The sequence below is a fragment of the Corvus kubaryi genome, unplaced genomic scaffold (genome assembly GCF_017639235.1).
Source record: "Corvus kubaryi isolate FWS band 111438036 unplaced genomic scaffold, C.kubaryi_AGA036_p1.0 37391, whole genome shotgun sequence".
Classification (NCBI taxonomy): Eukaryota; Metazoa; Chordata; class Aves; order Passeriformes; family Corvidae; genus Corvus; species Corvus kubaryi.
Window position 1 is genome coordinate 6,308,857 of NW_024581130.1, and position 144,179 is coordinate 6,453,035.

Consider the following 144,179-nt stretch of genomic DNA (forward strand, 5'->3'; position numbering starts at 1 on the left):
TGAGCCTGGGAAGGACTTACACGTGTTTGCTCTTTTATTCTTCTCATCAGGTCTAAAGTGAATTATTTGAAGTTTTTTTGGTTTTGTTTTTTTGGGTTTTTTTTCACAAAATTTGTTTTGAAGTTTACCTACATTTAATAGCAGCCAGGAATTGAAGCCTTCAATCAAAAATTCTAAATTTATACTCTCTCCCTCTCTTTGTATATATATACACACACAATCACACACACACATCTCCTTGGCCAGAACAGTTAGATGAATACACAAGGTTAAAATAGCTCTGTCTGACCCCAGTAGGATTCCGTGTTTGTAGAAAGCATTTGTCCAAAACATTCAATCCAGTACTTTGAACAAAGATCCAATTTCCTGCAGACACCTTTAGTTTCTTTTTTTTGTTTTGTTTTGTGCATACAGATTTTAAGGTAGCTATATACTTTTTAAGTAGCACTCTGATAACCTGTTCCTGTTGTATTTTGGATATCTGTGTCAATGGATTTCCAGCTGAAGCACTCACCTTTGCAGTCACTCCGAAGCTTCTGCAAGGGTACAACGCACTTGCATATACCAAGTGCGTGGGCTCCTGACCGGTTTCTTTGTCAAAACAGAAAATCCAAGTGCTGATTGCTATCTACAAATCTCTGCTCGATCTGGGCCCTATTAATTTGAGAAACCTCTTTCCCCTCATTACCTACTGCAGCAAGCCTAAGGCAGGACACCACCCCGCCAGCGGCGCTTACAGGAGCCGGAGGCCGCAGGCTGGCAACACCAAGCACCACCTTCTGAAGTTCGCTGTTCCTGGCCACGAGCCTGCTCCTGACCTGGAGGGTTTCACCGCAAGCACATGGCCAGGCTGCCTCCAGGCATTCCTCTGGCCGCCCTGTCTCCTGGCTCCCGGCCTCCTCGCCTCTGGACGACTGGCTGCTATCCACCCTCGCAGATCCTCCCCGGGAAGCTTGTGCCGCTTGCCGCAGAGGATTGTGAAACATGTTTCCTGGTTTAGGGGAGGTGTTGTTTAGCGCCGTTCTCTCTGAGGTGAAACACTTTCAGATGCAATGACAACAAGGCCTGGTGCTGGTTTATAAAAAACGACATCCGAAAAACCCAAAAGAAAAGCCTCCTACGCTTAATAACAGTAAGAAAACAAGCCTGTAAAGTCACAAATAGAAACAAATTCTTTCAATGCCGATTGATCATTTCTAGGAGAAAATCCAGTATCGGTCCTTAAAGCAGAACAGACCGAAATAGAAAATGATTTATCGTTTATTATGTTAATGTGACACATTGAAGTGGGAGTACATTAGTGATCATTTTTCACCCAAGTACATGAGGCATTTGCAAGAGATTTATAAATGCACTAACACAGAGATCACTGTTTTCCACAAAATGCCAAAATTCTCCAATACTAGCACACGTTTCTTGTTCCCAGATCCCGACAGAATTCCTATCAGATGCCTTCGGGCATGGTACAGTGGCATGATGCATCATGTCAAAAAGCAGATCAGGACCATTATCAGGCAGATGTTTGACATGATGCATCATATTACTCAGCCAGTGGCACACTGCCATTGCTCAAAAGGATTTTGACATGATACAGTGTGCCAATGCTGTAGCACAAAACCAGCATGTTCCAAAAATAGGGACAAATTCACCTCTGGCATAAGTAGAAGTAACTGCAGTGACTTCATTAGATTTGCATCTGCTTATGTCAACAGTGAGTTTGGCTCGTAATCTCAAATTTATATAAAAGAGTGGTAGGTGGCTGCATTTTCAGGTATTTGTTATACTGTTTTCTACTCCCAGCATTCAACTATCATGAGACAGCTGGGGGGAAACCGCCACCTTTCTCAATTCCTTCCCCTCCACCCCACAAGAAGCAGCATCAAATTTCCATTTTTAACAGTGTAACAATACCTCCGAGTATGTAGAGGGCCACTCTTCTCAGAAACTTGGGAGGTTGTGAGTTTGGGAATTTCACAAGCAATAGGAATTTACAAAAAGGGAGAGAGAGGATCTCTGCTTTCTGCCTCCATACTATTTCTCAACAGTAGCTGCAAGTGCTGGGTGCACAGCAGCAGCAAAATAAATTTTGAGTGGCAATTAGAGTAATAGTAAAAGAATGACATAAAAGAGCAGCGAGGATGAAATGTGAGATCTGATAAGATTTGGAGACTTCTTAAAAGGCATTGTAATTTATTGTTTTCCCCTTTCATCACTTTGGAATGAAAAGCACAGCTTGCTAATGCAGATGCATCACACTGACAAAAGGAGAGGAGGGGAACCAGCTAAGGTAGGGCTGGTGCGAGATCTTTACAGAAGAGAAACATCCTGGCTGTCTGCCACAGTCTGTTTCTTTAGTGAGGAAAAGAACTGGCTGGTTCTGTTTTAAATAAAGTTCATTCATCTTTGCTGTATGTTCTAGCTTCTTAAATCCATCAGGGTTTCTTGGATTCTTGGACCAGCTGAACTTCAGTGATGCTAAGAGTAATCAAAAGGAATAAAGACCAGAAGATCCTCAGAGAGCACTAAGTAAATACCACCACCAAACATGACTTGGTACAGCAGCTGTGTGGGTTGTAACATCAAGGGAAAATGGCTTGTCTGGTACACTGGAGATCTGGAGGAGAGAAGAAGAGCATAGCAACGTGGTAAAGCAATCTGCACAGGCTCTTCAAGCATTCATTTACTTGTCTGCTTTGAGATGAGCTTTACTGTTGGATTTAGAGGTGCTCACCGCTTCCACAGATCAGAAGACTTATCTAGAGGCCTAAATAAGTTGTGGAAACAGCTGCAAGCATCTCAAACGTTTTGAACAATATTAGCAAGAAGTAAGGGTCTTTCCCCTCCCTTCTCACTGCCATACAATTATTCCCAAATCTTTCTTTGAGGAGACAGCTCTGTACGGTGAGCATTCCCCCAGAGATTACAGCCACCAAAACAACCACTCCACTGCTGTATCCCCATTCCTCCTGGTTTCACCCTCCGCTGGCATTCTATAAATATTTAAGTCACTGGAAACCACACTCTAGCTAGCTGTGGCTGGTGCTTACAGGCAAAGCCCCTTGGCTTTGCTGTTATGGCCCATTCGACAGCCAAAAACTGTAACACGTTGGTTTTTCCTAAAGGAGACCAAATTGGAAGATACACATGGCATCCCAAGGAAATACACACCAGGCATTACCTATGCCTTATGTATAAAGGAATAGGAAGGCTAAAAACAATATTTGTTCACAGCTTGCTGGGAATTCTCTGACGAGATGGACAGTGTTTTGGTTTTTTTTTTTCAAGAAGTCAACTTTGATGAAATAGCTTATTTTTGTGGGGAACAATCAATCTTGGAAAAAGCACACTGCAAAGCAAGTTAAGTTTCTGGTGAAATCTGCCACCACAAAAATGTCTAAAGATTTCCCACCAAACTACATTGTACTGAGTATCCCAGCTGGGAAGTTTATCATGACCTCAAGACTCAGGGAGTGCTAGGCACGTTCCTGTAAAGCTATAATGCCATCACCACTGGGATCTACACTTCCAGCTGATCCACTGCAAATCCCAGAAGAGCAGAAGGCAACAGAGAGCTCAAACACTCCTGGGCTGAGCTCTGTCTTTCCCCATTCCCTGGGGAGGAAGCACAAGCTGGAAGCAGGCAGGCACTTGCTTTCATTTCTGAAGGAAAGGAATGGAAACAGCCTGCCCCAAACACTTGAGGAGGAGAGAAGGATGAGAGTTACCTCCATTCTGGAGGACAATGCTTCTCTCTGTACATATTTATATTTCTCCAATTTGAAGCAATACAGAAATTGAAGGGTTGAGTGTTTAAAGCAAAGTGTTCCATTCACACAATGCAATTTTAATTCATACAGTGCCTTGTGAGTACAGGAAACAGGCTTAACATTTTCCTTAGACTTGCAGCCATACACCCTCACCACTAAGGTTTTGACCCCACTGGAATAGGAGGCAGCATCTCATGTGTGGCAAATACATTACCCTGAGATTTTTAAGACCTCTTGGTTCAAAAAGCAGCAAACCACTGGCCAAAGCTATGGTCACGAGATGCACCATAGTCTCTCCACAGAATGTGAGGATCTGGACACCTCTCTGGTCATCTCTTTCATATTTTGTAATAAAACCAAAGCTGCAGTGCCAATTACAGCAAATATCTTTCTTCAAACCACTAACAGCTTTCACATCTCATGCCTGTAATCTTCAGCAAATAGATCAAGGACTGTTATTCATTTTAATGCCTGAATGCATTATATTTATTCTTGTTATAATATGTTCTGTTACCACAGAAAATGTTTGGCTCCCAAAGAAAAAGAGGGAATTGTGTCAAAAGTCCAAATTCTTCCTTGAAATGCAAACATTTTTAATGGCTTTAATGGAAGATATGCATTGGAATCCCAGGGCACAATCTGGCACTGAAATCCTCCATCTAAACTGGAATTTTTCACCATGTCTTTTTCATAATCTATTATTAAGCATGTTTCCATCTCAGCAGTTGAAATTTGGGGCCCTGTTGCATCTGAGAGGGAAGTGCAAAGCAGCTGGGAAGTAACTGTAAAGGAGAAGCAGAAAACATATTGAAGCCCTCATATGCTGGACAATGCTGTTCTCTTCCATCCTTCTCCTCACAGGAACAAAAAGCACATTGGGGTGATCCCACAAACTTCCAGCTGGAACAGTAGCAGCATCTGACCCAGTGCAGGGCGGCTTCAGTGCTGTTCCCAGTCACCCCAAGGGTTTCTTTGGTCCCTAACTGGCCACAGATTGAGCACAGATTCCCTCCCTGCTTCCCCTGTGAAGCTCTCAGGCTGCAGCAAAAGTGGTGAATGTGGAGCGACAGAGGGTGAAGCCCAGCAGCTCCTGGCAAGTGAAAAGCCTGGGAGAACTGGTTTTCTTGTTCTGTAGCCCTGGTGACCAGTTCATGAGCACTGACTGACACCTGGCTCTGACATCAGTCCTGTTGTCAGTGTAGCCACTCACAGAATATCCTAGCAAATCCTCCAGGCTTTGGCACAGCCCCTGTAACTGCGGAATGATGTGTATGGACACTTTTTGAATGACTTAGCCAGAATATGATACAGAGTGTCTGCCAGTTTTATGCATGTGTGTCTAAATGGCTAACAGTACAGAGACACCAGTACAAACTAAGACTAATGCAGTGATATAATGATCACTTTGATCTTGGATTAATTATTAGTTTGAAAAAAAATCCCACAGTCTTACAATCTTGCTCCCCTCTGCTCAAACAATGCCTAAATGTCCTACAACCATCCCTGCTGGCACAGCTCACATCCTGTCTTGCGTTCAGACATTGCAATCTACAGGAGAACAGGAGTGATTTGCCATTCCTGCTTCACCCTCAGACTGATATCACACTCCAACAGTTTTGTCACCAAACATTGAAAGTCCGTCTTTCCCAGGAAACTTCTCATGAAACAAAGGAATTGCAGTACTGTGGCCAGTTGAACTGCATTCACTTTACTTCCTCCTTCTCTCGCTTTGCTTGACATAAGTGGTTTCAATAATATTTCAGCTAATAACACTCCTTATACTTTATTGGGTGTGAATTGTGACTATAGGAACATTTGATGAACACTCTGGTTTGCAGAAACAGGGCAGTGTGAACCCTTTCTTTGGCTCACAGGACAGAAAGCATTTACTACAAGGAATACTGCCATGTTTTTAATACTACATACCATTTCCCAACTCTAAATAAATATATGTTAAATGGAAGTGAAAAGTTGTTTTGCTGCAGTTTCATAAATGCCTTTAAAAATTTAACAACTGCTTGGGTTTGGTTTTTTTTTTGGTGCAGTTTTTTCACTCCTTTTGCCAAGAGTTTGTATTAGAGTAATAATATAATTTGCTTCTATACTAGATTATTATAATAATCAAAACTGCCAGCACTTCCCAATTTCTTTTCATACTGCTCTTGTGATCTCGTTATCATAGGCTTTTCATTAGTTTTTCTTTGCTCATCAAAAGAAATTGTGTGTCTGGTGAAGGAAATGACTAAAAAAATACTTCTAGAGCATTACCAATCTCTTGGTAAATAAAAAGCAGCCATTAATAACACTTAGCCAGCTCTTCTCAGTTCTCTGTGACTTTGTTCCTTTCCCATCACAGTGGGAAAGCAAGTAATTAATTCCTAGTGAAATAATATGTGGCATAGTAAAATGTGTAAAATATTTATATATGATTGCACTAATTCTCACAATGACCACACTGAGCTATCACCACTATTTCTCTTAGAGCTGGAGATACAGAAGCTGTGGGTTTAATCAGCTCAAGTCATGGCCAGAACTTTTGTCATTCAGGCATGGGCTTCAGTCATGCAACTTGTTTCGTCTCTTGTAGGGAGCAAGATTCATTGTCATGCTTATTTCCCACTCTCTGGGTATCTCTGTGCTTAGGATGTGACTGCTTTAACAAAAAAAGAAAAAAGGAGGTCTTTAAGTGAGCAAAACCAGCGTCCTGAAACTAGAAAAATGAGCTTAAAAAGGAAGATATTGCTCACAGTGATGATTTGTTCCTTCCCAGAAAGCCAGAGGAGGTGGGAAATGAAGGAGAATTTTGCTTGCACAAAAGCCAAAGCGTACTACTGAATAGACATAATATTCCCAAAATCAGGGGTAAGAGAGCTGAATATTAAGCTCCATCATCTTTTTCCACAATGGAATTTTCCAACCAGTTAAACAGTCCTTACCTCTTACACACATGCATTATCTCTAACATCTGGAAGAAACACTGTGCCTCTGTCTTAAAAGTACAGACAACAGTGTTCTGGAGGAGATGGGTCCAATGCAACAGTACTCAGTGTTTTACTTCATTAATATAAACTTGTATAAAAGAAAAATACATTAAGTGCTTTCTTCTAAATTCATCTTTGATATTTCTAAGTGAGACAGGGAATTATCACCTCTGGAAAGGTACATTTGAGCTAACATAACAAGCAGGCTAAGAGCTCTGGAATAGCTCCTGTAGCTCAGTATGAATAAAATACGTAATTCTCCAAGTGTATCAGTACCACAGCTCACATAAACACCATCAGTTTTTGGTGAAAGATTGAGGGTTTGGGGGTTTTTTTAAGCCTGCTGCAATAGAGAAATAGGAAGTGGTTAACAACACAAAGACTAAACCCAGGCATTTGACAGTCCATTACAATTTTAGAGATATCTCCACAATTTTGGTAGAGCTTACTGGGGAGTCTCTTTGCAGCCTCAATTCACTTAATTTAAAGAAGTACTAATTGCTTTCCAAATTAGAGAAGGCTGCACCACTGGAGAATCGTAGCATGGCTGGGGTTGGAAGGGACCTTGAAGATCTTCTTTTTCCACCCCTCTGCCATGGGAGGGAAACTCCCCCTAGATTAGGTTGCTCAAGGCCTCACCCAAACTGGCCTTGAACACTGGCACGTTCTTTTACTGTAAGCAGCTTATTCTTTGCAGGCCTCTCCCAGAGATACCAAACACAAACTTATTTGCTTCCTATTGCTCTCAATCCCAGCCCAAAAAGCAAGCAGTAAAGAGAGGTTGCTCATCTGTTCTTGAAATTCTTGCAGAGAAGAGCCATGTGGGAAGGATACACAGGCAGCAATGGAGGAGAATTTCCTCTCCCGGGACAGGGAGCACAGCAACACCCCTTCCTAAAGCATTTTCCTTGGAAGGAGAATAGGAGCCTGTTTGTCTCCTCCGTCCTTACACCTAAGCCCTGGGGTCCAAGTGTGCTGCTGTAACTCCAAGCTAGAGGTGGCAAAGTCCTTTCACTCTGACTAAAGGCAGCTATTTCTTCCACCAATGGCATCTGCATATTCCCAATCACGGAACGCTTTAATAAGCTGCAGCATCTGAGAAAGGTGGGCTGCAGGGTCCTAATTAAATAGCGACTGACATATCGCTTTTCAAACTAAACATCCAGCTGGGATGCTCAGGGTAGCACTCTTGGTTTGTAAACAACAGCACAGAGCACTCCACAGAGCAGCCCTGTGCCCTTCTGCCACAAAACACTGCAGAGGCTCCCTGCGCCCTTGTAACAAATGATCTAATGATCCTCAGGAGCAGGGAACAAGGCTAATTTGTAGCTCTCTTCAAGAGGCTAAGCCAGTTAAGCAAGACTTCTTAATTGCCTGCTCTTTATTATTTAATGCATAAGCTAGAAAAAAATAAAACCCTTAGGGCCAGATCCCAAAAAGTTATTGAGGTATCCAAGCCAGGCAGAAGTCAGCTGCAATTACGAACAGTGATACTAAAAACTTCTGCTCAGCTGCTGCCCAGCTCAGAAGGCTCTTAAACCTAAGTAGGTACCTATTTCAATTTTAAAGTTCTCCAGGTGCCCAGCATTCAGCTCCTGCACATGCCAAGAAACACTTCGCTCCTGACAGTGCCGAGGAAGCTCGTGCCAGCCCAGTGCTGAACCTCTTGAGAGCCAGGAGAAGCCCAAGAGGTTTCAGTCCCAATGAATGTTCACCTGGTGGACAGAAACACCTGAAAACCTACCTGTATCTCTTGAATGGGTTATAAATAATGTCAGCCTAATTATAAGTTACAACGTGGCCAGCAGACAGGCCTGCTCAAAGGCACGTCACAGGTCCAGCAAGTACATGAAGGAAAGCAAAGCAGCAGGGAGGCAATCCCAGTGTTCTCAGAAACACTCAGAGCTGCAACTTATTAAGGACAAATGAGCCAGGTACCTCACCCACAGCAAGGCAAGAAACATGCTTTTAAAACACTGCAGCTTCTCTCTTCAGACTGAACTGTGGGAAAAATGATCCTTTAAATGAGTTGGACTCAAGTCAGACTAACACTGAAGTTCACCAGCTGTGGGGTCTGAAAACAGTGGAGCAGCCCCTGTAGCCTTGGCCCACTCAGACTCCTGCCAGGAGCGTAGAGGGAGAGACAGGAATGAGAGCAGGAGCACTTTTTCCCCTCTTCTCACATTTCCCATCAGTGGTCCTATGCACAGATCACTTGAAAAATCTCGCTTTCCCAAAGAGCGGCATTTGTGCTGTGCAGTTTAGATATCACCATTTTGAAAAAAGTTTGTTGTTCTCTTTTGTTGCACATAATCTTATTCTCTTTGGTATCTGCTCGAGAGGGATGTGGCTCGCTCAGGAGAGCCTTTGGGCCTGTGTTCCACACACAGCAACATCTAATAAGATTTATTGCCATATTTCCTTGCTTTGCTGCAAATTCAGGTACTGCACTAATGGAACATTGAGATAGGCACTTGACTTGGTAAATACAGAATAAAAAAAGGCTTATGTAAGAGCCTATAAAAACAAGACAGTTCAGAATTCAGGCAGCTGCTCTATTCTTGATTCCTTCCATTGTGCCTCAGGATGGACAGACGTCAGCCAGCCAGATCTCTTATATGCATTATTGTATTCTGTGAAGTTTGGGCATAACAGAAACAAAGATGAAATAGTAATGTTAACTTTTCTGTTCATCTTCTGACACACTTTAAATCACTTCATGTGGCATTGCACTCCTAGAAGATTTGATTACTTTTAAAATTAATACTGTGTAAGGAAAAAAATGTCCCTTAGGCCTGTTGCAGTATTTATACAGGTAACTTCTCTGTTTGCAGAATATTTAACCTCAGCAGAGATATTCCCCTTGTTGTGAATGGCATCTATAGAGCTAAACAATACAAAAATCAGTCTTTGGTTCCAGGAGTCATTTTGATTTATGTCTCACTTGTTGTCATGGTCAGTGCCAGGAGATGACTCCAGGACAATGGAAATGGTAATGCTCCATACTGAAAACTGGTTGGAAGCAAAGCCTGTGTGGCATGAGGCTTCTGCCTCCTCAGAGTGAGGGTAGAGCTCCCACAGCTCTAGAATGAAGAGGACACAAATTGCTACAGAAGACAGAATTTTCTGCAGATAAAAAGGTGAAAGGCTCCACCAGAGTCCCGGCAAATGTCAATAATGATTCCATCAGATATGAGAAATTGTTGAAAACATTCACAGAGACAATTATGGCTATTTTAGTAATTGAACCAACTCTTTCCCTTCCCACCTTCATCTCTTTAAGGACAATATAAACATCACTGTGCACAGCTGGAAGTTGCTCAGACATTATTGTCATTTTTTATATTTCTGTATACAAGGAATAAAATTGATGATCTATGAATACTAGTGTGAACTTCAATAATTTATATTTTTAATGTGCTAAAGGGAATGAAGTTGTTGCATTCATTTGTGGTGTCGTCTCTCAGAAAAATAAGAAAGCTGAGTGCACACAGTGAATTTAGTCAAATTAGAAAGTTAATCCATTGCATGGAGTTAAGCACCGACACATGACATGTCACTAATCAATTGTCTCACTATTAGGCTTTTGAAAAGTCCAAATGACAACTTGAGTAGGGTTTTATGGAATTTCTCTGGTTTTAGACCAGCCTTAGAAGGTTGTTAGAATTGAAATTTTTTGAGAGCAGTAAGCATTTTTCATACAGAATTGCCAAGTTGGAAACCCTGAAGTTTCTGGGTAGACATTCCCATTTCAGAGGAAGGTCCTTGCTCTAGTGAGAGTGCAAGATACCACAAGAGGAAGAGGTCTTGTCTAATGGCAAACATCAATTTTTAAGAGAAGCGAATGGTTGGGAATGCTCCTCTACTCATTCTGCAGAGCATTAGGGACAGCACAGCTCACTGGGTATGCAATTAGCCTGATGCGGGCACTTGAAGGAGAAAACACACACAGCAGGACACTCAGGGCTCAGAGGCCATCCAAGCAGGACTTACACTCTCCAGTTACACTGTGGTTGCTGCTCTTGTGTTAAACAGCTGAAGGGAGTGATCACTGTGTTGGCTGGAATTCAGAAACATGGATCGGTTCAGTCAGACAGCACCAGCGAAGGGATGCTCCAGGGAGAAGAGATGACTGCAGCATATAGGCATCAACAGTGCAACCTTTCCATGCTGACATGAGGGGAGGATGTGAAATGCAGCAGGATTCCCATTTCTGGCAGTCCAACACTTGGTTTGGTACTGCAATACATACACTTTTGGATGATTTTGAATAGATGGTCTCAAAACCATGTGGCAGGTTCGAGAGGGTTTTGTAATTTGTTTCTTGTTCTCTGAGCCATGCTTAATTCCATGCAATATTGTAGCCAACCTGATGAGGGACTTGGGATGCTGTGAGTTATTCATCAGAAATAAAATTGATATAGAGCTGTCTGTTAATAATGCTGATTCAAGGTTTTACCTCTCTGTTTCACAGGACTCCTATTTTTAAATACAGCTCAGGTACACTGCAATTACACATGCCAGTTGTGCATCTCCTAGGCAGCAAGATCTAGTGCACACAAGTAAGAGGATTCATTTCAGTCTCTCAAGAGTCTTTTGTGGTGTGATGTCTTCTAAAAGAAATGGAGAGGGAATGCAGAACTGTGCCTTTAATTCATTTATTTGGTTTAGGTCTCCCAGGCAGTGATCAATCACTCTTCTCCAGAATTTGCACTCATTTTCTGGTGGTAAATTTATCAGCAGGGAACCACCTATAGTCCAGATTTTGAACTTGAAGAACTCGTAGTCCAGATTTTGAACTTGAAAGATGTAGGTAAGAATCTGTGGGAAAAAAGTGAGAATATGAGTCTGTCAATAACAGACAGGCTTACTGAGAATAGCAGTCCATCCAAGAAATTCTCTTGCAGTCTTCAAGAATTCACAGATAAACCCCCGTCCTTTAAGAGAAGTAAATCCCATTTATGCTCACAGACAGTACATATTGGGTTTGGCTGCTGTGATATCAGTTTGTGTCCTGCAGATGGACATCACAGGCAAGAAGCTGAAAGGTTTGGGTCTGCACAGGACTCTGGGCAGAATAAAAACACCAAACAGGGCACCTTCCCTTTTGGGTAACCTAAAAGAGACTTGAGTAGTGACAGCTGGATATGATCATCCCCACTGATGGCCAGGCATGTCCATTCCCAGTGCCTCAGCAAACACAAGCATGGACTGGACTGTTTCTGGGAGGTTACCCACAAGGAAAGAGCTGTTGGTTATTTTCTCGACTTTAATACAGTAAGGCACTACTTTTGGTCTATTGTAACCAGAGCTCACAAGTGGGTGGGCTCCTAAATCATAACTTCAAATCAACCTTAAGCAATTTTAAGATTGAGCCCGCCAGAATTCTTTATCAGATTTCTGAGGGCTTCTGAGCCTTTGGGTTAATTCTGGTTTGAGCTTTATTTGGGTTGGATTATTTGAAAAACACCATTCTTATGTTTTCTCAGTAACTGTGAGAACAAAATTTCATTTACATTTTAAAAGAAAAGTAAGGAATGTAAAAAAACCAATCATCACATGACTCAAAGAATAGATGTGTAAACACAGCAAATACTGTGTGATTTGAAACAAGAATAAACTTTTTTGGTAAAACTGGTAGGAGCAAATTTTCTTCTCTTAATGTTTGAGGTTCATATTTGGAATTATACACTCAGGCTCTTTGGTAAATACAAGGGAATGCAGAGCCCTGCTTGAATTATATTTCTAAACTAAGGGTTGAGCTATAAAAGCCCCTTTTGCATAACATACAAGATAAGCTTAGATTTGTCCAAATCTGAATGCCACCTGATTTCAAAAACAGAACTAAACTCACTAGAGGATTTCTCCAAGAAATCCTGGAATACTCTAAACCTCTGAAAGTGGCATTTGGCAACAGCAGCATGGAAATGCAGGCCAGGCTCAAGGTAAGAATGAATTAATACAGTAACACGTAGAAAACCGCAGGATCAGAGAGGTGATAAATTCACTTTATGAGATCAACCAGCGGTTTCTTACACGTCTGCTACTTCCACTTCCAGGGTTAGGTTCTGGTTTGAACACCCTGTTAGTGAACACCACAGAGCATCACTGGCTGGAGAAGTCATTGTTTCTAGCACGGCTGGTGCTTTCTAAGCAGCTGCTCAGCCCACCTCTGTCTCAGCCAGCAGGCTGGAAAAAGAACATAATGCCTGTGGGGACACTTGTTGGTTTTTGTGGGACAAATTTCATAATCCTGAGGATCATGGGACAATTCATTAGTGAACCAATCTGCATTTAGCATGCTTTTCAAAAAAAGCAAACAAGGAGCTTTAATAAAAGGCCATTTTTGTTTCTTGAAGAGGAAATAGAAATACTGTGCATGCAAATTAATGTTTCTAGACCACAGTCATGCAACCTACTGCTTAACTCAATAATACTCTGAAAGACAAACAGACATTAAAAAATGAATTAACCTCCAGGCTGCAAAATTTTAATTAAAATAGATCTTAAATAGATAAAGGGCAAGCCTTCCAAAACCCATGGAATTAAATTGCTTTTATATTTCCTTTTTCTTCCTATAGCTTTACCTCAGAATAGTATTTTCATTATAATTGCATCAGCAGTTTTGTATTGTTCTTCAAAGTCAATCTTCCATAACTCAAGCTAGCCATGAATAATTTTGTTTCTAAAATGAAAAATCAAAACCTGGGCTATTTTAAGTGGATTATATGACCACTGTTCCTCAAGGGAAATAGAAATACCACTTCTCATTGTGGTCCAGAGTCATACTGAATATGCTTTTCCATGCTTGCTGATAAGAAGTTGCTCATCATGGGAGGAGAAATTCAGATGGTGACCTTAACCCCTAGAGTTCAGTAGAGTTGTGGAGTAATTGATCCTGACTCCTCAGTCTCCCCAGGCAAACCTGCCTTTTTCTGGGAGCACAGGAACTACAAGAAACAGAAAGGGAGACTAGTGAAATATTCCTCTCTGAACAACTGCAGGAAACACCTGAAAATTATCTGATTTCAGTCTTGATAAGACAGCCTGAATTGCAGGAGGAGGCAGAATTCAAAAATGAGTCTCTGTCTTCTTTGACATAGGTAGATAAAGCCACTTCAGTTGAAATAGATCTGAATTCCTGATGGATCCTATCAAATGTGATCATAAAAACGTCTCTTAAATATTGAAACTATGAGTAACTTTTATTGTACATTGCACTAATTTTTTGTTTTATTTAAGGGGACACCTCTATTACCACACTGGGCCTTAATCAGTTGGCAGAAACATTCATGCAAGTTTAAGAAAGCCTACTGAGGATGAGAGCAGGCACTGCAGAAAATATCTTATCTGATTAAAAGTGAGTAATAAGGACAGGCCAAATTGCTGGGGAGTAGTTGCCACAGGACAGTCAGTGATATGATGTCAATCAGGGGCGTAGCAGAGAAATCCACAGTGATGACTTAGTGATGGAAAGCCCAAAGAAAATGCCAACTCTCTGCTAGGCATCTATAATGTGGATTTATAAGGACAAAATGAAATGCAAAGTACCCAAGTTAGCTGAATTTTATTCAATCATGCCTTCTGTCTATTTATCTACTTTTCTTTTAAGCATATTAATCTATCATTTTCATATTCATTCTGTAACTGGAAGCAAGGTTTCCTTTGAATGATGATTTCATTAGGATATGTTCTGCCAGATAGCGATGCCTCCAGAGTTATGTACTACATTAATTCTGTCACTTCTTTTACCTTCTATTTTTGTTTCACACAAATTATGAAAAAAAAACCCTACATGCTGATAAGGAGAGGATGCTATTTTCATGCATTTGGCATAATTTAGATGAAATTTGAACCTTCAAATAATACAGAGTTCACAAAGTAGGAGTGCTTACTATGCTAACTGAATGAGGCTGTAGCTTATCAGAAAATTATTACAAAAGACAAGAATCACATTATTTAAAGTCAAAGACAAGTAAGTCCTCACCATTATTAGGAGCTCTTGGAAAAGTCAACTCTTTCAAAATAGCCTTTGGTGCAAGCTCTACGTGCTCCTTACCACAATCCAGTCATTCCTGCAGTTATATTAAACAGCTCTCTCCATACGAGAAAAACTATGAGACAAAGCTCGTGATAAATCATGGAGTCACTAGAAAACTATGTAGTAGCAACAAGCTCAGTTCATCTGCCCTGATGTAGTATCCTCCCATATGAAAGATGGAAGAGGACACACTCAGTATAAGGACTGAGCACTCAAAACATGCAAGAGCATTTAGGTTGCCCCAGCATGAAGAGGCACTCGCTGTCCAAAACCAAAAGTGAGTTAGACCCTACTTGTATCTCTCTCTGTTCCAGCAAAGAAATTCTGCCGGTTCAGTCAAAGCAAGAATATCTGGATAACTTTCATGCAAGGACCGTTTGGACCTTGCCAACAGAGCCTGTCAAATAAAATGTAGTGAATTAACCTATTTCTTCCTGCACTACAGCCTTTCCCCCACCAAGAATCCTGGGAAAAAGGCATAGTATGGGAGGGAACAGAACAATTCATCACACTTCTCAATTTTTTTAGGCACAGAACAATTCATCACAGACAATTCATCACACTTCTCAATCTTTTTAGGCTTTCACCAGCATCATCTGCTGTCACGAGCCTCCTCCAGAGAAGAGGGTTTTGACCACCAGGCTAAAGCAGCACCCATCAGGGTACCACAGTGCTGAGCTAAACCCAGCTGTCCAAAAGAACCATTTCCCATTCCTGCATCAAGGACACTGAAGCCAGCTCTATACAGAAAAATAATTGGTTTTATTAAGAAGAAAAATGAGTTTGCTTTTAAATTTTATTACCTATGGTATATTAGCTCAAATTTGAAGTAGGAAACCGAGATGATGGAATAACTAAAATTTGTTGAAGACAGGTAAAGCATTTGTGGTTTTCCTAGTAGTAGGCAGGATAACTTAGGCACTCCTAATCATCATTTAAGGAAGTGTTTCCTCAGACTTATGGAAACAGAACTGGTATTTCTTTATATTTTTCATGTTCTCTGGCAAAATAAGGTAAGATGATAAGACTACTGCCATGAATAATAAATGTATAGGAAATAAATATATAACAAATTCAAATCAGCATCTGATGTGCCCTCTCCTTTTCTAGGATATTACACTGAGTGCAATATGAAAAACAAAGTCTATGAAAGAGACACCTCTTTAATAAGAATATTGTGTCAAGCCTTACTGACCAAGCCTAGATAGGGGAAAAAAAATCCTATTGAAATCATCTTTCAGTGCTCCAGTGGAGACTAGTCAGCAATCCCAGACAGTTCTCACCAGATTTTTGCTGATGGATAGGTTGTTTGCAGGGTGGCATTAGTATTTATTTAGTGAGGCAGAAGTCAGGTAAGATAAATACTGAGGTGTGAGAATGAGAGATGGAACACCTTGAGTACCTTTTGTCTTTTTCACTCTAGTCACGTGAGAACACTGGCATAAAGTCCTTAACACAGATGGGAACACATCAGCATGCTGATGACAGAGAGAGTCGAAAAGGGGGAAGGAAAAGCCAGCGAGAAATACAATGCAAGGGAGGTGAGACAGTGCTCAGCTAAGCCCTGACTGTGCCAAACCCTTCCAGGCAGTCTGAAGGTGGGCTAAGGAAGCATCAAAGATGAAGGATCTTGTGCATGATACTGAGGGAACTTCTGGTTGTGCAGCAGAGCCTTGCAAAGAACATCAGGTGAAGATCTGGGTCCTGCAGCATTCAGAACCAGAAGTTTAACTTTTAAGTTAGCCCAGCACTGTGAGATTTGAGGAGGGCAGTCTGCACTTGAAGGAGTGGCAGAGCTGGAGCCTTGTTTTTACCTTGTATGTGAAGGCTGCATTGAGGCCAATTAACTAAACTGAGGGCAGGCTGTGCGTCCCTGTTAATGAGAGTTCACTGGGACTTATGTTCTCAACCAAACCAAAGCACCAGTAGTAACCAAATAAGAATACAGGTCAGTGTTGGTTCTTTTAAGTCACTCCTCAGGATGAAAACAACCTTCTGCTTAAAAATACTGGAAGTTTTCAATTCAGTCCTTGCAAGACAGCAAAATGAGTAACAGTGCTGTTATACCCCCATAACATGGTAAAAAAGAGTACCCTGCCAAAAAACAGTGCCATGTGGAAGAACCCTGACCACTAGAAACACTAAGTTTGCAGGCCCTCATAGGAAAATTTTAGAAATGCTGAATGTTTAAAACCAGGATAGCTGATGTGAGGTTCTTTAAAGAGCTTCAGTACAAGAGCTCACAGTCTTGACTCCCTTCAGTGGAGGGGAGAAATGGTTGGTTGTAGGATGTAGCTACTCACATCCCATGGTAGGTGGCTAAAAAAGATTAGATACAATTGAACACTGCTGGGACACGAAGATACAGGTATGAATAGAAAAGAAAACTTACTCCTGTAAGTTTCAAAATAAACCCTCTTTCATTCAAAGTACTCAACCTTAGCACAGCTGGGAAAAAGCCTCAAACTTTTATCCAATATAGCATTTCTTTAAGAACAAAAAAAGGCACTAAATTGATGCAGGTCTACAAATTGCTGCATTAAGTCTGCTATACACAACCCACGCACAATAACATAAGGGTAATGTAGAAACATGCATTAGGGGTGAAGATCCCTCTCTCCCCCTATGAAAGCATGAGCTGAGAGTCGATGGTGGGTGAGTACTGCTAGCAAAGCAAACACTTCACTATCTGTGGGTGAACATTTCATGCATGCTCTTTATTGTAAAGCCCACTGAAAACTTGAAGCCGCTTTCCTGAAGGAGCTGTTGCGTAACCCTGACATCTGGGGTTTTCAGTTGCTGCCCTGTTTGAACAGGTTATGGAACACATTAAACCCAGAAGGCTCCACTTCAGCTGTTTACAAACCTTCCCCACTCCTCCACCAGCCCAGCTTTTCCAACAGGCTCCAGTTCAGTTCTGGGGCTGAAGGCTGAGGCCTGGCTTTCTTACATAAGCCATACTGCCAAGCCTGCAGCAGGAAGCAGGCCTTGTTTAAAACACCACGTTTTTAAGAGTCCAGCAGAATCAGGACTGTGTTTTTCAGAAGTTTAGTGCACTACTATACCTTTGGATCCACCCAAACAAGCTGCTCTGACTATAAAAATGATCTTTGATTCCACATATATGTGTAACTCCATAAGCCCATAACTTACATAACTTCCCTGGTTACATACACCATTCATTCTTTTGTTTGTGTTTCACTATTATAGTCAGGAATCAGGCAGTAGGTCCATACCAATAGCACTAATAAAAAATTCAAATGAATAAATCAAAACAAATCAATCCCTCTTTTCTGTTCACAGCTCACAAACACACTTTGAATTTGTTGCTCAAAATAGCTGTGCATTTATCTGTGCAGTTCTTCACATGCACACAAGGTGCTCACAGCAACTCCATGCAAATATCAGAACTTCAGAAATTCAGAACAGGCTATCACAAAGTGTTTTGGAAGCTGAGACTGTAGGGGTTCAAAAAGCAGCTAGATAATTTTGAGAAGGAAAAACACAGCAAGTTTCTATTAAACCCAAAGACTTTTGGATCTTTGAACTCCAAATCACTGAAACCTTGGGAAAAGTGCTGGAAAATAAGTACTATAGGTGTTGCCTCTGCTTATCATCTACCTCAAGCAGCAAGGTGAGCATTGGAAAGAGGTGACTGGGTGAAACTCATGACTGGCCATACCTTTACCTGGCCCACCTTTGCCTTTCTTGGGTCTCTGTGTCTTATGACAGAGAAGTATCACTCTGCTTTTCTTGCTTTTCATGGTTTGTGCAGATATCTGCTACACTAAAAAGTCAAAATATTGACATATATTTATGGTAGAAATTCCCTTTTATAAAACATTCAAAAAGCTTGCTTATCTCTGTGTAACCATGGTATTTAAGCTGATTTTTTCCATTCCAGACTCACCATGGGAGTTTGTGATAACAAAGAGTATCAATAGGCTCAAAAAGCAGCTGCACATAATCATGGACTACAGGTCCATAAATGGATAATAAGAGGAACAGACAGGAATGTTCCCTTGATATCCCTGACCCAAAAGTTTTGACTCTGGGACAGCAGGAAGAGAATGAATCTCAGGATGTGAGCAGACTTATATCAAAAGCTATGTCAGACTTTATGTTCAAAACCCTCATGGCTGTGTTATTTGCTCCTTCCGATGAGGTTTACAAGATTCCATGAAGTGTAAAGTGGGTACCCAAAATGGATAATACAATGGATTAACCAAGACAAAGGAGGAACAGTACATTAAAAACTTACTATATAAAACATCACTATTCTTTACAAAATTTATGTTCAGGGAAGCAAGCTTTTATATTTCTGAAAAAAGTTAATACCTATTTACAGCTGCCAATGTGTAATCATCTCATTAAGTACGACTTAACACTAGCCATACTATTGACAGGAAATTATGAAAATAATTGCATAGAAATTTATGAGCATATGGACAACATTGTGGTTTTCACAGCAATGGTAGACACTCGGACCTGCGACTTCATCTACCCTAAACAAAAAGGGTTGACTGCAGCTTAAGTAACTCTGTCCAAACTGACTTTAAGTAGGTCAGGTGGTAACAGTTGAGTAGCTGCAGTGACACGGATCTCAGCTGGAGAGGGACCAAACCTCCTTGGCAGCTGCACTAGGTTCTGTGCAGTAGCAGCTATTTTCTTAGAGGGACCCACCAATTAGTCAAAAGCTAATTTGGGAAAAGCTACGTGAGCAGCAGCAAGATCATGAAAGCAGCAGGGTGGTGTTTGGTACTGTGCTACTTGTTACTTTCCTGGTACTGGGTAAGAGGACACTTGGAACCAAACAACTCTGTCAGACAAAAAACTTCAGGCCTACAAACACATTTACGGACAAGGAAGATGAACTACAATTTACCGGCAGATTTAAGAATGTTTATAGCTCCCAATGAAGTCCAGAATGTTTTGAGTCATTAACCATTAATAGTCCAGTCTCTCACAGTTTCTGCTTTGCCCACCAGCTCATCTCTGCAACTCTACTGGACCTGACTCTGATTTCACTTCTGCCCCTTTGGAGCAATGGAGTTATTCCAGCACAAAGTCAGAGCAAAGTCAGAATTGTGTGCTTCTCACTGCAGTGCCTACATGCTGACAGGATGTTATGAAACCACAATACCATTCCAAAAAGCACACAGCACATTTCTCAGTATATGGAATATGTTCTACAGTAAGCTAATAGTTGATAAAAGCCTCTATCATGTTGCTAATTTTATCTGTAGAAAAGCTACTAAGAAGAATGACAATCCTGACAGGTAGATTCTTCAGTGAAGTACTGAAGTATGTACAGGATGCTGTGCTTTTATTACCTAACCACTAATGGCAATTTCAGAAAAGGAATTCAGGCAAAGTGGCACATAAGAGGAGATCAGTCAGAAGAGTAATAAGTTATGTTATAAGTCAGGCAAGTGACTAACACTGACAGGAATACAACCAGTCAGCTGGCTGTGGTTTTAAAGAAGCTAGGTAGTATATTTACTGCATAAAACAAGGAAGATATTAAACGATTTGGTGGAACAAAAAGCATTTAAATCTGCAAGATCAAAGTCTATCACATGCTATCACTCTCTGTTTTATGGAATCCAGGAGCTGTGAGGAAGCTTCTAAAAAGTCAAGCAGAGTATCAGCTGCAGATTCCAGATTAGCTCAGGAATCTTGCCTCCCTGTGGTGTGTGTGTGTGCCTTACATAGCCGATGACACTGACAGAAGTTGTCTGTTTGTGAGAAAGAGCACAATTTTCTACCTTGCCTGACATATCACAAGCTGTGTTTTCATACAGCTGATCATAACCTAGTCAATGTCATAAGAACACATTCCTTTAAAGAAGTGAAAGGTTCCCTTCAACAACAGAATTCCTCGTCAAAATGCAACTCTGCTGCTGGTTCCATGCAGCAGGAGGAAGGCCTGGAAAGTGCTGGATTCAGTCAATCTATAAGCACACCGTACAAGCCCACTTCTATTTTTGCCTTTGGGAAACGCCACAAAGTTTTTCTCAGTCATTTTGCAGCTGATTTTTCCAATGCATAAGAACTCGGTTGTCCTTGGGGAACACAACACCACAGCTGCCTTTTTATATGGGGAGAAGTATAAAGTAACCAACACCTCTCACATGCAGCCCTCTGCGGACTGGCTTTTGCAAACACAGGGCCACTTAGGCCCTAAGTGCCTTCTTTCATGAGGTATGTCCGTGCCTGCTGTGCACACACAGCAGCTCCTGATTTTCCATGGATTTTCCCAATGCACCTAATGCCTCCGTGGGTCTGCTGGAGCATGCCTGCCTTGTGAGGGAAGCAGGGATTTGGTGCACATGCACAGCTCGCTTGCTCCCTGCCTGCGTGAACAGCACCTGAAAAGACGCTGGGAAGGGGCTACTTTGACCAAACATCCTCCAGCCTGAGGCCTCCTAGAGCACAGGCCCTGTAAATATTTGTGTGTTTAATGCTCTCCAGAGCTAAGACATTCAGTGCTGCCCTGCCATGGGCATCTGTTTCAGCATCACACGTTTCCAAAGAGCTCCTGTCCAGCTTACTGCTGTTCAGGGCTTGGGGTCACCCTCCCTGTAGGATCCAGGACATAATGACAAAGCATTCACTCCCTGTCCTTTATTCTCTACTCTCTGCTGTACTTTCTAAGCATCAATGTTTTTACCAAATTGAAATCATCCAAGCCTAAAATTAAAATGACATACTTTAAACTATGTGTAGCAGTTTCCTATTCACTTTCACAAATCTAAGCATTATAATAATTGTTGTTTATACAGTCAAACAAATTCCAACCAAAGCAACAGATTTCAGTCAATCCAAACCCAGAATGTTTACAAAAAAATTTATAATTCACAGAGATTACCCAGAAACATCTTTTCCCCTCCTTACCTCTGTCCCTGCTCAGGTTAGGAACCAGAGAATTTCATTGCTGCAGGCAGTCTGGTCTCCAGCTTTGAAAGGGAAACCTGCAAGACAAGGGCTCTATAAAGGAGTGGTACATGATAAAGAAGACACAGGAGCATAACAAATACAGATTTCTAGAAACATGCTGGAAGCTGAATTTCTTTCCCTGAATTTACTTTGGAACAGTGAGAGCCTTTGAGCAAACAGAAACCTTCTTCACTGAAGCAGTAAATGCCATTTCCCACATAGATTGCATACAAATCATGAGAGAAGTTTTGAGCCATTCAAATCGTTGCCATATCATTTCAAGCATTCATTTATTATACAACTTATTTATCAAGTCAGTCTTCACACTTTGCAAATAAAAAGCTTCTATGTAGGAATGGATGAGTAGGAATTACTTGACGAATTTAAGAGAAACAAAACCTGTACAGTGACCACTAAAAACCAGTTTGCAGGGCATGAGACCTCAGTCAGGGGCACAAGGAATTATGATGGGAGAGGCAGCTTCCAGAGCATTTACCATGGAGCAAGTCTGGAGCCTGCAGGATGCCAGGTCATGATACAGGGGACAAGATGATTTTTGGCAAGTGTCATCTGGTGCATAGTATCTATGGTGATGGTTGTACAGGTATTAATGAGAAAGTATGTAACCACTTAAAGGAAATTACACTTTTGAATTTTAACCAGCTAATAAATCATCCCAGAGACCCTGGCTAAGTACTTGAGCAAATCATAAAAGCTTCTGAAATGGAAGCATAGAACATATTACATGCAGATTTCATTAAAGCACCTGGTACAGAGAATCATACCTTTACATATGAAAACATATTTTTCAGTTAATGATAGAGGCTAGCACAGTGAAGCTTTATGGGTATAATTATTATTGCCAGATTGATCATTTTCAAAAATAACTGGATTGCCCATAGCAGACAGTCCCCCCAGCAGAAAAAATGAAAGGCAAAAAGCCAAGTTAGAAGATAAAATTTCACTTGACAAGGATATGTAGCTCTACTTGCCTGGAAAAAACTGTAGGATGTACATCTGGGCTGCACCACTGATAGCTCTACCCCTTCATGACCACTGTGGTGGGAAGAGATGCTGCCTCCTTGAAAAGTAGAGTGTCATCAGGTGGGATGACAGTGGGATAAAAGACATGGTCCACCATTTTTTAAGGTCTCAGTACATTAATTGAGATATGAGTAACTCAGTAATGATGTATTAAAGAAGTGAAAATTGATGATCCTTTCAAGGACAGGCCATGCAAGCAGTGACTGAGAGCTATTCTCATCTGTTAGCTCTGTACATGATTACATGAAATAAATTGTTCTCTTGCCAAAGATGGGATGTTGCCATCAAGAAATCCTCACAGCTGGCAATTCGGTAGAGTTTAAAAAGTAACTGTATCCAGGCCCCACATTTATCTGCACAGAGGTACTTGTTTGGGGTCAAGTCCCATGTGGGACATCAGAAAGGTAGCACAGGGAAATATCTCTCAATTGTGTTCGCTGGGATTGTGTGGATAGAAAGTCATGGTTCAAAGCTGGTGTTTATTAAAGCTTCTAGAATTAGAGAATACAGATGTTTTCTTTATGTGCATAATGTAAACTCTACATTGTGTAAATATAGTTACAGTGAAGTGAAAGTTTCCAGCACATAATTTTTCTGTGTGACTATTCTGAACTATTTTAACTGTTATTTTCAAAAACCATCTATGAAGATAGCTTAGCAAAGTGTCTACAAGGAAATTTGATTGACTATGGTGCAGTGTATCTCATTTTTTTCATGCTGAAAAGATGAAAACATTAGAGGATTTCTGTAAAAGCACTGCACAAATGCTAAGAAGCCACCTGTATAATTTTTGTAACTCAGCGTGTTGACAGAGAATTCTTGATCTCAAAGGATATGATTAATTGTGGGCTGGGGGGAGGTTTCCTTGGTTTTATCGGTCCTGCAGAACACATTGGAGCAGATTTGGCCCCATAATAAGTTCACTGAGTTCCCAGAGGCAGGTTCCATCCAAGCTGCTCGAACTGATTGTGCCCATACGGATGGGCTGTAAGGACTCAGCCACGGGGCCAGAGGGAGTCAGGAGGAGAACAGGACAGTCTAACCCACCTGCAGTTGAAGCTGGTAACATAAACATCTGTATTGTGCTGGACTGTTCCTGCCTTGGTATGATTTGAACTCACAAAAGGAGGACCACTGCTGCCTGTAGGCACTGAGGTGTGGCACAGAGGTGTCCAAATTATCTCTCAGCATAGCAGCTTGGGCATCCTAGTGGAGACATTACAATGCAGAGACCCCAGCTTCTCAGCAGGGTGATTTAATCTGCAAGAGCTCTGTGCTCCTGTCACTGTCAAAGAGGCACTCCTGAACTATTTTTCTTGAACTTCGCCTGTTTTATATTAATGGGTTTCCCTGCTTGAGGTATTTTAATTGTGTTCTATTGCCAAAGGCTTTATAATACCTTGATGATATTTTATGTAGAAACAGAAGTTTCTGGTTGCTTGAAGACTGAGATGACACCCTGAGTAATTGCACAGCTTAGGAAGATGATATCTGAGCATATGCCTGACAATTTCACATTCGCATTTGATAACCTCATAATTTATATGAATAATCTAAAACCACAACAGAAATGCCCCAGTGGCTCTGATGCATTTATTTTTAAAGGCAATTAGCATACAGGCTTCCCGACACTCCCAGCTATCTAGCCAGCTTTTGATACAAATTAACTGGGTGCTGATAAAGAATAAAAGAGCTTGATGTGGCTGGTCTCTCCTGAATTGTCCTTTACTGGTACTCTTTGGCTAAATGAGATTCCCACATCCATTGAAGCATGGTCAGTTTGTGGCAGGGCAGTATTTGGTGAGGTGACAATTTCAAATCATCTTTCTGCTTTGTTTTAATGCATTTAATTTTACTTTAATTTTTATTTTACTTTAATTCAGCTCACAGGATTGTCCCACAAACAGATTGGAAGGCAGGGACAAGATCTGTGCCACAGCAGGGGAAACAATTTGGGAAGCTGGCTGCCTAACATTGTCTAACATGTTGTCCTGAAAATTATGGTATATTAGCACAGTTCCTAAGGAAGGAATATATTCAAAAGAAAGACTTAGTGTAGAGTATATTTTCCTGCCTTTCTTTTTTTTTTCAATTTTGGGAGAAAGCTGTACTAATGCCATCTTAAAGTCTGAAATGGAAGATAAACCATGAATAAAGTTAAGTGGAAAATATTACTTATAGATGAATGAAGATGCTTTAATTCTCCCTTCCAGCCTTACTAGCACTGTTGAGTGAAATACACTTTTCCCTCACATCTGACATGGTAACTCCTATGCAGCTGAGCAGCATTCCTGTTTAGATGAAGACTTCATCCAGTCCTGATAAAACTACTGTTACTTCATGCAATACAGATACTGCTCTCATTGAAACCCATCTTATAAGCTCGTTATATTTATAATATATGTACAAAGTCGACCACAAAAGCCAAAGGAATGCTGCATGGAAAGCTTGAAATTTTATTATTTACAGAGATTCCACCACTATGTAATCTCAGTTTTCACCTCTCAATGGTTTTTGCAGACCTTTATGGGAAGATGCATACACAGATAAGATGCTCAGATAGTGGCAACCTGAACGTCGGGCTCCAGTCAGAACTGAATCAGTTTACACTACCTCAAGGTTTGATCCAGGCTTCACATTGCTCAAAAGCTTCTTGTTGCTCACTGAAGTCAGTGTTCAGAGTTTGCAGTGTTACCATGTGCTGCTGTAAAGATAGTCTGGTTGCCAGAAACAGGGAAGGATGTCTGTGTGAAAGAAAGAAGCAGCAGGAGCAGAGGAACCTTCAACTCACAAAGGTTGGTAATTTTCAGGAAAATGTACTTAGTAATTAAAAACAAATGGAAATATATGATGAAAACTATGTATTAACAGAATTGGCTGTTTAGAAATAAAATGTTTTCTTTGAGATTTTTTTCCCACTATTTATCAGCAATTTTAAACAAAAGTGAAAATTTAAAAATTATTTAGATGACTGCATGAATTTATCAACATGAAAAGAGATGACATAGCTGAGGTAAAAATGTATGATTGCTTAGTGAAGAGTAAGAGTCCAAAAAATGGAACAAACCACAACATAAACTGACATGATATTATTAATTGACATTTGTAGAGTCTATTATTCTATATTCAGCTAAATATGACTTTGATTTTCTATTTTTTCCAACATTCACCATATTACACTACTGTGCATTTCCCTTTTTTTTGGCACAAAAAAGCCCCAAACACCATTAAAATGCACACGCAAATGAGTCAAAGCTCCCATGGAGCTTTACTACATCAATAAATTTTAAAGAATTCCCTTTATTTTTGCATTTTAAATAAAGTTGATGTTTTGCTCTGCTTAGAGATTGGGATGGCTTTTCAAGATTCCAAAACTTCTTACCTTTGTTTGAACTGTTCCACCAGTACTAATCCTTCCTCTCTGGCTTTTAAATATTCAGGATCTCATTAGCAGATTAAAAATGCTGATGATTTTTAAGCAGTTGTGAAAACCATGGCATACATTTTCCTTCATCTTTTCTAATTTGATATGGAAGTTTCTCTTTATGAAAAAAATACTGGGAAAGCTGTGAATTATCCTGTACTGAATCTCACAGCCACCTTGGTAAAGAGGGATTTGAAACAAAGTCCACTTCTATACACTTATTCTAGTCCTTGGATGAACAGATTTATTTTGCTAAAGCAAAGCAGGGCAACAAAAGGTAACAAGTAATTTAAAAAAATACATTTAGTAATCAAAAAAATTAATTCTCCTTGATGTAAAGTGGCCATCATCCAGTGAAGCCACAAATAAGCTTCAGGATTTATAAATGCAAGTCCACTTACTGACCAGAATTTCAGTTTTTAAGGTCTGTCTCTAGCAAGGAAATGTACTATATTTGAAACAGCACATGCTTCAGATATATATATATATCCTCATGCCACATGTTTTACTGTATTATAGAACTAGAGAAAGGGGGGAAATTAAAAAAGAAATAGTTACTGCTGGTCATACACAAAAGACTGCACAATACTACTGATTAGACACCACTAAAATATGTAATTAGGAACAACTTCCGTAACACATTGAGAGGCTTAAGTTTACAGAATTGTCCCAATTAAAACATATTTTTCCATATGTGAGCAATCCTTTGAATTTCAATAGTCTATAAACCCCTCCTCACCTTGCCAAAGAATGAAAAAAGGAAAGAGAACTGCATTCTATCTCCTGTTTTGATTTATTACTGGTTTATTTGACATTTCTTGTCAGAGTTAATGGCCTTCAGCAATACACACAACAGTTAAACAAATGCCAAGTAAAATCAGATAATTTTGCCATAGGTCCTTAGCTTTCAGTTGTGTCCTTGGCTGAAAAACTCTTCCTTGTAACTTGGAAAGCAATACTGTGGTCTTATTAGCCCCATTAAAAACCTGAAAATAATTTCCTCCTTTTAACAAGGACTTTATCTGTATTTTCATAGATACAAACATTCACTGAAAAGTCTGTTTTAGGGGATACACAAGGCCCAGTCTAATGCCATTTGAAATCCACAGACATAATGAAGTGCAAAGCCAGATAAGTCAGCATTCCAAAACCTGTATAAATTAATTTAAAAAAAACACAATGTTCTTTTATATTTCTTATAGAACAAGTCTATTTCAAATTAAATTTAAAGCAGGACAATGTACATTAAGCTCTAACTTTACAACAACTTATTAAAATTCTCAAAACATGACTTAAATTTAATGTCTTGAGCAGTTTATTTTTGTGTAATAGGCCAAACCACAGCATCAATGGGAAAAGCTATTAAGCAGATTGAAAGTTTATTGAAGGGATATTTTTGAGGTTTTGGCAGCAGTTGCTTCACTTGCAGGTGTAAAGAACATTCCTTCAACGCAATTATTTCAAGACCCATCTCATACAACTTTATGAGCTAATTGGTAAATTAGTTCAGCAGGATTCACTTTTCTTTTTTACTCTGAAAACTGTAGTAAGAGGTTGTCAATTCAAAAAATGGACAAATACAGTAACCACAATATGTCTGTTTACTAATCATATGTAATGTTTCCTCTGGTGTAGAAGCAGAGCAAAAAAGTTGCAATTCAAGAACACTTTTTAAAGTTTTAGAAATCTGATGTTATTTTTTAATGTTTTTTCTACATTTGCATGGAATTCTCTTTTGCATGAGGATGTAACCGGGTGGAAACTAAGTCAAGCTAATACTCTTTCAATGGTAAATGCTCTTATTGGTGATTCTCAATGGCCATTCACAATTTTCTAATAAAATTAAGTGATAAAAAAAGGCAAAAGGCATCTACTGTATTTCACAATTTCTTTAAAAATTATTCATGTTCATAATATTTCCCATAGAATATTTCCCTTAGGAAATACAGGCTTTGTACTCTCTTGCAATTGACATCTTTAATGGCTGCAAGAGAGAGGAAATCCACTTCCCCTCAGAGAAATGATCATATCGGTGCAAATGCAAGGCAAGTTTAGAACTATTATTTGATTTTAGTCTTCTTGATTGATTAGAATCATAAATAAAAACATTACTTAGGTTGACTCTTTGCATCTTTTATTGCAGTGTGGATAAGTCATGTCTATAACCATGTGTATAACCTTCCTGTACCAAATCCAAATACTCAAGAAACTGAAAGGGTCAGACTAAAGATGATCAGAAAGGCATTTTGGTTTGGGAGCTACAGGACAACAAAAGCATGGTCTGGGGACACCACAAACGCTCAGCCTTTGATCTGATCTTAATTTTCATGAGAACCAAAACCATCTGCTTAGTTTTTCAGCAGGATCCACCAATGAAACGCTCAAAGGATGAAAACTGCTGTCAAGAATGTATATCCACAAGGTCACCAATTTTAACATAATTATGTATCAGAGGAAAAGGTTTCAGCCAGGAACTTGGTGAGGGTCATCCTGGCCAATGCAGAGCTGGAAACACTTTAAACCAAGGTCACTGCCAGCCCTCTCCGAGCCAGAGCCTGTATCGGTGACATTTCCATGCCACAAACAATTCTAACAATAAATACAGCTACCACACAGCATGTCTCTGTGCTCCCTCCCCAACACACCAGATCTGCCCCCTTCCCCTCAGGAGATCTGGTTCCCATGGCAGTGAAGCCACCTTCACCTGCTGTTTGGCAGCACATCCCCCTTGATACCACCCCCACTCTGGCACGCCCCAAACACATCCAACGTGCAAACTCTGGCAGCTTTGTTAAAATTAACAGCCCGGGGGCTGGAGGGATGTAAACTCAAGCCTCCTCTCTCGGATGTAGATCACTGATAACCCTCCTGGAGCTTGAACAAACAAACAAATGCGAGAAATGCCAACCATGTGTCACGGAGTTACTTCTTCACGTAACCATGGCAAAGTGTGGGCAGCTAACAAAAACCATGATCATTTGGAAAGGTTTAAAATATTCTTATTGTCATGAGGGAGGCCAACGGATGGCCAAAACCCAGACAGGGTTTAGACCAACCATGTGATCCAGGATTAGGGACCAAACTGGGGTTGGTGTTTCTCTTTGCATTGGACCTTGTCAGAAAATGTCAATCTAATAGGAAAATTCAAAATTATATTTCATTCTTTCCCTTTATCCCCCAGAATCTAAAGCTCTAAGCACACAGGACCATGATATCGAAGTAAAAGGGACACAGTACAGGTTCTTTTGTGCTCTTTAAACCTGGGGCATAAAAAGCCATCATAGGCAGCTTCCCTGGGCATTTCTACATAATGAAGCCAATGATGACACTTTTAGGAAAACGTTCCTATGCAGGTTTTGGTGGTTAACAGCTACTACTGTTAGGAAGTCTAATGGTAGACTAACACTTATTGGAATATAGCTGCACATTTTTATGGCTGCTTGAATATCCCTTAGTAGCTCATCTAAGCCATGATTTTTCCATCCTATTTCTATTTTAATAACAGCATCTCCACACCAGCTGACAACTTTCACATGTTTTATTTTTCCCCTCTGTGTTGCAACATGGCCAAGGTTATTGCAAACTGCCATACTCTTCTTATTCTTTTTTCATCCATCTTATCTAATATTACTCATCTGTTACAGCTGCAAAGCTACATCAGTAAAGCAGACAGCTATGTAACTGTGCAGCCCAGCAGAAAGAACTTAAATTCATGTACATGAGGGTTCTTCGGAAATTTTTTTTTTGACAGGAAGATGAGTAAAGCAGAGACACAGGTGCCTGCTGCCACTTGAGAAAATTGTGGCCTTTCTCTCGGCTCTATTGAGTCACTCTGAATCGCAGGACTAGAGGACATTTGGCTGTGTGGGCCCTGCTCAACAGCATTCCAAGGAGGAAAAATGGCTGAATGGCATCCATATGGCTGACAGCTTGCTATGACGAGCAGCCAGCTAAACAATTTGTCAGCAGAGGAGGGCAAAAAATATATTCTGAATATAACTCTTTCAACGTATTCATTTAGGAGGAGTAGGTAGATATCCAACATGCTGTACATTCAGCTGGTGGGGAATAACTACCAATAAAGCCCATTGTTTTCTGTACATGCAATACCTGAATAGTTTGGCAGAGTTGTCGTCATGATAAGACCTACAGCCAGAAACCTGAAATAGGGATGTGAGCTGTTGGTATAAAATCAGTATATTGGACGTAGAGAGTAACGTCACTGGAGTGAAAGTACTGAATACAAAATAGGATCCTAAAATTTTGCACCATTTATGTCTTTCAAGAGACTGTTTCCATATTGTATAATGAAGTCCTTGTATGCATAGCATGTTTATATAACTCAGTATCACCCCTGATGCCTCAAATGTGTTCATTCGTCAAAAAACCTTAGTCTAAGATTATACCTGCCCTGCCTTCTCACTTATAAATACACATAGTCCATCTGAAAATGTTATCTGTCTTTATTTTCTCTGTCTCAGTCAGTCCCCCACATCTCTTCCTCTCAATTATCTTTGAGCAAACTGGAGGTATGCAAAACACTTAAACAAAGGTAAGGTAACATTGGCAACCTCCTCCCTATTTCTTTCTCCCTCCACTCCAAAATCCTTGTGCCTTAATCATTATTAACAGGGGAAAAAAAAAAAGAGCTGGAATTCTTTAGTGATGTCTGTGATATGGAAGTAGTAATAGCACCTATGGGAACAATATTATCTTTATTATTTTATCAGGTCTGAGCTAGAGTGTGATCAACACTAACAATCACTCAAAAAAAAAATGGCAGAAATAAATCGAGGAGAAGTTATGGAAGAAGTAAAAGTGATATATTCATTCTTCTATCTTATTTGCTTCACGAAATGCTGTCCTTCTATTTATTACTCCTATCCCTTAATTATAATAGAACAGGAACCTGCAAATCAGAATGCTTGACAGAGTGAGTTATACTTCCTCTTCTCCATACAACACTCTGCATTAAGGACCCCTCATTTCTGGTGCAACAGCCATCCAATTCACAGTATTTTTAAAAGGTCTGACTTTCATCATGTATATTTTTTGATACAAAATTTTACACACACAAGTTAATTGCAGACATAGTTTTGCTCTATTCAGCAATCATTTTGAAGTCCATTTTAGAATTATCAGTTGACCTATTACTTGTTGTCTTTGCAATCAAGTAACTAATGCTAGGTGACCAAATTTCAGAGATCTGATCCAAACACTGTTATTATCCAGCTCATTAGTATTTTCAAGGGTATACCACGTAAGTCCAAGAGATACCACAAAGAAAATCAAGCTTTTGCTATCAGTGTGCTTGTCACCATGCAGGAGGTCAAGGGAATTGCACTGGCACTGATTAAATGTGAATTAGTGCAGGATTTGCTTTTGTTTCAAATTATAACAAGGGCACGAAAGTACAGGCACAGAAGAAGTATCACAGAATGGTCAAGGTTGGAAGTGACTTTCAGAGTTCATCACCCAAGAAGGGCCACCTGGTTGGCCAGGCCCAGGTCCAGACAGCTTCTGAACACCACCAAGGATGGATATTCCACAACCTCTCTGGGAAACCTGAGACACTGCTCAGTCACCTTCCCAGTGAATCAATGCTCAGGAGGAATCTCTTGTGTTGCAGTTTGTGCTCATTGCATTTGTCCTGTCCCTGGGCACCACTCAAAAGAGCATGGATCCACCTTCTCTACCTCCCCCCTGCAGATAATAAATATCAGTGTATAAACCATGTATGAGATCCCCCACACCATCCCTTCTCCAGGCTGAACAGCCCCAGCTTTCTCAGCCTTTCCTCATGGGAGAGGTACTCCACCTCCTTAATCATCCTAGTTAGTTGCCTTTTACTGGATTCTCTCCAGTACCTTCATCTCTTTTGTACTGAGAAAAAGTACAGAAAAATGATGCAAAAAGTTAATTTGATTCTTAAAAAAAAAGCAATTTCTAATGCTAATTTTGGATGAACAGCTTTAGAAGAATTAGGTTTTTAAATCAGCCTCTGAATAACAGATGAAATCAAGAGAAAAAGTTATTGACAGTCAAATGAGAAGAACATCTACTGTAAAAGATGCTGTACAAAAATGTCCCTTCAGTAGTAATGGATAAGTCTTAGAAGCAGTGGAAGAGTAGTTTAGGCATATATTCATGATAACATTAAGAATAATTATTTAACTTCTTGATACATTTGTCATATTCTTTTAGTCTTCATTCTGTCTCCTCATACAGCTTATTAAAGACAACAAAATCAATTACCTCTGAACCTTCAAAAACCAAAAGTCAAATCCAGTGAAACACATAAGCACAAGTCTAAACTAACTCAAAAGTCCCTCTGTAACTTTGCACATGGACACTTCCATGTTTCACACAAGGACCCAGATCAGTCTGCTGTTTTCAGACATCAGATATGCAAGAAGAGCCTTAATAAATTACTTAACACAGTATGTAATTGCTACTAAGTGGCTAAGTTTTATACAGAGGTTGTTTCACCTCCTTGCGTGTCCTCTCAGCACTTGGGTTTTCACCAATGTGTGCTGTGTATTCTGCTTATTCATTAAATCAAAGCATGTGACTTTTAGAAGATAGGGATCTCTTACTTTTCTGAAGTGCAGGGTTTTGAAAACACAGAACATGTGTTACTCATCAGCAGTAGTAGAAAAGAATATTTGAAATTCTCTCTTTTTTATTTGTCTTTAAGACAACACATGTAAACTTTTTCTCATTTGCTTTGCAACACTCAGATATGCAACAGCAAAAATGTTTTTGGAGTTAGTTACTATTTAACAAATGGCAGATATTAATTCCAAATACTTTAAGAGCAACACATAGCCATAAATAGATTTAAAACTTATGCACAAATATCTGTGACCACAATAAATTCCCTAGGAAAGTTCTGAAACAGCATTAAGCACCGTGGGAACAAGAGAGTACAGGTGGATTCTGAGATCACACGAAACAGGAGGAGTTGTATGTGGCACTTGTTAACAGCAATCAACGTGCAAATTATAGAAATGTTTGTCTTCAGTGCAGCAGTTTAGTGTGGATACTTCCCAGCAGTGCACAAGCAAAGAAGCCTGCTTGCTAAGCTGAATTTATCAACCTCACCCTCAACTACAACAAGGCAATGGAACAGAAATACCCTTGGTCTTCACCTCTACCTTTAGGCAGCTGCTTTCAGTAGGCTCAGATCTAGTTAAGAAAACAAAACAACAAAGGTATTGTGGGCAAGGCTAATATTTATTAAGGCAAATATCTATCATGGGCAAGGCTGATAGATCTTTGCTTGGGGACCTCCACAAAAATACGCATAAATTTCCCACAATAGGTATAGGACTATCAAATTCCAAATTCCACAGGTATCAATGACTCAGAATGATTTCTTCAGTGACCTACATGAATATCACTTCAGTTATTGGGATTTTTTTTCCTTTTTAAAAGAAAAAAAATTGAAGGAATATAAAACATCATTTTAAAAAGGCAACCTGCACCTCAAAAGCTATGTTCTTCCAGTCTGGAAGTTTCCACAATGGATCAGTTTGAATGTGTTTTTATTGTGAGATAGATTCTGAGTGCTTAAATATAAGGAAAAACTCTACAATTGCCCTCTGAGGTCTCCTTTCACAGGAGGACTCAGGCAGTGGAAGTACACATTTGTTTCTATGGAGGTTGATGACCTGGAGCTCTTTACAGGACAAGGAAATTTAACATCCCTATATAAGGCAAGTCAGGGCTGCTTATGCTTTGTTATCAGTGAAAGGCACCTTGTAAGGCAATTCTTCTGCTACTTACTGCTATCATTTTGCTGGAAGACTTATTAAATCAAAATTGAACCTGAAGTGTCTCTACAATCTGTGAAACTACAGAGACTGTTCAATTTCCACAAGTGCTCTAAGAGCCTTCTGGAAAACCAAGCTAAATGTTTAAATCACTAACGTTAGTCTGAATGAATTTGTTAACCTGTTTAATTAAATTAGGCTGCTTTTGTGCCCATAGTTATACACTGAGCATCAAGGAAACATTTCTCTTCTATGCTGCCTACAGCATGCTTAAAGGAAAATCCACATAAGATTGAGGCACAAGGTATTTTTATAGTTTTTCCTTGCTCATCCCTCCTCCACACTGTCCTTCCTTCTTGAAGCACAATAGGCCATCAGTTCAGAGCAACTTACTCTTTTGACACGAGTCTCACTGAGCTGGTCCCACGTGAAAATGTGAAGATAATAGAAAAAGGAACAATAAAAATTAATCTCCCTGTTATAGTCCACAAGGGGGAAGTTTGCACTTGGAGATGCTTCCCTAGCCCTCTCTACATCTTTGCTCCCATTATGGTGCACAAAACTGAAAAACAAGTAAATTTGTGTGTAAATCAGAACGAGGAAAGCCTGACCCTGTAAAGACCTTGTGGTTCAATCTAACAACCAGTTGTTAATGAACCAGGTAATCCCCAACTCCCTATCCTCCTCCCTGCCACTCTCCCCAACAACTCGCTCTTACTTGCTTGCTGACACTGACAAGAACTTTGTGGCCACATGGTCAGTTTATTTATCCATGTCTGAGTTGGCCTGGCCTAGAAATGATTCATTTTGACCCAGATTATCAGGTGGCTCTGGTGACCACAGCCACAGGATTGTGAGAGCAGTGTAAGGGAGGAAGCAGCAATGCATGGCCTCTTCTCTCCAGGAACAGCCCACATCTTTCTTGAGGTTAAGCTAAGCTGGAAACTGTAAATATACCTGAAACATCTGACCTTTTGTCAAAATTTGTTAACATCAACCAATAGACTGAAAACATGACGTAGGAGCCTCAGACATGATCAAAGAATCACAGAATATGCCAAGTTGGAAGAGGATCATGGAGTCCAACTCCTGGCCCTGCACAGGACACTCCAAGAGTCACACCATGTGCCTGAGAGCATTGTCCAAACACTTCTTGAACTCTCTCAGGCTTGGTGTTGTGACTATGTCCCTCAGGAGCCTGTTCAGTGCCCAACCACCCTCTGGGTGAAAAACATTTTCCTAATATCCAAGCTAAACCTCCCCGACAACTTCAGGCCAATCCCTTGGATCCTGTCCCTGGTCACCAGAGTGAGCAGATCGGTACCTGCCCCTCCTCTTCCCTTCACAAGGAAATTGCAGACTGTGATGAGGTCTCCCCTCAGTCTCCTCTTCTCCAGGCTGAACAGAACAAGTGACCTCAGCTGCTCCTGACACAGCTTCCCCTCATGGCCCTTCACCATCAGGAATGCAGAGGTTGCATCAGGCTAACAACGTTTCGTGAAAAAAAAAAAGTGAAAGATTATTTTGCTGTCCCAGGACAGTAGGAAAACCAGACTACAGATTGAAACTGCACATCACTGCTGGCTGGCCTGACTTTTTAAAGAAATCTAACAAGATAGGAACTTCTTGATACTTAACTGTTTGAATAAGAACATTAAGAAATACGTATTTCTTGCTGCATGAAAAGGAAGTTTCCATCACTAAGAAATGAAAAAAAACAAAAAAAAACCAAAAAAAAACCCCTGACTTTTAAAGACTAACAGGTTTGGGTTTCTCAAATCATAATAGTATGACTAAGTGACCAATTTCCCTCAGGAAAGGGAGCAGAAATGAGACCTAATTTTTGAATGGCCATAGTTAGCAGTACCTGAAAAGCGCATGAAAAGCCTAAATTGGGAATACTGTCAGTTGCTTCACAGGTAACAAAAAACATACACATTCATTAAGACTGAAAGGAAAGCCACGGAATATCATCAAAAACAGGAAAGAAATTAAGTTTTGGTTAATAATTTTTTCTAAACTAGCCAGAGCATTTTCTGGAGCAGTTAATTTCTGGGTCACTGAAAACATAACTTGCTTTTATTTTCAGCAGATGTTGTTTAGTTGTTCTGAATCTCACTATTTTGAAATTCAAGGAAAAACAGCAATCTGGCTTCCAAAACTCTTAGACAAGTTTCAGTGTCATGAAATTTGTGATTCTTTAGCTTTGACTTTTCACTTTTGACTTTTGAATCAACAGCCTACAACCAATTCAATATTTAAAGAGTTCTTCTGCAAAGACAGACTGCAGATACTCTTACTGTATTTAATTTTAATGAAAGACAATGTTCTCAGTGCAATTTATTAATTCCAGTAGTTGAGCCTTTAGGAAAAACACCCAAATCACAAAACTTGTGATCAGAACTGAAAAGAACACGTACAGGTTTGAGGGGTTTTAAAATACTTGGTTTTATAAATGCTTCCACAAAGAAAGTACAAGTTGACAACATCAAAGTTTTTACGTCATCACAGTCAAATCACTAGAGGGAGACTGAACTGATTACAAAGGCTATCTATCCCAAAAGTTGGGCAACTTTGGATATTGGGTTTTTACCACATGTTAGAGAGAACTGATCCCTGAAACTGCTTCCAGACCACCTGCATTTGCATAGGAAATTAAGGTTTCTTTCAAAGTAACTTGAACCTCCCTGAAAATATCCTTCCTGTGAGTTCTATAAGCTGTTACACTTTATTTTTAAGTTACACCTCATAGAGACAATATATTAATTATCCTGGATCCAACTGTTTGGAATGGGGAAAGGAAAATGCTACTGCCACTTCAAAATACTGAAAAATCTCCTTTCAAGACCTATATATTCCTAAATGCCCAGTCACTGTTGCAGGCAGTCAATAAAAATGCCTTGCCTGGACAGAACCCTCAGCTCCAAAGCTCTTTAACCAGAGATGATGTTAAGAACCCTTATTGCTGAAACCCAGGCGGGTTTGTTTTGTTTTCTTTCTTCTAGAAACAATATTTTTTCCCCTATCATAAAACACAATAAAATACATTCTAATCAAAAAGATACACAGCTTCTTCACCCTTTCTTTCACAACATAAAATAAACATAGTGCTTTCTTTTTGCTAAAAGATGAAAAAACATGTATAATATATCTAACTTCTTCAGGATGGGAAAGGTAGTCTTTTCCTAAACTTCAGCAATGTCAGCAGCCTCTGTCAAGAGATGGCCAAATTGATTTTTCAGGGGTCAAAGGTTGTGTTTGAGATGTGTAGGTAAATTTACAATAAAGTCTGTGCATGATCAACGAAGCACCTGTAATAGAGCCCACTAATCACTGCTGGCTGAAGGTAAATTGAAATACATTGCTGCATTTCCAAAACACTTGTCAGTGTTTTATCCACCACAATATGCCAAAAACAGCTTTTAAAAATGTAGAAATGCCAAGTGATAGAAGAGCCACCAGAGGGAGTGTCTCTAGCTCCGTAAATGTGATCCAACCCAACAGAGCCTGGCCAGGAGTTTGACACACTTGGACATTACCATACTTTAATGCACAAATTTGCAGGGTTCAAGGTGCAATCCAGGCTTCACTCTGACCTTTGTATATACAATCTTAAGGCGTTTGGGAAATCAGATTTCATTTATTTTTTCCCTTCCTGTAAAAGCAGGAAGATAGAACCCTCCATCATGTATTTATCCTTTCCTAATACAAACCTTCAAATCTTTAGAAGCAGTGCTACAACAAATGGTGCTTGTATATCAAAAAAGCTATAAACAGCTGAGATTGCCATGGCAACACCTCGGCTCCCCAATTTACATAAATCCTGGGTAACATTCTGACAAATCCCAAAAGAAGAATTTCAAAGGTAGCAAAGGTAGGACTTTTTGCCAAAAGTGATCTTGGGACAGCTGTGCACAAGGAACAACTGGAATTATTACTACTCATGCCCGTCCCACTGGTGAAGTGAAGCCATTCAATCTCTGCTGAAGGCACCACTGGCTGGCATTTACGACATTACAGCATAAATGTTAAATGCTGCAATTACATTTTACGCTGTTTATAATCCTTGTGCATCACTTTCATTTTCTGTTCTAATTCTCACACCCAGAGCTTCATTTTATTTTTAAAGACAAGGCTATCAATGGCATTTTCACAAATGTTTCAGCCACTCAAGTTCTTCTCTGGAAAAGTCCTATACCAAAGAGTTTCTTTTTCCTCTCTATCTTCCAAGAAAACCCCATATGGTCTAGACAGTAATTCCAAAAGGGGGGTTCAGGGTTTGCTGCTATAACTGAAACACAAGCTTGATTCTTGACAAATTCTGCTTTCCAGAATTTTTGATTTTGTTACTATATAAGACATCACTCATATTCCTTTAGTCATAACAGCAGTCATACACCCCACATGATGGGTGTCCTAGAGAACAGAGACCAACAAGCTTAAAAATTCTGTAGAAAATCAGATGGTACCTGCACATAAGATGAAGAGAACATAGGAGTAAGGGGCAATATGCAAAAAGCTTATTAATACAAGGTTTCTTCACTTAATGAATAAATTAGAAGGAACAGACCAATATATGTTAAGTTTCTGTCAAGATCATGAAGGAGATAGTAAAAAAATAATCCCTTACCTGTAATAAAAATGAGAGCAATAAAGATATAGAGTGTGAAAGCTCTCAGATCAAAGATTTATCCCTGGGAACAGCAATAAAACTAGCTACTGAAATTTAATTATGAAAGGGAAACATCTTGGACAGCAAATTTATAGTGAGGTTCCAGCACACTATTTAGGATACAATATTTTGTATCCCATAGAATTATCTCTACTCACCATAAATCAATGGAAGATGAAGTTCATGTAAGACCCAGCAAAGCTAAACAGAAAGCTACCACTGCCTTCCTAGGGTTACAAAGCAAGTCCTTAACTCAAAAGCTTTCCTTTAGATTTAGAGGAAAAGGAACAGCTGCACCTTTTTTCTCCCAACATATTCTCAAATAGTAAAGGAGCGCACGTGAGAGAACTGCTGGCTTCTTTCCTTTTCAAAAGGTCTAATTAAAGCAAAGAACTATGATATAAAAATCAAGGACACCTCACAAACCTACAAAATATGCTGGAAGTTGCAAAGTTTGGTTGTTTTGGGATTTTTTTCTAGGTATTAGAAATGGTGTTTCTTTTTCTGAAGCTTTCACTCTGACCCGTAGCTTTTTCTTCCATGAGTGGCATAATTAAGAAGTGTTGGGTTTCAGAATTCTGCATAGAAATTTGGATTCACATTCACTCCTTTTGGACCTCTTCACTGGTGTTAGAGACTCAAATTATAATTATGTGCATGCTGAAGGAAATCTAAGGCTTTCTGGAAAACTTTTAAGAATGCAAAGGCCTGATTCTGCTCCCTGTTGACTTAGAGGAAAAATTTTATCAACTTTCATTGTGTCTTTGAAATCAGACTTAAAATGAAGACTATTTTGTTCCTACATTACTGATGACTTCCAGCAGCTTAAAACCAAGCCAAACAAAATATCTATAATTTTTAATTAAACCCTACCTAAGCAAAACATCAGTGGCAAAGGGCTAACAAATCTTTGCTTAATAAAACTGGTATTTATTAACAGTTTCTGATTTTGCAGCCTTTCCTTACATATAACCCAGCTTACTAGAGCTTAAGTGCTTCATGAAATCAGACTGGATTTGAGCATATGCTTAAGCAGCATGTTGACACAGGCCTTGGGGATCTCTAAACAGGATTTATTATGGAACAATACATTTATTTCACTTCTGCTGAAGAAAGATTTGTCTGTCGTGGAACACACTTCATTATGATCCACGAGAGGCTTTGGATGGTGTTCTGGTTGCTGTCCCTCCATTCACATCCCTGCTGGATTTCCATCTTATTAAGTTTTCACATTAAACAGTTCCCTAATCCAGTTTAAAGAAATGTAGTGTGAGTGGACAGCAAGACAGTGACTTAAACACTCAATGAGGTGGGGCAAGGAAAGCAGAGCAGCTGTGCAGAATTCAACTGCATCACAATTGACTCATTTTTAGCTACTTTTTATATTCTTTAATTATCCCTTACACTATCATTCTAATTACCCAGCTACATGTCCTCAATGACAAGCACTTATAATCATACAGCTTAATTAAAACATAACTGAAATACCTGTGGTGATAAAAATACCTCCAGGAAAAAAAGAAAAAAAGCCTTGAATGTGAAGGAAGTTCACTTTACATTTGCTACTAGACTCTCTCTCTGCTCTTTGCATCCTCACAGCAGAGTTTACACTGGTGCTCTGCAAGTTAAACTTATATTTGCACTCAGTCACCACAAGGAATTTTAAATAATACTGCTATCCTCCTATGAGGAAAAAAAATCCTGGTGCCAAATTTTTCTGACATTTTATTTAGTCACATATTTTTGTGCATAATCGGACAACAGCTGGTGAAGCCAAGCAATTCAGTAGTAGTATTTCAGAGGTGTTTTGCACAAGTTACACATGGATCATGCAGGGAAGACAACCTTGGGCTGTCCAAAGTATTCAGGCTGATAAACATCTTTATACCATGGCTGGCCCTTCAGAACAAAAATATGTGCTCCCCACATATGGGTCAAGTCCAGCAAAGATGACCAAAGGACTGGAGCATCTCTCCTATTAAGAGAGGCTGTGAGAGCTGGTACTGTTCAGGCTGCAGAAGGCTCAAGAGGGATATTATCAATATGTATAAATGAAGTGATGGAGGCAGAGACCTCTCAGTAGCACAAGTTGAAATACAGAAAATTCCACCTAAACAGAAGTAAAAAACCCTTCGTATTGCATGGTAGACACAGCATAGCCTCAGCAGCCTCTCTCTTCCACAGTATCTAATCAAAGCTGGGTGTCAGCATGGCTTAGCGTCCATCCTTTCAAAGGCATATAATGCTTTCTTTAAAATCTTATGCTGAACTTTCTTTCCTTGAGACTTCTTGTTTTCTCTGTGTCCAGGCAGCTCTGATTCCTGACACATCCTCAGCAGTGTCTCATTCTGAAAATCTAATTAGCAATTCAGATAATACAGGAGAAGGTAGCTGCTATAATTTATAATTTTTACCAGTTGATGGAGTTCCCTACAGATCCTGAGGATGTATCTTAAAGCTGCAGAATACAACAAAAATTTACTATAAATCTGAGAAAAGAGAAACGTAGAGTTTCCAGAAATCAGTGCAGCATTCTTTTTATGCAGTTACTCCAATTTTCAAACTGCATTTTAGCTCTTCACTATTTTATGCATCTGTGCCTTTTCTACTTAAATTATTCAAATTCAGCATTGACTTAGAAGCCCCTCAAAAATCAAGAGTCATTTAATACAGTAGCAGGAACATTGCAGGTTAAACTATGAATATGTATCCTCATAATTTGTTTCATTGCACATGTGGGCGTGCACAGATTTTAAGCCCTATTATAAGACACTAGGAATTTAAATGAAATATTAATTAGAAAGCAATTACTGGATTTAGCAGCAGAGAGTTCTGGACAGGGGTTTGCATTAGGATTTGTTTCTAAGCCACAGGAGAAAAGGGGACTGATGGTGCCATCTGTTGGTCATTTTAAAATGGACATGGTTAATGGCGGTTTGTGGTCTCCCACGCTGGAGGTAACGCCAGAAAGCTTCGCACCTGAGCACTCTTAATTGTGACCCTCACTGTTCTCAGTCCAGGAGCGTGTGCAGAGCACAGTGGAGCCACAACAGCTGGATTCTGAAAATGGCCATGGTAGCACCCGTGGAAATGTTTGTGTTTTGGCTGTTTGCTTCACACTCCTTTTTCCCGTCTCCCTCTTCACACATCCCATTACCTCCTGCACCCTACCTCTATTCACTTCCACACACACTGAGAATCATGTTGGCTCTGGAAGGAAATAAAGTTTTCCTTTGAACAGTTTTGCTTACCAGATTCTCCCAATCACATTTCTGGCCTTCACTCCCTACCAAGCAGGTGTTTTCTTTGTAATGAAGTAGAGGGGATTTTGGGTAATGGAATGGGCTGTCATGAGGCTGCCACAGCAAAATCACTTTCCAAATAGATGTTTTTAATCTTTGCATGAGAGAAAGCTGTGAAGACCTCAGCCAGTAAAGGAACATTCAAATCCAGCCATGGAGCCTGTTGGCACATTGTCATATGCATCATGTCTCACAGAAAGGCAACCATAACCTGATTGCATTTCAGAATTAAATAGAAAAAAGACCATTTGGTTAGCCATGAGAGCATGAGTCATGTCTGTGTCCAGATGCGGACAATGTCAGTACACAACTCAGGAAACCATGAGGAGTAAGGGTGTAGTCAGCACTTCCCACACACTTGCTGAACCCTGTGGACTTGTGGATGTCTTCTGGAGATTTTGATGGGACTTGTCCCACAATACACTTGCCCATCACAAAACAGCTGGCTCCTGACCACTGGGAGTGGTGGTTCACTATCTTCTGTAGGACCAGTCTTTTAAATCCAGAAAGAGATCCATGGGATTGCATCTTACGATGCTCCAGCTCTGGTGCCAGATCACAAGAGACAGCACTGACTGGGCTCTTTAGCCCGAAGTTCTGCACTCACTGCTGTTTTCCCCACATCCCCAGTGAGGAATTAGTTAATTGCCCAGGCCCACAGTGTCCTGCCAGCTGCGGACACAGCAATCTCTTGGCAAGGACTTCCAGGTTGTCAGTGTCCATCAGACAACAGGACATCCAGGATGGAAACATCTCCTGAGGTGAGGGACCTTCCCAGATGAATTGCCAAAGCCTCAGAAGTGTTTCTCCATGCACATCTGTTTGCCCGATGCCAAGGCAGCATCAGAAGGTTGCTGAGTAGCACCGTGGTGCCCTTTGTAAAGATGAAGGAAAAGAAGTACAGCAACAACACAAGGAAGAAAAGAAATAAAATTTGGGTTGCATGGGCATACAACCCACATGCACATATATAATTACAACCAAACATTATTTCTCTCTCACACAGGAATTAAAAGATTAAAGAGCTAATGGATATGCTGGCAGCAAGTAGGAGCAGTAATAGGCTTAGGTAGGATGCTGGGCAACAGCATGATATGAAAACTGAGTGAGGTTCTTTTGTAGATTTAACGTCAAGGACATCACTTTTGTAATGCTTTTACATATTTAGATTTACCATTGGTCTCTGTTCTCTTTTTCCATGCACAATTTTTGCAGCTAAGATATTGACCAAGGGTGTGGACAGGAAGGAGGGCGAAAAGGTGGTGATTGGTAGGGAAATAAAACAGACATTAACAGGTTATGAATTTCATGTCCCCCCACAATTAAAAAGAAAAAAAAAGCTGATTTCTCCACATGTACAATAATTTTTCAGTTACTATTAGTGTGCTTGTCTACACAAAATTAATTCCTTGCAGGGGGAGGGGGAGGAAACCACTCTACAAAACTTCCTCTTCGTATGTATATGAAGTAAATAACTCTAAAATATCACAGTTTTGAATTCTCAACTCAAAATAAATACAACAATCCCTTGCACAAGAAACTGCCAGTGCACTCCACTGTGACAAACTGCAAGAGAGCACAGCAGCATGTTACGCTCCATAACAGCTTTTGGTAAAATCATCAAAGGACATAAATGACTGGAAAAGTATTTTCATAGTTTCACCAAATTTGGTTTGTTCTCCATAAGAATCTGACCTCTTACACTTGCCATAGCAAATGGTACAAAGTATTTTTTTCTTTCTTCAACTTATTTAAATTAGGAGTACCATAATTGAAGAGGGTGGGGGGCGGAGACAGGGAAGGAAAGGAGCTTTAGGCAATTGAATTTTCCAAAGTGTTTGGAGAGATAATTGGAAAAGGGATTGAAAATGCTGCCAATCACCTTAATGGATGCAAAAATCACAGGAGATACTCCTGTGGGACACCAGGAAAGAATTTCACTCGATTTGTTTCCACTGAAAAGAAATTTCAGGCTACACCAAAATTTCATTCAACTCCATTTGAATCCATGTCTGCTCCCAATCATACTGCTAATTATTACAATCATTATTATCTTCTAGTGCACAGGAAAACATTAAAATGTAAACACAAACCCACTCTGAATGAAAACACTTCAAGAATTCTGTAGTGTGAAAACTTCCCTGATGTGGAGACAAACAAATCACTGCACTCAAAAAAAAAAAATAGTGGTAAAAGAGATTGCCTGTATTATTTCACTATTTCTTTACAATTTTTCCCTCAGATCCATGGTGTAAAACTGTTCCAAGTCTTTGGTCAATCTTCACTTTTCCAGTGTCTAGAGGAGACTTTTCACCAGCTATAGAACCACTATTTTTTCTTGCATCTCTGCATACACTGAAAATAGGGATATGAGGTTCAAACCACCTTACAGATACTACCACATCTTTTGAATTTAATAAAAATCATAGAAATTTTAAGAGGTTTTTTTTCCTTTTAAGCTTTACACGTAGAAAAAAAAAATTGAATTAAGAAAAACAAGTGTGTTAAGCATCTACATAAAATGATTGAGCAATCTATCTTTTACCAATTCACTTCCTTTGCTACACAGTCTACCTTCCCTTACTATTTGGAATTCACCAGTTATATATTTGGGTTAGTGTTCTCCGGCTAAGTACCAAAAAGAAGGAATAAGCATCACAAAGAAATAGACCTTGCACCCTGACTGGTATGTTTTTCAAAACAAATATTATAGAAAACAGGGAAGGAAATGGGTAATATGCTGATCACATCCAGCTGAAACTGTAGGAACTGAACCCAGCAAAGTGGCAGCATGGAAACTTGCATAGAATAACTTAATTTCCAGAAGAGCAGGTGGCTTGCCAGGTATGTACAAGAGTCCTGACTTAAAAGATAGTTTTCTCTAAGCCCTGCTGACAGTTAGCACAAGCCACATGTGTCAGTAAAAGCAAACCATGGCACATCCTGCTCTTTATTCAGCTTCTGTAATCCTGTCTCAAGCCTTAGGTACGCATCAAGAAGAGGAGTGCATTTATATGCCAGACTGACACATTGTACAGGAAAACACTGTACTGAGCTGTCATTCTTCATATGCAGAAATGAAACATGAGATTTACTGCTGCCATCCTCTGTGACCTAGACTAGAGCAACCCCAACAGCAGGTGGTTTAGCTGTTTTGATTTAGCTCTTATCTAGGAAGCTCACATAAACCCCATTTTGCATATCTAAATCTTCAATACAATGGTGCTGAATAAAACTGCAGAGCAAAACAGGGCTCCAGTGCTTGAGCACTGAAAATGCCTGGGCAGAGATGTTATCCAGGATCACAGAAGTTATCGAGGATCACACAAAACCCTGGCAAAGACCAGGCTGTGTGCTTGCTGTCTGACAACAGCACACAAACTGACTGCAGACTAACACATTTCTGAGCTCAGGCAGAAGCTGTTTGGCTGCCACAGAACAAAAAGGCAGAAGCACACATATGTACAAAGAGACCTATAGAAGCACAGAATCCAATCCCCCCTCTCCAATGGCAGTTTGAATGCCATCAGCTTAGTTTAATTTTTAATTAGATTTTACTGTAACAAATACCATCGATTGCGCTGCAGCTTGCATACATGAGTACTGCTGCCAAGACTGCTAATAAAATATTATGTCTTTTCACAATTTCGATAATCACAAATCTGCCCTCTTCTTTCAGCCAAAAACCATTCTTAAAATTTAGAATGAAAGGTTGTTTCAAGTTGATGAAATAGGCAAGATAATTGCAGAAACAGCTCATTTCTCTCAGAGATGATAAAAAGGATACAGTGACCATCCCTCACCCACAAAACCCTATTTATTATTGCTTGGGACATTGGCACAAATTCTGGAGTGCAGCTTTATGATGCTATTTCTTCTTACCATGCTGTTACATCCTCTTTCACACACTGTTTTGAAACATATTCACGCTAGACCCTTTTGTCTTCTACACAGAATATTTATGGAAGATTTTTACTGCAAGTCATAAATTAATTAATAATGGTAGACTGTAATACCGAGAGGCAAAAAGCAGCCCCCGTAAAATACTACCTCCTCAAAGAAGTTAATGCTGCTCTTTTAGTCAAGACACCAACCTGTCAGAGAGGATATTTCTATTCTGAAAGAGATTGCTTAGAGTCCCTATGGGGTTATTTTTATACATTCAGAATCTTCAACATGATGATAAACTCCATAAAGGACATCTGAATCAAAATAAGGAACTAATTTGGATGTGTTATTACCCAGTCACAAAACTGGACCTAACGTCTTTCTTTATGGCAAGGAGAAACTTTGTTTCTGAAGGACTGAAAAAGTTTTGTATAATAACTTTCTGAAGTTGCCATTTTTCAAGTGTCATACAGATCCTTTAGATAAGGACAGTGATTTCCAGATAATAATAGCTACTTCTGTGTCTTTCCTTCAAAGTACACATTGTAGTTGCCCACTAAATGCTGAAGTTGTATACACTCCTCTTTCAGATAACTGTTTAGGACATTTATATTTAGGTGCAAACTATCAGACATTAATTGCTTGATGCAACTTTTAATATTAGGGATATTTTATATGCTGATGCAGAGGGGGTTTTTGGTAATATAATCAGTTATACATGTAAGATGACATCACAATACAAAACACTGATTAACTCATTATATTTAGAACTATATCAGCTTAAAGATTTCTTTTTTTTTTTTCAAATACAAAATGTTTCCTTGAGTTAATGTAACAAAGGAGTTGATTTGGAGTTGTTTGGTTTGTTTGGTGTTTTAGGGAGGTTTTTTGGTTCATTTGTTTTGTTGGTTTTTTTTTAATTTCAATGTTTTTCTGAGGTGATTAATAACTTTTATAACCACTCTTGGGGTTTATGGATGTCTACACAGATCTGCTTTTCTTTAGTGGGATGGAAAACACAAAGAATTCTTTAGTGTTTGATAGTGTCCCACATAACATCCCTGCTTCTAAACTGGAGAGACATGAATTTGGCAGATGGGCTGCTATGCAGATAAGGAATTGGCTGGATGGTTGCACTCAGAGTTGTGGTCAACAGGTTGACGTCCAGGTGTTCTTTACTGTGAGATTGGTGAGGCCCTGGCACAGGCTGCCCAGAGAAGCTGTGGATGCCCATCCCTGAAAGTGTTCAACACCAGGTTGGATGGGGCTTGGAGCAACTTTGGGGAGTGGAAGATGTTCCTGCCCAGGGAGGGGAGGTTGGAATTAGATGATCTTTAAGGTCTCTTCCAACCCAAACCATTCTATGATTCTACATCCAAAAAAACTAGTTAAAATTTTGTGAGATTCACTGCTTTTAAATTAGCTGTAGAACTTCAAGACAAATTAAATCTAGGAATTTTTTTCAATTACAGAAGAATTTTTAAAAATAAACTATTCACTAAATAAAACCTTCACTCTTTTCCAGATGTATTCATTTAGAGGACAAGAGTCTCTTCCAACTTCCACCAATCTAAATTAGAACAACTGAAATTAAACCAAATGGCAGCATTGTAACAATGGCATAAATGAAAAAGGCTGTTAATTTTATTGCCACAGCCTTCAGAAAACTGGAGAAAATACAAGAAAAACAGAATGTGTGAAAAGCCCTGCATAATACTTCATCTTCCCGGCAGCCAAGGGTGCAATCTCAGCAGTGCTCTGAGGAGTGAGCTGTGCATCATCTATTACTCCTGCACTTGAGAAAATCCGTGCATCTCAAATCATGCAGTATCCCAGATGCCAGTGATTAACAGAGGTAACTCTTTTATCCAGACCTCCGTGGGCATGAAAATGTGCACTTGTCTAGGAAAGCTAACTCTGGGCAAACAATTCTATTTCAAGCTGGATGGAGGTAGCACAAGGGTTAAGAAAAACTTTACCAGCCGTTGTATTGGAGCAATCACTGTTATGCCAGTGCTCTGGGCAATGACAATCTGTTAGGTCTTTTCTAAACCCAGTACAAGCATTTGTAATGCAAATGTTAGCACGCTGAATATATCACACTGTTCCTACATCCATTGATACCAGCAAGGGGAGAAATCATGTGGCCCCATCCTCCCTCTGCAGCAGCTTGTTCCCTTTAGCTCTTGTTTACTTCCCCGTGTTTTCTCTAATCTAGTTCTAAATGTCGCTAAGCACAGTGTTTGTTGTTCAGGACTAGTTATAGCATGTTAACCTATTTTCTTCCCTTTCATGTGATTTTTGACATGGTTTTGTTCAGCTGTGTTCGCGGTACCCTGAGTTCAGCACTCTATGAACGACCCCCCTGTTTAGAAATTGGGAACCGGAATAATGGCCAAGAGTTGAGAGAAATTTATGGCTCGATTTCCTTGGAATCTGTACGCTTGGTAAAGTACTTTGAAAAACTGGGAAACCGGGTCTCCAGCTGAGAAAGGTTCAAAGATAAAGAAGAATGGTCTAAAGGAAAATTATTATCATTTGATATTGCCATTCAGTTAGCTGCACAAAATAATAGACATACAGCCTTTTGTGTGCATCACCAACTCATTAGCTCTGGCTCACAACCATTTTCTGTTTAGAAGCCACCATAAGAATTTTACCATAGAAGAGTTGAACACCTTCAGAAACAATTTAAGCCTACCACAGCTTATTTTTCTGACTGACTTCTCATGGATGTGCTAGAAACAGGCCTCAAATTTTTTGACAGATCTGTAGAACAAATTGGAAACAAATTGGAAAGAGTTATCTAAGAATATCTACTTTTTTCCTGACAAAATCACTCCACTTGCAGCTCACCATGCAAATGAACTGGAAGACTTTTTCCAGTTTCCCATCGCCCTTTGTTAAAATAAACAAATACACCTCTCAGGAATAAAAGAAGTGAATCCAGTAACTTATCTTGCAAGAAATTAGCAGAAACAAATATATGACAAAGTACATTAGTCATATTCAACAGCTTAAATCAGTTTTGATGGCCAAAAACAAACAGAAAACTAATTTTTTTACTTATTTCTCCTTTATTTTAAATGCATATTTGAAAACTAGGAACCCACCAAATGTGCAAAGTCACAGCCCTGTTCTGTCAAGGTAGACACATCCATAAGAGCAGTAGGCATGAGATCAAATTTCAGGGTTTTTGCAGAAGTGCTGAGATAGATTCACAGCTTCACACTTCTAGTTCTAGAGAGACAAGAGGATAATGATAAGAAATATGACCTAAACATTACACTGGAGAACCTGCCATGCCATGTCTGTGAGCTGAACAAAACACAAGAAAAAGGTGCTAAGTGGTCTGCACAGAAGGTGAGCTTCCATATAGCTAAAAAGTCTACAAAAACCTCACAGCGAGGGCTAGGAAATACAGCACAGACAAGAAATGCAGGAACTGATCTTGCCCAATCCCAACGCTCAGTAGCAGATGAAATTCCCATGACAAGTGGTGCATTTGCACAGCAGTAGGAACTCACAATCCCTTTGAATTAGCACAGGATTCATTGGACTGACCATTGCAAAAATAAAAAGTGAAACAGCAATGAAAAGCAGAGTTTTACCTGATACAAGAACTTCAATTTTATTTCTACCCCTATGTATTTACTAGTTTAAGAAATCGCTGCTTCTAAACACGAAGACAGAAAGTGTGAAGACTTATGAATACATTTTCAACAGTATCTAGCAGCAGAGCTATACACAAAATCTGAAATATTAAACAGTGAAGGCTAAAGTTAAACTGACATAACCTTCACACACAGACATAAGTAAAGCAGGACAAAGTTTTATCTTTAAACAGGTATAAGCAACTATTTACCATTATACCATAGGACTGAACAGCTGTTTGTGATGCTACAGTAAATTAACAACTTGAAGACATCAGTCTTGTTTGACTGAACATCACCTGTCCCTGCAATAGACTCATGCACCTAATCAGGTGATTATTAGGAAAATCCAACACTACACATAAAGGGCTCCAACGATTAAATGAAGCACTGGTCCTCAAATTCTCTCATAGACAATCAAAGACTCACAGAAACATTCTTGGTTCTTTTCAAAGTGATCCCCAAGCATGCAAGTCGCTAAGAACCAGTATTCTTTGTCTACCTGGCTGCATATACTGAAAACAAAATGAAAAACAACCATTGTAGAATATGGCTTCGGCAAGACATTTAGCTTTGTACTTTACAGAGTAAAATAGTTAAACTCATCAAAAACTACCTTAGAGGAAAAGAAATTTTAGAAGTGATAGCATGTAGCAACTTTCCTTATTGTATTTCTAAATGTATAGAGTAATTCCAGTTTGAATGGAAACAAACATGTTATTAATACTTTAAAACAACAAGGTTCATATTTCTTCCTCAAAGTATTTACTTAACATTATCATCATTTCTTAGGGGAAAAAAAGAAAAAGATACAATTCTATTTAGCATATCAATGAAATTAGAAGGGAAGTCCTACTGAAGGACTAACTCTCCTTAATGCCCTTATTCTCCCTTCATTATGCCACTGATGTCCCATGACAACAACATTAATTTGACATGGATGAGTTATGACCCACTGTTTCTTGCACAACTCTCAGGAAGCCTAAGGCAGGGTTTTCTGCTTTGGGTATTGGGGCCAGAAGGACCATGAAGAAAACCAGTGCAATAGAAGGAGCAATTAAGCTACAGGTTGTTTTGCTCTAAGCAGTTAACCAGCTGTGCCTAATAAATTATTTGATTATACAACATCTTATAGGTTTGACGTCGATTGCAACCGTGCATAAAACTAACGTTCGGTGGCTTTGTATATTTGCTTGTGTGATTATAACTTTAATTCCTCCTAGTACTCATCAGCGCACCTGGCAATACAAAGCACTGTTGGGTTTTCCATACCAATGGTCAGCATGCTCAGAGCACCTCAAAACTGTGGACTAAAATACAACAATCTTGAGAAGGAAGTGGGAAAGGATTGCTATTAGTGTTTGCTGCTGGGAAACAAGGCCACTCTGATCCAGAGCAGAATGAGCAAGAGGGGGAAACTGAGGCACAGATACATTGTATGTGTGTATATTTACAATGGACACAAAAACAGGTGAACACACAAAACACAACCCAGAAGAGGTGTCCAAGAAATTCCTGAACTAGAAGTCTGTTTTGTTTTTTTTTTTTTTAAGAGATAGAATTCCATGCTAATGTATACAGCCTGCTTCTGGCACTTGCGCTACCTTCCTCAGCAGCTCTCCATTATCTATCTCTAGTGCAGTGCTTCACGTTTGAGAGCTGTAACTATGGACTTCACATTCCCAGTCCCACACTGACTTCATGCTACTCTGCATCCTCACAAAAGAAAGGGGAATTTGCTCTGTGCAAGGTCTTGCACAAACCTGAATTTAAAAAAAAACACTGCGAAGCAGCCCTCACAACCACTGCAAGTCTGAAGAGTTTCCCCCCATCATGACAACCATTTCCTAAAAAATGCTGGCATATTAATCCTCTTCATCTTCTCACCTGGACACAAAGAACTGTGGACCCTGTCATTGTTCTTTAGCTGAATGTCCCAGTCCTTCAGTGAGGACTCACAAATTGTCAAGATGACTCAGAGGACCATCACGAATCACGTATAACAAAGCAGTGAATTAAGCACACCCCCAAAAAATTCAGACAGCAGTTCATAAACTATTAAATGGAAGATTATAATAACAAATAGATGAATGCAGTCCTCCATGGATAATACATGTACAAAAATGCTAATCTTTGAGGCTAAATTATTCACAACGAATGAGTCAATCAGCCTTATTCCCTCACAGACCACTATTTCCGGGAGCTATTTATAAGTGAGACAAAATTGATGTGCTTGTATCATCTATTTCTGTACAAGGGGAAAGTGCATGATAATCCCCTTTTTATTCCCTTTATTAAGGCATTCCATGAATGTGAATGGCAACAAAAACCACAAGAACCATCTGTAATTGATACTGCAGTGACAGCTAAACTGCAAGTTAGTGAATTTGGCCAACATTATAAATTTCCTTGTTCCTGATCAGGCCCTTAATAATGACATACACCATTTATCAAGTGATAGAGTCAGCAGAACTCTGAACAAAACAGCCCGTGCCAGAATGCCATCACCATCATGTAAAATACCTGTTTTACAGAGACAGTCCTTTAAACTACAATATCTAATTCCCAGGAGCACCTACAATCAGAAATCACTACAGCAAAAAGAAGCACATCACACAGATTGCTCTTCCCTGTCTTGCCAGCCAGCTGCATTTCCCCCAGTCACAGGATCCCCTCCTGCTTGGAGGGACTCGGATCTCCGGGACAGCACAGAGAATAATGCAAGTCCTGACAAAAGGACTTTCCTGCCAAAAGAAGGATCAACCCCTTGAGTGCAGGTTCAGAACAACTTTAAGGGACTGGGACATCAGAACCCTCTGTGGTCCATGTTCTCCCTCTAAAAAAGGGCCAAGGTCCGTAACTGCCACACACACTATTTTGGCAATTCCAGCTCTATCAGAATCAAGGAATAAGTGAACTTAGTGATGATGTTTTATAAGCAAACAGTTGCCATATTACTCACTTGAAAAGAAAAGAGAGCCATCATAGAGAGATGCATTTCCAGAACCAATTTAAAGGTTAAGCCAGACGAGTTCCCTGAATCAGGATCTAATGAGATTCCAAGGCTCAGCTCAGGAGACTTGATGCTGAATGAGCAAAGGAGAGGCTGCTCACACTTCTTCTGTCAGTGACAGCTGAGCCTCCCAGAAGGATACAGACACTTCCGTGGATCCTGGCTACCTCGCTTACCAATGAAACATCCCAATTAACTTCTATAGGGATTATGCATCAAATTCTTGCTGAAATTATCGTGCCCAAATATCTTTCCTGGCTTTGTAGAATTGAATCCTCATTTACATGTGGCTGAGTGCCTCTCCCCATTCCTGGAAATGGCATGTTTTAGCCTAGCTGTATAAAGTGACGATGGCATTAAAGGGTTAAGAAAGAAACAGTTAAGTGTGATGTAAAAATAGAGTTTAAACTAATAAAAAAAAAAATTAAATGCCTTTTAAAACAGTGAAAACAACATTAGTTTAAGGTTTTTTAAATACTGACGTTAACAAAGACAACAAAGAAAGCATAGATTCAACTAAAATCAAATGAGATTCAAAATTGCTTCCAGTGTTGGTGCTGAAAACAAAGCATGCACAAGGGTCTACTACACTGCTCTCTTGCAAGGCATAAACCAGGTCTGCAATAAACTGCTTGATGCTGTCTTGCTGGTCATAAAGCTACCAAAAAAAAATTTTAAAAAAAGAAAAAAAGGGATATGACAGTTTTTATAACACTTTAGGGTCCAATACAATATAAAATATATCTTTCTGGCACTGTGTACTTTCAGAGGAGATTCTAGAGACTTTGAGGTTTGTATACACTTTTGTCAGAGAGGAACTGAATATATTTCTTGTTGGATTGGGCCATAGGCAGCTATAGCTGTTCCCAAAAGACAGTGTAAATGACAAGCATTCTGAACCCCAGGGAAAACATAAATCATTAACAACAAGACCAAGATAAGAGCTCCTTGAACTGACACTTCCAGTTTTAAGATATAGTTTTCTATTCCCTTTATATTTAAAGAAAAATTAACTTTCCTAAATATATTAAAATTAATTTATCTTCACATGGATGCAAGAATACCATCACAACTCCACTCCATAAATGCCACCCCAAAAGACCATCTCTTCAGATCATTTCTTTGACCACATTGCCATTTTCACTGCATCCTTCCAGGTGGCTCCTTTGGTTGTGTGCAGGTGTATTCAAGGCTTTCCCTGGCCTATCCCAAACTCCACCTCCACAACATCACAGACCATGCTGATTCCTTCAATTACTGTTAAGCTTTTAGGACACTGTTATTATTTTGCTTTTTAAAGCTTAAGATGCTTTGACAAGAATCTTTTGTTTTCTCCTTACTGACGAAGGGTTTTTTCTAAAGCTTGACTTCTTTTTACCATGACACCTATGCACAGACAATGTGTGAAGCTACATAAATTAACTTCTGCTTTCTATGCACTGCCCAGTTTATTGACATTCACATACTATTTCTTACTATTTTTGGGACAGTATATTCTCTGAGGCATGGACTGATTTTTCTCCCCCTCAGAGCTTACAGCATTCCAAACCCAAAGCAGCCATGTTCCTAGATAACAATGTCAAACAAATAATGAACAGCAATAACCTTAAGCTGGATTTTCTAGGTTTGTAAGGCATTATTTTGGAAAAAACTACTTGTAGTGTCTTTTTCTCAAAAACCACCCCAAAAAACACACACATGTTCTCAAATCTGAACGTATTTAACCCAAGCCTTGATGTGTTAAACCTTGATGTGTAGTGAACTCCAGCTAAATTAAATATAGCAACTTCACCACTGATGAAGCATTTTTCCTGGGCAAAATGCACTGTGTTTTATCTAAGAGACACATAGGGAGTACAAACAAGAACAACATTACCCGAAAGATCTTCTTTTTAGAATCAACAGATCTGGGTTACAGGCAAATTATTTGAAAACAAGTTGCTGAGGCAATATTCCATCAAAATGACTACTATCAGCCATAAACATATGGGACCCTCCAACTACCCAGGGTAATAAGTCTTGTATATTATTGCTGGGAATTCCTTCAAAGCCCAAATCATTTTTAGTTTGTAAAGCTCCCTAATTTATTTTCCATGGTTGGGAGGAATCTGCTGCTAAACTAAAAATACAGTTTTACCCCCCATTATCTCTGCACATAAAGAGTCACAGAGCTTTGGGCTAGAATTAACATGAGATAGGCTATTATGACTGCAAGAACATTTAGAAGTCCCTGTTGACTTTGCAGTTTGTAATAATAAATATCCTCCCCATAATATCTTATTCCATTTTTTTCTAAACTTGATGCCTAGAGGAAGTCTTGAAGCCTGTGATAAAATGCTAGCAGTATTTACCTACTTTGTTGCTAGCCTGGATTTCCTTTTCTCCCTGGGAAAAGTCATTTAAAGAAATGATATTTGCAAGCAAAAGCTCTTAAAAGTATAACCTTTGATTTCATTAATGCCCTACAGAAATATGATGTCCTACTGTACTTGATTACTGAAGCAAAACTGACTCTGCTTGTATAAAGTAATGGCACTATTTTATAGTGAAGCATTTACTCTTCCACGAAGGAAAAACCTTGTAATCAGACGTGAAGGTTATAAAAGACGCAGTCTACAAGTCAAAAGTATCCTATTACTACCAATCAAGGTGATAATTAAGACCAGATTTCTGTAAGGAGGGGGTAGGCATTTAGGGGGCTTCACAAAGTACTGAGCTTCATGCACATAATAAACAGTTCAAAGTACTCTTACTTTATTAAGAAAATGCTGAAAGTGGCTAAAAGTAAGGTGTACTCTTGCATACGTATCTTACTTCGTTGGGCTGGTTCTGTGCAACAGAAAAAACTTGCCTACTCTCACATGTACTAAGAATGTTTGGCAGGTTTTGGTTGTTGGGGATTTTTTTAGGGGTTTTGGTAGATTTCTTTCCCCCCCAGAATTGTTCATAAATGCACTTAGGAGCAAAAACTTGAGATGAAGACAACATCCTTTATACATTCAAGGTTCCAGTTCACCAAAAGCTTTTCAGCAAACTAGAGTAACATTTCACACTTCAGGCACTACAGTATTCCTTTAACTCATTCTTGCTGGTTTTTACTTATTCATAGGTCTGTCAAGTGAATTCAGCAGATTATCAAGCAAAACATGCACATCACAAATACCCTCTCTCAGACAATCTCAATCTCCATAGATGTCAACAAGTACTCACCAGAACAAATTAAATCAAGCCATGCTGACACACCCAAATGTGCATTTCCCTCTACTCTATGTGCCTTGTATGACGCAAGGCTTGGAAGAGTGGCAGTCTGTTGGCAATTGATCCTTCTTAGACAGAGAAGGCAAACAACAATTAAGTTATGAATAAGACTAACAATATACTCTCTGCTTCACATACATGCCCAGTTCAACTTAAATTGTGAACAGATGGAAAGCAAGACATTCTCCTATTTCAGATTCACTACATTCCCCTAAATCCATAAAACCATACATTTTAAAAATGAAAATGTTTAGAACTATAAACTATTTCCAAATAGTTAATCCACTGATCTTTAGCTTACTGACTTGTTTCCTGTTTGTCACCTCATTTATTGTGATATTATTCTTACTGGACAGCAATTCACTAAGGCCATTATTTGAAGACAGTTAATTTTCTCTTCTGAAATCCATTTCAATAATTTTACTTTCAGCATCTATAAAGGTTATTTCATACCTGTGTATTTGCTAGATATGACTCCTGATTTTCCTCCTATGAATGAGGTATTTTTCAGTTCTCATGAGCTTTCCACAAATGTAGCTGGGAAGTTGTCTAATCTGCAAGGTGAGGACAAGATATGCTGTATAAAACACAGGTTTTTTTACACTTGCACAAATAAGTAAGAGATTTCTTTTTTAACAAAGCAGGCAAATAAATTTGAACTCATTTGAACCCTCTAGAACTGCAGCACTGGAGGAAACCTCCACCATCTTACAGCTACAGCATTTCCCTGACTGCTCCTCTTCACCTTCTTTATCCTCTTTCCTAGGGCTCTCTTCATTTATTCCTACCATTTCCAACTTTTTACTCTTCAAAAATTTACACTCCCCTTTTGTGCCAGCCACCACCCCTCACCTGCTCCTTTCTGCTTCACCTTTTTCCAATCCTCCGAGGTTTTGTGCCTCTGGCCTGTATTTCCATGCCCTCCCCACCATGGAGGGCACACTCCCATTTCCAGATTCCATTACTAATGAGTGCAATTAGAGATAACAGGATGACACACACGCAGACTTCAGCAGAGCCACCCATTTAACACTGCCACAGCATTCCCCTGGTACCACTGCAGATCTGGGTGTTGGGGCAAACTGCAGCCTGAGCTTCATTAAGAGCTGCAATTTCCTCCCTGCTTTTTCCTTTCTGCCCCCCTCCAAGCTCAGCCCACCTTCACATGACAAGGGATAAAGCCACGTCGCCTTTAGCACAATTCACAAACTCTTACATGAGTTTGATTCCTGTGGGGCTCCCCCAAGATAAGGTAAAGCATTGCGGATTTTGGAAAGCGGCCCCTTGCTGAGGTACACTTCTCCTCATAACTTTGTTTTACACGTAAAGTGCTGTGCATTTCATATAGCAATACATTTATACACTCTTTGATCATTTATTTTTCTCAGGCCTCTGTAATTTTCAACTTTACCACTTCATTCTTCACTACACACAGCCTCATTTAATTTCCTTATATCTGCAGAGCAGGAATTAGACAGGCCCAGAATAGATCAAACAGTGCTGAATTTGGGTCATTATCCACAAAGCATCCCAAGACAGCCTGCCTTAGCTGTCAGTGAAAGTTCACTTGCAATGTTTCACTCACACTAGAAAAGGAGATAGGGAAAACTAGTAACCTTCATTAGACCAGAAAGCTTAAAAAGATTTAAAGCATAACCTCAAGAGCTTCTTTAGGACTCACATGTCTGGAAGCTCACCACTCCTTTTTCTCCTGAGAGCATAGTCAGGAAAGGATTTTTTTTTCAAATCAGACACTTTACTATTCTAAAGAACAGTGAAGGCACCAATTTATAAGGGTGTCTTCATAGCAGCCATTTCATCTGACCACCTGAACATGTTTAGATTTAAACAGATTGAACCTCATCACCTGGTTTAAATTAACTGTGTGCTTAAATATCCCAGCACACCAATGCTAGAGCAGCTTATCTATACCACTAAAAACAAACCCTCCCTCCCTTCTTTTTCTAAGTACAACTCTGAAACAATGAACACCAGCTTTCCTCCTGTTAATCAGTTTTTGTTATCCATTCATTTTGCATACTTTGGCTTGGAAGTCTTCATTTCCAAATTAATACAGGATATTGTATCATCCTTCTAAAACAGTTGTTGTGTCCCAGTTTCACTGTAAATCCAACAAACAGGAAATGCACCATCCCTGCTTTGGTTTGCTAGTGATATTTGCATACAGTCACTAAGGACAGGTTGTTTATTCCAGCTGATTGATTTTTAAAGTTTGTCTGTCACATCAAAAAGTAAGATTTTTTTTTTTTACATTTTGATTGGTGATTAGATTCTAAACCAAGTTAGACTCTAAAAGAAACACTGATATTTAAACATTATGAATTTAAAAGATAAATTCAAGGGCTTCTCTTACCACTGCTACCAATACCTACAATATCATCCCAGCATTCAGCCTTATAACACAGAAAAGTAAGACTTGGCAAGCAATAGCTCAGACATACTGTATTTACTGCAGTCATGAAGCCCACTATGGACATCTTTGTTTATCTCATCACAATTAAACATTCATGAAGAAATATTATGGAAAAATGCATTTCTGGTCTCATAGCTAATTAGCACAATTTAAGAGTACCTCGTAGTTAGTCTGCCCAGTCTCTCTCTCAAGGAAAGTGGGGATCTGAATCTAAATTACAAGTGCTCTCCTCCCCCTCATCTGTGCATTTTCAAAACCAGGATTCCAGTCTTGCTTACTAACCCATGCCTGATTGATATGACCTAACAAAGAGTACAGACAGGGATAAACTTGTAAAGTGTATTTTATTTATCTTGCCTCATAGACAATCGCTAAATTTCCACAGTTTCTATGTCATCACACATGGTCTGGATCTCAGCCCAGAACAATCAGTGAAAAATAACTAAAGAGACACACACAAAACAATGAAAAGTTTCTATTTACAACAAAATCAGTGTTTTCAGAAATTCAAGGAATACTGACACCAAGCACATAGTCTGTACTTTCCTATGTCCACATACATCCTTACACTGCTATTATAATAATCTAATAGATTGTTTCTCCATGCAAGGTTATAAAAGTGTGGTTTATTAGGGTACTGCAACCATAAACTTACAATTGTTTCTCGGGTTGAATTTATACCTAGCCATCAAAATGCATTACTACATTCCAGTCACTTTTTTTTTCCTTGTAAATTAACATAATCCCCCCCAACACTTCAAAGTAAGAAAGTTATATCTAGCTGGTATTCAAACCTACAGCTCTGTCTTTTTTAATAAAGGTCTTCTTTTTATTTTCTAAGGGCATGATGCATATGTAGGTAATAGCCAATGATGAAACCACAGCTATGTTATAAACTACCTTATTAAAAATTAAGGCTTGTAGTTACACATTGAAACCCAAGAAAATTATTATTCCTTTTTCCATACTCTTGTGCACAGCGGTGCTTGTGACCCTCAGACAAAGGCATATCCTAGAAAAACTAATGTGTAATCAGTTCTCCAGACTCAGCAATGGCTTGGGGTGAGGGCCCAGAGCCGGGATGCTCCTGAACAAAAAATCCTGAACCCCACGGTTCATCTGTCGGGGACAGGCAGTGATCCCACTGTTTAATCGTGTGTTTAATTGTGACCTGTGCCCAAATCCTTCCAGATGCCGACGCACCAGGTTTCCTTATAGAAGCTTGCTGAATTCCCATAGTACCTGTGTACACACGGCATGGATTTCAGCCTAGAAAAACCGGTGAAAAGTAAGTAAAGGGACACATAAAGAACAGTGAAAACTTGCTATTTCCAACGAGACCAGTGTTTTCAGAAAACCAAGCGGAGAACCCGGAAAGCACCACGCTGCCGAATTAACTTTTAATATGTTTCCATTTTAACCTTTAATAATAACACGTACGAGAAGAAAACCCAAACCACCGAGCGGGGCAGGGAGCCGGGACATCACCGCCCCGTCCCGGCTGCGGGGGAGTCCCCAGGATGGCCGGGTGGGTCCCGCAGCGCCTCTCCTGCGGCTCGGGGCGGCCAAACGAGGGCGGCCAGACACCGAAACCTCGCCGGGAGAAAGAGAAACCGCTCCCGGAGCCGCTCCCGCAGCCCCACACCGCCCGCGCCTCCCCGGCCCCGGCCCGAGCCCCGCAGGGTGGGCGGGCGCAGCGCGGAGCCCCGGCCCGGCCCCGTTCCGCCCCTCGGCGCCGGGAGGCGGAGCCGGCCGGGCGATCGCGGCCCGGCCGCTTCCTGGTCACCGGAGCAGGAGGCGACAGGAGCCCGCCGAGGCGGCTGCGGGGTCCGGCGGCTGCGGGACCGGCTGCCGCCATGGCCTCGCTCTTCAAGAAGAAGACCGTGGACGGTGAGTGGGCGCCCGGAGAGGCCCCGCCGGCCCCCGGCAGCAGCCGCCCCCAGCCCTCGCACGACCCCGGGCGCGGGGCTGGTCCCGGCCGGGGCTCCGGAGCATCGGGCGGCCGGCGGGGGTCGCGGCCCCGGGCCCCGGGCCCCGCGTCCCGGCGGAGCGGCAGCCCGCAGGGAGAGGAGCAGGAGAGGAGCAGGAGGCCCCGGCCCGCCCGCCGTGACTCACCGGCGGCGCTCGGGGAGAGTCCCCGGGCCCGGCCGGCCCTGGCACAGCGGGGCGGGGGATTCCCGGCTCACCGGCAGGGCTGGGAGCCGGGCCCGGCGATCCCGGGACGTGGATGAGGGAGGAGGAGGAGCTGGCAGCGAGGGAAACAAAACAGGCCCGCCGGGAGTTGCCGGGGCCCAGGGGGAGCCGGGACGCGAGCGGTGCCGCTGTGCGGGAGCCACGTCCAGGCTGCGGGAGCCGCCACCGCCCGGCCTTGGGCTCCGCGGGGGTGTGGAAACAACTTGGTCTTGGCTCTCTGTAGCCAGTCTGGCTTTCCAAAACGCTTAAACTTCAGCAGGAATAACGATCCCCAAAGTAAAGCCCAAAAAGATGCCTTACCTGCCAGCAGGCCGCTGGGCGATACTCAGCTGTCCACGTGGTCGTGCCCCAGGGTTGGGGAGCCCCAGGTCTGGCTCTCTGGCATTTTGGGTGGGTGCCCCGTGTCAAATCTGGTGGGTCGGCGTTTGAAAAGGGCTCGCAAAAAATGACGCTGCTCATCAACCAATTGTGTGTCACCGGAGGGGAACATGCACAGGTCCCACCTGGCTCTTGCCATTTTAGATGCGGCGCCTGCCTGAGAAGGGAGGAAGGGGAGTTGGTGCTAAGCTTCCATGACCAAGGAAGGATTGCAGGAGCCAGGTCAAGCCCTGCTGGATGTCCCTTGTCCAACCTGTTTCAAGGAATGGAGGTGCTTCCTCCTTGTCCTGGTGTGTGTGTGTGTGACGCCAGCGTGACACACAGGAGTGGCTGCTGGCAAAAGACTATCTTAGAATAACCTGTCGTATTCTGTCTGCTTGATTAACTAGGGATTTGCCTCAGTTATCAGACAGAAACAAGAACCAAATTCTCATCTTGGCCTTCACTTCTAAAAACAGATGAAAGAGTCAGTAACTGCAGATAGTTGTTTTCAGTTTATTGCTGAGCTACTATGGGGAATCAGAAACCACAGAAATAAGCATTGCGCTCACCCTTATTGTTTCCTGAGTTAAGTACTGTTCTTGTTTGTTATCACCTTGAAGTTCCTACCTCTCAAGCTCACTATGCTAAGGATTTTTTTTAATAGTGTAGTTAGAAAAGCCAGTCTTGTATTTAGCTATTAAGCTTTTTCTTTCACCAAGTGCAGCTGTGCAAGTAATATGCATTTATCTACCTTCAAAATTACTTGCCTGTAGCATTTTCAGAATGATTTTCACTGCTGCTTTGCCTGTGTGAAGAAGAATGCAGTTATATTCTGTGCTATCTTTCAGTTCTCAGTTATTGTCCACTGAAAAGTCTGCATCTCCCAAGGATGCTTTTTGTGTAGTACTCACAGCAGTGGTAGCATTGTAAAAACATTTGTCGTTTTCACACTGTTTTTTTTAAAATATATATTTCTTTGCCCAATTACTGGGCAAATCTCCATCAAAGTTGGAAGAGGAAGTGTATGTTGTGTCTTTAAAATGCCAGTGGAGGTTTGGGGTGGTTTTCCAATTCAGACCTATTAATGTTGAAACAATTTCAGCAATGAGTGTTTCACAGTATTTCTGGTTTTGGGAATGAAGAGTGTGAATGCTTCTCTCTGTTTGCAGAAAAATTGCCCCAAACTTTAAAAAATGGAAAGGGTGGCCTGTGGTTCTAGATAGAATTTATCCTTTAATTCTGTGAGTAACTCTGCCTGTATGTATTGATTCTCATTGCTTCAAACTTTGTAGGTACAATAGCAGTGCCCTGCCATGTTACTGTGGATTAGAAGAAAGAGCTCTGAACAAAGTTCATGTGAGAGTCTGCTGCTTTCAAACTCCCAACCAAAGTGCAGACATAGAATAGGAGTAGATGAATCTCCCCTAAATAAAAACTTCTTTCCTCTATGAAGGTCAGAGGATGCTGAGTCAGATGCAGACCTGCTGCTCTGCCTTTGCCCAGGTGAATCACACCCAAGCACGTGTTGTAAATCCTGTCAAAAGTTAGTTGCAACTAGCATGACTGATGCCTGGACTGTAAACAATACTTGCTTTACTAAGAGGATGTTACTAGTAAATAATTCTTAATAGTACAGTGCACAAAACTCCTATGAAGGAACACCAGACAGTGTTCAAGCTTTGCTGGCTACGTCAGTTGTCAGGAGACTGAAAATTGTTATAAAAGCCCCCACTTTCGTACCTTACTATTCTTAAGCATCTCCTGATTGAAAAGGTTCAAACACTCTTGGCTTTATAGTCTGACTTGAAGAAGGGCTGCACAGATCTGGAGGAGAGGAAACTCTCCCCCAGAGCAGAATAAGGACAGAGAAGAGCAAGATCCGGGACTTCCACCTGGGATTATTTTCACTGTTTTAGTGGAGCTGGGAACTCCTCACCTGTTCTGAGATCTCATAAATCAAGGTTCCTTCAGCTGCTTTACTGTTGCAGTTAGGCCTGGCTGGAGGAAAAGCAGTGGGATGGCAGTGAACAGGATACTGCTGAGTTAGTGCTGGACTTGCAGGAAAGTGTGTGTACAGATGTCCTACCGTGGGGTTAAGGCTCTTCCTGTGGTTATGGTGCAAAGTAACATCCTAGGTAAAACAGCTTTTTTTTTTTTAAACACTGCTGTCACGATGATGTTGCATACACCAAACTGTATTTTGCTAATATTTTCTATCTCTGAAATGCTGACACTTCATTCTGAACAAAGGGAGGTGTCAAACATGCTGCTTGTCTGTGGGGTGCTTAGCAGATGTTTACGGAGTATGAAAACTTTGCCCAGCTATCGATATTTTCTTTCCAGATATAATAAAGGAGCAAAATCGAGAGTTAAGAGGTACACAGAGGGCTATAAGCAGAGATAGAGCAGCACTTGAAAAACAGGAAAAACAACTGGTAAGTACGACAGCGAACTTCATTTTGCTCTTTAAAACATGCACACATGACAGAAAACTTGAAAAGTTTTAAAGATATAAATCAATGCATAATAATTGAATACTAAAAAAAGTTGTCTTTCCATTTTCACTTCTCAGTTATTAAAATTGTGTTGGAAAACATTTACTGTCTAAAAGCAATTCTCAGCCTTTGGCATAGGAAAATCCTGAAACAATGTGTTTAGATGAAATGACCACATTGGTCTTTCCCTACAATTCCTGGCATCCTCTATCCTTCAGAAGTTTTTTTTCTAAAAGGTTTGTAAATCAGTGGTCTTGGGGTGAAAAAATTAAAAGAAGTATAAATGCTATCACACTTGCCATGACTTTCCAGTGGGAGAGAATACTTGAAAAATCATAGAATATCATGAATACCCCATAAGGTTATTTTCATTCATATAGAACTTCCCTAAAATTAGCTAATAACAGTAGCACTGTTGCCCAAATTAAGATCTATTCAGAACTTACTGTGTGTGAGCTTTCAAGTACTCGGTGGCTGAATGCTGCACCTGTGTGGCACTGTAAGAGGAGAAATGGATGTGCCAGATGGTGGGGTTTGATGCATGAAGAATGCTCAGATTGTGGGAAAAGCTGTGCGAATCCAGCCAGTTCCAGCAGCTATTGAGGTGGTGTGGTTCATGGCAGCAGGCTGCATGAATACCAAGAGCTGGGAATAATAAACTAAAAGATCAGAGAAACTGTTTCTGAGAGCCTTGGACATGTAAGATATAGTAGGTTGCTCATAAATAAGGCATTTTCCCAGTATGAAATATTCCAAATCTGGAAATAACCCTCATTTTAGTGAATATTCGGGCTGAAGTGTTGATTACCTGCCACACGAAGCGGTTTCAGAAATGTTGGATTTCTGAGGAGAAGAAGAAAGGAGCAGTGAAATATGTCTTTGAAAAAGTTAAAATTTGCTGCCAGAATGAGAGGAGCAATAGACAGTAAATATTCATTTTCAGTGTCAGATCAGGTGAAGAAGGATCAGGGACTTATCAGTCGATCTCAAAACATTTCATTATGTGCTTTCTCTAGAAAGACCTTTTTCCCCCTTAATTTTAACGTACTACTCTAAGAAAACCCAGTTATATTAATTCTATGGATAAAAATACCTTAATATATGCAGACAGTTCAGTAACCTGATACGACTGTATAAATTTTCATTTTTTTCCCCAGAAGAGCATAACTGACTTCAATAAACTTGCCCCAAACTTCTCAAACACAAATAATGTACCCCAAATTTACCCAAATTCATTTTAATTAAGAAAAATCATCTGTATATAGGGTTTGATTTCTGCAGGTGGATTATCTGCAGTGATTTAGCAATGGTTTGTGAAACTATTTTTTGCTTTAAAAATCAGGTTATAAATGCTATATAAGTCTTTGAACTTACTGAGAAAATCCCTATTTTCAAATGTTTGCTGTTAAAACGATAGGGTACAAATTAATCCCTCCAACCTTCACAGCATTTTAGGTACAAAAAAGAAAGGAAATATTATTCTGGTGATGTTACAGGAATTTTTGTGGCTTCTGTGATCTACTTTCCAAGAGTACAGCTTCTATTTCAGGCCTCTTACATTTGAACAGTCTCATGCTGCTTCTTTGCCACTCTGTACCTTCCTGGATTAAAAATAGTGTGTATGACATACCCTTTAAAAATTATGAATCTGCAGAGATTTTCTGCCAGAGCCATCTCTGTAATAAACTTAACTATGAAATTTTCTGGTAGTCAGGGTAACGCAGTGGGTCAGTTTATACCTGCCTTTAAATGTGACTGTTCTGCATGTCCTGGTGACTAGAATTTATCTTTTCATAGCTTCTTGTAAGTGCAGTTTTCTGGATTGCCAGAGCACATAAAGTGAAGCAACTGCATACCTTTAGCTGGCATATTCTCCTGAAAAATCCAGGATAAAGCTGGTCTTTAAAAGCTGCTTTTACTTAATGGTAAAAATCAAAATGGACAAATGCACATCTACAGAAAACTGAGCCACTGTGGCAAGACCTCCTTGAAAAGGTTGTTAAGGAAAAAGTGGTTGCAAAGTTTACATTACCAAGTCACGAAGTGTGCCAAGAAGGCCCACTTTGAAGAATCCCAGCTGACAAGATTATTTGTGTCAGGCTTTTTCCTGGTACCTCTGGGCTAAACAGATTGTTATTTCTCTTTGAATTGACAGATTGGGGGTTTGTTTTGGTTTTCTAAGACACAAGGGTCTTTTTTTACAGCATAAGCACATGTTAAATTATACCACTTTCATTATTAAGTCCAGCTAAATTATGAGGGTAAACAGCCTACAATTATTGGTCATCTAACTTTATCTACTTCTTCCCCAAAAAGGCTGTGAGGTTCTCTTGAGGCTGAAAAACTGTTGAAAAGAACTCTCCATTTCCTACATGAGTGATGTTGTTTGATGGCAAGAAATCAAAGTTGATTAGAGTCATGGCACCAGTAGTTGACTGGACATCACAATTCCTTCACTTTTTGGGGCTTTTTTTGAAGTGTGGCTCCCTATCCAGATATGGAATTGAATGTGCACATAGAAGTGAATGTGACATCATGCAGAAATTGAAGTCTTTGGGGGAACTGTGTGCTACCACACTGTAATTCAGTTTTACTGAGTTTTTTCCTTGTGGTCAAATCATACCAGCATGACATTGATTCTGCTAAACAGCCTTGTTAAAAAAGCAAGGAACTATTTATATGACTTGAAATGTCTTAAAAGATACAAGAGAATAGTCAACTTTTGAATTTAATTATTAGTGGTAAGGCTTAATTATAGTCTTTGCATGCAGGAAAATTCTGTAGAATTAATCCCACACCTTTTTTCACAGGAACTGGAAATCAAGAAAATGGCTAAGACTGGTAACAAAGAGGCCTGCAAAGTGCTGGCCAAGCAGCTGGTGCAGCTGCGGAAGCAGAAGAATCGAACCTATGCTGTGAGCTCCAAAGTCACTTCCATGTCCACTCAAACGAAGGTCATGAACTCCCAGATGAAGATGGCAGGAGCTATGTCAGCTACAGCCAAAGTAAGGCACTACAAGATATTCTTTTATATTCAAATGGAGCATATGGTTGCAAAAATTGTGTGATTTTGTGTAATTGCAGGGATAAAAGTCACTGCCCCAAGTGGTGGTGAGGATGCAGTTGGGAAATGTAATTTGGGTTTATATTATTAAATTTTTGTTTAGTCAGTCCTGCCACATAGCACCTACATACCTTCTTGGGCTAGACAGCTGTCAAATGTTTACATGATAAAAACAACCTAATGCCAGTGAATGAACTCTTTTAGTACATAAAAACCCCAATCCCTGCTGCTACAGTGCCTTGCCTGTATATATTGTCACAAGCAGTTTTTACTGGGAAAAAGTAGGTCATGATTCATCAAGAAATCAAGGCAGTGTGTCACAATAGCTTTATGGCCTTTGAAAAAAGTAGGTTATTACTTTGGATCTAAAGTTCCTAAAAAAATCTAATCTGGAGTTTGCTGTCATTCTCTCTGTGCTCTCTCTGGAAATAATACTGCATTAAGGTTTCTCCCAAATGTCATCTCATAAAAGAGTGAAAAATCTCAGTTTTCCAAGTTAGATGTTAACTTTCCCCTATTTCCCTGAATTGATGAAGAGGGATTTGGCTTTTGGCAAGGAGGACTGTTCAGCTCAAGGTGCAGGAAGGATAATTAATATGCATCACTGTAGACCAAGCTGGGCTTTGATCCCAGTCCAAGTTAAATCCAGTTAAACACAGCAATGCAACTTGATGTAGAAAGGAATTACCACAAAGGCTTTGTGGTCAGGTGCCCTTTAGACACAGCGTGAGGGCAGATTCCAGCCATGAAGTGATACAGAGTTGTGGCTCTGCAGCAAATTTACAAAGGGGACTTGTCTGACTATCAGGTTCAACACCTTACTCAGTATTCCAACAACACTGCTCATGTGAACAAGTTGGTCTTGCTTTTTAATTATTACATGGGTGACTTGTTTTTATCTATGCTAGATCTTTGATTAACTTTCTCAAAACCAAAGCATCACTGAAATAGTTATGAAGATTACATCAGTAGGGAAAAAAAAAAATATTTTTAAAAAATTACCCAGCATTCAGAAAATTATGTTTTTTGAAACACAGCAGGTACTTTTATGGCCTAGTTTGTGTAACATTATTGGAGAGGAAGATCTTAAATTTCTTTGGTCACTTTTAAAGTTAATATTTTGCCTTATCAATGTGGGAAGGTTAAAGAATTGTTAATCTCATAAAACCATCAGTGAAAATGTATGGGATCAGTTGCCTTAACAAGCAAGGCAAATATGTGAACGCAAAGCTTTCAAAGTACTGTCAGTATACTTTTTAACATGTATGGTGCTAATCTTGGATGTGGTAAAGTCCAATTAAGGTACCTGTTTATTTTAATCATGCATCCGACCCGTATTTTCTGAAGTTATACGAACTCTCTATCGGTGCAGAAACTTTTCATGTCCATTTATAACTCTTGTAAAAGAATTCTAGAGAGCCAACACCCTGCAAGTCCAGAACAACTTTTTAAATTCAAATAACATGACCATGAGCACAGTCTTTGAAATTCAAGTAACATTAGAATTCAAGAATACATTACCACTTTGAACAAACTCAGACATGAAGGCAGAAGACCTGTGAAGCCAGTAGTGGCTGCAGTAGCTTGATTATTAACCAAGTGGCTCCTGTAATTAACCAAGTCTTTTATCTTGTTAAAGATGGTTAAATTTTACATTTCAATTGCTCATGACTGTATTTAGATTCTGATATCCCACAGTAACTTGCTTTTTAGGAAAGAGGGAACTATCCCATAGCAGTGCCCACAAAGGCAGTGCTGCACACCTGTAGTAAAATGGGTGAAGTTTATCTCACACCAAGATCTCTACCCATCACACAGGTGCACCCTAAGCAAGTAACTTCCTCAATACTTCAATATTTTCTTTTCAGAGAAAAGTAATTTTTCCATTAAATTTTAACAGAAAGAAACAATTTAGGGCCTGTCTTCCAGTGATGGTACAAATAAATGGTCCTTTCTGAATAAGTACCTGCAGCCATTTACTTCCTTAAGGTCTGTAACCTTCAAGTTAGGAAATGTCCTCCATTCTTTTCATTCAGATCAGACAGATTTTTCCTAATACAAGGCCAGGGGAGGGTCATGGTGCAAGAAAGATACACACATTTGAAAGTCTGTCTATTGGGGCACTAGATAGTAATATTTCTTACTAAGTGCAGCCTGTACTATTGATCTGTCACTTATCTACAGTTCTCATGGGATGTAAAGAGTCAAGGAAAGTGGAATTTGGGCTGAAAGGTTTTTCTTAATGAATGCATTGCTATTTACTAATGTCTCATTGTATGATTTAAGAGTTTTTTCCCTATTAATAGACAATGCAAGCAGTTAATAAGAAAATGGATCCACAAAAGACACTACAAACTATGCAGAATTTCCAGAAGGAAAACATGAAGATGGAAATGACTGAAGAAATGAGTAAGTTCTGCACTGCAGGGAACAGCTGGCTGCTCTTGGCAGGGGAGAACCAGCCTAGAAACACTGATGTTTGAAGTTTATTTCTATAGTTAATGAAACTGACAGCAAAACTGCAGAGCAAACAAAACAATGTATGTCTGAGCAGGGAGGTTGAGCCTCAGACTCTTTAGAAGCTCTAGGTATTAAATCTAGAATATTCATCATATTTTTAGAAAAAACATACTGCAGGGGAATAGGGTTTAAGAGTAGTTCAAGGCCTTGATTGCGTGACTGGTAGGGAGACTTGAAAAATTCTTTTAAGTGGACACAGTTTAGATAGCGATAATCACAGCTGTCTGCACATGGTGGTATGATATGGCTGTCTCCTTTTTCCTAAATTAAGCCACAAACAACTTCTTGAGGAGGCAGTAAGTTTCTTGTTCCTGAGTGCATGTGTTCACTGTTAGCTAATTCCTGGTGTTGCTCAGTCTCCTCCCCATCCCAAGTCCTGCCCCTTTGTTGGTCATACCTCATGGAGTCATAGCATGGACTCAAACCAGTACTGTTGACCAAGATGGAAGCACCTCAACTGCACACGTTATCTGAGTAGTTAACAACTTTGCAACATACTTGGAGGAAGAAGAGGAAGGGGATTTTTATCAAACTGTAGATGTTTTGCAGAAATGTTATAGTATGGGAAGAGGTATAGCAACTGAACTCTTTTGGTGAAACTAAACATTTATAAAAGCAGCCATGCCTTACCATGTTGTTGCCCTGGCTGTGCTCACAGGCTTTGCAAGGCAGAGCTAAGAAAGCCTCTCTAACGTGCAGGTGCTTTCTGCTGGTATCTTACCCAGGGGTATTACTGCTGTGTTCTGGGAGGGTACCAGGTGGTACTAAGTTTTTTGTTTAATGCAATCTGGATTCTTTTTTTTCTTTCTTCTAAGTTAATGATACTCTGGATGATATTTTTGATGCTTCTGATGAAGAGGAAGAAAGCCAAGATATTGTTAACCAAGTGCTTGATGAGATTGGGATTGAAATCTCTGGCAAGGTATGGCTATTTCTGCACAGCTCGTGTGCTTTTTCCCCTACATTCCATTTTTAAAAATAGTTTATTCTACAAGTCAGCTTGTCATAACCTGCATTATTCTGACTGAAGAAAACTTGTGTCTCCTTCTAGATGGCCAAAGCTCCCTCAGCTGCCCGAGGGTTGCCATCTGCATCGGCATCGACCACCACCACCACCATATCGGATGAGGAGATTGAACGCCAGCTCAAAGCCTTGGGGGTGGATTAACTCGTCCAGTTCAGAGTCTGCCTGCTGAGTGTTCAGCTCTAGTCACATGTACAGAGTGCAAATACTCTTTCAATGCAACTGATTTCTAGGAAAACCCTGAAGTCTCAGAAATGACAACTTGGAGATCAATTTGCAAAGAAAAGTACATTTTTTGTCCACTGCATGGAGTCTTTTTGACTCTGGACCAACCAGGGGGGTAGTTCTAACAATAAGTTCACTCATACCTGATCCAGATCTATCCTTTGGATTCAAGTTTTCTTCCATCTCAGTTCCTGATCTATCTCTAGAACTGGCTATTCTGTGGCTGGTGATGCCACTTCCTAGGACAGCACCTATGTAATATTTATCATTATTACAAAACTATGGCTATAGGAACATTCTTAGTCTGTCATCACAAACAAAACTTCACCTTGGGTCTTAGTTGGAAACTATTTTTTCCATGAGATACAGCTTTGAGAGTAGCAGATTTAGGCAGAAAGAAAAAAACATTTTATGTATTCCTTTGAAATTCCTGTAGCAACTTTTGAGCTGATGAAATAATAGCTCATTATTCTTCTTATCAGAATGGAAGGATACACTCCTTGTGCAAATAATTTTTTTGGAAGAGGAATTACATTTGTTAGTGAACTTTGTTGCATGAAAGGCACTGATTGAACTCTATTGTACTGTAACATAGCTGGTTTCAACAGAATTGCTGTGCCTTTATGTATATAAATCTTGTACCTTTGTGGTTTTCTTTCAGAATGAGTCTTTGGAAGGTGAGTAAACTTAATTAAGATGGTTTCACAAAATGCTTTGGTGAGACCTCTGTGCACACTTGATGGGACTCAGTGCTGAAGCGGAGAGATGCACTCATTCAGAAATGCAACTTGTGCACTTGCAAAAAGGACATTGCCTGAAGCAACGTTTGTATATATTTTACAGTATTTCTTAATGGAAGATAACTGCATAATTGTATTGTTTGCTAAGATGCAACTGATCACATTGATAAACTAAATCTAAGTATCAGTTTTGAGAACAATTTTGGATCATAAATGATAACTACTTGTCTAAACACTATAATAAAAGTATTCTGGTTCTGTGAAGGTTTTTCTATGGTCTCTGAACTGCATCAACACAATTCTAGCTTTAAGTGAAATATGAATTGGGCTGAGGAATAAGAACTGTTGATACTTGAAATAGACAAAATGAGAATGCAGTTCCCAGTTATTACTCCCTACATGGTGTGATATTCCTCAGCCCTGACTCTGCTGGAGATATTTAGCCCTCAGTGCTGGTTTAGTGGTGCTGCTCATTGAACAGAAACAATTACCATCTTGGTTTTAAAAAGAGAAAAACAAAATACCTCCCAAAAGCAAAACCAGGATAACTGGAGGCAACAAACTTCATGAAGAGACCTTGCTGCTAGACAAAGTGTAGCAGGAAACCTCAGTAAATCTACTGTTGTTGCACCATCTACTGTTTAGGATTGAAGTCAGCAGAGAAAGAGAATTCACAGGAGAGCCTTCCTCAGGTTTTTGGCCTAGAATTTCAGGTGTTCTTTCTCTTTCAAAGAAATAATGGACAAACTGAATCTGTCAGGTAGTGGGTAGGAATGTGTAAGTTAATATATTGCATATATCCAATACAAGGTGATTTCTTTTTTTACAAGTTATTTTGTAAAAATCCAATAAAAGGCTTTTTATTCCACAATGAGTTTGTCCTCTCTAGGGTTAGTGTTACACATCTGTCTCTTACTAGGCTTTCTTTGTGAGCGCTGATAAATATTCCTCTGAGCTATAAAGTACCATAATATTTACTGTAGTTGCTTGTGGGCCTTTGACTCAACATTCAGTAAAGACTTGTTCAAGTTTGCATTCCCCTGTCTGGAACCTCGTGCCCAAGTACTGCTCTGTGGCACTGAAAAAGAGAAATCCTAATGTGAACACAGGGATAAAACGTTACTGGCTGACTGTAGTGTGGTTGAACACCAAGGCTTGTGTCCTTTCTGAAGGAGGTATGCACTTGATCCTTGTAGTAACTGCTAAAATTGGGCATAATTCTATTATGAGTTCTTTTCTCTGGGTCTTTGAGGAACAGGAATTAAGGCATTGCTTTTCAGTGCCTCTAGGACTGCTGAAGGAGGGCTGGCGTCAGCATCAATCCCGTGGTTTGTTACAAGTTACCTTTTCAGTCCTGCCCCTCTAACCTGTGTAAAAATCTTTAGGTAGCAGAGTGGAAAGTGCTGCAGGTTTGCAGGCTTGTTACGTGTTAGCAATTATAGTCAGCATGTTATATCAGCCTGTAACAAAATTGTATCGCCTACAGAGATAAAAAAGACAAGGGAACCACTCAATCCTTAACTTTTTTTACCCTTTTTAACAATTTAAATAGCAACTGGGTCTGAGTCCATTCAGGAACAGTGACCTAGTGGTGCACACACCTAACAATGGCTCTATCCAGAGTCTTCTTCCACAAGTGCCCAGAAAGCAATGCCCAGGAGAACAACAAGAACAACAATTCAAGGATGAATGTAGATGATGCTTCCTCCCCTAATACTCTTCCAATCTCTGTTTTAAACATAAAGCACTTCCAGATCCATATGCAAGTTCTACACCACACCAGCTTAGAGTGGCTTTCTCATCTGAGAACTCGTCCATGCAAAAAAACTTCTGGCACCCACATGTTTTAGTGGAGAAGTTCCACAGATTTTTTTCTCCAAGCACGTTAAGAACCACCTTTTTTTTTTTTTTTCAGTTCAAGCTTCTTTCCATCTTCCCATATTTATTCCTAGCTCTTCTATTAGGCAAGAAGGTGAACAGCCTACCTCCATCAGCCTTTTAGTACAGTTCATAGCTGAGCACACTCTGTAGCATTCAATGCACACACATTAATCTAGCAGAGAGTAACTTCAAGTTATTTGCCTTACCTTTGATCAGCAGCCTGGCCTTGGCTTGGTCTGTTGTGTCCCTCAAATGAGGGCACAGCACATCACAGTTCTTCAGAGACAGCTGAACCTCAGATTTATACACTGTGGTAATGCCTTGTTTTGCCCTCTAGTGTGTGGCTTTAACACCCTGCCTAAAGGTACCATGGGAAAAGAAGAGCAAGAAAAAATCCCCCACAAATATCTCAAAGAAAAACAGTGCAGCACAGCTTGGCTAAACGGCCAACTAAACTCCTGCAGGTTTGTAAAGCTACCCCTCGGAAATCCTCCTTTATACCCAGGTTGGTTTTCCCCCCAGCCAAGAGTAATTGATGGTAATTAAGTTGTTCCTAGAGAAAAAAAAAAAGTGAATTGTCACTTTCTGTAAGTAATGGCTGCAGCTGCAGCACTTGAAATTGATTTCACCCAGCTTTTCTTCTTTAAACAATTCTGCTCTAATTTGTTTTTATTTCTGTGGCAACAGCTAGGTGTGTTTAAATGGTGGCTGCTTCTCCCCTTGGCCTTTTGTCATTCCTTTACAAGACAATTGTGTTATGTGCCACCTTTTGTGTTATTTTACTCTGTTGCTGCAATTAGCTTTCACTTGTGAGACTTTTTGAGGGGCAAGAAACCACCACATTACAATGAGGCTGCTCTGGAATAAACTGTTACAGCATTCTAAAATGCTCTTCAGCATGCCACACAGCTAAAAACAGTAAAGTGTTACTAAAACAGAACTACAAACCACTACCTGGAGTACCAAATGTATAGGAATACTTTATTGGATGGGGAGGTTGGGAAGTACAGGCTGACAGCATCTCTTGGAAACCTTTTATAATTAAGAAAATAATTTAGAATATAAATAAAGTTTATATATATCAGATAGTAACTTCAACATACATAACATTTCACTACATCACATGAAAGGTACACAAATGCATGCCACCACCTTTGCTGAGTGCTAATCCTCTCAGCTGAACTTACTTCCATCCTGTGTGAAGTTCATGATCTGCTGATAACCTGTGGTGGATAAACTCTACACCCTGGTCTCTGCTGTAGTGGGTGAGCTGTGCTAGTGATAAGAGCAGCCTGAAGAGAGCACATAGCCACAGTTTCTCCCCTTTGAGTTATTAAACTGAGGCTTTCTTCTCAATTAAGGGCTTAGAGTGGTTCATTCATCCATAAAAAAATATTTTTTTAGAATTGCAGGAGCCTGATTTCCACAGCTGAATATGCTTACGGTCACTGTAGTAAGTATCAGAGATAATTTAATGTACACTAGAGAGTGAACACTTAACTTGTACATGCTGCTTCTAAGTGGTCTTGAACATTAAACTCCTTTGGCTTTCTGTGGGCCTATTATATAGACATTTTCTAAATCATCAGGTTTGTTTTATGGAAAAATAAAATGTATCTGGCCAGTACGACTTGCGTGTACTCACTTAATTTCAGTCCTGGGAAAACAATCAAAATACTTATACAGTAATGGGCTAATTCCCATAACAATGAGCAGGGCTGATGAGATGGCTGGATAATCTATCCCTGGTGACTACTACAGTCATTAATTCAGTTTTCTTAGAGCCTGCCTGATAGGTGGAGCTCTGACACTGGTATTTTTTTCCCTCAATTCTCTCTCTAGGCTAGAGGATGACAAATAAGGGATTATTTTCAATTAGTGGGGTGTAATATAGAGTGGGAATGTGCAGTGCAATAAATTCTTCTCTTGGATGCTTTTTAGCTTAACACACCATCTCTGGTGTAAGTATGTACACACATGGTTTTAATCAGAAGAAAGTACAACGCAGAGAAAGCCCAATGTAATAAAACCCCTGATAATTATTTTTCTTCCCCTCAGGCCACAAAGCCTTAAGGTCAGGTAAATCTGTATTCCTGTTTTTATAGCTAAGCCTATCCAAACCAAACTTTGAGGCACATAACAACTTAGCAAGGATTACCTTTGATAACAAGCATTAACAAAGCCTCTTCTACTTGACAATCATTCAAGGCAGTCAAATGTTGGGCTGAGACAGAGCACCCAGCAGGAGCAGCGTGACACCTCTGTCCTGGTGAGCTCACACTGCCTCAGTTAATGACAGCAAAATCCTTCCCGTGCTACAGCTGCTGACACTGAGCTTTGCAACCTCTCTCCATGTACAACACACATACATTTAGTCATTAACTTGTACCACAGAGGCAAGAAAGGCACAGCGCAGGGAAGCTGCAGCTACCTGTGAAATTCGGGAAGCGTTTCTAGTTGAACAATGTGTGATAGATTCCTTGCAAAGACCTCAAAATCTTTAAACAGACACTCTAGGATTTAGTTTCCAACCTTACACACTAAACGTGGGTCTTCCACAAGCATAGTACTTAAAATACTTACAAAAAGCAAAACCAACATCCATATCTGTACATGGAAAAGCTTTACCGGCACTCGTGGTGCTCCTTGATAATAGAACTAAAGGTGTTCTGGTGTAAACTGGTCTTCACTCTTTTTTCCCTTTGTCTTCTGTTGCAAAACCAAACTCTCACAACTTCTTTCTCAAGATTGAGCCCCTCAGCCATCCTCACGATTTCCTGAGAAGAAGGCTTACTTTGTTCTCCAAAGTGCCTCTCCAGGGCTTCTTTGGCAGCGATACTGGAGAAAGGGAATAAAATTTCACCTTTAAAAAACTTTTCTGCACATTCAGGCTTCCACCACTAGGTTTAAGAGAAAGATCAAGTAACAGCACTGAAAGCAGTGACTTGGTTTGTTTCATCTTTTTCTACGTAAAGGAAACCCAAAGCACTAAAAGTATTCTGTAGTTCTCTGCTGACACGAGCAGTGTGACATTGTACAGAATTTCAGCATGGGGTGATTAAAAGGCAAAAATAGCATCAAGTTCGGTGCAATTTCAGTGTTAATTATGAGATATTTAATGCCTCTTGATATTATCTAGGAGATACAGCTACTAACTAGTCATGAGTGGGTCACAGTAATCGGAGCAAGCCTGACCACCCTTCTACCCCAGCAAATGCACATCAGTGGAGTTACCTGGTTGTATCAAATCATTTGGGTTTACAAAGAGGAAGAGCTCCATCACTTAGTTATAGAGACAGCACTAGAGTATTCCTAGAAATCACAGGGATTATGGCCAGCTGTTTTAGCCATCATCATATTTTCCAAATGTCTGCCCTAATCTGTTCCTCAGAGTCAGCAGCGACCAAAGTTGAGTAGTTCACCAAACAGAATAGTTTAATACTGTTATTTTTCTTATTTTCAGATAGAATTTGCTTCCAGTTTCTGTTACATACTCTCAAAAAACACATCTGCGACATGCTCGTGTGCCACCGGGAGGCATCGTCTCAGCAGTAGCTGTAAATTTCTTTGGACACAAGAGGGCACTTCATGCTTTATTCTGGAAGTTAGGCTCAGGTATTTCCACTACAGGAATGCACACGGTATCGAGTTCTAGTTACTTCATCTGTTGGTCTTTAATTTACAGGTCAATTTTGCAATATTTACTAATATTTAACAAAACTGCCTAATTAATAGCATGGTGTTCTGCACATACAGAACTATAGAAACATTGCTGCTTTTGACTAACAACTTCTTAGGTTTTGAGCAAAGTATGAAATAAAATACTTTCCACAAATTCAAATTTAGTAGTTTTTACTATGGTCTAACTTAATTTAGTTCATGAGATTTTTCTTATACCATTAATTTGTCTTCAAATATTCATTAAGAGTGGTTAAGAGTAAGGCTAGAGTTCAGATAAAAATCTCCCTGATTCATTTCAGGTCTTTAAACTGAGGTGCTGTATACCTTCAAAGGAATAATTAGTATTTTCTTACTACACAGGATTTTGTCCTGAACTTCTCAATTATCCGTGCTCTTGCAACCTGCCCTGCTTGTTATTCCCCCTGCAGCGGGGTTAGATGTAAAAATGCATAATGTAAGGTCTGATTTTATCAATAGGTGTTAAAAACCAAAGCCCACACTGCTGGAGGAACAGTCTCCAGTGGGTTCCTCTGGCCAGGGGCACAGAGATGCTCTCAGCTCCCAGCTCTTGTGGAGGCCATGCTCCATGGAATGGGGAAGGTCTCGGCACTGCCACTCGAGTCCTCACTGGCCTGTAGAGAAGCTGGAAGGAGAAAGTGTCCTCTCAAGAGTAAAGCTTCATCTCTTGTGAGGTGCTGAAATGAGCTGTGAAACATTTTCCATCCCCAACTCACTCCTAACCGAGAAGCATCCCTTCAGAGGAATCTTTAATTTCAGAGAGATGCCTTTGAAGTTCTCTTCCAGCCCAAACCATCTATGATCCTGTGACTCAAAGAAACAAGTCTCAAGTTGAGTGTGAGCAGGGAAGGTACAGGTTGTGGCTGTGGGACAAGAGAGCAGCCTACATCTCCATGAGGTGGCACTGCACAGCGGGGATGACCCATGTTCCAGGAACAGACTGCAAGGCGCAGGGCCCAACAGCTCCAGGGTCCTCTCCAGACACAAATTCCCTTCCTGGAGAAGAAAACTACAGCTCCTTACAGGCCCCTGAGTGAATACAACTTTACCAAAGGATACAGGAATCTGGGATATCTAAAGGAGAAGGAACTCCACACTCTCATTTTGACTTTCTGGTAATTTTTTTTATAATATGTTTTGCCAGCCTACTTAATTTCCATATGGAGTTGAGGCTAGAGAGGTGGTAGATGATGGCCACCAGAGTTGTGAGAAACAAAGGAAGATGTTTCTAGAACAACTCTGGTTTTTTCCCTTTAGTTCATTAAAGTGTTTCTTTGGAATGTCAAAGAATTCAGTGACAGGGATGCAACAGGACATACAAAAGCTTTCCCTCAAACTAACTGGACCTCAGTTCTCTGGCAAATTTATATGGCTTTTTTAATCTGTATGTTTATTTATTACACCAAAATAATGCAATTTATTTTGGTGTAATGTAGAATCTCCCAAAATGGAAATAAGGGTGCTCTGATAACTTACTCACTACAGATATAATAAAATTTTGACAGAATTAGAAATATATGTTCATATCAAAGTGTGTTGTTGAAAAAAAATAGTATCTTTGGAATGAATTTGGGGTCTGGAGGGTTATGCTGTTATTTTTCAGTAGAATGTTTCCAAATATTGAAACTTTTAGAAGCCTGAGATGTAGACATTCATTAATAGAAAATAGCACTTCAATTTTGACAGATGGAAAAGAAGTATCTTAGCCAAAATCGTTTCTAACCTATAATAACCTAAATATTTATTACCTTATGGTGGTTCTGCGCTTCCTCTTCCGCTCATTCACTCCAACCTTTTCATTGTACAAAGCTGTATTAAAAAAAAACCCAAACAAACAATAAAAAAACCCAAATAAACAACAAAACCTGGCAGTTACATTCCACAGGGACTGGAAAACAAGCACAATTATTGCCAGAAAAATAGTCACTGTCTTTGAGGGAAGGAGAAAGCACAACAGAAAATGCTGCTGAATCAAACGAGCATCACACACAAGATCTATCCATTCTTAGGATGGTAGGTCATTGTTTTACCTCCAACTATAAATGGTTATAGGCAAAAACAGTCAGAAGCAAGAGTCCTTTGCTAGTAAAAAAATCTCTGTCTGCTGCTAAGTAGGCTGTCCTGCGGATCCTACTCTGTCTACAGGATTGGAACTGGCTTGCTGGGATGGGACCGGAAGAAATTTCTTCCAGCAGACCAACTGATGTTTCTGCTGCTGTGAACATTCCATATATTTTAGATTTCCTCTCCTTGCTCATTCAAAAAAAGGATAACTGTACTTCAATACAAGCATGTCTCAGCATTTAAAGCTGGTAAAACCAAACCTTTACTCTGTGGAAGACACATACTAGCCCTAAAACATTTATATAGGATTCTGCCTGAAGTGTAAATCAATACTTAGCCGATTTTAATCCTCTACCTCCCACTTGTTCTGCTTCCTCCAGCCACTTGGACAGGATGGATTTCAGTTTGCACGCGTTCTTGAAGCTCAGCTGCAAGTTCTCAAACCGGCAAATCGTTGTCTGGCTGAACTCAGAGCCGTGCACAGCAGCCAGCGCTTCTCCAACGTTGGTTTGTGTATAACCTGGCAAAAACAAACAGGAAACAGCAACTTTGAAGCTTTCTAGGAAGGGTTACTTTCCTTGAGATGCTCAGCCCAGATATGGACAGTGTGTGCTGCAGTGCCTTCAGGCTGAGCTTCCTGCAGAGGTCTCTGTGGCCAGCTGAGCTCACCTCAGAGCCGTGTTCAGTCTCCTGGTGGTTTTTGTGGAGTGTTACACTGATTGAGTGGCATTTCATGCTTCAAGATTAGGGATTTGAGAAGGATCCAGACACCACATGTCTTTCTGTAGATGGTGCAACAGCAATGAGCTCATCCCTAGAGGCACTGCTGGTCTCCTGTTATTTGTTGCAACAACTGAGCTGAAGTCACCAGAGAAATGCTGCAGTTTCCATGCAGACTCTGACTTTGCATCAGCAGCTCCCTGTTCAGTGCTCTGAATGGGGATCTGTCACGGCTGGGTGTTGGGGAAGATGAAACAGGAAAGCCTTATAAATATGATTGCCTGACAAAAGATTTTGGGAATATGAAAACTACAGGCAACATCGAAATGAAAGCCACTTTTGAAATACCAAATCTTAGTTACTGAACAACTGGAAAACAATGGTATGGCCGACTGAAGGTAATCCCCTCTTGATGGAACAATACCCTCTGCTTGCAGGCAGGTCCAAGGGTCAGAGCAGACCCTACTAGCTCAGCAGAAGGGGTCCAAAGAGTAGTTTTTAGAAGTTAAGATGTAACACTCTATGGTAATGTAAGAACTCTTATAGGCTGTATGTAAATGCTACAGGATTTGTATCTTGTATTAGATTGGTTAGTGACAATTAGAATATTCAGTACAGAAGATGACTTATTGTATTGTAACCAGGACTTCACCATTCCATCCTATTCTCATCACTTCTTCTTCACTCTCATTCCTCTCGCTCTCTCTCTCTCTTACCCGCTTACTCTCTTGCTCTCTTGGGCCTGCTCAGAGCTGCCAGCTGCAGCTCTAAGCAGTGCCCCTATACCCACGCCCTTTGCAATAAACCGCATGTTCCAAGATCTGACTTCAGAGATCTCTCGTCACCGTCTGTCCTCGCCGTCTTGTCTACGCCCGGTCCAGACTGAACCCCCCAAAGCTCCTACAGCTGGGGGGCTGGATCCTCATCCTCTTCTTCTGCTTTGGTGCCAGGACAAGGCAGCATCTCTTTAGATGCTGAATGTCCCATAAGGCACCTTTTAACCTCCTTTTTGATCGCACTAACCCTGTGTTTCTCAGTCTCAGACCCACAACTCTGCTCTCCCGTTTAAAGCTCAAACTCGGATTATTTTTCCTGTGCATATTGCATTTCTCCCATTCTACAGGATCCATGTTGTTTGCTTGCAACAAAGGAAGTTTTGCTCCCTCAAAAATTCAGGATGAAGATGCAGCGATTTACTATGTGCAGCCTGGCAAATGCTTTCCATCGGTGTGGCTGACATCTAATACAGGATATACAGGAAAAAATAGTTTGCAAATATTTTTTAAACCCTAATTTATTTCAGTTTAGACTGCAAATGGAACACACTGGCTTTCTAGCTGTTGGGATAGCACACACATACCCCAAATAATCTTACCATTTTTTTAGATCTATAAAAGAAAAGGATTCCCTATAATTCTGATCCAATGTTATATGTGACAATGTCAAGAAAGGCATGGCTCAGCCTGCCTTTGTCCTCAGCAGTTATGTCACAGCAACAAAGATACCAATTGCTGCCCAACTGTGACTTGGCACAAAAAAATAAACCAGAAAGATAAGTTTCCTACTAGTGTGAAGGATTTCCCATGGATGTCACCCATTGTGTAGTGAAATGGCAGCACACCATCAGAGGAATCACTCCATGGGGAAGAGGATGGGTAGGAGAGGTTAGAGCCTGTCCTGCCCTAAGTTGCAGATAATTTGGAGCTGTGCAAAATGTTGCACCTGACACTGAATGTAATTTATCAAACAGCAATCATTTTCTCTACATTTAAGACAAATAGTTTAAGGGCAGGAAATTTTGAAGTCCCTTTCTCCAAACTAAAAGCTGAAGTTCATTAATTCCATGCAAGTCTTCTAGGAATGGAGGAAGTTTTGCAGGACAAGGCACGATTAGAGTTATAACCAGACAATGGCAGAGGCCAAACCATAAAACACTCAGAAATAATTGGGCTTCTACTGGAATCTTGCAGCCTTTTGATCATAAAGCACATACCCAACTTAATTCTCCGCAGCTTAAACTCATTGGCAAATTTCTCCAGCTCCCTGATTTCAGGGGAGTCCATGTCCACGGGCTCTTCCACAGACTTGCTCTTCCTGCGGAACTCCTGCTTGAAGTCCGTGGCAGCAGGATCGTCCGCGAGGAGGGACTGGGGCATGGGGGTGAAGCCGTGGCCCAGGGCACAGGAGCTGGCACTCAGCGCGTGCTCCGGGAATTTGTAGAGGCAAGGGGTCAGACCACCTGAGCAACACCAAGAGAAAGCTCATTGCAGTGATTCTCTACTGCTACACGCTAAAAACCTCCCTTCACCACCTCATAATCCATATTTATTCCATAACATACGTGAGAGAATCCAAGAGTTAGAATTTCCTAGGATATATTTTCTCTTTCTTGTCCCAGCACATCAACAGCCCCTTTCACCAGCCACAGCCATCCTATTACTTAGCCAATTCTGAAGCACTTAAATAAGAGGCAAATGGCCTAAATTTACAGAAAGAAAAATCCAAGCTCTAAGCTGGAAATAAGTGGCACAACAAGATTGATGGATCTGTGTCATTTTGAGTCATTTAAAATTTGCCAGTCTCTGTTTTCTGGTACAAAGAATATTCCCATGTAAATGCCATTTGATGCTCAGACAAGGTACTATCTCAGCTTAGCTGTAGCATAAAATTTCTTTGAGGAAAGTACACAAGTAAGAGCTTAAAGAGAAAAAAAAAAAACAGAACTCATTCAGAATGATTCCACTGATTTAAAAAGAAATTGCTCAAGGACAAAACAGAACTATCTTTCACTACCTTTTGTTCACAAATGTCAGACTTAACAAGGAGATTCAGTTAAGACTGAAGGTTGGTTTTCCCCTAAATGTTGTACATAGAGCTAAAAAGTCTCTAACCTAAAGGATGGGGAATTACTGGAGAAATATTAACATTCCTCAGTGCACCTGGAGTAAAATCAGTAAAAAAATCAGCCAGTAAAATCCAGGTTCTTAGGCCATCCTTCCCAATTTTCTAAACTACACAAAGCTTTGTAAAAGAACTCAGAACTTCATTAACCTCCCACTGACTCCTCCATTTATTAGGGTTAGGTTTTTCTTCACTGCCCTGATTACTCCCATCAGTGTTGGAGGTTCTAACCCCAAAGGATTATTTTATGTACTTCACACAGGATAACCACCAAAAAAAAACCACTTCTCAGAGAACAATGAAAAATACTTTAGAAGAGGGGGACTTGCTTTGCAAGGTGCTGACACCATTTACCACGTTGGGGTGGGGCATGCTGCATGTCTGTAAGATGCGAGTCTGGGAGAGACTTGCTGAGAGCATCTCTGGAGTTGCAGGCTTGATGCCTAAAAAAAAAAGGTAAGAAAAGAAGATGAAAAGAAGAAAAGAAAGGAGAAGAGTAAAAATGTATTTATTTTTTAATTAAAGAAAATTAATTTCTGAGCAATACAATTTGTTTAATACTTATTAACTTTCCCCAGGGATCTGGACAATGCCAGGAATGTTTGCAAAAGACACAGGAATGCATGATGAAATAGGAGCATTTGAAAATTTGCACACCATGAAGGAAGTCTACACTCTGTTCCTATACAGATATATTAGTCTATGCTGATTTACTCCAGTATTTCCTTAATTCTTAAATGAAATAAAATTCTGAGTTTGACTCTGTATTATTTCCAAGTCCCAGTTATTTCCTGGGAGTTACGTTAATTTGGTTCACGTCATTATCCACTGACTGCTACTTATACTTGCACAGCATAAAAGTTCCTCACTCTTACTGAGCCTGGGACATGGAACAATGAGCAGGATGCTAGCATGCATTCATGAGTGTAAAAATCCATGATCTGCCTGCTGAAATCAGCTATCCCTGAGGTGAGCAAAAAGGCAGGACTTTCCCAGCCTTGTAGGGAGACCTAAGGTACAGAGTGATTTCACAAGAGATTGAGAGGTTTGGGGAAACTCTGGGCACTGACCCCTAATTTCCTAACCCTTTTTCTAAAGCCTTAATCCAAATCCCGTCTCCTTTAAACAATTGTCTTGGATCGGTCGCTCTAAAGGAAAACTGGCTAAAATCCACACACTAACATCTCACCCACTTGAGGGTTGGCCTCTTACCTGCCATCACCCCATAGGTGGAAGGTTGATTCCCATAGTGACAGGAGGGCACGGAGTAGTGAAGGCCTGGCCAAGGGTGTCCCAGCATTGTCATGGCAAAGCCAGCGCACGAACGTGCACGAGTTGGGAGCAAAGAGAAAACAGATGGGACTCATAAGAATTCAAGATTCAAGACACAGCCTTTAAGTTTGAGGCAGGCAGTGCCTTCTGTGCAGTTGTAGCTTCTTCTGTGAGCATTTAACACAGGGCCACAACCATCAGGTTAAGAGGCACCTGTCAGGGAGAACTGCCACTAGGAAGAGTGGGGCATCCTCTGAGGCAGGACTAGGGACTGTCATGCTGTCTCTTGGTGCATTGCTTTTAGTATAATCTATGGGCATAACCCAGTTTACACAAACTGCAGAGCAGGGAAAGCATTGCACTGCTATGGAGGAGACCTACTCCTCTCCTCACACATTCCACACGCTGATTCACTCCATCTCACACAAAAACTAATTCTTTGTTCTCAGGAAATTGCCCTCCCTGTTGTGCAAACCCCACAGTGAATTAAGGCCTGGGTTCCAAAGGCAGCAGTTTGGGACATTTGCTTTGAGGCATCCAAAAGTCACAATTTTTTAAGTCCCAAGCCACAAAAAAACATTCTGAAGTGCTTTGGAAAGGCAGTACAGGAACAAGATGTTAAAATCTAGATTCTTTTAAGAAGTCAGGCGTAAATAAACATTTTCCATCACCAGCACCAACAAACACACTGTTTGTTTATCTCTGGTGTTTTCACAGGGGTATTTCAGATCTGTGCTCAGTAATAGCCAGTGCCTGAAGAATGAGACCATTTTTTTTCTGAATGCAATATGGAGATATGGCAGTCTCTCATATGTAAGTAGGAAAAAGCATGTACTGTCTCCTCTTAACAACTGCAATAAAACAGAATATTAAAAATTAATGTTCATGAACATTCAGATATGTAAACCCACATCTTAAAGAACACATTCCTGTTGTTCAAAACAGTCTATTTAACTAGGGATTAGAATCTTTGGGTTTTACAACAGCAATCATAACAATAAAATGTCCTTTTTAGATACAGTTATAAAATCTACTTAGACAAACATGCTTACACTAATGTAGATGCAGTGAAATAAAGATTGTGTTAATAACAGCAATGCATGTAGAGCAATTAAACTTTTCTGTTGAGATCTAAATGCTTACTGGCTGCATTTTTCCACTATTTCATAATCCACATACTATAACTCTTATGCATGAAAGTATAATTTTTGACTCGCTAATAATCATTTAAAATTAAATAGTGAGGATGATGCTATTTAAATTAAATAATAGCAATTAAAGTGTTGAGGATACTACAGAACATCAGCTGAATGACACAGCATAGTACTCGAACAGAAGTATGCCACCTTTCTTGTGATGCAGGATTGTTACATCCATTTTTAAAACTTTTGACATTTGAAATAAGTCGTTATTCAAAATTCTTTCACCATTATATTGTGCACAAATTCTCCTCACATGAATTCAACAGAGCGGCATCATTTATTGCAATTCCTTAATCTACGTATGAAATTTGTAAATCCTGACTCGTTATAGTTACCACCCTCTGCCTCTACTTTCCCAGGGTTATTTTTTCACAGGATCATCTTCTGGATGTGATCCTGCAATTAAAATTTCCATTGAATGCAGTGGCATTTGTCCTTGGGTGGCAGCTACAAAATACCAAAACCTAAACCTTGCAGCAGGTGAGAGATGCTTTGGGCTGGCTGTCATCCTGTCCTTTCCATTACAAGTCAGATGCATCTAGAAAATACTGCTGCGATACAGACACATAAATTTGACCTCATACAAAATTTAAATTCTCCTATTCCCTGCCACTCTTGCTAACCCACAGCTCTATTAGGATATTTTGAGCCTCTTGCTTAATGTGTAAGATGATCCTGTTTTCTGTTACCGATGATCAGTTTTCACTGCTTACATGCTTTTTCTTTTCATTAAAATGCTTTATTACCAAGGCTTTTCAGGAGAAAGCTGGATTCTTGTTAAGACTCCAAATAAAATTCTAATGTTAATGCAATTTCAAATAAATAAACTATTTCTTTTTCAGTTCCTGAAGGCTATCGACAATTCCTGTATTCCAGAATCCCACCTCTGAAGTATAAATGCTGCAAGACAATTCTCTTTGTCTCAGATATTCAGTGATTAAGTAGTCCTAGTATTTAAATGCATCTAATTGGATTATATACACAAACATACAAAATTCGAAACTATTGACAAGATTTCTACTACCAGTTTTGAACATCCCACTTAAACCTTAGCCTCGATTCAGTTTGTGATATGCCTTGTGAAGAAACGTTTTTCCTTCTTTAAACCTCACCCAAGTGATATTTATACCTAAGCTCTTCTAAATAGATTTCCTATTTAAAGTAATTTATATTATTTAGAACTGTGGTTGCATAATAAACAACCTTTCAATTAATTTACATAACACGTCATTGAAGACTGCAGTTATACCAACAACAGCGTTTGAACCTGTTCAAAGTTGGTAGCATATTTGAGTCTCATCTTCTAACAAACTTAGAGAAAAATTACGTTATTTAGCTAAAACACAAACAGTTGTGGGTTTTCGCATTCACTTATATGCAGAGTATTGTGAAATTGCTTTTGCTTTGGCATAGTCCCAATCATACATAACACTGATACTAAACTCTTTAAATATTGAGAACTTGACGAACTCATGTATCACCCAAAAATTACAAATGAGAGCAGGAGTATTTACAAAAAGTACCTGTAGACACAACATTGGTGGCATGGTTGGAGACCTGCAGGCACTCTGCAGCGCTGTGGTGCATTATCAGAGGCAGAGAGGGAGAAGAGTCAGAATTCAAGGGCACAAAGGTGTCTGAGGAAGCAAATGCTTGGCAGCTCATACCCTCCAAGAGGCAAGAGAGCCGCCTGTCCCGTGTTCTATCAGAGCAGATCCTGCAGGATGAATGGCACTTCGAACTCTGTTCCAGGATTTTACCTGGGTATACACACAGAGGAGGGCTCTGGAGCACAGGGAGGTCATGTGCAGGTATTTATACCACCAGGAAATCCCTTTATCCATTTTAATGTTCTTTTCCCAGCAATATTGCTACCCTGCTACAGAGCCTCCTTCCTTCCCACACAAACACAATACGCGTCCAATTAATTGGGGGGGAGGGGGAAGAAGAGGGAAACCAGAGACATGATTTGACAGGTATTTTCAATTAGGTCTTTTGTGAAGGACAATGACCAGAAAAAAAAAAAAAAAAGTATCGTCTCCAAAGCCGGTGGCAACAGACAAGTAAGTTTAACACTAAGTACATTTCCACAGCCAACACCTGCCTCCAAAATCTCATCCAGGCAATTGTCTGGAAGGCAACCTGTCTGAGAGCTCAAACAGAAGTCTGCAGTAGTCAAGAACCTATAGCAAAATAATTTGCATTAACCTAACTCCCAGCAGTTGCACGGTGATCATTTGTCTTAACCTACACCAGTATAAATCAGAGGTGTGTGATATGAAGCAGCTGTATCCAGGAGGAACTTTTTGAACAGATATCTTTACATAAGCATGATGTGCTAAATGTTTATCTAAGAGGAACACTTGATAGAGTCCTTGGTGTCACTTAAAACCCATTTGGAGTTCCTCCTATTAATTTATATTACTGCAGCATCTAAAGTCTTCTCCAGAAGATCTTAAGTAAAACCAGGATCTTTACTCAAAGGAGGTGATTTTTCCAACATGAGACTGGAATTATTTTGGAGCACTAATGAGCATATAGGTTACCCTAAAAATGATGAAAATTTCTGCAGTGCACCATAGTCACATATTCTGTGTAAATGCAATAAAGGTGGGGTGTTCATTCTTCGGGGTTTTTTTGTTTGGCTTGGTTTGGGTTTTGTTACCAAAGGTGTTTGGTCACATTTTACCTAAAGATGACAAAGCTTTTTGTGTGTTTGGTATTCCAAACATGGTCAAATGTCTGAACTAGTATTTTAACACCAACTTCAGAGACATGAGATAGGAGCAATCATACTTGTTATTGCACAATTTTCCATGTGTTATTGCAGAAAACTGGTATTGCACTGAGCCACTCTGTAGAACCCTTTATATTATCTTTAAGCGTGCTTTGGGAAAGGCTGTGTCTAAGATTGTTACAAAATCTCAGAATTACTGCGTATGGCAAACAGTGCATGTGCTTTAACAGTGGTTATCTACTACTTAACACATGCTCTTTCAGATTGCAAAATATACCAAAAAAACCAAAATAATTTTTGTAATATTATGTAAGGTACTGTCATCAAATGAACTGCCATCTGCATTACTTTGGGCTTGGCTCAATGTATCCCAGTGTCTGTGGATTCATATTCAAAAATCATTTTAGTTATTTTCACCTCCTTTTCTCCCTCAGCAAGGGGCACGATAAATCTACCAGGGGCTCCCCTCAACCTACCAGAGTTTTGAAGCCATGGGAGAAAAAGAGAAACTTTACATCTCTTTGACAATTCTTTTTTTCTCAAATCCCAACAGGTGCCACTGTAAATAGCAAGTCAGTAAACAGAAAACTTACAGTTTCACTGTAAACTCATGTCTAGATGCAAAGAAGTTGTAGCCTGTCCCCAAGTACAAGATGGAGCTCACTTCCAGATTTCCATTTCTTCCCCAGGTGAGGAGCCTTACCCAGCTTTGCCCAGGTCCTCAGGCTTTCCAGACCTATGGAGTTCATTAGAAGGGGTGGGTTGTGCTTTAGTGGATGTTGCTCACCCACAGAAGCTGGGACTGATTGGGACTGGGAAAGTAAATTCAGTCAGCAATCACAAGGCACTAAGCTTTCCTTCACAGTGCAGTATAAAGCTGTTCTGTGACACCATGCCAGACATCACCTCAAATGAGTTTTTTCATGCCCTGTCTATTTACTGTTCTGTTTTACAGTGCTGAATAAAAAAATTTCTGATTTTGTGTGTCTGTGCTACATCGCCTACTTCTTCTAATAACTTCACTATTTTTCATTTTGATTATGACCACATTTCTTTAGTTGCATTCAGTTTAAAATGAAGTTTTCTGGCATAATTTTTGAGGATCCTGGAAACTTAAGACTTTTACCAATACTAGGTATTGGAAACATTTCACATTCATCTGAGCTCATTTCTAACACGAGTAGCACCTCTCATAAAGCTTCGTTACAACCCTCTGTGGATACCACGCTAAGGCTGCAGATTGCCTGACACAAAGCTACCCTGTGGTTCCATATATTGTAATTTCTTAGTCAGTTTTAAGACTCTACCTCACAGCACACAGTTCAGCTGAAGGCTTCTGGCAGGAATTTTGGGACACTGACTGAAGGAAATCATTCCTTCTCCACACTTACAAGTGCCCTCAAAAGTTCAGCGGGAGTTTTCTGCCCTGAAACCCAGGCCCCATTCTCCACTGGGATGGTAAATGTCACAGTGAAGCCCATCTGCCTCCTGCTGAATCCCCAGTTAAACTGGGGGCTATAATTCTGTAAGGAAGATGGGGGAAAATTTAGATTTTAATGACTGAGCCCTTTTTTACACTGTTCATTATGGGATAATTCTGAGCTTACCTTAATGTTTTTCCTTAAGTTGACTTCAATCCTTACTCCATGTTAGTAGACTGATTATTCTCCCCCTGAATCTTTTCTGGTTGAATCCCAAAATAATGAAGAAAGCAATCAAAAACCCATTGTGGGTTTTTAAGACAGCATTAAGCTGTCTGTTTTAGTGGCAAAAAGATCCCTTCATGCAGTTTTCTCAGCTCAGAAATAGCATCCCATAGTAAGATCTCAGGTCTGAAAATTAGACAGGCAGGGAAAGCGCCATCATTTTCCTCCATGGGAGCACAGCATTTCTCTTCCCAAGAGATGATTCCATGCTGATCAGCAACATGGATTTCCAGCCTCACCTTTGCCAAGAACCACAAAATTACAAAGAAAATCTGGCACAGCCTAAGTCTTGGCAGCATCATTCATTCATTCATTCCTTTTCCCTGGTCTCCAAGCCCTTTGGTAGATAAATTGAAAACTATGAGGCTTGTTCAAATAAAGAGCTTATGGAGATGGAAGTCTCTACAAGCCTAATCGTTATGATAGACCTGCAGCTGAAATAAATCCCACTGAAACACATCCCACTGAAACAGTCACTCACACATTTACACTTTGGAGAGGAGTGTATGTGTGTGTGCATATCTATATACATGCACACACATATATACATTTATATATACCAATAATGCATCTCAGAGAACCTGTGGTTCTTTGGGAAGTAAGCTTCATTTTTGCCTTCACTGCACATGGAGAGAGGGATCTTCAACTCTTTCTTTTTTTCCAACACTACTGCAATTCTCATCCTGTCACCCCATACACTTTTGTACAACATACTCGTGTGTCAATATTCATCTACTGCATTTCATTTTTATTCAGAATACTGAAATTCCCAGGTTTTAACTCCATAGTTTCATGGTTAGTTTTCACTGGGCTGGGTAAAAGCTATAAAACTGCTCTGAAGATCTGCATATTTCTGTACATTTACACAATTCTTCCCCTTGTTTTTCCTATCCAGAAAGTCCTTGAACTGGAATGACTAAGTCCATGTTATGAAATCCTCACAAGGCAGAGGGATGTCATAGATCTATGGTCTACTTCCTACACTTTAAGTGAAAAAGACATCTCTAAGTGCATTACAGTGTGCACAGGAGAAAAAAAACATCTTCCTTCTTAGGTAAGACACAAATTGACTCACAAACTGTCAATGTAAGCCACGGGCAGTTTCATTCACAACTGATGGGGAAGGAGGACGGATTAAAACATTTTCAAGGAAGACACTTTCCCAGGGAGCAACACAATGCAATTTGCTTTTAAAAACCTATAGAAAGCTTATTCGGTCTTGCTGCCAAAGTCTGGCTCAATGGAGTCTGAGTAAAAAACGTGTAATTGCATTAGAGCAAACAAAAGCCTTAAAGCCTGATTTAGACTGAGTGGGACTACTTGATAAAGACCAAAAAGAACATAAGATTACTTGTTTCCCTGAGCCACCTGTCCTTAACTTTAGATCACCTCTGCAGAAAAGAGCCCCCTGAACGTGCAGCACAGACATGATCTGTTATCTGCAGGGAAAGGTGGTGTTCCCACGGCTCTCAAACAACAACCTGAGCCTGGGCAGAGCTCCCCATGCAGGGAGCATCATAAAATATGGCTAAACTTATCCATAAGAGCTACAACCTGAAATAACAGATAAAATTCCACTGCTTTTCTTCATGCTTCCAGTCAGACTGGTGCTCCTCAAAATGATTCGCATTACAAATGTACTGGTGGAGACCCTGACACTCCATGAAAGTGATCCAAGCTCTTTCCAGCCTTATTCCAGTGAAAAACTGGGTAGAATCGTAACTGCAAACAGTTATGACTGGGACCATACAGGGGACCTATACCGGGAATGTGCTTAGACAAGCATGTGGAAAAAAAACCAACTTGCACTTAACATCTTTGAAGCATTTACAAAATATTAACACTAACAATGATTTCACATTTATTAAAGGCCGGGTTTAAAACTACCTGCGTTACAATTGACTCATTTTTCAGTTTGTTCAGGGCCACATAACAACCATTTCAGTAGCAAAAGTCTTTTTCGCCCTGCCACGTTTTCCTTTGGAAAATCAGAACTTTTCCACAGACAGAAAGAATTTTATATACCAAGTTACAAATTTAAATCCACACAATGCTGTTTTCTAGTAACCCAACTTTTCAGGCAGTGCTTTTATTCTTCTCCAAATGACTTCTTTCCGTTGTTCTTATGACATTTCAGAAAGGGGATCTGTAACCCGAAGAAGGTTTTATCGGGCAAACATGGGCTACTGCTGCAGTAGTCAAATCATGAATTCTTTCCCAGTTTTCCCTTTCATGTTACAAGACAAACATTGCTTTCACAAAGCTTTGGTAAATATTCCTGTACACAGAATGCAGTGTAAATGGTACTGTGCGCGTGCACTTTAACATAACCCAAAACGGAGCAAAACATGCATCCCCTGCTTCTCAGTTTATACTCTCATTAGTAGAACACTTTCTCCCCAAATTCAGTGAATCAACAAGTCATGTTTAATTAAAAACTAAGTAAAAAAAAAATTTGAAATAAAGGGAATTGACCATTTCCATGTCTGAATGCTGCAGAAATGCCCCATTAGACACACCCTGAAACAATATAAAGAAGGAAGGAAGAGAAAAATTGAGTGAGTGTAAGCACAGCAGGGCAAAAAGTACAGGAAATGAATAGGACTTAAGGGAGACAGTTTGCCAGAATAAAGCTGCTAAGCCAGATTGCTGAGATCACAAACCTGGCCCTAGAAAATGCCTTGGATCGGCCGTTTGAGTGTCTACCACATTAATACTGAAATTCATCAACATTACACATCACCTAAGAACACATCATCTATCGCTTCAGATCTGCTATGAATTTGTTCTTTTACTACTAAAGTTGGCAAGAAAAGTTTCTGTCAGAAAAGCCAGAATCTAACCAGCAGTACAAACTAGTACTGCTAGTCCCCTGCCCACAGTGCAAAAATCTACCGAACACAACTTTTTCTTAGAAACTGGGCTTACACAATCAAGCAATTCAATGGAAAAATGACAGTGAACAACCCTCCAAATCATTCTTGAAAGTATCTTTCACTTTGCATGTCCTCAAAAGCAAAATTTCTTTTCTGTTTCCTGAGAGGGCATTGAGTACCAGCCTCACCATCTTTTGAAAGGATTTCAGAAATTTCCGTGTAGAGGTCAAAAATTCTGAAATATTCAGAGTACATTTAAAGGCTCAAAGCATTATTCCTTGACTGTTTACCACATCAAGATGCCTTTGACATTACAGCCTCTGCCACCTTTGAAAAACTTACACCTTCTGCATTTTCCTGGGGGAAAGAACTGCATGATCTCGGTGTTGGTCCAGCCCTTGGTGGGTCATAGAAAATTTTCTGCTCTAGCAAGACAATTCTCATGAGCATCTCCATGCCACATATGTGACCCCATCTCCAGCTCTTAACAATTAACTTAATTAGAAGGAATACCCAAGAAAATGTCCTAGCCCAGGCACTTCCTAAAAGCTGCCAGCACCTTTCCATGATTCACAGGCAGAGGAGAGTGTGTGCCTCACGTGCCCAAGCCTCTCCAGGGAAGTGTGAGGAGCACCTAATAAGCAAGAACTGAAATAAGGTTCTGTGAGAATGATTAATACTTCTGCCCATTGTTCAATTTTATTGGAAGCTTGGGACAAGGATGTGGTAAAATTCACAGGAAATGTACTGAATAATGAGGATGCTCTTTTTCTCCCCCCTTCTTCTCCCTCTGGAATAACAATCACCCTATGATGTGCTCATCTCCTTCCCTTGTGCTCTGAGCCTCCTTGCCCCTACTCCCCACTCCTCCCTCATTATGTGCCACAGAAAAGAGAAACTAGATGATATATTCCCTATTATATTTGGATATCTGACCAGCAGAACTGATGAACACTTTTCAGCTCTAAAATTGTTCCAAAACTAAAAGCAAAATCTTTAGTTTCAACGATTTTGGCAGAAAATCAAATTAACAAATTTAAACAGAAAGCTTCAGCCTTTGATAAAAATTCATTCAGAATTTCAATAACTGTATCAAAATTCTCTCCTCGTGCTCTGGGCATCTTTCATGAGCTTTCATAAATTAATTTTTTTTTTTTACTACCTGAGGTTATTTTTGAATAAATATCCAAATATTTTGATCTGCTGCACTGTGAGAATTGTATGAGGTAAAATGTACAAACAGAATAAACTGTGGAAGAAAAACTTTCCAGACAAACTACAACTTTAGACATCCATCCTTTTGGAATTAATCCAGATTTATGATAATTTATACAATAAGATTTACAGTAGTAAAGGCACAAGATAAAAAAGAAATCTGTGGATTTTTCTAAATTCAGCTGAATCTTCTGAGATCTGGATTTTAATAGTTTTAAACAACTTTAATACTTCAGATCACAACATGTGCAGATACATTTTGCTCTTTTTTACCAAGATGGCTATAATGTTCATACTTCAGCCTGGAACTTTATTTATATTCCTCTGGGTTCAGTCTAATGAAAATGACAGCAACGACCAAGTAAAAAAAAGTAAAAAACTCAAACACAAAACAACCCCAGAAAGACTAAAATTCATTCAAAGTATTGGAGTCAGACTTTGATATCTTCACTGAGCAGTGAATTAAGCAGTAAACATTCTCACAATACATCAGAAACATTACTCAGTGAAAGTACAAGATGTGGGCTAAGTGACACTTTCTAATTTGCTAAAATGATTAGTGATGAGAACTCAGTTATTTCTGTATTTGTGGAGCTAAGTGATAGAGTAATGCCACTTTCTTTCATTATCAGTGCAAAATAAAGGTCATCAGCTGGTTACAAAGATCAAAACCTACAGGACACTATTACATGAGCTCCCAGAAAATCCTGGTCATCTATATTCATCTCTGAACTTTGCCTGCACACACTGCATGGATGAATATTACTGTCTTAGACAGACAAACAGCAGCAGCTCAACACGGTCAGCAGTTTTGTGTTTCATTACCAAACAAAACATCTTGCCAGCAAAGTGATTTCATTAGCATATTCAAACCACTGGCTGGCTCAGTCTGAAGGTCATTTAAAATTCCTTGAAATATGAGATAAAATTTTAATTCTTAAATCTCACGTAACATTTAAAATGCATTATTCTTTAGGAAAGTATCTCATAACTCTTGCTGAAAATTTAATCCTCACAACTCAATTAATCATCACCAAGCAGTGTTAAAACTGAAAAGTGCCCCTTCTCAGGAGAAGAATAATCATCATGGTAGAGGCATGATTTTTGCCCTTCAGTGTCTCCTGTCATCTAAAGATCTCATTGTTATCCCCAAAAGTATTGCTTGAACATTCTGGGTGAGGAAACCATGTGTTAAGTAGCTTGCCCAAGAAAATACGAAATCAGAGGACAGCCTGGGGATAGCAGCCAGACCTATCCATGACATTTTGATCAGAGCTTCACTTATAAAACTGTACAGCTTTTAAATATATTCCTGTGCCAGGGGGAGAAGTCTGAAATCTCTCACTAGGCTGAAATAAGAACTCTCACTAGGCTGAAATAAGAACTCAGATACTCCACTTGCACTTTCTGGAGTGTGTCCACAGGCAAAGGACCATGTGAGTCCCGTGTTCAGAATTCAGAAGCCACTGTCCAAGATCTGAGCTGATTCAGTCTCCATGCAAGTTGACAGCTGAGAGATCATTCTCTCCTTTCAAATACAAATGAGAATGGGGGTTAGGGAGAGAGGGCTTTCTGACTCTTTTAAAGGTGAGAAGTAAAATTATATCATTTGTATATGCACCTCTCTTAAAATATTGTTCAGGTAAAAGATGAAAAAAGGGCACTTCATAGAGAAAAACACAACTCAAACGATAGTGATGGAGCAATTGTTATGTACAATTTGCGTGGGTGTAGAAGAATTACTTGCTCTTTGAAAACATGCAGATGTTTTCATTTCTCCCCAAGGCAAATATTTTAATGCTTCTCCTTGGAACTGTGTCTACAGCTCTTTCACGACATCACTGCTCTGCTAAATCCCTTTGAAGAGCCCAGCCACACAGACACCATAGGAAGATGTAGGAAAAAGAGGGCTTTGAAATTTCCTTTTAAATCCCAGTGCTGCACTTGAGTCTGACCTCATACACATTTAACATAAGGCTGAAAGCGTCTCTTCATCAGCAAGTGTTCTGACCTGAAGGAGTAGATATTTAAATACAACACCATGCCATTTTCCAGGTGTTAAAACAAAAAAAAAAGCACAACTCAAATACGTACACGGAAGGGGGAAAACAGAAGAGGGGGAGCCCTTCTGTTCTTTACATAGACTCACTCCAGGGAAATGAAATCCTAAGTTTAACTCAACAGCATTTAGACCTTTGAAACCCCTCTTTCTTCTCACACAGGGAGAGCAGCAGTAGCTATGGGTAAGGAGCCTGATTCTCAGCATGGCTCAATCATGAGTGACTCCTGCTTTGTGCCATACTTGAAGCTGCCCTGCCATGGTGGTGGTGCAGGAGGAAGGCCACCACATCAGGGAGAGGCACAGTGGGGCAATTTTCAGCTGCCCCAGGGCAGCCAGGAAGCATCAGCATGACACACAGCCACCCAGGAACTCTGACATTTCATCTCTGACGTGCAGCAGCCACATAACTTACTGGGAATTCCCTTTTGGAGAGGGAGTTTTTTCCCTTCCAGAGCAGTCAAGCACTCCCCAGCTTGTTCCTCAGTGCCTGAAGCTGCCCCTTAAGGAATGGATGCTTCCAGGCAATGCCCCTTTCCTTCACCTTCCACACCATGACCATCTCGGGACCGCACAGCATCTCAGTAGCTGGGCTTTTAATAAGGTTTCTAGCAGGACATCCTTGCAAGAGATGCTTTAAGTCAGGGGACTCCCAGAGTACAGAGCACAACACACAAAACCCAGGGACTTTAAATATGATTTTTCTCTGTGCACTCCTTCCTACACGGGCAAGGATTTCACCAGAGTGAAATTCTGCTGCCTGCCTTTGCAGCCTCCCCTGGCAGGGGAAGGAAAGGGAGCACAACTGACCACCACTCCCTACCCCTTTTACACCATTTATCAGGATATTGCAGAGGATGAGAAGAAATAAAGGAGTAATTCCAAGGAAAACATAAGCCAACCCTTGCTGTAACTTAAGACTTAACACAAATAACATCCTTTGTAAGTCACTGTCAAACTCTTGTGTTTCTTTCACAAGAGTACTAATTATCCATGTGTGATGCTGAATAACAAGTCAGCAACACAGAGGATTCTGTGCAGATTACATGTTCCAGAAGGGTTATACACAGGAAAATACTGACTTTTCCTAACCGCATACCTGGACCAAGGCTGTGCAGATACGGGAATAAAAGGAACTCCTCATCCACATAACGCTGCTAAGGAAGAATTCCAAGAGAATCCCCCTCCCCATTCACCCTCAGATCAGTATGAATGAGTATTTTCAGAAACAAAGGGGAAGCAAGCATAGGGACATGATTTCTAAACAGCATCTCTGAGTTTGTTATGGTCTCAAGGTTTATGCTGATAACGGTGCCACGATCCCACCACTACGCTATGAAATGTATTTGCAGGTTTGGACTTCAACAGACCAAGTGAAGAATGATAAATAACAAACTGAAAATTAAAAAAAAAAAAGAAGAAAGCAAAATGGCCACTTTTACAAACCCTCCTGTAACACAACCCATCATAAACCACAAGAAAATCCTGAAGCCAGGAATCTATATGAAACATATTACTCTGCAAAATGTAATTCAGCTGAGTGCATCTTCACAAAACTCCTTAGATGAACAAACAGACACAGAAAATTTTCTCTTTTCTGTTTTTACCTTATTAATTCTCTGTTGTTTTCTCCTCTTTTCAGATATTGTTTTCCCCCCAATTTGGAACTGGCTATAATTCCCTTTTCCAAGCTCCCTCCAACTACTCACTTGACTCACCCACATGGTGCAAAGTCACATGCACTGGCGGACACCACATTTTTCCTGTTGTCCAGTAAAACCTACAGGTTGAACAAAAATATACAACATATTAAATAAAAGGTTGGCATGTCTGAAAGAAAGTCAGTAACAGCACAGTTTTTTCAGAGATTAGGCATAGTCTAACCTGTTTATATTTAACTAGAAGTGAATTTGGGTGGTGTATTACTGTATCGTCAAGGGAAATACGAAAGTACTGAAAAACCCAGTATATCCCCTGCCACAAAACTCTAGTAAAGGAAAAAAACACCACTATTTTCTCTGCCACTTAGCAGTTATTAGAAGCAGATCAAAGTAATACTCGCATATTCCAATTACTTTTATTTGACACTAGTTTTATAAAATATACGTGGAATTTTTCCAGAACTTCCCTTTGGATTTTCTCAGACTGACTAAATATCTACGTTTTCCACAGGAGAGAGGTTTTATTAGACTGAACAAACACCAACTTTCCAATTCCAGGCCTGTTGGAGCTGTTTAAAATATCTGGTGAACTACCTGACTGCTCCTTTGCAGAGAGCACGCAGGTGTTTGCCTCCCTCTTTGCACCCCAAACATGGGAGCAAAAGGAACATGAAATCAGATCTCCCTTCTCTATTTCAGAGAACATGGTGACTTTTAAAAATGTCTGGGGGGAAAAACACCCCAAAACATACTTGATTTTCTTAATATTCCCATGCTGATATGATTCACAGCTATTGGTATTTATTCTGCTTTACAATTTTAATGCAGACCTTCAGCCAAGCAACCTGCATGATGAATTAAGTCCTTACAATTAAGTCCAACTTCTGCCCTTTCGTGACTGTTCTATGCCAGCCAGAAACAAATTATCTCTGAGTCCCCAAAGGATTTAACAGAGATTAACAATGCTAATTCTCTTTAACAGAGAAAGATAACTAAGAAATAAGGAATTAGAGAAAAAACACACATTTCTACCAAAGCCTATGATAACTTCTCATCTCCACACAGCAAACACAGTACCTGAACAGAAGATATCCACAAAGCCATCTCTTAATCTCTTTCTTAATCCAACACTCAGCCTCATCTTCGTGTTTGCAAAACATAACCACTTGTTCTTTTTCCCCTCAAACTGTTGAAATCCTGTCCATATCACCTACAGAATATTCTTCTAAATGAATAGCAAGATGTATTCCCAATAGCAAGCCATTTTTCAAGAGGCAACAAACTTTATATAGAGAATAAATAAATTTATAAAATGAATACTTCATATCTAAAGAGAGAACTAATTGATATTACTAAGTGCCTCCACCTGTCAGAGGATTTTATTAATAGCTTCGCTTTAAATAATCATTCTTAGCTAAAGATTGCTTATTTAATTTTCACTGTTTGGTCAATGGTTAAAAATTATATAAACCACCAGATTATCACACGGGGTTGTGTTTGTTTCAAAAATATCCCCTTTGTAGTGGAAGATACCAGAGTGATAAAGGAGTTATATGCTGACACAAAATTATTTGTCATAGAAAAGGGAGGCAAGATGCCATTTTAGAGTGAGCTTGGATTTACACACGTCAAAAATCCAGAGAGAATTTCCATGTTCTTACATTAAATTACATGCTAAAAAAAAAAAAAAAAAAAGACTACTAATCTAGAAGAAGTTGTGGTAGCATGCTTTGCTCTCACTGCCAGCTCTCAGAAGGCAACTTCTGCAAAATCAGTATTTTTCTATAATCAAAAATCATCTTTTAAATGTAGGAAATCCATGGGGAAAAGGGCAAAAGCTTGAAACACTCATTTTTTTAATATACAAATGCATACACACGATTTACAGCTTTGCTTTGGACAGAGGGATAGAGCTGATTTGTGTGCTTATATTACACTTACAGCTGAAACACAGAAGCTGTTCAATATCTGTACAGCTTCCTTCAAAACAGAGATAGCTTTTAGTTCTATGAAAGGATACTCTGAACTAATAGTTCCACAGTTTTCACCAATATTAGCAATTTTGAGTAAAGCTGAAGAAACAAAAATATTATTTAAAAAATGGCATAGTGGAAGCCATAAAATAAAAATCCTTGGACACATTTTGGTCACATCAGTAAGCACAGAATGTGAGAAGCGTGCCCTGATACCAGTGTATGTTAGGTCAGGGTAACTGGTACAGGTTATAAATATCCCTTTGTCATGCAAGGTTCTTCATTGTTCATCTACCAATGCAAATTAAATCTGGGTAATATTAATATTTGAAGTAATAGTTATTCCACTACTGTGAAGAGGAAAATACTGTTAAAACCTTCAATTTTGAAGGTATGCCACCCTTTTGTGTTCTCTGGTAGTGAGAGCTATTGCATCCTTTAAATAGGATGCCTCAAAATGTGCTTCAAAAATGAGCAAGAGTTAAGGTTCAGTGTGATATCTAAGTATAATCTTTGAATAAAGTTCACTGAGGAATAAAATTTATTTATGCAATGTACAAAATTTTTTAGCAACTGCTTCAACACAACGATCACAAAATTAAACTTACTTAGTACCCACCTACTTCTAGTTTCCTAATGTAAACCACAGATTAATTTAAACTCCCTCTTAGCTCCTCAGAAACACTCTTCCCCACACTAAATTTTTTAAGATTTTTTTTTTTTTAATGGACTACTTACAACAAACATGATGATGATTAACACCACCACGGTGGTCAATGCAAAAAAAAAAGGTGCTGAAATACTGAAATACTGCAGGGCAAAGACCACCTCTAGAAAAAGCATGGACCTATGAACATACGTGACAGACAAACTTTCATATCAAATAACTAGGAAAAAAATTGGAATTTGAGGTTAAATGAAATAAACTGAAAGGTTAGTAAAAATAATTGTTTGGTGGTTTTTTCTTACTAATTGAAAAATAGAGGAGCAACAAATCTATTTCAAAATTCATCTTTCATAAAAAGAAGTAGCTGGTAGCATTCGGTATGTCTTGAATGACGGACTTTACAACACACTGCATTCTGTCTAAAGAAAAAAATTAACATAAAAGTGAATCAGATGTTACAAAGACACTGATTATGAAAAGTTGTGTGCTTGTGCACACACTCACACAAACCTCTGCATTTCCACAGCATTGGCTTGAATTTTTGGCACATCAGAAATCAAAAGTAATGGTTCTTTGTGTCAGCAGGCATTTTGTATCTCTATTCAAACTAAAGCAGAGTGGATAAATTAATGCTCTCATAGACAATCCAAGGTCCAAGTCTATGTAGGTTTCACCTTGTTTTTTCCACAGAGGGCCAGAAAAATTGCCCCACAGAGATTTTAGGTGTTCATTTGCACCATTATTCCTTTCACTTAACAACAATAGGGGATAAAATAATTCAGCAAGGTTTTAGTGATCAAATTCAGTCAGATACCATAAAAACTAATTATAGATGTATTTCATTATCTTCTTATTTAATTGTATGTCAACTTCAGGCAGAAGCAACAAATTCTTTGTGCTGTACCAGCACCCCATGACCCCACAATTTGAGGAATTGGTACCCAAGAGTTGGTACAAGCTTCTCTTCAGAACTGAGGTTAGGATTCACAAAATAATGGTAGTCAGAAATAGAGACTGAGATCACCCAGCTGTTGATCTCTTGCTTTAGCAAGTGTCCCATACCTCTTGTTTCCCACCATCACACACAAGCTGCTCTGTCTGAGCACACCTCAGCACACCTCTCCTTCATGACATGCAGGTCAAGTTCATAGAAAGTAAGAGTTTTAGGCCTTCAGTGCTAATTGTTTAGGTTCACAGAGGTGCCTCATCTGCATTCAGAGAAGGAAAAAAAGATTTGCCTTCCCTTCCACCCTTAAAGCAGAGGTGAGAATGCACAACATCCTCGTTAAAAAAATACCAAAATGGCCTGTCTTCAGGGTAACTTTTCTGATGTATTAATAGGTCAACTTGAATTGTTTACCACAGATCTACAAGTTACAGGCAAATCAAAGCATTTATCTGCTCTAGCCTAGGCACACACCTTATCTGCAAAGCTGAAACTCAAAATGTGGGTACCTCAAAATTAAGGATGCGTTCACCTAATCACTTCAGAAAAAACATTTTCTGGAGAAGGCACAAACATGCATGCATGCTTCCAAGGGTACGTTAAAAGACACCTCTCCTTACTCCCCATTTTGAGCATGGAGAAAAATAGACACAACTGAAAAGACGCTTTTTTTGTTAGTTTCAATAAGCTTTTTAAAAGATGATCAAAGCCATTCTCCCTTGGTCTTCTTTCATAAAAGTGGAATTGGTGAAAGTGTCCAGAAAAATTCATCTGAGACTCCCACAAAGCATGAAAAATTTGATCCTGAGTTGTCAAAGCCAAGCAATTATAGAACAGCAAACAACAGACAAAGGCCAGGGCAGTCTTAACAACAGGTTATAGCTCAACATATTTTTTGCATGAATAGGCTTTCAAAAGTCTTAACAAAAAGAAGAAAGACATTCAAATGCCTTTAAAGAACAGCTAAAAGCCAAGGAATCACCTGCCCCTTCTCCAGTGTCCACACCTCAACAGGGAAGGTGGGGAGAGAAAGCAGAAAATAATTCTTTTACGAACTGGAGGGAGAGACAAAAAAAAAAAATCCAAACCAAACTAAAAAAAACCCACAAAACCAAAACAAACAGACAGAAAGAGACAGAGGGGACCTTCTGTGCTCCCTGTCCTTATACCCATGCACAAAGGAGGGAAAACTGGACCCCTTGCAGAACAGTCCCATGAGCCCATATCCACAATCCAACTGAATCCACCTGAAAATTAATTCTGAGCTGTTTAGGATCAAAAGAGAGGAATGGCAAATGGAATGGAGCAGGACCAGAGAGCACAGATTTCAGGGCCTTCAGTAAAACCACCCTGCTATGCCAAGTCCCCCTTCAAGCACCTGCCCTGCAGATCCTCACACCTCACATTAGGAACGTCTCAGACCTTGCCTATACCCTGGCTCCCCTTCCCAGGTTATCAAATCTCTGCTCAAGCAGCAGATGGCACACACTCCACAGGGTGTTACACCAGGAACTGCCAGGAGACAGCTGGTAATGACTGTGCTGCGCCAAAGTCCATGTTATGCAGAAGACAATGAGATTAGTTCCTGAGGCAGGCTGGCAGTGACCAGTGCAGAGCTGTCACACACCCCACACCTTTTGGAGCAGAGAGCATTTCCTCACGCCTCTGGAGCTATTCACCTCTGAATTTGAACAGATATGAGCTTTAAATGCCACATGGTGCATAAGATCTTCAAGGCAGCAGAGGTGCTGCAGGCAAAGGGAGCCCCTGGAGCAGGGACATGTGCAAGGACAGGGGCTGCAGCAGTGCTATTAGTGTGACAACCTGCAAATCACCAGAGTTTGTGCGTTTGGGTTTGAGACAGAAACACCACCGCCTGTTAGGGGGTCACGCTTAATTCCAGGAAGAATTCCAGAGCACCTACCTCTGCCTGTCACCTTAGTCACGCCCTGGAAAATGTCACATTGAAAAATTGAAAAATGAACAAGAATGAAGACCAAATAAAGGCTGTGGATTATAAGATTTCTTTGCATGCTGACTTCAACTCTGGGCACAAAAAACACTGCTCTTTTCATCCCGACCAGCTTTTGAAATGCATTTCTGGATGAGCTCTCCAAAGCTGCTGTAAGCCAATTGAAAACCTGGAGTTTTAATGGGATTGCTGAATTCAGGCCTTTCAGGTCCCTTTGAAAAACCAATTGTTAAAGTGGCTAAAAAACCTGCAATAAACTGGAACTGAGCCTTGGCACTTTATAAAACTTAAGCGTTGCTCTTTGAATATTTGGCGATTTGCATAAACCGTAAATAAACCAGCAGCAAACCTGGAAGGGTTTCCAGCCACTGGGAGCTGGCAGAAGGGGTTTTTACCCCTCGTGTGGCGACACAAAGAAGCTCGGAGGCCAACGCTGGAACCCCTCTGGAAGGCGGCACTCAGTGCCCAGCACACAATGAAAAAGGGGTAGAGCTCCTCACCAAAAGGGGCTGGATCTTCCTGTCACTGTTCAGCAGGCACGCAGGCAAAGGCAAAGAAGTAAAGAGATGGGACTCTCCGTCTGTGTTCCACGCAGGCTTGTTCCCGTAAAAAGACAGGGACGAAGAGGCCCATTGGGGGGAGGGTCCAGGAATCTTATACTGAGTACAAGATAGGCGGGGAAAGGGATCTCAGCCAACGGGATAGGGACAAGCAGGTGGGATTGACAGCAAGGGAACCAATGGGAACAACACATAGGAGGGACTCAGGGAAGGATCCAATGGGGCGTCGAGGAACGAAGAACTCTCTAGAACTACTACATATTAAAGAAGGAAAAATGACTATACGTAACTTCATACATAAAACAAGACGACAAAATATTAACCAATCAGGGGAAAACATGCAAAACGACAAAACAAGGGAATCATGGGTTCTCACCATGACTGAAAGTTACATGCCAAACTTGGGTTGCTGACCGCCAGAGCTGGTTGTCTGAGTTCTTCTAGGGACAAAGAATAGGTGCAACCACCTGCACCACTACACAAACCCACACACACTAGAGTAAAGTAACAACTATAGTCACACTCAAATTTCCAAGACAAAAAAAAAAAAAAAAACACCGAACCATTCAATTGGAAGAACTATTCCTGTAGTTTTGTAGTTCAGTTGTGCCTTGGTATCCTCCCTCGAAGGTGAAAACTATGTTATGGCCAGCAGGGAGCAGCCCCCAGCAGCCAGCAAAGCATTATCCCGGTTTCCCAGCAGGATGAGGCTGCAGCAGCTGCATCTTGTGTGTGTTCACATCTGCTGGCACATCAGGAGTTCTCTCTCAGTGGTACGGATTATTCCAGGTTGGACTACACAAAATACAAGCAGCTGAGCCCAGAGCTCGGCAGGGGAGAAGGTGCAGTGTGAGCTCAGCCTCTCAGAGCTGGCATCTCACAGGGATTTACAAGAATTGATTTGTTCAAACAAATGAACCATCCAACAACAAGCAGAAACAGACAGCTAACTAAAAACCACCCCAAATCCTACAATACAAAAAAAAAAAAAAAAAACTAACAGAATGTGAGAAAGATACAAAGCCAGAGGAGCAGAGCTTAGTTTCAATCCTCTGGCTAGTCTTGGGTGGATACCTCAGGGGGGAGGAAAGTACAAAAATCAGCCTAGTTGTTAAAATCAGAGTAAAAGATGGGGGAGCAGGGGGAACCAAACCAGCATGTGGCCAAAGTGGGATTAATTTTCCATTTATTTCCAAGGCTGATTTATTTCACTTAACTTCAGAGAACTACAGTGAAGATGCCTCAGACTCTCTTTATAATCAATAGTGAGAAATAAGTACTTCAGGGCCCAGTTGTCTGATTCATTTTAGACTACTTTCTTTTTCCCCACAGATGAGTCGAATTGGAAAAAAAAGTGCTTATTTCTCTCTGCTGACCACAAAACAAATCCAGAACAACCAGGTCAGACATAACAGGCCTATATACACATATTCTCAGTGAAAGTTCCCTCCCCAGAGCTCTGAAAAGCCATTAACATTTCTTTGCACAGTTAATGTCACCACTTCAGATGCAACCCAGCCACACGCTTATCAAATGTCCCTCCATCTGCCTAGGAAACAAAAAACAAAAAGCATCTTTGGAAAGGTACTCCAAAGAATAAAACTTTTCTCCAACACTCTCAAGCGATTTTCATCACCACTCGCCTCCCTAATACTTTTACTCCTCTCATACACTGGTTTAAAATATGAATGATTCCTGGCAAACAGAGAAAGCTTCATGCTTTAATTGCAATAAAAATCCATTTTAATTATGTGATCACCTGTTGAGAGAATAAGTTAACTGATGAGAACTGTATAAGCCAAGAACAGCAAATCAAACTGACTGATGGAGTAAAGCTGTGAGAATTAGCCTCTAAGTATTTGATCTAATCCTTTGATAGAAGCATCTCATGTACATATCTATGGTAAAAATAGTGAGAGAACAACAGGAGAAACTTAATTTTCTCATGGTTTAAACTCTCAGCCTTAGACCACATTCTGAATACAAATGGTTCAATACTTCAAAATCTTAAAAATCAGAGGTCTCAAAGATGTATTTATTTGGTGTTTTGTAGAACTAAGTTGTAATTGCTCACTGAGAACAAAAGTTTCTTCATTCATGATGTTTAGCTTAGTGCATTCATTTCTATCTCAGCATAAGCCAATAAACCTGTGGGAATAATTTAATCCATCTCAATTAATCACACCAAAATTACAGCTCCTTGTCCATCCAGGTTTCAATACAGTATTTATTCTAATCACAGTAGCACCTAGCACACAGTGTCATCTCATGTGCTGACACTGTGAATACTCATTTTTTGAAGAGAGTGTTTAAAGAATCAAATGTTTTAGAGCCAGCCAAGTCATGGAAGTGTCAGTGAATTGTTCAAAAGACTTCTCATATTGAAAAGTCAAGGGCAAGGAGACAGTGGTATCTCACACAGTATACAGTTTTCACTTTCTAAAAGCAGTGGGACACCTGTTACATGAACAAACACTGCTCAGCACTGATTTATTGTTCTGTAGACAAACAGAAAAAGAATTTAAAATGCTGAATAAATATTAACAACGCCTGAAAATATATCTCTATAGCGATCACTGTCACAGAATCCCAGAATCATCAAGGTTGGAAAATTCCTCTGAGATCACCACCTTGTCAACTAGCCCACAAAACTGAGATTTCCTGTTGTTTCTTGAGCCCTTCTAGGGATGGTAAATTTGTCACCTCCCTGGGCAGTTCATTCCAATATTTAACAACCCTTTCAGTGAAGAAATTCTTCCTGATGTGCAGCCTGAACCTCCCCTGGCACAATTTGAGGCCATGTCCCCTAGCCTGTCCTATGTCACTACAGTCTTGCTTCCAAACTTAGAGACTATGCAAGGAGCTTACAAAAAAAACCATCCCAGCCCAGGTGTCCTGTAAAAATTTGTGTGCTTTGAACTCCAACTCCAGTTGCAGTGCCACTGCACTGCTAAGTTCATGTGCTGAATCAGTGTTTTAATTTAAGGGTCAGTACTAATGTTCAGGACTGCTGGACACTGCTCTTGATTCTGTTACCAGGCTAAGCTCTTCACATGTCCATCTTCTTTGATATCTTACCAGGCAGGACTGAAAACAGAGCTTACATATAGTAAAAAAAACCCATAAGAAACAAAGCTGTGACCACCTCAGTTGTTTTTGCATTTGCCTTCATTATTCTGTAATATTTTTCTCATGCATGGCATCCATATTAATACAACCTGTCTTCCCTCCACTGATGCTTCATCTGATATTCAGTCATTGATTTGGATATTTGTTCACCTGGAAAGACATCAAAAAAGAGAAACCACTGTGCTTCAAGCAGCTGTTTAGTGACCTCATCAGTTCAAGGGTCAGTAAGCCAGGATGGAGGCTAAATATATTTCAGTTGATTCTATCTTGGATAGATAATGACACTTCCCAATTCTCTTCCAGAATACAAAAGATGGGAACAGCAAGAATTGACTCTAAATTATGTTACTGGACATGACAACTTCCTAAGCTTCTGCTCCTTGGACTGTTCCTGCAGATGGAAAACTATCCTTATGATTTCAAAGGGCATGACTAGCTGAACGAGCTGGGTTTTTTCCAAGGAAGTCCAGTCAGTTTTCTTGCTACTGGAGGGCTACTACCTCTCAGATGGATTTTGATTTCTATTTATGGATCAGGAAAGCATGGCATGCTTCTAGGCACGGAGGAGAATAATAACCAGAGCTCAGATACTTAGGAAATCCACAGCTTCCCAGGATTTTAACAAGGAACACCATCTGTCCTATTTTTACCATTCTGATCCCCAGGTTTCCCCTGCTGAGGATTTCCTTGGATTTGAAAGCTCCTGAACCTTGACTAATTTCCCCAATCCTACACCTAAGTGATCTGTTTTCCTTTTGCTTTCATTTGCACTATGATCTCTTCCCAGCTACAGAGTTAGAAACCATCATCCTTTCTGAGCATTGAAAATAGATCTTCAACAGAAATTACTCTCCTTGGAAATTCAGTAATATAATTTGAAACATAGTACCAGAAAGGTGCATATTGTAGTAGAAATGACTGATTATCTCAAACCCTAAGAATCTTTTCTGAATCTCAGTGATTTGGGAAAGTAACCAGCTCATGAAGAACAGAATTAAAATTCCAGAGTGCTGCACCAGTATCCAGAATGCTTTAAAGAAAGAAAATTAGAAAATGAATACTCCTAAACTAGGTCTGGGAACCAGGAATTTAATTATAAAACAATTCTCACTACTTATAGATTGAAAGCTGGATAAAACATAGGGAAATGGCTACAAGGACACACAGAGTAATGTGTGTACCTTCCAGTAAGCACCTCAGTCCTAGTTGTGCAGGGAATGAGCTGGCTATTCCCCACTAGCCAAGACTCATGGCACACCAGAAGATGTGGTCAGTCAAATCTCTCCTTCTATTTGTCTCCACTTTTGGACATCAGGCCAAAACTTTGTTCTGCTGTTTGCATGGTTTAACAGGGAGAGGGCTCCAGCCCAATGCATTGAATTGGTTTTGAGCCTGTAGTTCACGGGCTGCTGTGGCTCATAGAACACAGAAGGTGGACTATTAAATGCTTGTTACATCAGCCCCTGCTACAAATGCACATTCTCATACACAGAAGCAAAGAAAAAAGCAAAACCAGGAATAAATAAAGATAAGAGAATGTTCCAACTTCTGCTTAATATTTTTTTAGTTAAAAAACAAATGCTGCAGCAAAGCTGCAAACACAGGTGTTTTCCAGAAGGTAAGCTAGTCCATAGATTAAAAAACCAACTACAAACCCAAGAAAAAGTACAAGACACAGTGTTTCCCCTAAAGGATGCCTGGACTTCAGGTCTGTCAAGTCTCAGAAAAAACTGCTTTCTCTTCAGGAAAACAGTAAGGGAAACCTTGTAAAAGTAGCCTTCTCTTGAATTCTGTGTAAGCCTGCACTCACACGTCCCTGTTTGTGATGTGCAGAAATAGAGCCTGTGCTGTTGCCACTGAAACCCATAAATGTTATTCTCAATTAATTCAGAAGCTGGACTTCATAAAATTAATTCGTGTACAAATCAAAAAATACGACTTAAGCACTGATTGAAACCGACAGATTGTTTCTCTCAGCTCAATCCCTATAAGACCAAGTTGTTCCAATTCATTTCCTGAGAGGCAAGTATCCAGATCACAAACAAAACTCAAAATTAACACTGGCATTCTCATCAATAGTCTCAGCAGAGACCCAGAGAGCAGAGCAAGTTTGCAGGCCATCCCAAATAGAGTCCAATATGAATGCAGTCCTGGAATATGAAAGTAGCATATCCTAGGGAAAAAGCAAAACATTTGCTATCTCTGCATGTGTGTTCCATACTCCTCTAAAAGCTTCAGGTTCCAAAGCACCACTCACTGCCCGTAATGGCAGGGAGAGGAGGGGGGCACCTGAATTAGTGACTGGTGGTTTTTAGGACTTTTCTTGTACTCTCTAGAAGGGATTTTTACTGTGTGCCTGGCCTCCAGTTGCTCAGTTTCTGAAAGGAGACATTTATGCTTGACAAGCTCTAAGATCCCTGGATGAAGAGCCATTTGAGAGCTCTTATTTTTTTCAGGAAAGACAAAAAAGAAACAAACTTTAATTTCTTCAATTATTTTTGGTAGGACACTTACCTATTCCTATCTTATTTCCATCATTCATATTTCTTTACAGTTAATAAGCAAACAATGTAAGGCAAACGGAGGGAAAAACACCTGAGGTAACCCATAGATGGGAGCCCTCAGTGCTGCTGAAATGTACAGGAACAGGAAAACTGACATGGGATGAATTCTTGAAGTGTTTTTATGAAAAGGCTGAAGTACTCCTCCTCCTCTTCCCAACACACAGAACCCAAACCACAAGTCTACAGGAGCATCTGTTCTTTACACTCCAGAAGCTGAAATCTGTCACAGGAAGAGCTCAGGGTACTTTAACTATCAAAATGACTCTTTTCTGTTACTTACAAAGTAGTAGAAGAGAGGATTTTGAAAACAGACTATGAGCTATATCCCAAACTGTGTATTTAGATCATATAAGACATAAATTTCAGGTTATAGATTCAAAAACATCAGAAAGGTTGAAATGGTAGTTTCAAAAGACGCTGTGCTCATGGAAGAAGAGTTTTTATCACAGGACAGTATAAGGCTGGACTCTGAAAAGCTGCAAATCCTCTAGGTCTGTATGAAGGAGATCAATGTACAAGCCCAGCAGGTCCCCTGGAAGAAGAGGCCTCCCAAGGGCCTCTCTGTGTGTCCCTCAGGAGCTCAGCTCCTGCCATTCTCCTTTCCTAGCCCTCTGCTCATTACCACAACAAGAAGGCAGCACCCAGAGGATTTAAATCCAACCCACACTCAGCCCTGTGTTTCCAAGTGGCTAGAGCTTCACACCACTGGAATTCAACAGAAGTGGGTTTTTACAATGCCTTCCCCCATGGCAGCTGCAGACTTTCTGCAGTCTGGCTCTGAAAAGTCCATCAGTGAGACTTCTTTACTGTTTACCTTGACTTCTTTGTTCATTATTTTCATGAAAGCACTTCACTTTTTCCTAAAGTCCTGTCAAGGGAGCTGTAAACTTCAGCAGGGAAACCTTCCCACTCTACAAGCCTACAGGTCCACAAATCTCTCTACATTTTCTGTTAGCTGCAGAATAAATGCTCTCTGCTGTGCCTCGGTGTGAAAGTGAGTGAAAGGAGTGAAAGCTCCTCTGAACCCAGGCCCAGAGGAAAGCCAAAGCACAGGGGTTGAATTAAAACCTTTGGATAAGCTGAGATACATGAAGTCACATCAAAGTGAAATAGAAATATAGATTTTTAACTTTTAGTAGAAATATATGCTAAGTGCTTTAAACATTGAAAAGTTGCAGCAAAGAAATCTTAAACACAGTTCTTACTGCAGCAGTGTTACCTTTTCACAGAATTCTTTACTTTAGACAAAATATAGATAGAACTATACTGTTCACATTTTTTAGATGGAGTGTTCACAAAAACATTAAGAGCTGATAGAAACTCTATATGCGAATCTGCGTAATACCTATGTGACACTGGTGTAAGGCTCACGACTGTTAGACCAGGATAGGTTAAGAAAAGGAAAACTAGAACTGTGTGTTAATCTTATTGGTCAATTAACAAATACAGTCCACATTTCTGTAAGTTAAGAGAAGAAGAAGATGATGTTTCCTACTTGCTGTTTGCCTGCTGCTGCTGCTGTTACTGCTTGGCCTTATGTAACCCCTTTGAACTCTGCCTTCAGAAAACTATGAAACTATGAAATAAAGAACTTAGCAGGACAGCAGCCTACTCTGCTCTTTCACCCTTGTCCAAAAAACAAGGGTATCCCATCAAAAGCTCAACCCCTTAGAACATGGGCAGCGATGGGGAAACAAAGCAAAGCAGTAAATGCATTTATTACCTTCACTGTTATGCAAGTTAATTTTCCTAAATCTTCAAGCTCATTACTAAAATGGTTTTCTTTTGAGTGAAAGTCACTCAAATGCATGTATTTACATATCTAGAAGTTTGCATAGAAAAAGTGAATAACTTTTCAATTTTTTTATTTCACTGGTCAATTATGTATGATGTATTTTCTTTAATTTCCAAAATTCATCAATTTAAAAGAATAAAACCACATTTTTTTAAGCAGCGGTTGGTCTGGTTTTTGCCTTTATCATGCTAGAAATGGATATATCAAGATAGAAGCCACTGTAGTATTGAGAATACTTGCAGGTTTCAAAGTGCCACTCTCAGGGTATGCTGACTGCTAAGTTTGTTTAGCACTACATTAGCTGCCTTTTTTTCCCAGTCATGTTCTGGCAGGAAATTCTCTATAAACAGAGATAATCCTGCAGAGAAGTTGGTACCAGCTTTGATGCCAAAAAATAAGCCTGCAAAACAACTTGTCATTCTCTTTAAATAAAGAAAAATATACTATAAAGCCTTAGAATAAATCTTGATTTAATACCAGCAACTGAAATTATGACCAGCTTCAGTGACAGGTGTCTGCCTGCAGTCATCTTCCATGTGGGATGTAATAAAAAAAGCAATAAATAAAATAACCTTTCCACTTTAGAGAATTTAGAATTTCAGATTTCAAAAATGTACTTTTTCACTCTCTGATAGAAAGAATACAAGGCACTGTATTGCACTGCCCTCTTCATTAGCAAATTACCCTGGCTGGAGAGCCCTTGGTGGGATTCTGGCCAACAGGTCACTAAACTCCTTTAGGCAGAGCAGTCCCAAGCCCTTGGCTCTGTCCTCATTCCCCCACAGGGGCAAAGAGGAGACAGGAGGGCAGCCCAGGGTGGTTCTTTAGCTGGTTTAAATTAACACTTCAGGAAGAGAGCACACATCAAAGCCAGGCTGGATGGGGCTCTGAGCAACCTGCTCTAGAGAAAGGCACCCTTGAACACAGCAGGGGGATTGAAACCAGATGGCCCTTTATGTCCCTTCTAACCCAAACTGTTCTGTGATTCTAAAACCTAGACCTCTTTGGTCATGTTGGCATGATGGAGGAGTGGTGGGGGCAGTTTCGAGGACTGGATTTTCATTTAATTCTCTGGTTAAGCCATTCTCATCAAATTTCTGGGCACTCCAGGTGAATAAATAGGAATTATTTGTGTTATATTTTGCTTCTAAAATTTTGGCTTGTGGTAAAGACATCTTTGAATTTGGAGCAACTTCTTTTTCTAGAAATGTCCAGGGTTGAGCAGAACTGCCACACCCCAAGTACAGGTGCAATTTCTCAAGATGGAAATGGTGTTTCTCTGATGCCTAAGTACTCCTGCCACTCAAGAGGAAAAATACCCACTGTTAATCACAGTCTTTGATTTACAAGTGCAGGCTCCTTCTCTCTAATGGCTCTGAATTAACACATTAGTATTTCCCCCAAACACCGCCAAACTAAAAGTAGCTCAAAATTCCAAACAAAAGAAAATACAGCAGAACATTCTTCTACTTGTACTTTATAACAACACCTCACTTTGTGTTGAAGTCAACTACATGAAATCACATACATAAGGAACTTAATTCCAGGTATAAACAGTATGAGCAATGACAAAAACTATACATATTTAGTAAGGAAAAATCTCTGTATTGCTGATGCACCCTGTCTTGTGATGGCACCTTACTGCCAGCAAGGAAAAGTGTGTAGGTGTTCCCATGAAAAAAACCCAACCACAAACCCAAACACAACACCCACACTAAAATCATGTCTGTTTGTCCTGTGGCACTGAATAGTATGAGATGACTCCATGCTTTGTCAAAGAGTATTTATTCTCCTGTGCTGCCTTTTCCAAGAGTAAAGGCATCTCCATGCTATGCAAAAGTAATTGAATAACCCCCAAATTTCAACTGCTTCAGTCAAGGTATACCTAACCACTTTCCTTTCTTGTCCAAATCCTCTCTTTTGCAAATGTCATTGTCAAAGCCTCTGTCTCTCTTTTTTGTGCAATAGACAACACATTAAAAAATGCCACCATGCCCTACTGGAACCTGGAATCCAAACCACATCAAATGTAGTGAACTGACTGCATCAGTCAATATATGACTTCCCAGGCTGTTAATGTTCATGGGCTTGGAAAGAAACCACTTTGTCCAGATTGTGGCTATTACTTTTTGTAGAGATTTCCTACACTATTTTACCACCTCCCAGAAGCCAAACACGTGGTGGTTTTCTATTTCCAATGAGCTCTTTATGTCTAGATAAGCTGTGGCAGTCTCCTGTTCATCACAGAGTATGCAGACGTGGCAAAATGCCCAGCATGGAAGCATGACAAAACAGAATTTTCTCCTTTACCTTCCTAAACTTGGCTGTGATCTCAGAGCCTGCACTGAAGCAGGTTCACTCTCTACCTTGAAGTGATAGCAAGTGTTCTCCATAAGCCACATACCCCTTCCTAGACCCTCTACAGACATTTCCTAGGAGGCTGGACAAAGCACTTCACTTGAGAGCTGTTGTGGACTTTTATACACCACAACTGTCAAGACAACCAGCTACTAATCCCTGCCTTTTGGGTTTCACTGGAAAGAGTCAGCAAACACAGCTAGAAAGTGCTGTTTTTAAATTCCTGTCGGGACAAGTAGACGCAAGAAGAAAAAAAGGTGATAGGTCAAGTGGCACTGCTATTGTTATCTCAACTCTTTCCATGGTTATTAGGACACCTACCAACTCTATGGCCAAAATAGAGATTGTCAGAAGCTGAGAATGCAAGTTAATTCCTGTAGGAAGCAGGAGAGCATAACATTCATTAGGTCACTGATATTTCACCAAGTCAAGGTCAGGTGTCACAGCCAAGGCCAGAGTGGGAAATCATCTACAGATTCCCATCTGACTGTGAGAGGGATAACCTTGTCCTTAAACAAACAAGTTATTTCTTTAGAGGAGACAAAGTAAATGGGTTTTTATTGTGGAAATTAGAATTGAAGTTGATTGAAGGCTCCGAAATCAGTTATACATAGGTAGCAGTGGTTTTAGAGAAATAACAAAATGAACATGCTGCTTGTATGTCTGGGAGCACTTCCCTTGACTGCAGATCCTGATTGTAGCTCTATAAAATGCTCCGTAAAATAAGGCACAAATAACAGCTTCTGTCTCTCTGGACGTTGCCGTAAATAACAGCAGCAGGCTGGGATCAGCTCATAACCATTCTGATCATTACCTTAGCAAGGTCATCCATGCTATTGCTTCCTGCCCTGCTTCTCTGGTGTCATTCTATTCAGCTATTCCCTATTTAGTTAAATCCAAGGTGGGAATATTAAACATAATCCTGAAGAAAGATGTTAATATAATCCTAATATTATATAATATAATGTATTATATTAGGATTATACTTTATATATAATAATACTAATATAATCCTCCACAAGGTATTAACACACTGCTTTAAATTACCCAAATTCTTAGCAGTTATTAGCCAGTTAATCCACACTTTGCTGGGTATGTAAATGATGGGCAGTGCACATCTCTTAGGTGGATCCTGTTTCCATACTTCTTGAAACCATTACTAGGAACACACTGATTTTGAAATGTGAAAATTTTCTTTTACGTCTGCAAATTTAAATGTAACACAATACACTGTTAATTATCTGTTCTGTGGGAAACCCAAATGAACAAATGTGGAAATTCCCAAATGAATGGGAAATACATTTTTAATTGGATTTTTTCCATTTTTTGGTAGAGCTAAGGGTCAGAATTTTATCCCATTGGGGAGGGAGTTTAAATAGTGTGATTCTATGGAACTCCATGTCCATACTATGGTTCCTACACAGCATAGAAGAATGGATCAGATCTATCCATCTAGCATTAAACTGATATTTTTTTAAAGCCAAACTGTCCCTCTTGGAATGAAGGCTCAGATTCTTTATAAAAACAGATATTTGATTAATAGTTGATTGGTGTGGGTCATTTCATAGCAGGAAAAGTCAAAGCTCTTACAGAATTTCTGGTTGAAATCGAGTAAAATCTTCCTCTTCTCTGAATGTACCTTGATCTACAAAATTATACCGTGCCTAAAACTGCTGTGCACAATCAAAAGAATGTAACTATTTTCTTAGAATATTTCTTTGTTTACTTCTGTTCATTTACCAGAGAAATAGAAAACTTTCAAAATGCTTGCTTCTGCAACCATTTCAACACCTATTTAGTAACACAAAATAAACTTGACATTTGGGCTCCTAGATAAGTTGTACAACATTCTGGTTACTACTATTTTGATTTATTTTGATCCTATTTATGCTGCAAACCACCAGCAGTGACAATTATGAATTACATAACTGATTATTAAATTCAGAATTAGCTCAAATTCAAGCATACAAGCTAACCATTAATTTATGTATTTAGACTATTTAAAAAACATTAAAAAAAAAAAGCCAACCAATCCCCTTTTGCCTCGAATTCTGCAGTGATTGCAAATCAGCCCACATTCCAGCAGTAAATCATTCATGTGCACTGTATTCCTGTCACTCTACAGGCAATAATTGAAACAGGCACCATACAAAGAATTTTCTCAGATTGATAGTATTTTTTTAAACCTAGGTTTTCTCAAGAATAAAAGGCAGTATCAAATTGAAAGTTTATATTGTAATATCATATAAAAGCTCTGCACCTGGAGCTCTGCATTTCACAGGAGCTATATGTCATTGTAGATACTACTCAAACTGCTGAAAAAAAAATCAAAATGTCCATCTGTTTCCAGGACAACTCAAATTCTTGAAAAATTCTTGTCTTGGTAGCACTTGGCCTTGCTAACAATTTCTGCTAAATTAATTATTATGCAGGTATTCAATTTTTTTCACCTTCTCTAATGCATATTTCTCCTTCAGTGCACTGCTACTGGTGAGTAGCTATTACTGTTCTCCTGCATTAGTGTTCCTGTTTCAGTCCAGTCATGCTGACAGTGGGCTCTTTACACATAGATTTTGAAAATATTATTTAATTATTTGGCTAGGGATGTTTTTTTGCTTCAAAAACAATGTCAAACATCTTAAGTAAGCTGAGTGACACCTTGGCATAGTTTTCTCATACGTATGCAGTAAGAATTATTCTTACTGACTCATACTGCAAATTATGAGAGCTCTGTCACCCCAGTTTCACTTTTTTTTTACTACACAGGGACTTTAAAACATACATTCTGAGTAAGACGCTAAATTGGATATGTTGCATGCTTCTCTGCACTTAAATAATAATCTACTTTTGACAAGAATATTCTAAAGAACTTTGCTCAAGAGTTAAATACTCTAAACAGCAAAAATGTGAGATTTTTGCTGAGTACCTTCTCCTTCCTAAGTGTCAAATCCGACATATCGTGTGCTGGGAGGGGAAGACTGAGAAGGAGGAAAATAATTATGCTGTGCAGCTTGGAAGGCTGCTACGTGTCACAACTAAGGATTTTTTAGACTCAGAAGTTGCTGAGCCTTGTACTCTCAGATAATTCTGTGAGATGGGTGCTCCTGTGCCTTGTACTGCTGCATAGTTTCCTACTGTCTGTAGAGTCGAGGCATTGCTCTTCTACCTCCTTGTGAAATATTCTCATGAGCAAGGGCAGAGTTGTCTGCATTGAAAAGTCAATTCTCTTGCTAATTCAGTAGACCCTTATGACCTTCCAGAAAGCCAGAAAAAATTATGGACTGCAAATGTGCAACATGTCTGGGGCACCATTGGAGAAAACGAGGGACAGACAGCAGAAGGAAGGAGGACGGAATGGCCAATTCTGTTGCACCCCTAAAAAATGAAAAGACTGTAGCCTATTTCAATGACTGAGTCAGGAGAAGTTCCATTCACTCACACATATACACAGAGGACTCCGCATTTCAAGCTCTAGTTTTGCTAGGGAAGAAACCCCAAACAAAAGGCTGTCTTCTATCTGTCCCTATCAACATTTTAAACCCCAAATCTCTGAGTTCAGTACTTTTTTCATGTGCCAGAAATGTGGCCATGTCACTGCCCAGCCTGCATGCAACACACATAAGTGCTATCCTGACGAGTTTCCTCTATCAACATAAGGAATAAAACTTAAACCTGTGGTAGGAGATATATGAAAGCCCTAAGGCTGGAAATGGGTAAGCTGAACTATACCAAAAAGGTTACAATCCAGTTTCCAAAAGATGTTTAAAGGCCAAGAGGCAACTACAGACAGCACAAGGAGACATCACCTGTTTTTAAGAAAGGATTGGAACAAGTAGGCAACTTCTCTCACTGATGTCAGTGCACAGAAAATAATGCTGTCATGTCCAAAGAAATCTCATCATTCAAAGGCTTTGTAGAGCACCAAGCCAGTGAAAGTTGTCCCTGTTCAAGCCTGTGGTCCTCCTGCATAAAATCAACAGCACTGTGCTAATTATTTATTCTGAAGAGAAACAGATAAAACCTGCAAATTTTAGCCACACAGAACCCACTTCAACATTTCTAACATCCTGAGAGAAAAAAAAAATTTAAGGACCCCCAAAATACCATAAATTTATAAATATTACAAGTTGCATTTTGTCACAGATTAAGAGATTGCAGATTATAGAATCACACTTGCTCAAGGAGAGGGTCATTATGGAATTTTGTTCATGAAGACAAACACTGGCCCAGTCCTGAAGTTTTTGCATCGTCTAAATCCTGATCATCTCCATTCACACCCAAAGTCTCAGTAAGTTAGACTCCTTACAAATCTGAGCAAGAATGAATCTTCTCAGACAACAGATATTTAAAAAACAGTAGTTCTTATGAGAGCTGGTCTTCACGGGGTAAAATTAATGCCTTCATAATTTGAAATACAAACAGGCTCATATACTTCCACTGGACACAAGCCTTGTTCTTGATGGCACTTCATCTCCAAATATCTAAGAACGAGACATGAAAGAGAAGATGGTTTTGTAAAAGACAGGAAGGTAACAGATAACTGTGTCAGAGTAGGAAGACAGACTCTGCTTTCCCTCGTTCTGAGAAGGGGCTGGGGTGACTTTACAACCCATCCTGAGGATTTCCCCTCATTCCCATCCTGAAGTACCACAGTCTCAGACCTGCAGTAGCCACTGTGCTAGCACAGAAAAGGAGTAGAAATACTTGAGGAAAAACTCCTTGAGAGTTCTAGAATTTGTGTGTGTGAATTCTTCACTCTCAAGGAGCTGCTGCCTCTTGAGGGAAGGCAATTACACACTTTCTCACCTGGCAGTCTTCAGAATGAGCTGGGAGTTAGGCAAGGAGCACTGACATGCCCTGGGCAGGAAAGATAATTAGAGCCAGTTCCCACACAGGGAAGGCTGCAGACAAGAAAATTCCAGTGTGGAGCATTATTGGGGCAGTCACCTTAACGCTGACTGTCTACAGCAAGTCACCTCTAGTGCACTTCTTCACTGCTGCTTTGAGCCATTCATGTGATTTCCTGTCCTTGGCAGTCAGTTTTTTTCAGAGCTGGCCTTTTAGCAAATCCCTCTGTATCCACTGCAGGCTGTCTCTGGTTCGCTGACTGAAGCACCTGCACATATCTTTGGGTTGCACTCTTAGGCCAAATGTGCCTTTTATTCTTCTGCCCTGTTATAATACAACAGTTACTTATGCCTAATGCACAGGTTTAAGTCGTGCCTTTTATCCACAAATCCATGCCCACGTGTGGCTGTCAAACCATCAGGATCTTTTTGTAAAGAAACTTGAGCTCAACTAAAATCTTTGGTAAGAAAAGATTGATAAAAAAATCCCATGAAGAAAACAACAATTAAAAATCCACACCAAATAATGCCACATAAAGAGCAAAATCTGCAAAAAAGCCAATAGAGCTGCCTCCCCAAAAAAGAAAAAAAAAAAATCAAATATGAACTTAGGTAACTTTATAATGGAATTAGCCTTAAGTGTGCTCCGTAAATAAAAGTAGTTCTTCACACAAATCCATACTACTCACAGCCTACCATTCCCAGTCCTCTTGCCTCCACATCTATGATTCTGCTTCTACTTCCCCTTTTCTTACTGAGAGATGCTCCAACCAAAGTTATTCATCAACAAAAGTTCCACTTAGCAACAGTTTCCAGGCAAGATTTGCCATCCAAACCCACTGCAGAGGCATTTCTTTGACTGAAACAAAGGAACATCAAAGATATTACAACACTTAATACAAAATCTGTTCAAAACACAGCAGTCTTTCTCTACCCTAGCACTTGCCACTCTCTAAGAAAAAATATTTACTAGGAAGACAAGTAGGAAAGTAAATTTGCATCAAAGCCGGCAAGAGATAATACGTTTACTGGACAGCATTTATCAGACAACCTGGGAAAAAATACAGCTGTATGAGGAAGCTGCAGCTCAGACGGGAAGATTTCAGCTAAGCCTTGAAATAGGAGAACACAATGTTAAAAAGCTCCCAGAGGATCCTAAACTACCTGAGCGCTTCCCAGAATTCCCATACAAACACAGGACAAATGTTTAAAATGACAATATTGAAGGAAGAGAGGGAAACAAAACCCAAGGACACTGATAGAAACAACTAGAGGGGGAAATGATGAATTCAACACCAAAGGGTTGGCAAGAAGAATCCAAGATCCTTACATAATAATATGAGACAGGTGTGTGGGATGAAGGGTGCCTTTTTTACCCTAACAGTCAGCTTTTGCATTTTTTTCCTCTTCTGCTCAAACAAACCTAAACATCCTGAGCTCCAGCAACAGCACATATAAAAAAAGGTGGAGACGTAATCTTTTCACGCAAATATAATCAGGCAAAACTGACCGAATGCCAAGGAAAGGTTTTGTGGTTATTTTTAAAAACAGTTGTGACCATGGAAAAATGTCACTGCAATGACCACAGCAGAGCCCCTGCAAGCACGACAACCTCCCTACACCACTGTTTATGGTTAGAGTAGCATTGAAAGCCAACTTATTGGGTATGAGGAGGACCATTACTGCTATTCACCCAGCCATGAACTGCTGCAGGACCCCACTTGTCTACACCAGATAAAAAAAGAAGTTGGGATTGCTCATAGACCTGGGTAATACTGTAAACATCAGACACCCATCATCAGCCATCAAAGGCTTGATTAGAGGTGCATAACTCTAAAGGGGAGGCAGGCCTTAATAATTCACCACAGAAATACAAGCCACAATTCACATCTACCTACCATCTACAGGCACCTCTTCTCCTGCCTCTTCCACACCCATTTCCCCTCTTTCCAGTCTCACCATCACACCCCTCTCCCTTGTATTCCTCCAAGAAAAAGCATCTTGCTTTTTCTTCAGGGAGAAGAATTCTGTTTCAGGAGGAACTCCGCTACGAGGCTGGATTAGAGGAAGGAAAAATGCGATGCAACCAAGTGCCACAGATTCTCAAACCCATTTTTAGGAGCTAATGGATGTAACAGCAGGCATTGTGTAAGTGTTTGGAACACTCAGCTCTCAGAGTGTGATGTTTCCATTTGATCTGTGGTTAAGCATGGTATCAGCATGTTGTATCTACTGCCACAGTTGGCCATCAAACATCGTGCTCAGGGAGGAGAAATGAACCCAGAACTGCAGACAGACTATGCTGGGGGAAATTCCCTTATTTCCCCATATACACTGAAACATCGCCTTCCTGATGCTGGAATTGATGTTCTTTCTTCAGTACATGCAAACATCAAATCTATCATATTAACAACACTTTTAAGTAAAATCACAGGAATATCTAGCTTCTCAGTGGTGGAGGTGTTAAGATCAGACTCTTTACCTAAGCTATTAAAAATTACAGGAAGACCCCAATTATCAAGTTATTGCCTCAATGTTTTAATTTTTTTCTCTGTTCTTCCTGTTATACCTCCAAGAGGTGATCCTACAAATTTCTCTTTATAAGCAGAAAACTTTTTTTAGGTCATTCGAATAGAGAAAGAAAGCACTTTACATGTTTGGTTGCAAAAAAAACAGACTTTTAGGGTCTCTAATACTACAGCATGAGCTAAGAGAACCTTCACTGAAAATTGTGACAGAGGAATAGAGACTGTAGAGAACAGGCAGATTTGAAATAAATCTCATGACATTTATAGACTTTCCAGAGTTTTTCTGTCTGTGAAAAACAGAAGAGACAGCTTTCTTTTAATTAAAAATTCTTTTTGTTGATTTTTCTTTTTGCCGTTTGTTTCAGTTTTGCTTTAATTTAGAAGATAACCTGGTTTTTTTTTTTTTTAAACAGCAATATGAGGAAGTTTTCTTTGACAACCTCCAATTATACACTTTGTAAGAGTTTCTCACAGTAGCACTTGAAATTCACTTTCATTCAAGACAAAACGTCAAATTCATTTAATCACTGATTCACTCAAATAGGAAGTTCTTCTGTCTCCAGTTATTCTTTAATGAAATACTCCTACACTCCAGGTAGTTATCACAGAAGGAGAAATGTAGGAAAAGATATTTTGGTACAACACAGATGAAAATTTTTAATCAATATTAGTTTGTATCTTCTACCTGCAAGAGTATCTTCAGCCAACCTGGGGAAAAAATTGCTACTTTCAACTTGGCTGCCATGGTAACATGAAATGGTGCAATTTATTGCACTTATCACAAATGTTATTAATCCTGGGGATAACGACAGGTGGCAATGAGCCATACTGAGGAGGATTATTTTATTTTAAGTTTTGCTAGGGGATTTGGGAAGAAGTAGAATAACCAGTACTGAAGATGATGGCTGAATAGAAACATGGAACAACTGAGTTAAAACTGAAGATCTAAGCAATTTTTTTTGTTGATATTGCTGTTCTGAATGGCACCAATCAGTGAAAAGGTGAGGCACAAGTCTGCTTCCTTTTGGTAGAGAGTAGCAAGCTGAGATTTCAATAGTTTCTTTTGCTGCTTTAGTACAGTTGGAAACAGTTTTCTGAACCTATAAGTCTGGTTTCAAGCACATTTTTACTTCTCATGAGTACAGAATGAGACATTTAACTCTTCTGTCTTTTCTTTTTCCTCTTAAACTTTTAAAGAAAGAACATGCTCGTTTATGTACCCTCTCCCTCCATACCAGGAAACTTGACCACAGGTCCAGGTATTTGAGATGAGAACCACAAATCATTCTGGTGGAAAGGTCTCTAGACATCATCCAGTCCAACCTTTGGCTCAAGGCAAGACAAGCTTCAAAGTCAAACCCAATGGCTCAGAGTTTCAACCAGTCAAGTTTTTAATACCTCCAGGAAAGGAGGTTCAACAGCCTCCCTGGGTACCTGCTGCAGTTATTAGACCTCTCTGGCAGCAAATCCACCCCCCTTTCCCCACAAGTTCTCTTCTTATTTTCCACTGGAATTTGCCTTTTCATGACTTACAGCTGCTGCCCCTTGTCCTACTGCTGTGCCCTGCCAAGGGGAGCTCACATCACACTCTAATGCCCCTCAGGTACTTAAGGACAGCAATTAGAACCTCTCCAAACCCTTCTTCCTTGAAGGTGAAGAAATCCAGCATCAGGCCCTTAAAGGCACTGATGGGCCTTACAAAATTCTCACAAGGAATTGCTGATCAGGAGCAGTTCGAGATATTTTATTGATCTAAGCAAAAATTTAAGAAACACATCAATATAGCTGTTCTTACTGTAGAGTGTTGCCATGCTATATAAGAAGGTGTCAACATAAGAAAACTACTGCAAGATAATTTTCCAGCATGAAGTGAAAGCACAGGCATTTTTAGGAGCCAAGACTTGTAACCATTATGCTGTGCTCAAAGCTGGAGGTGATAAGAATTTATACCTCTGTTCATATGATAGTCCAGAGTAAAAGAAATGCATACATCAAAATTTGTAGGATCAGCTGAGGCACTTACTAGGTGGACCCAAAAAAGTGCCTCCTGATGCCCAGGGACTGAGCTCATCTCTGAGTAAGGGTTTCAGGTCTGCAGAATTTACCAAGAGAGTACTTATTTCCAGATGTGTGATCACAGTGCACGGTTTTCCAGTCAGGCCTTAAGGATCATTGTCTCACTCCACACTTCTACACCCTCATTTCTGGCTCAATTAACAGCTTGTTAGAAGCTGTTCAACCTCCTATTTCACAACGTGTTTGTACCTTTGATGTGCAATCCACAGGGAACCTCCTTATTTTGAAGCCCGTGATTGATTAAGTATATTTTTGTTGCTTTTTTTCCCTCTTCTTTGCTTGTTTACAAGCAATTTGTCTTTTGCCCCACAAGTATGACAACTGAACAACACAAATACAGGCAGAAGCACACAATTTAAAAATGACATCCCAAAAGAAGGGAAAGAATTTCAAATTAATTCTTTAGTCTTGTTCTGCGGATGACTGAAGTGTAAGGTAGGTATAAGATGCTTCACAGTCACTAATTAGGTGTAAGAAGCTTCTGAAGTATAATATGCTCGGATTTCTACAGAATTATGCAGAGTTGGCATGTGTTGTTTACTAAAAAAAAATCATCCTTATTAATTTATTTGGCTATAAGGCTAATTGTACACTGGCAAAGGGTAAGTCTCACCTTGCAAGTGATTTTGTAGGGCCTTGGAACACCTGCCCCTTGAAATTAATGTAGAGAAAATGCCTTTCCCTAACAGACACGTTTGTACAAAAGCCCTGTTGAAGCAATTAAAGCATTCTGCTGTTTGAAAAAGGATATTTTTGTGTAAATTCCTTGGAATAGCGAGCAACTACATGCATCACAAAACCAAACATTATTCTAATCCTGGCAAATAAATCACAGAAATGAAACTTCAAAAAGCTGGCACAAGAAAAACAACTTTTTCCTCTGGGCTATATTTTAACTTCTCATTAAAGAGGAGAATTCTTTTTTTTTAACAAACTATGTTCCACAATTCCAATGCAAATAGAAATTTGTAGGGGGTAGCTGGAATTGAAGGATTTAACAAAGGTTTTTAATACTGATAATTGTTTTGCAAATACATATTATTAACAGAAGATTTCACAAAGGTTAATTGTTACCATCAAAAGGTGATAATTAGACATTTCTCACAGTTCAGCTTACTTAGAGAAATATATCTCTATTCAGGAACATAATAAATTATATTCTTAAGATAAAAAGGAACTTCCAGCATGCACATTTACAGGAGAACATCTATCACTCAAACCTCCTAGAGAATTAATGAAAGAAGCATTTCCATTATCTTCATATTATTTAATACTACAGATTACTTCAAATGGCAGGACTGCCTCCTTAACATTTATTTTGGCCTAACTTGAATCAGAGCATTTCTTTTTCAGCCACCTGGAATAAAATGAAGCCAAGAAATAAAGGGGTGGGCAGCAGCCTCCTCTTCACCCTCAATATCCCTGGCGAATGGAAAGGAATGCTAAATTAGGAGACACTGAAGATGTTTGGATTGGAAATGCCAGAACAACCCATACCAGAATATCTGATATAAAAGAGATTAGGGAATTTTCTTTGGAGCTGGACAGCAGCAGTTCAAATGTGCCTACAGAAGAAGGCACTGAACTTCAGTATTCCTCACTGTGCCTTATTAAATACTTCATAAAACGGGATCTTCTGGTGAAGACTTCTTTCCTAATTAAAACTATTTGATAACCATAATTCTAAATTAACGGGCAGTTTTGTATTATCTAAAGCCTTTACTTTTCTAGTGTTAAGACTAGTAGCTGAAAAAGTTCCAGCCTTGAACTACAACATTTATAAACATGCACATAAAAATAAATCAAATGTAAAGATACCTTATTTGTTTTATCATTACCTTGTGTAAACCTGTTTGTTCTTTTTCTTTTATAACTAACAGATCAAATCACTGAGGCTGGTACTATCTATGTTATCATTCTTTCCAAAGTTGAATTTTTGGGGTGAGTTTTTTTTTTTCTCCTTGCCTTGGGTGGTGTGGGGCTTATTTTTTAAAGGAGTCAGCCATTTCAGGAAGAAAATCAGAATAAAAGAGTTCCAGATCTTTTAGAAAGGATAAAACATTCCCTAATTTAAAACCTCTCGTATCTACTTTAAAGCCACTGAAGGATGGATGGAAAGAGTGTGTCCCTAATGTTAGAAACACGTAATTTTATCTATTCAAACTTGGCAAGTTAAATGACTTTCAAAACTCTGGGGTCATGAGTAGTCAGAAGACCAGATGACAAAAGCAACTCAATTTCAGGAGCTATCAGCAGCACTAGACAAGCTACGGCTGTCATGGGAAGCTGAAAGCTGACCTTTTTACACCCATCACTATCCTGCAGTGCCAAGAGCAGAACTGCAAGAGATGGGCAGGGTTTTCTCCATTGCCCTAACAGATGCAGAAAAAAGTGCAGGAACACAACTGCCATTTAATGTCCTTGACCAGCCTGCCACTTTTGAACCCCCAAAAAGCATGGAAAAGAGGGTGCATTACTTTAATGAAAGGCAAGATGGATGGCAAAGAAGACAGATGGAGAAGAAGGACTTAAGCCATGCTGGTGACAAAGCCAGCTCTGGCTGGCCAAGGAGACAGAGCATGGCTCAGGTGGCTGAGTAAGGAGCCATCTGGGTGGGACACAGAAAGTGGGATTGATTTCACCCAGTTTTAGGTGTTCATCTGTGGATTAACCCACCTCTCATTCAGAGGGGAGTGCTAGAATGCAATCCCCTTGTTATATTTTAGATGCCAACTGTGAGAGTTCCGACACAAAAGCCCCCATTGTAAATGCCTACATTTAGTTGTGTGGTTCATCTGAAGCCTTTTGTGGAGAATGGGCAGAGAGCTAAGAGTAAAAGCTGGGATTCTTACTCAACAGGACACCACCAGGGCTGGGAGGTTATGGCTATTTTTCAGATAGCCTTAATTAAATAAATGCTCTCCAGTCTGAAAAGTGTTTCAGAAAAGATTTCACTGTGTGGGGGAGGGAGAAATGGTAAACAAACATATTAATGAAGTTTATAATATACATGGGAAAATACTTTCTCTTCATAATAAATTTTCAATGTCTCTCTCTCCCTTCTCCTTTTTTTCTGCCTAAACCAGTCATTGACAATCTGAACAAGCTTAGGGGTTTTTTTCCCTGGATATACATAATTGTCAGCAAATCCTTTAAAAATTAGAAGTGCATGTTCAATAAATTAATCTGGTTCTCCTTGCAGAACACCTGCAATGCTGCATTTCCTTATTAGACAGTGTTTAACTCCGTCTACAAACCCTGTAAGGAGTGAAGACATTGCCCCAAGGGTTACAAAATCATGTAGGTGAGAATAATTCAGTAATTTATCTTCACATCTGTGGGTTTATACCCAGCCAAAAGATTAATAAGGAATAAACTCTTATAAATGCCAAGAGTTACATTGGATTGGTTTTATTACTAAGAAAAAAATATATCTTTTGAGATTTTGGTATCAAAGACAAACATCCCAAATCCCAAATATGATTCAGACAAAGGCCTTCTTGGTTCTATGTGTTCAAGTTCGGGATCTAAACAGAGTTTCAAGTGAGAAAAGGCCAATATATTTGGATTATTCAGATATACAAAAAACTGCTTTCCATATGAACTTTTCCAGACTTGAATACCCTCTGCCTTCTCCTGAAGTTTCAAATACATCATATACTATGCAGCGCCTAAGTTGTACAGTGAAAGAAGATACCAGTGACTTTCATAAAAACACCACTTTCCCCCTCCACTAATCAATACAAGTCTCCATCAAGCACACTACATTCTCCATTAAGCAATTATTCTGCACATTGTACATTCACTCCTTCAAGGGTCCTCTAACCTTCATGTACTTAAATAGAGTCAGACTGGCTTTAAATCGCTGAATACATTGTTCCCCGAGACCTGAAGTTCACCCAGATGATCCAGCATGCTAAAATTATTGAACATCATAACCAAGCAACTCACCCTGCATCATTCCTTTAATTTATGGGTTGCAATTTGGACACGAATCAATTGCAAATTTCTGTGCCACCTGACTAATTGCCAGTACTCTTGAGGATCATGGAATAATCTCATTATAAAGACCATTAGCAGCAAAATCTACTGCAGACACTTCAGGGTAGGCTTTCCTTCTGCCCCAGGCCTGCATATTTGTTTTCTTAACATTGCTCAAGTTCTGTTTGTTTTCATGAAACAATTTCTAGAGTTTCCATGTGCATGACAAAAAACTTGATTGGAGTTTGTAACAGCACAGATCAGTTTAGGCTTTACAAAGATTATCTTCATTAATTTTATCTTCCACACACTTTTTCTCCTTTATTTCACTACTCAAAATTTGACAAGCAGCTGAAAATTTCAAGGGTTGGAGGCCTTTTTTGGTGTGTATGGATGTATTAAATCATGATGATGGATGGGAAATGCTACATATACAGTAATTTTTGGTTTGGCTAATATTGAAATAATTATCTATAAAGTTTACTTTATCATATGCAAAGACTTTTAACCAATCTCTTCAAAGACCTTCAGTGTTCTCTTCTTGTTGCAGCTAAAAACACCAAAAATGTGATGCACATTTAATTTGCCTTTTAATTAAGCAAGAAATTCAGGCTAGAAAATCCGCCTTCACAAGCAGAACTGCCTGATACACCTTGGTCCCAATTTGCTAAGCTGGTACCAGGAAAATGCTCTTCCAGGCTATGTAATGTACAAGGAAACCATTTTTGCAAGTCTGGATCAGTTCCTCTAATGCCAAAGGGTTTAAAAATAGGTGGGGAAGAGAAGGAAAACTTGAAGTGACTTAGTTAAAATTATGATAAAGGAAATGTCTGAAGTCCTGGAGAGAATCATTTTGTCTGCCATTGCAGCTATTTAAAAACATACTGCTCACAAACCTTTTTAAACTCCCCACTGCTAACCTGTGCCAGGGGGTTACCCAAACACTCTACATTGCTTCATTCAGAGCCTGATGGGCTCACTGGGACCTGAACCACCCCTCTGACCTTAAGCTATCATGAGCTTGCATTCCCAAAGTCCCATGCACATGGGATTCATATCTGGTGTCAGACTTGTCCAATGGCTACATTAAATTTGTAAATGTGTTTGTCTCTCCCATGAAGATCAAATGGGTCTGACACTCCCCATCCTCAAGAACTGAAGTAGGCCTAAAAAACTAATAGGAGTAAGAATGAAATCTATGCTCCACATTTCCCTGCATTCCTTCCCGTCTCCCCTTCTCTTTAGATATTTATGCCATTCCAATTATTCCAGACAGGGCCATCTGGTGGTCTTCTAATTATGAAGAAAAGGAATGAAATAGATGAGGTTGTCAAGAGATCAGTAATGAGCCGATATTCTTGCAATGCACCATAAAGGATCTGTCCCATGACATGCTTCTTGGTACCAAAGCTGTCAATTGTTCAAGACAAATTCTCCCAAACAAAAGATGGATGGGATCTGGCTTAATATTGAATTATCATGTTCCATTTTAATCCTTCTGAAAACAAGAATATTCAAGAACATAGACTATGCAGATAAGTTTTCCTATTTCATCTGTCATTTCTCTCTTCACACTAGAGGCTATTTGCACTCTCAGATACATTACTTGTTCTTTCTGGTACTTCAGATAGCTAAACCACTTACAGACAAGTAATAGAGTCCAGTTTGCTATTCCTTATTTAGTTTCATAAAATACACTTTGTGCGTCATTTACTTTATAATAATCTGTTTTATTTATGTGAGAATGCTTCATTGAGATTCAAAACAAGTGGGTTAACAAAGCTGCAAGCACACACTGGCACTCACAAGGCTGTAATTTTATCTCAGTCTTCCTTTCAATTAGATACTATTGGCAAAAGTCCAAGGTACAGATGCAGAGATCAATAAGAACCAGGTTCTGCTTGCTTCAGTTTCCAGCAGACACTACCTAATGGAATTCATGGAGTTATTTAACCAAGAACAGTGGATGTTAATCAGATATAAGTTAAAGACGCAAGACATGCCTCAGTTTTTAGTCACATTATAGGACGTCTACTGCACCAACGGGTACTGCAGCAGCCATCAGAAAATTTTTTGTTTACAGCATTTCATCAGAGTCCCATTAGAAAATACAGCAGCCTTCAGCCATAAATTTTAAAAGCCACCCAAAAATCACAAACATTTTTGGCAAAGAATGTCAACCAAATGGTACCATAAGTATAATTTTGCCTCCTAAATTAATAACCAGTCGGGCTTTACTCTTCATTTGCAAAACCGACTTCAATTTTGCAACAGAAGCAAACAGTTTTGCTGCAAGTTTCAGTTCAGGAAAGGACTTTCAAGTAAGTACTAAACACAAGGTTTAGCTTACTGACTATTTTTTGATTCAGCACCCTGTAGCTTCTTAAGGTTTAGGGTGTGCTCAAGCCCTCTAGGAGTCAATAAAGCATAAGCTGAGTACATTCTAATGAAGTTAGGATGGATGCATCTGTATCAGAAACAGTTTAACTGTTTTCTCATGTATAAAAAGTCACCTTCCTAGTCACTCTCTTCTTTGCTGAAGAAAGATGGTTTTCTATCACAGATAATTATTCAGCTAATAATAAGGAATTCCTTCATACACATTGCCAATTTCAATACAAGAAGCCTTGTACTACTGGACCATCCATCACCTTAAACTCTTTAAGCACTGGATTTTTCTGCAGCCACAGCTACCTGTTTGCACGTGCCATTTGTATAAAGAATTTGCCATCAAGAAGAACAAATGACCTCTTTGATTAATGCTTTATTGACTCAGTTGTTCAAGAGGCCTTTCCTTCACTAACGAGGATTATTCATGGGCTTTCCTTCACTAATGAGGGGGTTTATTCATAGGTTTCCAGTTGTCTCTTCAGCAGTTACGGGAACTACTGTCCTTGGCCACCGAGAAATGTTAAAATGATAAAGCTTTGGCAGTTACTTTTTGAAGAGAGGCTTACATTAAATGGCTAACCAGAAATATGCTGTCAAGGCCTGAGTGAATGCTGGGCTCTTCAGTGTTTCATTTAATCTTAGACTAAAATCACTTGTTCTTTAAACAGTTTTCCTCAGCCTTCTCTCTTGTATAAATAGAAAATTAGCTCCTGGGCTTCCTGAAGACATTCTATGCAATAATCAATATACTGCCATACAATTATTTTTGGGGTATTTTTCTCTACAGGTGATTGTTTTCAAAAAACACCCAAGTTTTCTAAAGACTACTAGCTTGCAGCAAACTTTTGACTTTAAACAGAGTCTCGGTAGACTGTTGAAGAAAAAATACCAAGTTTCCAATCGGCTCTTGCAGGTGTCCTCCATTTGTGGGTGGGGAATGTGGACAATGAAAAGGTGTGGGGGTCAAATTAAGAAAATTACTATTGGAACACTAAGTATTTTGGCTTAAAATAATAATTATTGACTTGGTCCCATTTTATTCTCCACCACTGAAATGGTACTCCCAGGAAGCAGCAGCTTCCCCTCCCCTGGTTCATAGAGAGCAGACAGTGGTCTCTGGAGCTTATAGTTTCTTTGTAAGTGGCTGAACAATTACCAGCACCTGAAAGACAACCCTGTCATCAGTTGCTACAGAGGCTCACTTGCAAGCTGTTGGATTTCATTTGTAAATTCCTTTTCACTACAAAGCACATTTGAGATTAGAAAGTTAAATCTTTCAGAACTAACAAGATGTAGTATCAACTCTTCTGATAAAACAACTTTGTGATTGCTTAAAAGCCATTCCCCCCTCCACTTTTATATACTTATCAAATCCCCTGGCTATTTGTAGTCACTAAGTTCCATTTTATGTAGAAATACAATTGCTCTGAATGTCATTGTCAAAACTCCAGATATTTTCCTACTGCATATACTCAAAGATGTTTGGGTAGATCTATGATCTTCTCAAGAGGAAATAGCTGTATTTGTAATACAGAACAGAACTCATTTGCAGTTTAGAGCATTTGCAGCATGCAAAAGATTTAAAATTGGTCCACGAGAACTTAAGACCCAGAAGCTGATAATAAGATAGTCTGAAGGCTACACTACTGAGCAGGAAATACATAAATTCATGAGTAGAATTGTTCTCAGTATTCATAATGAATATTTTCCTTCCTTTTCCTGACCTGATTCAATTGCAATCTCAGCATTACTCTTCCAAATTTAAGCACACACACAGCGAAATAAGAGTGGATATAGATATTTTTATCCCCATTTCTGATCCATTTATCTCACTTGCGATAAAAGAAAGCTTTTCCACTTCAGCTTCTAGCTTGCTCCTCTTGCCAGAATTGCCTGTACTTACTAGCTGTCCGTACTAACTTTCTTACTAAAGTCACAGAGACTCCAGACTCCCTAAGAGTATAGGCAAAATCTGGTGGTGTCAGCAGCACCAGCAGGGAAAAAAGTTGTAGTAGGTGAAGCTCATCTTCAAAGACAAAAAAAAAAAGAAAGCATAAAATCCACTTTTTGGACTGCTGCCTACTCAAGCCAACTTAGTCAAACCACAAATACCCGAGCTATTTCAGGCACTCAATCTCTTGCAATTTCTTGCCTTTTCAATGAGCCAATACATGATGCAGCATAACATCAAGCAACAGAACTGGATTGTCAGCATAAGGGAAATTAAACTTGGTAAAGACTTCATTTATACAGGATATAGAAAAACATGCTTTAAAGTTTGAATAAGTTAAGAACTAGCTGCTGGTTTTGACCAACATTCTGGCAAGGGACAAATGAAACAAATTCCGTTCCAGTGTTTCTATAAGCTGAGTTAAGCTCAGCCAGGCCCTCAGCAGAGGTGTCTGTCCTCACCAGGCAGAGCCCTGGCTGAAGCTGTTTCCCTTTTAGTGCAGAACCTACTCAGCAGCACTACACATCTGCTGGAGAGGAGCAGTCCTGCTGTTGCAGCATATCTGAGGCCAATGGGTTTCTGATCACAACTGCAAGTTTGATTTCCCTTTGTTCTGTGTTTTCATGCTAAAGGCATCTATTGAGTGCAATGAAATATTTAGGGGCTAAGTTGAACAGAAACCTGATGTGTCTGTCTCAGATATTGAACCTTCTGCATCTGACGAGCAGACTTTTAAAAGCAACCACCTGGCCTGCACTCAGTGCTGTGCAGTTCTTATCTCCTACACTGCTGCCAGCCACTAGGTGGGAATATTCACCCTGCAGACTCTTCAAGAGACAGCAGAAACCCCAATTCAAATAAATCCTCCCCTTGCTTACAGATGTGCAGCCAAGTAGTAAACCAGAAATGAATTTATTTCCTTTCAGATCAACAATTTTATTTTTAACTATGCTCAGTTTTATGCTAAGCACAGAGAAGCATTGTCACAGCACCTCACATGCATTAGCTGCTATTTGTTCTTTAGAGCTGTAAACTATTCCAAGGCAACTCCACCTACCAGAAATCAATTTCCTTCAGTGGAAGTTTCACAGGGCAGAAGCATATTGCATTACTGCCGTTCAAAGCTGATATAATAGCGTTTTCCTCTGTTTCTCTGATATTGGAGCTAAGAGATGAGCTAGGAAAGAACAGGGATTTTATCCTCACAGTAAATTCAGGGTTTATGATTTGCTCATAAAATGTTACATTTAAGTTAGCATGAAAAGCATACAGAAGAGGTCAGAGAAACCATGTACTGAATTTAATGGAGGCAGAATATTCTTCTACACATCCAAATCCTTCTGTGCACGTAAGAACTTATAAGTAAATGTGACAGGAAAAAAAAGAGGGAGAAAAATCTATTTCAGCACAAAATTCATACGCTCCAAGAATTGCAGAGAATGGAAATGAACATGGAAATATTCTGAGCACAAGAATGAAAAATTAAAGCTTAGTTTCTACTCCCAGCTATTTAATCACAGTATTTTTCTGATATTACAACTTCTCTTCATCTTATACCTGTTCTGTGAAGTTGAAGAAAAGAGGTAACTGCTGCAGTTGGTCACAATGTCCTTTTTTTTCTTTTTTTCCCCTGAGGAGCTGAGGAACAGGGAACAAAATAAGATAAAACTATTTCTGATTCTGCAGTGGAAACAATTTAAAGGAAGGCTTGTTACATAGACCAAGAGAGAAAAGAGAAAGTTAAAGAACCTGGTTAAACTATTTTAGAGACCTCTCTCAAAGCAGAGGTGCTCAGGGTTAGACTTGTTCCTGACGGAGCAGAAATGGGACATGGACCTCTCATCACACTGCAGAGTGTCCTTCCTACAAAGTCAGCAGGACAAATCTCCCTTGTTCTATCTGTCCAACTTATTAAGTATTTAGAGGTTGAAAGGGGAAAATCTCCAAATAGCACGAGTGAAAAACAGAACTTATCCCCAACCACACTTGCTCCAGGGATGAAAGCCTCAAATCGCTACTGTGAAATTAAGTGACAAACACATCTGTTCAGTCTGGTTTCTTACTGGCAACTATTTAGACCCTTGTGCAAAAGTGTGCCACACCCTCACAGATGTTGCCTGCTTTGGGGTCTGGTGTGTGGGAGAGCCCTGTGTACCAATGCTTGCCCCATTAAAGAACAAACCACTCTATTGGCGACAATCGTCCCCTTGTAAAACAAAACCAATCCCTAACCAGGCAGGAAGAAGCAGCTGCTCAAACGGCAAACGTCACTCTTGGTTGCAAGTCTTGGATAGATTTGCATGAATTACTGCAATTACTTTGGAAAAATAGGGGAATAATTCATCTTTCCTAGATAATTCATCAGAGAAGACAGCCACTGAAAGCAGGGGAAAATTGCGATACACAATATAATTCTACAGTAAAGCAATCTTTTTTAAGAGTAGTTAAGATAATTTGAATTGCAGATTAATAGAACTTCAGGTCTCAAATTGTTTACTGTGTGGATAGACCACAGCTTCAAAGGTCAAAGTGTAGAAAAATACAAAGCAAGGGAAGTTAATGGACCTGCACCTACTTATACCAAGGCATAATTTAACTTATTTGTGGGGTTTTTTTCCTTACATTTCCTCTTTGTCCCATTTCATGAGAACTCAACAGCTAAATCCAAGTATTTACATTTGTTATATCTGTGCATTCTTACATTCTATCCAAGGCTTCCCTTGAAGGATTCCTAACTCCTCATGAGTGTCATGACTGTATTTCTTGCTGAACCCCCTGATAAGCTCTCAGCAATACTTTCACGCAAAATTGGAACAGATCTTATGAAAAGGAAATAACTTATTTCTTTTCCTCCATACATCTTCATTCCATTTTCCTCAAATAGCTGCAGAATGGCAGAAAGACCTGAAAAATGTCCAGTGAAACAGCCTGGCAGCTGAGCCATGGCCTGAAACTGCTCCACTAACAGCAAACAGGAATTATTCATGTAAGCACTTCTCGTGTATTCACAGGTTGTGTTGCACATATTACTTCACAGAAGCAGCCCTGCTAAGCTAACACCAAACCTGAATATTCTCAAAAAAAAATCTTGACCACCTAACCATAGAATTGTGGAATGGTTTGGGCTGGAAGTGACATTAAAGATCATCCAGTTCCAACACCCCCTGCCATGGACAGGGACACCTCCCATCAGATGAGGTTGCTCAAAGCCCCATCCAACCTGGCCTTGGACACTTCCAGATATGAGGCAGCCACAGCTTCTCTGGGCCAGCACAGACCTTTAGGATTTTAAGCAAGAACAAGAAGAAAGCCATGGAAAGAATGACCCCCTTTCCTGGGCACTGTGGGGATGGAAGCAGCTCTAACAAAAGGACCTGGCTATGAGCCAGCACTGTGCTCTAGAGAAAAGATGTTCAGCAGCATCCTTGGGTGTCATGACAGGAGTACAGCTGGCAGACTGAGGGACAGCCTGGTACAAACATTGGCAGAGCTCAGCAGAATTCAGCAGAGCTTGCTCAGGGACTGGAGTTTTTGCCCTGAAGAAGATGCTGAGGGACTGGGGGTTGTTCAGTCTGGAGAAGAGCTGGTTTCAGGGGGGTCTTACGGCAGTTTACCAGTGCCCAAAGGTGTCGAGGTGGACCCAAACTCTTCACTGCAGTGCATGACAGGAAGACAAGAGATGAAGGAGTGAGCTGAAACATTGGAAGTTTGGACAAGCCATAAGGAGAAACATTTTCAGAGGAAGGATGTCCCAGTGGAGGAGTTTGCTCAGAACAATTGTGAAGATTTTCAACATCGGTCTTGATAAAGCCCAGAGCAACGTGCTCTGACCTCATGACTGACCATGGATTCAGCAGGAGGTTGAACTAGATACCTCCACATTTCCCCTCCAACTTGAATGTCATCATATGAACTCACAACTTTGATGTTTAATATTAAAGGAAATACTGAGAAACAAGTCATCGTTTACACTGGCTATGATGAAAATCCAGGTAATGCAATGGGAGTTTTCCTGTCTCAGAAGAGCAAAAGGGTTATGGCTCATCACGAGCCATAATTTTTAAGATGATGCAATTTTTCCAAAAATTTTAACAGATAATGAGAACCACAAAGGGACAAAAATACCTTTGAACACTAAGCAGCCATAAGCCAGTTATATGTATGGATAGTTTAATCAAACTGTTAAAGTGGTAGGAGAGATCCAAAGAGTTAGTGATGCAAAAAAAATCTGTTATTACTTCCACAGACATAGATTAAAGAAAAATTAAGAATTCTGGAAGTCCTTTATAAGCTTAAGATAAAAGATTTAAAGGCATGTGTTGTCAAGTATCTATTTAAAGTGTTAGCTTTATCTCTAAGATAGTTCTGATAATGATTTAAGCAGGAAGGAACTGGGTTCTTACAAAGCCAATCTGGGTAAAACTTTGTGGTTTGGCATGATGATTTCTTTTTGATTCAAATAAATATGAATTTTCACTTACTAAGCAAATAATGAGGGTCACAAAGTTATTTTGGCATCACAGACTTTTGTGAAACACAAATAAAGTCACTACAACTATTAGGGGTCTTGATAAAAGATTTGAGAGACTTACGATCCCAGCAACGTGGCCAACATGACAAATAAACTAGTCTTAGTTTAATAATGGAAATATACTCCAAATAAAGTATAACAGTTATACGGAAAACCACATATTTATACACTGTAATTAAGTCACCTTATTCTGCCAAGCAAAGTAACACACATTAACAATCTTATTTTATTACCTCCTTCACATCCAAAGTATAAATTAAACTTTTAACAAGCAAGAATGTTACCCATACATCTTGGATTCCTCCTACAACTTTCTTTAGCAATTTAAGTGTGACAGAGCAGAACCAATCTTGAGGAAAAAAAAAAACAACTTAAAAATAAAAAGCCAAACAAAGCATCAAAGACATTAAATTTTGTTTCTAGGATCAGCCCCAGCAAGGAAATTTGCTCCAAGATACCTAGACTGTCTGATGCCAAGAAACACATGGCTTGTGATGGGTATTTTTCAGTTTGAAAATGCATTTGGGGGTTGTATTCTCAGTAATATAGTTCTGTCTGAGGAATACTTTAGAGTACAATAACCTCTACGTCGTACTAAATCATTGCAAATGCTAAAACAATGGAACATTCCCTTAATGGAAAAAGCTACAGTCCTAAGATTTCATCTAGTTTCTAAAATAATGCTCACAAAATAATTAGCCACCCAGACACTTGTAGTTTATCCTGCACTGCAACTTTCCAGAGAGAGACCTTATCATTCTCTACTCTTGTTAGCTTTTTTAATATTTTACTTCTTAAAGTTATTAATTGCTTGTAATTGACTACCATCAGATCCCCAGCACTTTGATCAGCACTTTTACTGTTAATTTTCCTAGAATAATTCATCTCCCTAGACGAGAGGGCATGAGGCATTGTCAGTCATTTCCTTCTCTACCCATTATCCTGACTCTTATCCCTACTTACTGGATTCAGCTGAGAGCGATTTGAAACAAAGACCAAACTGGACATAAAAAGTTTAGATTTTGTTAAGTCAAGTCCCTACCAAGGCCAAGCTTGTGTACTGAAGCATGATAATTTCTCCAGAAGTAGAGATGTAAAGTAAAAACAATGCAATGCCCCAAGTTTTCAGTTTCTGGATCTCAGGTCCAGGTTCCTGCATGGCTCAGAAGCCTCAATCAGGGGCATTGCAAGGTGTCCATGTGGAGTCTCGAGCCCTTTAAGCAGCCCGTGCCATTTATTTCTTTCTTAATGAAACAGTGCTTAAGAGAGGGATTAAATCTCTTGAGGGGAATACCTGATGTCTAAAACTCCTTTTTTTTTTAACAATTTATCAGCAAACATTAGAATATTGGAAATTTTGCTTAAAGGTGAAATATTCAACTTCAGGATACAATCCCAACAAAGATTAGTTTAGCAGTGGATGAAGAGAGATTCAAGTTCTCTCCAGCCAGCGTTACCTTCAGTATTATTCATCTCCTTTCTCCTCGTGGACTGTACCAGAAAGAGTTCTCTGTATTTTACTATTAGGATGTAAATTCTATTTCTATTGCTCTCCTTTATTTTAATGTTTTCCCTGTAAAGGATGTAGAATATCTGACTCCAGACAGTGTCCTTTTTATGTCAAAGGTGACTATTGTGTCCCTATATTTTCATCACCTACTCTCCTACCTTCCCATCACTTTGCAGGTGTTTGACTCCCTGAATTTCCACCTCAGGCAACAACATTCCTCAGCTCTACTCATCTTTGTACATCAGATAAGCACATCTCACCAAGATATATTTTCTTCTAGCCCTTCCCCTGCCATGACCCATAAACCTCCAGGCCAGGCTGTGGGGCCAGCAGAGTGCTGCAGTGTCCAACCTCTCCAACCATCCCACACACAGACAGTAACCAGGGTCAGACACAGCCTGGCCACCCCCAGGCCCTGGCATGATCTTCAAGCTAAAAACCAAAAGCCCCAAACAAAGTTTCTCACAAGTTCCACACACAGCTTTTTCTTTTTCTCATTAAAAAATAAGAAAGTCACAAAATCATAGAAAAAAAGAGTTGGAGAAGATGCATCAACTTTCCACATAGTCACAAATTTTTCTTCCCCCACAGTAATAGTAGGAAGCTTGTTTGACAAAACTTTAGTTTTTCCTTTGAGTTTCAGGGCATCAGATATGTAATGTGCAATGCTTCACCTTCATGAAAGTTTCAATGTGACCCTAAATTAAAATTCAAAGCAAACATTGTCATGGGATATATACAGAATGAGCTGAATAAATGCTGACAAATTATAGGACAAAAAGTGAATAAGATGTCACTTGTCAGTGTCAGCCCTATGTCACTGTTCTGTTTAGAAAACAGACCTGATCGAAACATCAGGCTAATCAAGTGACTGAGATGATGACTCTGATAAGAAATATTTGTTATTTTTAACAAAATCAATTAAAGAGAAGGTTTGCCACAGTTCACCCCTAAGAGATCTACACAAAAACTGCTTTAAAAATTATATTGAGACCATTAAACCAGCAACACTAAAGCATTTCAAGCTGTGATATGTTCTGCTCTTCATTCATACTACTGTGTGCTGAGTGAGGCTACACCTTCTTCAAAGTTACAGGACATTAAAAAGCTTCTCACATTTTCTCTGGAAAAGAAAACCTTTTCACTCAGATTTATCACCTACTTTTTAAATAATTCTTAAATTTGTACTTGATCTAAGTTCATATACATTCTGTAATTTCTTACTCTCCTCTTTTCACTATGAACCACATTATCTGCCACCTCACTCTGCCCCTTTCCCCTCTACAAAAAAAGCTTCTGTGTCGGCCCAGCCATCTCCGGAACTTCCCAGTGTCAAGCTATCTACAACTAGACTATACTTTGTCATAAGGAAAACTTCTTCAAATAATTATGTAGGTTTTAGAAATTGCATGCTTCTTTAAAGACAATAAATCAAACAGGAAGCCAAGCAGAATACGCTGAATTTATTTCCAGCACTTCAGGAAAATCCTTGGGTCTGTTGGCAGAGCTGAAGACATGCAAATTTTGATGGGGGATCACAATCTAAACAACATTCCATGAGGAATAAACAGTATTTTTGTTATTGCACCTTTCCAGGTGCTCAGCCTCATTGTTCACAATGTAAAATTCTACTGTTTAAAAAATAACTACCAGGAGAAGTTCTCCAAGAATAACAACACCACATCTGCGAAGGTATTTCAGTTTACAAGAACCACAGTGTCTGCTTCAGCTTTACAAGTAAAAGCAGCAAACTACAGCTGATAAGATGATGTTTATTCTCATCCTTTTTTTCCCTTGTATAAAGCAATGGGCTGAGATAAGCAGTCTAATGGTATAAGTTATTTACACAACATATACATAAAAGTTCCACGAAATTTATATATTTCTATAATGAGCACCTATGAGACTGAAGAACAGCAAGTGACTCAACACCCAGGTATTTGCCCATGGGGCAGCAGGGATCTGGCCTAAAATCCCTTAGCAGCTTGATTTAAACCAGGGAAAAAGACATGGAAACCTCAAGTTGAAGGCTGGAATGTAGGACAGGACTGGAGTCCCTTTTCCTTGTTCTCTCCCAGCAAAAAATCTAATGGTGTCAACAGCTCAGGCAAACCCTCTTGGGCTGGTGTAGAGCACAGAGCTGTGGGAAATGGGACCTTTGGTCTCAGAGAAGGGACTGTCAGGCAGCTCAAGTGTTTGCATGCTTAAATGGCTAGGTGTTTTATGGCCTCCTGTGGCAGTCATGAGGAAACCTGGGAGGTTGGGAGGAGCAGGCCTGGAACAAGGTGGAGGCAACACCATGGCCTCCTCTGGACTGACCTCCTCCTGCACCTTCCCTGCTGTGTGCACTGCAGAAGCTGACCCAGGAATTCAGTCAATCAAGAATTTTTCTCTCTGCTGGAAGCATAGGGGACTATATCAGGTTCAGGAAAAGGCAAATGGATTTGGGGAGGCAGAAGCCTATCAGGAACTCGATGCCAGAGCTGGGGATCCTACTCTGGGAAAAAAAACAGGGAATAAAGAAATAACAGGCAGTAAAACATGGAAACTTTCCCCAAGGAAAGTTTTGGTGAGTGATATTTTTGGGAGTGTGGAGCCCTGGCCAGCAGCAGTTTACCTGCTGCTTCTGTAACACTTCAGATCGCTCAAGCTGCTTTTTCTCACCTGCTGTCACAGAAGAGTCTGTGTGAGCACCTGGTACAGAAGAGAGCCCCCTGCTCATAGAAGATGCTACATCTATAATCTGACTGCACTGTAAATTACTTTGACCTCCAAGCAGGACATGTCATGGATTAACAGATGTCCTGTAAACTATTTCCTTGCCTCTTCCATCCTGGTTGTGGCTGGGCACATTCATCAAGCCAGCAGATTATGCATTGTGGAAACATTTCTGAATGCTTTGAAATGCTCCAGAAATAAAAGCAGCCCCACTTTACCTGCTGTGCTGCTGGACTCCTGCTGTGTTTACACTCAGCCTCTCTCTCCATCATCAGATCACAGAAGGAAGACAGATCCCCATGAAGGGAAATTATAAATACACTTTTCTACCGAGTCAGCGTAGTACATTTTACCTGTGGTTTTAACCTACAAGTTTTAGTCCACTGTTAAATGTTCAAACCACACTCAGATTTGGTTGTATGTGATTATGAATGTTCTTTATTTTTCTCCTCCTGTCTCCTTCTCCCAAGAGGTAACTGAACACAATGTAAATAACAGCACTATTATTTATGTCTTTCAGTGGCAGATATACAGACAAACCCTACCTTGTGCTATAAACAATGAAAACTAGAAGGCCACCTGTTCCACATTGTAATAATGCACAGAGACCTTTTGTCCTCACAGGAATTTGATGTTCTGGAATGGATTTTAAGTGTAAGGTCTCGATTCATTAAACCCATGACATTGTGCTGAAAGGTATAATTAACAACTTTTTGTTGTTTATTTAATTATAGCGCAGTCATCCTGTTTGCTTGCTATTACTGTGCTGAAAGGGTAACTGGAGGGTTCTTTACTCCTGTTCTGCATGGGTTTCTAGAGTAAAATAACATTATAAACCCTATTAGGCTGACTAACAGATCCATTAAAAAGAAGCTAAGGATCCTACTTCAAATTATACAGGGTGAATTAATTACTTGGGCTGGCAACTAGCTGTAAGAAGAAAACCGGCCCAAATCAACTGCAAGTACATCTGCTGGGCTACTGTGAACTACCTGCCTCGGGCAGCGAGTCCTGCACCAGGTACCACTGGCCTGGGAGAGCAAATGGAAGAGGGTAATTTCTGCTTTTGGAGTAGACTTGGTGATCACATGCACATACACACCCCTTGAAAGGGATTTTCCTTGAGAAATTCACATAAATCAGACTTCCACTATGACAAGTGGGTTGGAAGGGTTTGTTGCCTTTTTATTTTTTTAGTAACAGGAGGAAATAAAAAAACCTCAATACTTATCAGCTGTCCCCATAAGTTTCCAGGGAAGGGGTTCTAGTTGTAATGTCAAACACCAACAGATTAATTGTGAACTGCAGAGAAAGTTTGTAGTAGAAGAGAAAGCCAGGATTTGACTCAATCCATGCTTCAAAGTACCACACTCTCCCACCTTCCATCTTTGCCTCTATATTCTATTCCATGGCCTGTTCTGGCACAGACTCTTATCAGTAATCACAAACTACATCCCAAAATAGCCAACATTTGCACCACAGTCAACAGCCTTACTCTAAAGCTTCATCTGTTGCTTTTTGTTTCCTAGGATTACAAAAAAAAAAAAAAAAAGCAACTTGTTGGTAGCTCTCCCCCTCTGAACATACTGCACATTTTTTTCTGTTTATGTTGCTTGTTAAATATTTTGGCCCAACTTAGAGTAGCTTAGAGACCTCTACATTCCAAAATAGTAAATCTTCCTTGTCAAAGTTTTTTTTTCCTCTCTACCCTCCTTGGGTAAAGAAAAAAAGATTGAACATTTCTCTGAGTTTGGTAATTTAAGGGGTTATTTTCAAAGGGAAGCGTAAAAGTATTTTTCGTGTGTGTACCTTAATAGAATGCACACAGCTTTTACTATGAAAGCTCGAGGGCTTTTTGGAGCAAATTCTTGCATGGTTACCAAGAACTGAACTGTAGATAATGCAGAAAAAACCCTTTTTTGTTAGAGACTGGAATCTATTAAATTTCAATTTTCCATGCATTCCAGTTTAAGCAACTTGTACCGCAGGGAACCAAACGTGTTTGGCTTGGCACTTCAGCACCAGAAGCTGCAGAACAGATAAGGAAGAGAGCCAGAGGGAAAATCTGTTTGCAGACACATAGAAAACACTGATTCCTTTCAAGAACAGGTAGAAATCCGTGTTATTAAATACACATTTCATCATACTTTGTCGCAGTAACTCATCTCAAGAGACGTTTTTGAACCATAGCCAGAGCTGTGTAGCAATAGAATAGTTTGTAACATCAAGGAATAAACAGCTGATAATGAAAGCTTCTGCCCCCTGTCATACTGTCTTATATCTTCCTGCACACATACTTGCACTTTTAATCACATCACTTGAAAGGACTCACACAAAACCTGTGTTCTGTTAATCATCTCTCACTTCCAAACAGAAGAGAAGCTCCATGGCCACCAACAGTGTAAAACACCTCAGATTTTACTGTAAAACTTGTTTGTGTAATTGGCCATCTCTGAGGAATTGGACCTGTGCAGGCACAGCATCAGATTGAAATGTCTTTTTTTCATCTTACACCTTTAAGTCTTCTGATGCTATTATTTAGGAAAATTAAATGACTGGCTTATTTGATATTAATGAACATAAAAATGTTCCAACATAAAGTTGGAATAAAAGATATCTATGTACTTTAATGCAGTTGTAGTCCCCATTTCACCTTGTCATGGGATCTTTTCTTCTAAGAAATATTTTGAAAACTTACAGAAAAATACGTAATTATTAGGTCAGGCAATGCTGCATTTTAAAAACAGATTTATGTTTCAGACAGTTCATGACAAAATAAAAGCAGAAATGCAAGTTAATCTTTATTTAAGTGCCTGAATATGGACATTTTACACACATATAAAACAATGCATTGCAGGCTATTGGGGAATGAGTATTGAATTTAACTACTTGTTTTGTGGGAGCATAACAGACATCCTGTGGCATTAGGATATTTGGATAACCTCATGCCCAAGCCTTTCAGCTCAATGATTTGAGGAGAATAATGTACTACTGGAGACATGTGTTGCAAAGTGTCCATTTATCAAATAACAGGCAGTCTGTCAGCGTATTTCTATCCACCTCATGACATAGCTGCAGGTAATTTTACAGAGGGAAATGTCAGCAGAAGGAAAACACCCAGTTAGGACAGAACTTTAAGGTAGGGCAGAAGCTAACAAACAAGGGCAAGAGCACAGAGCTCACACTTCAGTTAAGATACTAACAAAATCTAACAAGAAGAAATAACCTCCTTGATGAAAACTTCCAGGAGTAAGTGAAAGAGATACTCTCTTACTGGAAGGGGCTGGAGAGAGAATTGTTCTCCAGAGCTTTCCTGAAATACTATTCCATTTAGTGACAAGTAGTGGTGCCACTGAAAATGCCTTTTCAGTAAGCTTATAGGAACATAGGGCATTTTTTGAAGGCACCAAAATGAATTCCATGACTAGGCTTATTCTCCAGTAATTTACATGAATTAATTAATGAAATTATTTCATTGTGGTCCTGTTGTATATGCAGTTCATGCTTTTTATTTTTTTGTATCATCATGTCACTTGCCACAAATGGAGACTCCATGAGACATTCAAAGGCCCCAAACCTGAACAAAAATTTGCATTTTTCTCCTAGAAAGGAAACTTGCTCCCTCTTTCACATGAAGTCACATGAAAGGTAATTGGCTGAAAACATTAGAGTTAAATTTAAGAGAAGGCAATTATTTGAGCTCTGATTTATTTCACAACACAAAGCCAGAAAAATGCTTTATTAGAATATTTTAATTCATCTCCAATAATGTAAAGTATTTTTCCTATAGCCCTCCAGTGGGTTTTGTTAATTCATGGAAAGCACCATCATTAAAATATGGAAAGACTTAAAATGGACAAATTAGTTTCAAATATGTCTCTGTATTTCTGCTAAGAAAAAAAAAAAAAAAAACACCTTTCACTGGTCATCATTAAAGGCTGCCAGTTTGCTTAGTGTGGTGAGCTAATATAAAGTCATTTTAGTTATAGGTCACAAATCAGACCTACCACCCAACACATACATAAAAAGAAAAGCAGGTAGAAAGACAAAAATATTCTTAGAAAAGTATCTTGTGCTTAAGCAGTCAAAGTTTTCAAAGCAACTAACTTGGAGAAACTCTAGTTTTAATAGTTAATTTGAAATAGCATTAACATCATGTAAAACCAACAAGATTATGCTTTTTCTTTTGTCAGGATAATCACTCAAGAGCTATCATAAATTCAACTAATGATACTGTGCAACAGCTTCCCTTTTCTATTTCTATGGTCTGTTCCTCTATTCATCTCAATGAACAAGGTCTAGTAACTGCCCTTTGCTCCTGAAATCAGATACCTCATGAGACACTTCTGGGTTTTTATCATGTAAAGACCAGCCCCTATAACTCCGGCCCTGATCACTGTTTTTAGGGGGCTTTTTTTTTCTGACTGCAAAGAAAGGCTGCAAAATCAGGATGGTACATTTTATTTGGCATTTTCTGGGATTAAGTTATTCAAGAGAGTCACCATTAAAAAAAAAAAAAAATACTTTTCTACCCTCACAGAAAGGATTATCTTATTTCTGGATTTAAGTAGTTTTTTTGAAGTGCTTGTATAGGAGTTGTTACACCAAGACAGCAGATAATGTTTCATTTCTATAAGTTTCTACGACTTATTCTGGTATTTAAGTTTCCAGAATTGGTATTCTCAGTAGTGACCAATTTAAAAATAAAGAAAGTGCAAGAAAATGTTACATTTTTACACTTTGGAGACTGATTAAAAGTTTCCAAAGTTACCCACAAAGCACGTTCTGTCTCCCAGCATCACTTCTGGATTAACTCCTTTGTAATTTCCGTGGTGTTATGCAGGGCCTTTCCACAGCCTATAGAACAAATACCAAAG

General features: G+C 39.7%; 2 protein-coding genes and 1 long non-coding RNA gene across 6 annotated transcripts; 1 reads left to right on the forward strand and 2 right to left on the reverse strand.

Annotated features, from left to right (window-relative positions):
* Positions 1-1,242: 1,242 nt before the first annotated feature.
* On the reverse strand, positions 1,243-63,088 carry LOC121669242. The gene is made up of 4 exons (XR_006017656.1): positions 60,685-63,088; positions 56,211-56,311; positions 21,687-21,763; positions 1,243-11,569 (listed from the first exon to the last, which is right to left on the reverse strand). It is a non-coding gene; the product is annotated as an uncharacterized LOC121669242 (long non-coding RNA).
* CHMP2B (charged multivesicular body protein 2B) lies at positions 59,923-71,076 on the forward strand. The gene is made up of 6 exons (XM_042037914.1): positions 59,923-60,081; positions 63,088-63,179; positions 66,050-66,244; positions 68,610-68,712; positions 69,639-69,745; positions 69,875-71,076. The coding sequence occupies exons 1-6, from the start codon at positions 60,048-60,050 to the stop codon at positions 69,989-69,991; spliced, it is 648 nt and encodes a 215-aa protein (XP_041893848.1). The 5' UTR covers positions 59,923-60,047; the 3' UTR covers positions 69,992-71,076.
* Positions 71,077-73,655: 2,579 nt separating this feature from the next.
* Positions 73,656-102,981, reverse strand: POU1F1 (POU class 1 homeobox 1). 4 transcript variants are annotated; one of them, XM_042037911.1, is made up of 8 exons: positions 97,883-98,076; positions 96,863-96,924; positions 83,290-83,355; positions 82,407-82,520; positions 81,170-81,415; positions 78,812-78,976; positions 78,141-78,201; positions 73,656-75,531 (listed from the first exon to the last, which is right to left on the reverse strand). In XM_042037911.1, the coding sequence occupies exons 1-8, from the start codon at positions 97,963-97,965 to the stop codon at positions 75,318-75,320; spliced, it is 1,011 nt and encodes a 336-aa protein (XP_041893845.1). In that variant the 5' UTR covers positions 97,966-98,076; the 3' UTR covers positions 73,656-75,317. The 4 variants fall into 4 exon arrangements, with proteins under 4 accessions (XP_041893845.1, XP_041893844.1, XP_041893847.1 ...); XM_042037910.1 differs by having other exon boundaries at positions 96,854-96,924; XM_042037913.1 differs by lacking the exons at positions 96,863-96,924; positions 97,883-98,076 and adding an exon at positions 102,864-102,981.
* Between the last annotated feature and the right edge of the window lie 41,198 nt (positions 102,982-144,179).

Bases quoted from the DNA above. Each gene is read 5' to 3' on its own strand.
- CHMP2B (XM_042037914.1), top strand. From the start codon at position 60,048: ATGGCCTCGCTCTTCAAGAAGAAGACCGTGGACG. The intron at 66,245-68,609 runs GTAAGGCACTAC...CCCTATTAATAG, and splicing joins CTATGTCAGCTACAGCCAAA to ACAATGCAAGCAGTTAATAA. The intron at 68,713-69,638 runs GTAAGTTCTGCA...CTTTCTTCTAAG, and splicing joins GGAAATGACTGAAGAAATGA to TTAATGATACTCTGGATGAT.
- POU1F1 (XM_042037910.1), bottom strand. From the start codon at position 97,965: ATGTTTTGCAAACACGAAGATGAGGCTGAGTGTTGGATTAAGAAAGAG. The intron at 82,521-83,289 runs GTAAGAGGCCAA...TTTTTTTTTTAG, and splicing joins CACCTATGGGGTGATGGCAG to GCATCAAGCCTGCAACTCCA. The intron at 75,532-78,140 runs GTAATAAATATT...CCCTTTCTCCAG, and splicing joins AAGCGCAGAACCACCATAAG to TATCGCTGCCAAAGAAGCCC.